This window comes from Camellia sinensis, chromosome 10 (assembly GCF_055761805.1).
Source record: "Camellia sinensis isolate YWXY chromosome 10, ASM5576180v1, whole genome shotgun sequence".
Classification (NCBI taxonomy): Eukaryota; Viridiplantae; Streptophyta; class Magnoliopsida; order Ericales; family Theaceae; genus Camellia; species Camellia sinensis.
The window spans coordinates 179,193,304-179,337,482 of NC_138970.1; the positions used below are offsets into that span (position 1 = coordinate 179,193,304).

At 36.6% G+C, this 144,179-nt stretch overlaps 5 protein-coding genes, 1 long non-coding RNA gene and 5 other non-coding genes across 13 annotated transcripts; 3 read left to right on the plus strand and 8 right to left on the minus strand.

Annotated features, from left to right (window-relative positions):
* Positions 1 to 21,078: 21,078 nt before the first annotated feature.
* Positions 21,079 to 21,732, plus strand: LOC145800910 (uncharacterized). Its single transcript, XM_082890662.1, has one exon. It carries the CDS (start codon positions 21,079 to 21,081, stop codon positions 21,730 to 21,732), a length of 654 nt encoding a protein of 217 aa, XP_082746788.1.
* A 1,062-nt stretch (positions 21,733 to 22,794) lies between these two features.
* On the minus strand, positions 22,795 to 26,402 carry LOC145800911 (uncharacterized). Its single transcript, XM_082890663.1, has 3 exons — positions 26,092 to 26,402; positions 23,729 to 23,992; positions 22,795 to 23,480 (listed from the first exon to the last, which is right to left on the minus strand). The coding sequence occupies exons 2-3, from the start codon at positions 23,921 to 23,923 to the stop codon at positions 22,953 to 22,955; spliced, it is 723 nt and encodes a 240-aa protein (XP_082746789.1). The 5' UTR covers positions 23,924 to 23,992; positions 26,092 to 26,402; the 3' UTR covers positions 22,795 to 22,952.
* A 3,058-nt stretch (positions 26,403 to 29,460) lies between these two features.
* On the plus strand, positions 29,461 to 34,652 carry EMB1688 (Minichromosome maintenance (MCM2/3/5) family protein). Its single transcript, XM_028256256.2, has 5 exons — positions 29,461 to 30,430; positions 31,082 to 31,303; positions 31,421 to 31,615; positions 31,883 to 32,076; positions 34,202 to 34,652. The coding sequence occupies exons 1-5, from the start codon at positions 29,750 to 29,752 to the stop codon at positions 34,395 to 34,397; spliced, it is 1,488 nt and encodes a 495-aa protein (XP_028112057.2). The 5' UTR covers positions 29,461 to 29,749; the 3' UTR covers positions 34,398 to 34,652.
* Positions 34,653 to 40,336: 5,684 nt separating this feature from the next.
* On the minus strand, positions 40,337 to 41,330 carry LOC114310311 (uncharacterized). Its single transcript, XR_014342994.1, has 2 exons — positions 41,138 to 41,330; positions 40,337 to 40,816 (listed from the first exon to the last, which is right to left on the minus strand). It is a non-coding gene; the product is annotated as an uncharacterized LOC114310311 (transcript).
* A 4,289-nt stretch (positions 41,331 to 45,619) lies between these two features.
* Positions 45,620 to 50,863, minus strand: LOC114310310 (large ribosomal subunit protein uL22y). Its single transcript, XM_028256254.2, has 7 exons — positions 50,689 to 50,863; positions 50,520 to 50,556; positions 50,273 to 50,313; positions 46,408 to 46,638; positions 46,212 to 46,314; positions 46,044 to 46,111; positions 45,620 to 45,908 (listed from the first exon to the last, which is right to left on the minus strand). Exons 1-7 carry the CDS (start codon positions 50,689 to 50,691, stop codon positions 45,840 to 45,842), a joined length of 552 nt encoding a protein of 183 aa, XP_028112055.1. The 5' UTR covers positions 50,692 to 50,863; the 3' UTR covers positions 45,620 to 45,839.
* LOC114310364 (small nucleolar RNA snoR74) lies at positions 47,170 to 47,301 on the minus strand. Its single transcript, XR_003646102.1, has one exon. It is a non-coding gene; the product is annotated as a small nucleolar RNA snoR74 (small nucleolar RNA).
* Positions 47,827 to 47,959, minus strand: LOC114310366 (small nucleolar RNA snoR74). Its single transcript, XR_003646104.1, has one exon. It is a non-coding gene; the product is annotated as a small nucleolar RNA snoR74 (small nucleolar RNA).
* On the minus strand, positions 48,471 to 48,601 carry LOC114310365 (small nucleolar RNA snoR74). The gene has a single exon (XR_003646103.1). It is a non-coding gene; the product is annotated as a small nucleolar RNA snoR74 (small nucleolar RNA).
* Positions 49,354 to 49,483, minus strand: LOC114310361 (small nucleolar RNA snoR74). Its single transcript, XR_003646100.1, has one exon. It is a non-coding gene; the product is annotated as a small nucleolar RNA snoR74 (small nucleolar RNA).
* A 7,942-nt stretch (positions 50,864 to 58,805) lies between the features above and the next one.
* Positions 58,806 to 80,797, minus strand: LOC114310307 (Zn-dependent exopeptidases superfamily protein). 3 transcript variants are annotated; one of them, XM_082892937.1, is made up of 22 exons: positions 80,663 to 80,797; positions 80,311 to 80,551; positions 77,452 to 77,537; positions 77,262 to 77,363; positions 76,165 to 76,271; positions 75,980 to 76,080; positions 74,780 to 74,867; positions 73,075 to 73,163; positions 72,108 to 72,247; positions 71,837 to 72,002; positions 71,584 to 71,719; positions 71,360 to 71,456; positions 70,720 to 70,849; positions 69,956 to 70,015; positions 69,685 to 69,803; positions 69,472 to 69,596; positions 63,374 to 63,598; positions 62,721 to 62,881; positions 62,293 to 62,456; positions 60,097 to 60,179; positions 59,911 to 59,996; positions 58,806 to 59,209 (listed from the first exon to the last, which is right to left on the minus strand). In XM_082892937.1, the coding sequence occupies exons 2-22, from the start codon at positions 80,512 to 80,514 to the stop codon at positions 59,066 to 59,068; spliced, it is 2,613 nt and encodes an 870-aa protein (XP_082749063.1). In that variant the 5' UTR covers positions 80,515 to 80,551; positions 80,663 to 80,797; the 3' UTR covers positions 58,806 to 59,065. The 3 variants fall into 3 exon arrangements, with proteins under 3 accessions (XP_082749063.1, XP_082749065.1, XP_082749064.1); XM_082892939.1 differs by having other exon boundaries at positions 80,678 to 80,784; XM_082892938.1 differs by having other exon boundaries at positions 80,311 to 80,586; positions 80,678 to 80,782.
* Positions 64,425 to 65,881, plus strand: LOC145801454 (uncharacterized). The gene is made up of 2 exons (XR_014342999.1): positions 64,425 to 65,329; positions 65,366 to 65,881. It is a non-coding gene; the product is annotated as an uncharacterized LOC145801454 (long non-coding RNA).
* Positions 80,798 to 144,179: the final 63,382 nt, after the last annotated feature.

A 144,179-nucleotide genomic window follows, 5' to 3' on the forward strand; every position in this document is an offset into this window, starting at 1 on the left:
AGGCGGTTATCTCATTAGAAATCGGCATGCCCACCATCTGCAGTTAAAATTTTGAGCCCGTGTTGAATTCTGAAGCAGTCGCCCTGGAATTGGACCTAGCTGAAGAGCGCCGAGAAAAAGCTTTGATCCACGTGGCCGCATACCAACAAGAATTGTCCAGGAAATACAACAAAATCGTGCACCCCAGACCGTTCAAAGTGGGCGACTAGGTTCGAAGGAAGGTTATGGGCAACACACTGGTGCCGCGAAGGCAAGCTAAGGGCAAACTGGGAAGGGCCTTACAAGATAACCGGTCTGGCGGGAAAGGGGGCATACCACTTGGAAGATTTGAAAGGAAAGGACATACCCAGGCCATGGAATGCGGCTAACCTCAAACTGTACTATTTTTAGTTTTCATAGTTTTTATGTGATTCTTTTGAGGAAGGACTTATTTGTGTTACACTTCTGAATGTAATATTCTTTTTGTCAATATAATAGAAGTGACTTATTTTCGCTGAAGCATTCTGTTGTTTTCAATGCTTACTTTGAGGTGTTAACCGAGATGTTTTATTCCGGTTGAACGAGTTGATGATTTACTCTACTTTGAGATTCCAACCGAGATGTTTTACTCCGGTTGAATGAGTTGATGATTTACTCAACTTTGAGACTTCAACCGAGATGTTTTACTCCGGTTGAATGAGTTGATGATTTACTCAACTTTGAGACTTCAACTGAGATGTTTTACTCCGGTTAAATGAGTTGATGGTTTACTCAACTGTGGTTTCAACCAAGATGTTTTACTCCGGTTAAATGAGTTGATGATTTGCTCAACTCTATGATTTCAACCGAGATAGTTTACCTCGGCTAGATGAGTTGATGATTTGCTCAACTCTGTGATTTCAACTGAGATGGTTTACCTCGGCTAGATGAGTTGATAATTTCCTCAGGCCTTTTGCCGAGATGTTTTGTCCCGGCTAATAGGGTTGATGATTTGCACAACTCAAAAGGTTTAGCCGAGATGCCTTACCCCGGCTAAAATAGTTGACGTTTTTTTAAAGGTTTTTGCCGAGATGATGAAACACAGTGCAACATACAGTACAACAGTACGTCGATTGCAGTTTCCTTCACGCCTTATTCCTCGACCTCAGCCTGCAATGCGCTGAAGACATCGTTGGCGTATGACACCATGTATGTCGGCAGGAAGGCAGTTGAGGGAGAGGCAAACACATCAGTTCTAGATCCTTGGCCGAGCTGTTTGCAAGCAACCTTCCAGTCGGCCTTGAAGAAAATGTCCTGGGTGGCATGAATTTGCTTGGTGTAGTTTTCTTCGGCCTCTTTGAAACCTTCGTTGTTCGCCTCATCCAGCTCATCCTTCTTTGTTTGTTTCAACGCTTCCAGCTCGGCCCGGAGAGTGTCTCTTTCTTGCTCGGCGGCTCCAAGTTGGCTGAGCAATTTGGAGTTGTCTGAGTTCACAATCTCCAAAGAAGTTTTTGACCGCCCCGGCTCGGTCTAAAGGTGCTCAACCTGGCTGGCAGCGTCCGTCACCTTATACCGGAGTCTATGAATCCGCTCCATCACTAGATGTTGTTTTTGGATGGCCTGCAAGAATAGAGTTTGATTAGTGAAAGGAAACCAAGCAAACACTTGGAAAAATTTGAATAAAGCATGCGAAATTCTTACCCGGGTCATAGACTTGACCGAAAACTTCACGAGCTGGGTGTCCAACACGTGGTCGCTGCCGGTCACATCAGTCGGCAGAAGCAGGGCTTTGGTTAGATCGAAGGCAAGGAGGTGCTCTTTGTCCCCTTTGACCGAAGCATTGGCCGGGATCTCTTTTTCCCGGTGCTTCAATTGGGGCTTCCATGGAGGTGTTGGGTCAGTTATGACCGCTGGTTGCTCGGTGTTCAGCTCCGCTACGAGCTCGGCTGAGGGATCGGCGGTGCGAGGCCTTTTACTAGCGCGGCGGCTTTCCTTGCTTGTCTGCACCGCGGCGGTTGATGCCAACGTGACCACAGCCCCGCTTGATTGACCGGCAACGGCTGTGCGGGAGGGGATACTCGGTAGCTCGGTAGATGTGGCGGTGATGAGATTTTTTATGCGGCTTCGTTTCGTCATCTCCTCTGCTTCGGTCAGCCGGATAAGAGGTACGTCCGGTAGTGTTGGATCAAGAGGTGGAGACGGCGCTCGGAGGAAGTCTATCACTCTACTCTGGCGGGGAGCGAAGTATTTATAGGTCGGCACGTAATCGAGAAGTTCGTGGCAATATTAGTTGCGGTACCGAAGCACGATTCTGATGGCTGATTCGTTGGGGTTGTAGTAGTAGGCTTGCAAAGCTTCAATGGTTGCAAAGAGAAAAGAAAAAAAATATGAAGTACATAATAGTGAAGGAAAGTAATTTGACTGAGCAGTTAGCACGGCTTACATATTGAATCGAAGTTCTTGTTGATATACCAGCCCGGCACGTCGGCTGTTTCATAATTACCGGACACCCAGAAAAAGTCATCGTCGTGCATGTCTTTATCTGGGGTGCCGGTTACTATCTTCTCCTTGCTCGGTCTAATTTTTAAATAATAGTTTAGACCATCACCGGTATGCCCTAGGGTGTACTGGCGAAGTATCTCGGCTAGTCCTAGGCTTAGGCCTAGCCGGTTGTTCAGCTCGGCTATCCCGTTAATTATCCTATAAGTGTTGGTTGAAACTTGGGTTGGTGCTAGCCCGGTGCGCCTCAGGAACTCGCACATTAAAGGGTTGACCGGGAAGCGAAGGCCGCCTTCGATAATGGAAAGCACGGTGAAAGGGCATTGGTCTAGTCTGCCCCAAAGGGGTTGTGTCCTCGGCACCGAGCTCTAAATGTACGTCGGCGGGAACACTGTATTCTTCCTGGAACAGGGCTAGTGCGACCGGCGTGTCAACCAGGAAGTGGTAGCGCCCCATGTGTAGCACGGTTGTGTTGGTTTGGCAAATTTCTCGATTGATGGTTGCTCAGCCTTAGAGAGCCTCAGTATTGGTGCGTGGTCCCCTTGGACTCTGCAGTAAAAGGAAGTTCAAGTGTAAACGGGAGCGCGGTTGTGCAAAACGAGCTTGACTTTAGCTCAGTCAGATGGAGTGCCTAACCATCTCGGTCACAAGGGAAAACCCAAAAGCTCAGTCGCTCAAGCGGGCCAGATTTTAGCCCAGTCGAGCGGTCCAGCACTCTGTTACCTCGGTTCCTACTCGAGTTTTGCAAACCGACAACTTGCTCGGTGTTGGTGTTTTTTAGGATCAAACGAAAACCTGGAGCCCGGTCCGCCCCAGATCCTCGTGTGTTCATCACTGAGGTTGAAGAACAGTAAAGAGAGCAAGGGCAAATGAGGGTTTTGGGGGGTTATATCCTAAAACCAATGGTTTTTCGTGCCCTAAAATGTGAAATCCCAAATGAAAAAGCAATAAAGGGGTTCGAGAACTTACCAAAATGGGGCAGAAGTCGAGTCTTCAAGCACGAACGCAGTAGAAAGCAAGAATGGAGCTTGAAAAAGCAATGGAGGGCACTGCAGGTCGTCTGGAATGAAAGAGAGACAGTAGGAAGAAAATGAAGAGGGATGTGGCATGTTTATAGGAGAAAAGAACCGCCTAAATTTGAATCTGAAGAGACGGCTGGGTTGGCTGCTCGAGGCCAGTAAATGATCGACGCGTGTCCCCCTTGACGGCGGCGTCAGTATTGAAGAGACAACAAGGGGAGTTGAGACGTCAACCGAGCAAATCAAGAAACCAAGCTTAGGGATTAGCGCGGTTAATGTTTTGCGAACTAAGAACCGAGGAAGAATCTACCCCGGTTGGATCAGGTAATCCCAGTCACGCTTGCGCGGACGGAATTAAGGGGCAATTGAGAGGGAGATTTATAATCTGGCTTTGGGCCGTGGAAGAAGCCGGACTGGATAGGTCCGAGCACGTTTGGGCCGAGCTAATTTGGGCTTGTTCCGAGTGGGTTTCACTCGGTCGTGGCTCAGGCCCCCTGTTTAGGCCGAGCTAACTGGGGCTTCCCTAGAGTTGGTCTTGCTCGGTTGAGGCCCAGGCCGGTCCCATGTTTGGACCGAGCTTACTTGGCCGAGATGACCGCCTGCCAACCCAGGTTCCATAGGTCATACGCGTAGCTCGGCAGGAAATGTCTTCTGTTCACTGGCCGACCTGTCTTGAACTCGGCTATGCCGGAATGCTACCGAGCTTGGCCGTTATGGAGCTCGGCGAGTGGAGCACTCAGGCACGTTACGCAGCACGATCGTGGAAGGCCGAGATAATTCCGCCGGGCTGCCGAGTTCCCGCTAATGTTGTTCGGCGGTTTGGTTAGGTGGTGTTCGCTGGATTTGTGCTGACAGATAGGAGAGCAGCTCCACGTGTCGAGAGACTAATGGGTGTAGAGTTGAGCGCAGAAAGTATATAAGCTTGACAGCGCCCCCCATGCTGGGGATGGAACATCATTTGGTAAAACACTCATTGTGATATATCTCTCCCTTCTTCTCTCTCCCTGAGTGTGTGCTAACTTGATCGTCGGAGGAGTTTTCCGGCCACACACCGCTGGGTAGCTCACCACCGTTGTGCTCGCAGGTCGATCGGATAGACGAAGAGCTTGAACGAAAGGAGTACGGACAGCGACGAGTATTTCCTCCCCGTACAACAAGTGACATGAATTCACTATTAATCTTCAAGTAATCTAAATACAATTTCAATCCAAGCAGTCATAGAATCTCAAATATTTTATTCTCAACTATTGAATTAAATTTTAATATTAGAAGAAAACTTGTTTGTTTTTGAAATTTTATTGGATGTTTGGATATTAATGGATCCGTATGAGATGTGTAGTGAATTATTTATTAATTTTTATGAATATTGATATATATATATATATATTATCTTTGTGTTTGTGAATGTTAATGTTTAAACAAATTACTTATATATATGGCGTGAAATAAGTAGGCTTAAAATAAATCGTATAATTTGTTTATTAGTATACTAATCATGTTATGTATGTCTTGTTCAGATTAATGCAATTATAAATAGATAAAGTCAATATCAAAATAATTGATATGTTTATTTAAATAAGTTGTGCTAATATTATAATATTTTAAATAAAAATTCACAAAAATGACACGGTATAACACTAACCTCAACCATAATAAAAATTTATAATCAATGTGTGTTTAATGATCATGTTTTAACCATTTTTTTTAGAATAAAAAATACCGAAAAACAAGCTGAGAACGTGGGTTTGATAACGTTTACGTCTTCAGATAGCCCACAGAAAATCAGATTAGAAGATTATGATCAGACAGAAGAGTCCACATTAGTAGGAGATGGGTCATTCTGATGAGCAAGTCTTACCTATTGTACCTAACCAAAAAAAAGTCTTATCTATTGCTAACTTTGTTATTTTCTTTTTATGTTTTTAAATTACATTACACTGACCTCATTGTGATTTGAAGAAAAATAGTAAATTTTATAATTTTAAATAATTATATCAATATTTTACGATAGGAAAATGATTGGTGGCCCTAAAAAATTTGCCCCTAATGTCCCTAATTTCCATTTTTGGAAACTGTTTTCTTTTTTCCTTTCTTTTTTCCTTTTTTTTTTTTTTTTTTTACTAAAAGTGGAATTTCGGGGCATTCGAGCCCCGAAATTTAGGGCCCTCAAGCAGCGCTCTTTACGATAATGTTAAAATAATCAAAATTAATGCATATAATGTGAAAATATAAACATAAATAAGATAAAACATACATTTTCAATAAAAAATATATGATAATATTATTTTTCTTCCATGCCAGTGGCTAACAATTTTTTGATAAAAAAGGGACTAAGGTCATTAACTTGGCTTTTTGACAAAAAGTAATTAAAAAAATTTAAAAATACAAAAAAAAGGTCAAACATCTCAATAATGTATTAAAAATATGATTTTTTTTTTAAAATTTTTTTTGACTAATGTCAAACAATATAATGATTTTTAATTTTTTAAATTTTTTTAATCTATAATAACTTTTTTTATATAGAAATTATCAAACTCTGTTGAAATGTAATTATTAGGGAGAATATAAAATAAAATAAAATAATTGAGGGTAGAAAATAATTTTAAACTGATGGAGGTATAAATAATTTATATATTAGATTATGTAAATAAATTTTGTACTTTTTTCATTTGGAAATTATTTTTTTTACTTTTTACATTTTTTTGAAACTCTCCCTAATTGTTATTATTATATATATATATTTTTTGTTGGTGTGGGAAAAAGAAAACTATTCACCATGTTTGTTTCTAGTTTTTTGAAAATACTTATCAAAAAATTATACTTTTTTATTTTTTATTTTTTTTAATTATTTTATTAATATTTTAAGCAATTTTTTTAATTTTTAGACACATCTAATATAAATAGACTTAAAAAGTATAATTTTTGTGAAAAAAAATCTTTAAAAAATCACTAAATACAAAAAATACAAAAAATACAGAAATTCAGTACATTTTTTTATATTTTTGTGTATTTATTAATTTTTTAAAATATTTTTTACAAATATTTTACTTTTTAGATATATTTAAGTAAGGTACATCTAAAAAAATATTAAAAATTTTAAAAATATTTACTAAAAAAATATGAAAAATAAAAAATTAATTTAAAAAAAATTAAATTCAAAAAACTGAAATTAAACCAACATATCAGGTTGTAGGGAGTGACACTGACGGCGTGCCAAGTTATGTATGGAGGGGTGCATTCTTGCCTTATCGGCTTACGATTGTTGTGCGTGTGGAAGAGTATCTTAGGTGGATAAGCTTTGACTAATTAGACATACCGAAACGGATTTGGGTGCCGGCTGTGCCCCCAGCACAGCAGGTATTACTGTGTGGCTCTATAAATTTATGTTATAACCTATTTTAATAACTTGAATCGTTTATATTTTAAAATATATTAAGTGGAATATATTTGTAAAAATTTAAGTCAGTCAGACGTTAATCTTTTCATCCATTTATATTTGTATCTTCAAAAATAAATGACATTGTGATTTAAATGATGAAAGGGTTAACGATATCCGATTAATTTAATTTTTTACAGATATATTCTACTAGATATATTCTAAAATATAAACAGTTAAAATTATCAAAACGGATTTCAAAATAAATCCATAAAGCTACATAACAATGTTGTGCACAGCGAGCACCCCAACTCCTACCCAAACACACCATTGGGAAAAATTATAAGGAAAAATTGAGGGGATTTATGGGTAGGTTTTAATAGTGAATTTATTATTTAATAAGTTCTATACTAATTAATGGTATTATTTATTAAATATTATTGAAAAATATCACTAATTGTTAATTTTTAGGGCACAGATTGAAAATTTTATCACAAAAAATATCACTAAGTATAAGTTTTAGAAACAATTTAAAAAAATTGTCTCAAAAAGTTATTAATTTTTAATTTTCAGCGATAGTTTAAAAAATTAGTCATAGGAAAACGTCACTAATTGTAAATTTTAGTGACAATTTATAAAAATCGTAACAAAAAAGTCACTAATTATCAATTTTTAACGATATACCCAAAAAATCGTCATAAAAAATCATTTTTAGTTACAATTTTATTAGGATTTGTTTTCAATAGGATTGATGAGAATTAAGTCTAACTATTAAGATCTATTGATAGTTTACCTGAAAATTTATGGTAGCATTTGGTTTTGTTTTTAAATCAAAATTTCAAAAATTTATTTTAAAAAAAAACTCATAACTAAATAAGTTTTCAAAACTCTTTTTAAAATTCAAAAAAATTGAAATAAAATATTTTTTTATTTTGTTCTCTACATTTTTTTTTGTTATTTTTGACAAAAATATATTTTTATTTTTAAAAAAAATATTTTGTTATTTTTTGAAGTATTGGCCAAATAATTTGTTATAATTTAGATATATGTAGGCGATTCAAAAAAATTTTAAATTAAAAAAAATTAAAATATTAAAAAATAAAATAAAATTTTAAAATAAAAGAATAAAATTTTTGAATATTGAAAATATTTAAAAAATATTTTTAAAAATATTTTTTTTAAATAACTTTTGTCTAAATTTTTTTAAATAATTTTAAAAAATAAAAAAAATATTTTGTTCTAAAAATATACATAAATAAATAAATAAACATTTTTTTACAAAATAAAAAAAAACTTATTTTTTCCCAAAACTTATAACCAAACAATTTTTAAAATATACAATTCAAAAATTAGTTTCAAAACTCGTAACTAAATAAGTTTTCTCTTTCAAAATTCATTTCAGAATTTTATCATTCAAAACTCAAAATTCATTTTAAAAACTAAGGTGTTGTTTGGTAAGTTGGTTTGTGGCTAAAATAGTTACAAAAGGCAAAACAGGATATTTTTAACTACAACAAACAAAATATAACATCCAACCTATAATCATTACACTCTTCTCTCACAAGAAAAGTCAAAAAGTCTTTATTAAACCAAGCTTTTTAACCTAAATTAAAATAGCTAAAAAAATTAAAAATTCAAAAAATCGACCCACTTTCTAAACGGAGGCTAAATCAAATGGAGCTTATATCTTTTTTTTTTTTAGTACACATAGCAAAATATGGTTTATATCCAGGAGCGGAATTACAGTGGGACCGAGAGTGCCCCCAATTTGGAAAATTACATATTATTTTTATATTTTATTAGTATTTACAGCATGCATATAAGACTATGCGTAATTTAAAATAATTAAAAAAAAAACAGTTTATTAACTATTTATTTCAATAGCTAATAAAAAATAATACTATTTTAATATTATTTTACAATATACAATGAAATGATCTTCTATTATTTCACCTGTTAGTTAACAATATCATTTTTTTTAAGTTGATATTATTAATATAAATGGCACATGTCACTTTTTATTATTATTTTTTTTTAAAAATGAGTGAGAGTTCTAATTAGAGCGATCACTAATGATGTGGCAGTGGGTCTCACCCACTGTCACAGTATATATTGTGTCTATTTTTTTTTTAGAAAATTACTAAATTAGTGGTATCTAGTATCACTGTATTTTTAAATCAAATGGTATGTAATGTGTGTGTATATTTTGCATACATACCTTCCCCCCCTTCCAAAAAAAAAAAAAAAATCAAATTTCTAACTCAACCCTTGTTTATATATGATTTTATAAAATAAACGATTTGAATCATTGAAACGATATTGGAATTTGTAATAGGTCTTTTAGGTTCAGATATCACTCTTCAAATAACTCTTTCTAATATGAAGTGCTTCTGATAACTCTTTCTAAATTTATTTGAATCTGCCTTCTAAATTATTGTCCAACCTCCCCCCCCCCCCCCCCTTTTTTTTTTTTTTGAAACCCGCTTAATCCCAACTTTACTCCTCTTTTCTAGACCACCAACTCCGACAGCCCTTCTCATCCTGACTTGGCAACCTCTACTTTTGACAGTCCAGTTTTTCAGACTTCCCAACCCCTCCCTTAACCTAATTTCCAACGTTTCACGCCTAATAATAATGTTATGAACACTTACAAACTTAAACTTACTTATATCTAATTTACCAAATCTCTGTCTTAATTGATAAAAATAGGTCTAAGTCTGTAAATATTCATAAGCTTATCTTGATGATAAAATTACTCCCTCCCGTCATCTTAGAGCATCCATACCAATCTCTTTAAATTTTTAGTCAAATCATAACTTAAAAAGCTATTTTACTATTTTAGCTAGTCATATTTTTAGTACCCACTTCATCAAACTCTCTATTTTAATTCAATTCTATTAAAATATTATTTTTTTATTGTATTTGTTTTTCTTTCTTTTTTTTATTAAATTAATGGATTGGCTTGATCAAGTAGCATTTCCAGGGGCTTGATCAGGTAGCATTTCTTGGAGGAAAACAGGGGCTTGCGGTTCGGCCCGGGCAGCCATCGTGCTGATCTCTGATTGAGTTGAAAATTTTTGTAGTTGATCTACTCAATCAACTCTAAATATGAACGGATCGGATCAGTAGAAAGTCACCAACACGGTAGCCAACTGGTGCGTTTCAGATAAAATATAAAGACCCCAAATCCAAAACTACACCATATTCTTCAATCATTCTGCTGTGCATTCCAACGGCTCTATTTATCAACGGTCAAAATTTTTCAAACGGTCATATTCTTCTACTATAAACAATAGCATATGTTCTCTAATTCTCACAATCTAAATGAAATATTTTTCTTTCATTCTATCCTCATTAATTTTTTATATATGGATCTTCATTTTCTAGACATGATTCTTTATGACTCCGACTCCGATGATGAGTTGGAGATTGTAACGCCCTCAAAATAATAACATTAAACCCATCAAATAAGACATTCACTGATATAAGAAATAACCACAATCTTCTATTCATCAGAGTTTCATTACAAAAGTACTACATGTTAACAACAAAAGCAAATGCCCTATGGGCTTACAGCTTTCCAAGTTAACACTTGGTTACAACAAAAGAGTGCTAACTCATTTACACATTAAGCCCTTGGCTTGAATTTACATGTAATACATCAAAATAAAACGACAAAAGTATGTCCGCCTCTAGCCTCCCAAGCTATGTCCTTGGAGGTGGCATGCTACCTGTACCTGAAAATGATATTCCCATATAAGGTGAGCCACAGCCCAGTAGAAATACACTAAACCAACCATGAACAATGAATAAAAGATTAGCAATTGATAGATGGCCAACACTGATACATCCACATAAATCACATCTTTATGTCATACGACTTATGAGTCCAAGTTACTTTTCATTTTCCCTTTTTCAACAGATAAGCATATTAGCTCTATCATCATCTCAACAGATATGTATAAAAACTATATCCCACATTCACAGATAAGCATATAAGCTATATCCACATTCTCAACAGATATGTATAACAACAATATCCCACATTCACAGATAAGCATATAAGCTATATCCACACTTCACAAAGATAAGTATATTAGCTCTATCTTCACTTCTCTAGACAAGCATATGGGCTGTATCTACGGAGTTCATCCCCTATCTTCTCCCAACACTATCCGGTTTAGAGGTACATCCCCCATCTTCCCCTAAACCGCGGAGTACATCCCCCATCTCCTCCTCTACACATAACGTATACAAACACATTGGTTCTATATACAATCACTCAATACATACAGTTAATGTATTCTATCAACCGTCAAATTCCATGACACATTCCATTGATTAGTTTCCGTTTGCCTAATCATCATGCATTGTCTACAACAATCACGACTATTCTCCACCGATAGCCCAAAGCAGTTATTTCTAAACAGAAAATAAATGCACAAATGGATATTCAATCAACATTTCAATTCGGTGTGTGATAAACAACTCAACTACACCCTTTAACCCCATACACTTCCAGTCTCAACAATCCCATTTCATTTCCTCATTTCTCACAATTAATTATCCCAATTAATCAATCAATGTAATTAGGTCTTTTTCCATAATTAACATTACAACCCTTAGGTCCCATTTTCATCAATGATTCAACATTAATTCCATTTCTTTATGCCAAACATGCATCTAGGTTTATTACGAATAAAACCCCAACTTTTGTAAAATAACACAAAAGCCTCAAACTTTCACAAAATTACCAAACCAACCCCAACATCTCAAAATACCAAAATTTAAAGACAAAATCCATAGAGAGGAGTAGGATATCCCTACCTCAAATTCGGAGCCCCAAAGGAGAAGATGACAAAACCCAACGTGCTCCAAATCTCGAAATTTTCAGATTAAAATGTAGCCCTCGACGATCAACAACCTTTTTGTAAAGACCAAAGATGAGCAAATCACTCCTACTAGATCAAAACCTAGAGAGAAGGTAGAGTTCTAAAGTGAGAGGCTCAACAATGGTGTTTTTGGAAAAGTAGGAGAGAGAAGAGAAAGTGAAAAAGTGATTTGAAAAGTCAAAACACGGAACTTAAACCTAGTCGCCCCGCTCAAGCGTCAAACACCCCGCTCGAGCGTCAATCACAGACTCCCGCTCGAGCGTCAACAATCCCGCTCGAGCGGCGGATACACACTCCCAGAACTTTTACAGAACCAGGTCTCCGCTCGAGCTTCCAACTCCCCGTTCGAGCGGAACTCACACAACCCCGCTCGAGCGGCCAACTCCACGCTCGAGCGTCCAACACTGCACAGGAAAAACTGGATGGGTGCAATTCCCGCTCGAGCGCCCAAACCCCCGCTCGAGCGGACAGGTCAAAATCTGGGCAACTAGTTTTGGTTTCTAAACTCAACCAACCTGTAACAAACCTGCCCAACACATCCTATAACTCAAATACGAAGTAAGAAGGATGTAAACAAGATAATAATCAACTACCAACATCCACGGATACATGTCCGGATCACTGTACAACAAGGGTAAACCCGAGATCGCTATAACCTCCCCCCCTTAAAGAATTTCGTCCCCGAAATTAAGCACAAGTTTTCAAAAACAAGTTTTCCTCCATTTTAAACAATGTTACATTTTAACATTCAACAATTCGACCCATTACCGGTCACCCCATCCCTTTAACAAGAGACATTTCACAATATGTAAACAACATATGTACTTTCAACACGCATCAACATTACGCATTTCCTTTCCAATTTCAACAATATATTCAACATATATAATGTTACATTCAACTTCCATATGAGGCAAGTTCTAAAACATACTTCCAATAAACCAAAACATTTTCAATGTTTCACAACTTAAGACATATACAAAAGCTCTTAAGTTCAACAATAGTTCGAAATTTAAATACAAGATTACATATCAACAAACAAGTCCGGATATTTCTCACGGACTTCCAACTCACGTTCCCAAATGGCTTCCTCCACTCCGTGATGTTTCCACAAGACTTTCACCAATGGAATGGTCTTGCCACGCAGGACCTGATCCCGCCTATCTAAGACCCGAACCGGTCTCTCCTTATACGAGGCATCATCATCTACCTCTAAATCGGTCCAATCCAATACGTGTGATGGATCTGGCTCATACTTCCGAAGCATACTCACATGAAACACGTCATGCACTCCGGACAACTGCGGCGGTAAAGCTAACCGATAAGCAACCTCACCTATCCTCTCAAGGATCTCAAAAGGCCCAATAAACCGAGGGGATAACTTCCCACTCTTCCCAAACCTCATCAAGCCTCGCCTAGGTGACATCTTCAGAAAGACATGATCACCTACCTCAAACGCCAAAGTCCTCTTCCTACGGTCAGCATACGATTTCTAACGGCTCTGGGCTGTAACAAGCCTCCCACGGATAAGCTCAACTTTCTCCGTCGTCTCCCTAACCAACTCCGGACCTAACAAAGGTGCATCACCCACCTCGGCCCAACACACTGGAGACCTACACTGTCACGACCCAAACCCGGCCCTATGGGTTTAGCACCGTAACCGGCCAGTAATCCGAGATTACCGAAGGCCTGCAGAACAGTAATACAGTAAAACAGAGTACAGGGCCTGGCGGAAGCCAATACAGTAATTAAATAGTGTCCATTGAGCTGTGACAGTCTGTATGCAAAAAGGCTTTTCATACATTTATACATAGACAGTACAGAACAGTATACACAATATTTACAATCATTCAGACTAGGGACTCGACCCTAGATAACAGTACAGTAACACTCGGTCTATACAGAACAGTAAAACAGTACGGAAGGGGGAAAAACGAACAAAACACCCCCAAGCCATAGCATGGCAACTCGGAACCTCGCAGTGAGGCACAAAGGCTGGCTTGACAAAACTGGAGTAATCCTGACGCCTCTAGCTGCGGTCTGGTGCCTGTACACCTACATATATATATGAGCAGTGAGCTAAAGCCCAGTGAATAACATAAAGCGTAAAGGGGTTTAGAATGAATGTCCTTACAGTAATGAAAACAGTTCAATTCAATCAGCATTTCAGTCGTTCAGTACAGTAAACAGTCATATGTGGTACATCCATTAGCATAACAGTAACAGTAGGTCTTGAAAGACCGAACAGTAATGATGGCCATCAGTCAGTAAACAGTAGTGGTTCCACGAAGGAACCGACAGAGATCTCTGTAACAGTAACAGTAACAGTAAACCGTAGGTACTAAGGATGCCACAGTACAGTTCAGAAATAAATGACATACATTCATTCAGTAAATAATACCAGTTCAGTAAACAGTTCAGTTCAGTATTCAAAAGATAATCAGTTGAACATATCTTTACACAATTGTTACTCACAGAGTTTGGGCTACAGTAGGCTAGAGCGTGTCTCCCCAGTTGCCAACCCTACACAGTTCACAGGTTGAACACACTAAGCTACACAGTTGGGAAATATCATAACTTAATCCCTAATTTGCCTTGGTGTGTTCTACAACGATATCCTCATCTAAATGTCTTAAACTAGGCTTAAGAATGCCTAGGATGGGATGAGGATGCAAAAACACACTTAGAAAACATTTCGCAAACTTTGCTGAAAATAGGGGCTTCGCTCGAGCGAGACTTTCTCTGCTCGAGCGTAAGTCCAAAATCAAAGTTTTCGCTCGAGCGAGGAATCCTTCGCTCGAGCGGTCTGCAAAACAATAAAAGTACTGGATGCTGAGATTTTACGCGCGATGGTCGCTCGATGGTCGCTCGAGCGGAGCCCTGGACAAAGGTGCTCGCTCGAGCGGGGAACCCTTCGCTCGAGCGAGGAAGCCAAATCTGGAATTTCCAGATCTGTCTCCCAAGCTCAAACCAAGCATTCTACCACTCCAAACTCGACCTCTTGGGCCCAAATTCTGGAAAACATCACTAAATTCAATGTATAACAAGTTTCAAAGCTCAATTTATGAATTCAAGCCCCAAAGGTGAGTCAATTAAAACCACATTCAAACCCATTTTCAAGAACAACATTCAAACATGCATGAATGAGTTTTAAACCAAATTGAAGCTCCAAAGCTTGCTCAAATGAGCTCATTTCTTTCCAAAACCAGATGAAAACATGGTCTATAACAACAATATGAGCATACATGTACTAATGTCCATGTAATCAACCTCAAAATGCAATAATACTAACATGCATGCAAGAGATGAGCTTCAATCCAACATGTATGCACCAAAACATGGCTTAACTCTACAATTAAAACATGAATTGTGCAAGAACGAACTCAAGAACAACAACAAGAAGATGAATGTCCTACCTTAGTCTTGTATTCAAGGTCTAGGAGCTCAAAGTAGCAATCACACTTCAATTCTCAAACAATTCCAAGCAATTCAAGATGAAAACCAACTCCTCAAGTCTCTCTCTCTCTCTAAGGTCGGTTGAGGCAAGAAGAGGAGAAGAAATGTTTGGTTTGATCACATACGTGGAGTGTAAAAGGCTCAAACATGTATGTTGAGTGGGCCACTAAGGGTGGCAATATGGTAATTAAGCTTAACTCTTTAATTAGCTTATTTAATCTAATTTAATCATACCTAATCAATTTTCAGATAATTATACCATAAAATCACATTAAATATGAGGGTCACGGAACATCAATCGGTTCCTAGTTCGGCCGCCGATAAGGCCTTCAATTAGCAGTTTAAACATATAAACATGAACAGATAATCAGACAATCAAACAGATAGAATGCAATTAACTAACATATACTCAGTCAATTCAGTTTCAATTTCAGTCAGTCAGTTCAGTATTTCATTCAGTTCGATTATCAGTCAGTTATCAGTCATTATCAGTTTCGTTTAACAGTAATCGGTCAGTCATAAATCAGTAAACAGTATGAGGGTTGTTACATACACGGTCGGCCATACAAGGCCTCAAACGGTGCCATACCGATGCTAGACTGAAAACTGTTGTTGTAGGCAAACTCTACCAAGGGTAAGTGCCTCTCCCACGTCCCACTGAAGTCAAGGACACAACCCCGAAGCATATCCTCGAGGATCTGAATAGTACGCTCGGACTGCCCGTCAGTCTGAGGATGATAAGCCGTACTAAAAGTCAACTTAGTGCCCAAGGCACTCTGCAAACTCTGCCACAACCTGGCGGTAAAACGAGGATCTCTATCTGAGACGATCGTCACTGGGACCCCGTGCAACCTCACTATGTCCCGAATATACAAGTCGGCTAAATGATCTACCGAATCTCTCACGCGCATAATAATGAAGTGCGCCGACTTAGTCAACCGGTCTACAACCACCCAAATAGCATCACTACCCCGCTGAGTCCTCGGAAGACCTACAACGAAGCCCATAGTGACATGCTCCCACTTCCACTCGGCAATAGGCAAGGGTTGCAACAAACCCGCTGGCCTCTGATGCTCGGCCTTCACTTGCTGGCAAGTAAGGCACTTCGATACGAAAACAGCCACATCTCTCTTCATACCCCGCCACCAAAACTGGCGACCCAAATCCTGATACATCTTAGTACCTCCCGGATGCACCGCAAGGCGCGAATGGTGAAACTCTCGGAGTACTTCCTCTCGGCAAGACTCCGGCACAAACAAACGGTCTCGGTATCTCACACTCAGGTCGGGATACACCGTCAAACCCTTCTCAACCTTCCCACTGGAGATCTTCTCTCGGAGGGATTCTACCTCAAGGTCACCTCCCTGTGCCTCTAACACTCGTGTCACAAGTATAGGCTGCACAACAACAGAAAACAAGGCCGCAGCCTCAACGGATTCGCCCAGTAGCAAATCAAACTCACTAAGTGCTCCCAACATCTCCTATTCTCAGATGGCTATACTAGCTACATCACTAATGGATTTCCTACTAAGGGCATCGGCCACAACATTGGCCTTTCCCGGATGATAATGCAACTCAAAATCATAATCCTCAATGAACTCCATCCATCTCCTCTGCCTCAAATTCAGGTCTCTCTGTGTAAACAGATACTTTAAACTCTTGTGGTCCGAGAACACCTCAAACTTCTCACCATAAAGGTAGTGCCTCCAGATTTTCAAGGCAAAGATCACAGCCGCTAACTCTAGGTCGTGTGTAGGGTAATTCTTCTCATGTATTTTCAACTGACGTGAGCCATAAGCTACCACTTTCCCTTCTTGCATCAACACACAACCCAAACCCTCTCGTGAGGCATCACAATAAACCGCATAACCCAACCCTCTCTCCGGAATAATCAACACCGGAGCGGTGGTCAATCTAACTTTCAACTCTTGGAACGACTTTTCACAAGTCTCACTCCACACAAACTTGACTCCCTTCCGAGTCAGTCTAGTCAACGGTGACGCTAACCTGGAGAAATCTTTCACAAACCGGCGGTAATACCCAGCTAATCCCAGAAAACTGCGAATCTCAAACACACTTTTAGACTGTGCCCAATCTTGCACTGCCTCTACCTTGGATGTATCAACAGACACCCCTTCCCTGGATACCACATGGCCTAAGAATTTCACCTCTCCTAGCCAGAACTCACACTTCCCAAACTTGGCATACAGCCTATGGGCTCTAAGCAACTCAAGCACCACTCTCAAGTGTTCCTCGTGATCCTCCTCAGAAGGCGATTAGATAAGGATGTCGTCCACGAAAACGACTACAAATCGATCCAAGAATTCCCGGAAGATCCGGTTCATCAAGTCCATAAAGACTGCCGATGCATTAGTAAGCCCGAATGGCATCACCAGAAACTCATAGTGGCCATACCGCGTACGGAATGCCGTCTTCGGAATATCCTCCTCCCTGACCCTCAACTGATGGTAACCCGATCTCAAGTCTATCTTAGAGAAACAACGGGAACCCTTCAACTGGTCAAACAAATCATCTATACGGGGCATAGGGTACTTATTCTTAACCGTAGCCCGATTCAACTTCCGGTAGTCAATACACAATCTCAAGGCGCCATCTTTTTTTTTAGCAAAGAGGGCCGGTGCTCCCCACGGTGAAACACTAGGGTGAACAAAACCCTTATCTAGCAATTCCTGGAGCTGAACTTTCAACTCAACCAACTCTGCTGGAGCAAAACGGTAAGGTGCCATAGAAATCGGCGCCGTGTCGGGCACTAAATCAATAGAGAACTCTATCTCTCGGTGAGGTGGCAAACTAACAAGGTCTTCGGGAAAGACATCCGAATACTCACAAACCACCCTCGGCAATACAACATGGGTCTCATCACACTCACCACTCTCAAAGCTAGCAAGTAGACCACTAAGCTCACTTCGCCCTCGCGAATCATACCCCGGTGGCAAAACACTACCAACCCGGTCTCCCAAGAAATGGAACCACTCCCCGCTCAAGGTACATAACGTGACCCTCTGGTGGTAGCAATCGATAACAGCCCGGTATGACGATAGCCAGTCCATACCCAAAATAACATCAAAACCCTTCATGGGTATGACAACAAACGGAAAAGGAAGCCTATAGTCGGCGACCTCTATATCACAACCTCTAACACCCTGTTTCAGGATCAACTCACCACCCAAAGGTGATACCACACAAATAAGAGATGCTAACTGTGCTAACTCCAATTCCAAAACAGATGCAAATGCAGCAGATACAAAAGAGCGAGATGCACCCGTGTCAATCAACACACTAGCAACCGAGTTGCAAAACAGAAAAGTACCTCTCACTACTGATGGAGCCGGTACTAAATCCTGCGCGGTAACAGCATACACGCGCCCTGTAGGCCCCTGGTCTACCTGCTCACCTCTAGGAGCAAAAGACTGCTGCACAGACTGGGACGACGAAGCCCCCGGATTGGCCCTCAAGGCCTCCACAGATTGAGCTGGCTGAAAACTCTGCGTCTGCCTGGAACCAGACGCTCCCGAAGTGGCACTCAACTATGGGCAAAACCTCTTCAGGTGCCCAGGTTGTCCACACTGATAACAAGACAAGGGCTGCCCCCTGCCCAAACTCTGACTCTGCGGTCTAGCTGAAGAAGAAGCAGCTTTCTGACCCCCACCCTTCTGCGGGCAAACTGAAACCTTGTGACCCAGCTGGCCACACTTGTAACAAGCAAACTCCCCCTGATTGCCCCTCCCCGAGCCAGCACTCGGCACCGGAAAGGTCGATCTAGAAACTGCGCCCTAAGGCTGCTGAGGGTTATAACCCCTCTGTCTCCTGCTATCACCCTGACCATCCTGGCTCCTCTTGGAGCCCCTCTGCTCTTCCTCCTCTTCCTGCATCATAATTTCCATATGAGCAGCGGCATCTACCAGGTGTCTATACTCTCGGATGTAAGACCCACCAATTCTCAACTTGAGGCCCCGCCTCAACTTCCGCTCAAACTCATAGCAACGGCGTTCCTCAGACGCCACCAGTTCAGGTGCAAACCTGGACAGACTGGTAAAAGTAGCCTCAAACTCGGCCACTGACAAGCCCTGCTGTTTAAGCTGGCTAAACTGATCCCTCAGCTTCTCCCTAGCTGCTGCAGACAAAAACCTCTCCTGAAAAGCGTTCACAAACGCCTCCCAAGTACCACCAATGCGAGCCTTCTCGTACTTCCACCATTGACCCACATCTCCCTTCAGTTGGAAGGATGCCAAGGTCACTTTCAGTGCTCCGTCCTCGATGCCAAGCATCTCGAACGTCTTACTCATTTGCTCTAGCCACTCATCAGCCTTCAGTGGCTCCTTCGGATCCCCGATAAACTCATCCGGATTAGACCGGAAAAACTCCCTCTTCAAGAAAGAAGGCCCTGCCTCAGCTGCCTGATTCCCAGCTCTAAGAATACCCAAAGCTCCTGCTATCTCTCTGGCCAAGGCACCCATAGCCTGCTGACCCGCTGGCTCGGCCACATTGGGCTGGCCAACTCCCTCCTGCACTGCCGGAATCTCACCCGGTAACGGTACTTCCTGCCTCGCAGGTCTACCACGCCTAGCACCTCTTCCTCGTCCTGACATCCTAATAAAGGTGATACAGAACGTTAGCACATTCATAAATGTGCCAAAACTAAACACTCGTGTCCTAATGCATGGACAACTGTAATTCACTCCACGTAAGCACATAAACACATAAGCACTTAAGAATTTCATTTCCGGATAATGATAGTCCCGAGGCGTTACTAGAGTTCCGGTTAGAAATAGCATTGATCAAGTGCTTTTCCAACAAGACTCCCAGAAACCCAAGGATCCAATCAATATCCTAGAAACTACATTCCATACCCACATAATCACATAAGCATGTTATCAATTAAGCACATAACATATGACATTACATCTAAGTCTCTATCAAGCGAGACAAACCCATTGTGATACTAATCACTTCCCACGTACCCAAAGTATTCGAACCCGGTACGCTCTGATACCAAGTTGTAACGCCCTCAAAATAATAACATTAAACCCATCAAATAAGATATTCATTGACATAAGAAATAACCACAATCTTCTATTCATTAGAGTTTCATTACAAAAGTACTACATGTTAACAACAAAAGCAAATGCCCTATGGGCTTACAGACTCCCGCTCGAGCGTCAACAATCCCGCTCGAGCGGCGGATACACACTCCCAGAACTTTTACAGAACCAGGTCTCCGCTCGAGCTTCCAACTCCCCGCTCGAGCGGAACTCACACAACCCCGCTCGAGCTGCCAACTCCACGCTCGAGCGTCCAACACTGCACAGAAAAAACTAGATGGGTGCAATTCCCGCTCGAGCGCCCAAACCCCCGCTCGAGCGGACAGGTCAAAATCTGGGCAACTAGTTTTGGTTTCTAAACTTAACCAACCTGTAACAAACCTGCCCAACACATCCTATAACTCAAATACGAAGTAAGAAGGATGTAAACAAGATAATAATCAACTACCAACATCCACGGACACATGTTCGGATCACTGTACAACAAGGGTAAACCTGGGATCGCTATAGAGATAGTTACAATAGCTTCTATGGAAGCCGAGAGTTCATCAAGGTCACGACATGCTGCTCGTAAACGACGCGAGTTTGTTTGGCATAATCCTTTGCAAGGCCATCAAAGGCTTTTTCTCGACTATTTTGCTGATCCACCAATATATCCTCCCAAATTATTTCGAAGAAGGTTTTGAATGAATCGTTCTCTTTTTCTCCGCATTTAATCTGAAGTAGAAGCTTATGAACCATATTTTGTTCAGAAAAGAAATGGTGCAGGAGTGCTCGGTTTGTCTTCTCTTCAAAAAATAACTGCGGCTCTTAGAATGCTTGCTTATGGAGTAGCAGCTAATTTTATGGATGAATACTTGAGGATTGGAGAAAGTACTGCAATGAAAAGCCTAAAGAAATTTGTCAAAGCAGTGGTTGCAATTTTTTCTGATGAGTACTTAAGGTCACCGAACAAAGACGACATTGCTAGACTTCTAGCTGTTGGCGAAAGTCGCGGTTTTCCTGGGATGTTAGGGAGCATTGATTGTATGCACTGGACCTGGAAGAATTGCCCAACTGCATGGAAAGGTATGTATACTGGCCATGCACATGAGCCAACAATTATTTTGGAAGCAGTAGCATCATATGATCTTTGGATATGGCATGCATTTTTTGGGTTACCTAGGTCTAATAATGATATCAATGTTTTCGAACGGTCTTCCGTATTTACCGAGCTTGCTCAAGGGCGTGCTCCTCGAGTTAATTACACCATTAATGGAAACGAATATACCATGAGATACTACCTTGCTGATGGTATATATCCACAATGGGCAACTTTTGTTAAAACAATTCCTTGTCCACAAGGAAAAAAGAATAAACATTTTGCTAAGGCCCAAGAGGCGTATAGAAAGGATGTAGAGTGTACATTTGGAGTGCTTCAAGCACGTTTTGCAATTGTGCGTGGACCTGCAAGACCATGGGATCTTTAGACTCTTACAGATATTATGAAGGCTTGTGTAATACTACACAACATGATCATTGAGGATGAAAAAGATGACGGAGGAGAGCAAAACATTGATTATGAACAAATCGATAAAATCTCTCTTTCACAAGTGTCACTTGAACGTACACCTGACATCATGGAATTTATTCAACAACATCATCGCATAAGAGATAGAGAAACTCATTCTCGACTCCAATCAGATTTGGTTGAGCACTTGTGGCAAATCTATAGCCAATCTTAGGTTGGAATAAGTAAATCTATAGCCAATCTGGAATTAATAAGAATGGACCTAAACACTAGGTTGGTTCTCATGATTACAACCTTTGTTGTAGCTTGTAAGTTTTTTTTTTTTTTTTTTTGAACTGCTGTAGCTTGTAATTTGATTTTTTGGAAAGTCATGTGTTAGACATATTGATTTTGATGATTTTATTTATATTATGTTTTTTATTTTGGTTGATGAATTCATTTGATCCAAATGTTATAAATTATCCATATTAATTCATCCTATTATTTTGTGGTTTCTGGAGGTGAAAATGAAGCCCAAATTCAGCACAAAAACAGCCACAAAAGGGCTCCAGATTCAACACAAAAACAGTCACAAAACAACCCCAAATTTAGCACAAAAACAGTCACAAAACAGCCCCAAATTTAGCACAAAAACAGCCACAAAACAGCTCCAGATTCAGCACAAAAACAGTCACAAAACAGCCCCAAATTCAGCACAAACACAGCCACAAAAGAGCTCCAGATTCAGCACAAAAACAGTCACAAAACAGCCCCAAATTCAGCACAAAAACAGCCACAAAATGGCCCCAAATTCAGCACAAAAACAGCTGCAAAGCAACCCCGAAACAGCAGCAAAATAGCCCTGAAACAGCAGCAAAATAGCTCCGAAACAATAGAATAAACAGCAGCAAAAGTATCCGAAACAGCAGTAAAAACAACCCAAAAAATAGCAGTTCAGCTCAGTGTCATTCTGAAATAGATTATATAGGCAAAACAAGTAGAGCTTACAAAATGCCAATGTATTATATAGGCAAAGGTTACAAAATATACATAAACCTTACTTTAGTCAAAAGTCACAAAACAGAACCCCTGTTTCTACATCATGAAACCATATAGCACAAAAGGATCCAACTATTTCATCCAAACAAAATCTACCAAACTAACAGTCAAAAGTTACAAAAAACATAACAGTTTCATAAATTACTCGGAAATGTTGCTCTTTCTTCGACTCTCAATGATTTCCAATTGACACTGATAATAGTATTCTTGTTGCATTGGGGACATCCCACTCGCATCCATCATCATGATTCTCTCTTCTTCCTTCAATTTCTCCAATTCAGCTTTTTCAACATAAATAATATATGATTTCTCAAGCATTTCAAGTTTTTTCTCAGTTCCTTTCTTTCTATCTTCTTTCATGTCAATTAGCAAGTCTACAATTGGAGAACTTGTAGTATCTTGACTCTTCAATTTTTTCAGCCTTTCTTTTTCTTTCTTCTTGCCAATTGGTCTCTCTAATTGTATATGCGCATCTTGTGAGATCCCATCTTCCTCTAGATTGACTAACTTTGGTGTTGAAGGTGAAGATGTGGAATTTCGACTCCTTTTTGGATTTTTCTTTTGGTACGTCTCAAACCATTTTGGTTGATGCCTCAACACATTCCAACAATGTTCGAATGGAAATGAGGTGTTATGAACCTCCTGGTACATAAGTTTTGCCTTGTCAATCTGGAAATATATATATATATATCAAAATTTTAAAATATGTTGAATGATAAATGTCTAAATATCTATGTAATTGATACCTTGTCTTGCTCATTCACACCGCTTTCACGTATTGATTCAATTTGAGCAAAGTACCCACAAAACTTATTGGTTCCAAGTTGAATGATTGACCACCGATTCATCAAAGAATTATCAGTACATTCACTAATAAATGTTTTGTGCTCGTGGAAGTACTCCCCAACTCTCCTCTAGAATGTCTTACTTTTTTGCTCATTTCCATGCACTGCATCTAAGCTAGTATTAAGCCAAGCTGATATAAGCAAACTGTCTTCTTCTTTAGAAAAGTTGCCACTACGTGACTTTTTTGCAGCAGATTCTTTTTTGGTTGAAAACTGAGATTCTTGGCCAGCACCTTCACTAATTTGGTTCAAATATTGAGACTTCATGAATTGGTTGTCAAGGTTGGAGCCCTCTTGTAAAAGATTGGTAAAGAAGGGTCTCCACTTGAATCCATCCTACAAGATAGAGTGAATCAAATCAAAATGAATTTTTCTAAAATCAATTATGTAAACTTGCAAAAATCTAATTCTCAGTGGAAACCCAATTTGCCACTCCACATTGGAGCATCATCGACATATTAGGCATTAGGTATTTTAGCTCCCCAAGTTTTGGTGCCTAATAATAACTTGGGGAGTTAGAGAATAAAGCAAAAGTGGACACATCAACACCAGGTAAGTCACAAAAATGTGAAAAAGGCCACTTTTAATCTAATTTAAGCAGAATCTATAAAGAATTGGCATATTGCCTATCATACTGATTAAGTTTAGCACTAATTTTCTAAACGAAAACAAAATATTATACTTTATTGAGCAAAATAAACCAGAAAATAAATATCTGTTTTTTCTTTTCATAGGTAACAGCTAGAAAAGAAATCACAACATCCACAGAGGCCAAGAATGGATACAAACATAACAAGAAAACTGCCACATGGCTTGGTTGGTAAGGGCTCTAGACAGACATTTTTCGAGTAGCTAGATTTCTCTGCGTTGCGTACAATGCTAGACGTCTAATAAATTGTTGGGGTGTTGATATGTGAACAATTTATAAAACACTACATAGCCATAACTACCCATGCATCTTTCTCTGAGACAATACAAAAACTCTTAACCATATGATTTTCATTAAACACCATGCAACTCTATATAAATGTTCACCATAAAGTTGAGAGAAACAATTTTTTCCCCCAACATTATGGCTACATCAGGGGTGCCCTGCTCGAGGGTGAAAATGGTATCTCTGATACCACACCGAGGGACTTTACAAACTAAGCTAGCCAAAACATTCAAAGAAACATAATTGCATCTATATTTTAAGCTTTTCTCCCATCTACGTTATTATTGCCTGGCCTTAACCTTTTTACAAATCCAAAACAAGCTAAAAAAAAGAATATACAACCCCTGGAAAGTCTACTCACAACTTTTACTGGAAGAAAGACATTAAATTTCCCTAAAACATATAATTTCAGGAGCTCCAACTATTTGACCTGGTAGTTCAAACATCAAATATATGTGAAAAACACAACTTTTTGAACTCTAACTATATAACCTAGCAGTTCATAGGCAATCCAAGTGAGGTTATACATTCTCCCTTTCCATTTCAAAGGTAACAAAGAAGAATAAGTTTTGACAATCTATGAAAATTATGCCTGGCATATACGTACTTCACCAAAAAAAAAAAAAAAAACGCTAGCAAAAGGATGAAAATCAAGTCTTTACATAAATGTTTACTAAAATTAAGTCTTTACATAAAATCAATTATGAAAATCAAGTCTTTCGATAATTGTTTTCTAAAATTTGAATTTTTTTCTTTTTTGAAAGGTGCTCATATATTGACCACATACTATCCATGACATCTCTCAAGTGGAAAAATGTGCTCATATATTGACCACATACTTATAAAATGCTCTAGAGTTGATTCTGTCATGCATGTTTTTGAAATAAAAAGAAGAAAGCATATTTTCGATTATATTATAGGAAAACACCTTTTTCAATTTATTTGTTGTCTAACTTGAACACACTTCCCCTTTATTTTTTCTACTTGTTCTCATAGTAATTCACCTTTATCTGTCCTCTCTCTAGGAGTTATATTCAATGACATGAACAATCAACAATACATTTCACATTTGATCACTTTTAACTAAATAGTGGTAGACAATCGGGCAAATTAATTTTATGCACTAATTACTCAACAAAAACCTTAAAATTATATCATAGTTGTATACAATGTGTATCAAAAAAAACCCATAAAGATCACAAACTATATATGTTCTTTCTGAGTATGATAGAAATTTTCTTTACCCAGTTTTAAAGATTTTAAAAATATACAAGTAATCTAAGCTTTAAAATATCAACATATATATGCATTCACTTTCATTGAGGCAATTTATCAAACACTTGTGATACAAGAATTTTGTGCATACAAATTTTCAAAGACGTTCAAACAACTTAATTCAATCAAAGAGCCATTGATGGTTCTCAAATAAAATTACAGACCCCAATTCATCCCATCTAATCCAAATCTAGAATACAGCAGCACAGAGAGAGAGAGAGAGAACCTGAGTTTCAGATATGGTGAAAGCAAATGCTGTGTAGTGGTTGCCGCTATGTAGTTTTGGCGCGGAAGAGGAAGAGGGTAGAGTTTGGCGGGAAAAAAAATAATAAAAAAATGAATAACGATGAACAGTAGCTCGTTTGTTGTAACGAGCTACTGTAGCATCCTCAAATTTTGGCGCGCTTGTAGCGAGATTGATGCGCCTGGTTTTTTGGAGTTCATCTCGCTAGTTTAGCTGGAGAAGCTGTCTACCGAGTTTGATGAGGTTGCTCTTAGAAATTTTTATTGCCCTTTGTTTTGACAACTTTGATAAATCCTTCTTACTTCCAAAATAGGATATTATATTTTTCAGTGGTGCTAGGGACCCCCGTGGGGCACCCCCAGCACCCCCAGTAGCCAAAAACAATTTTTTTTTTCCTTTCTTTCCAATCACGCGGTGCCACGTGGCATTGGGGGGTCATTGGGGGTCACTGGGAGTGGGGGTCTCAAGCTTTATTCTATATTTTTTTACAAAATATTTAGGATAATCTTTTTAGCCTGATTTTTTAGTTTTTTAACTAATTTAACCGGACTAAATTAGTTTTGTTTGGGAAGAACTTTGATTTTTTTGACTTTTGTAAGAAACAAAATGAAATGATTATAATTTATATGTAGTATTTTATCTTATTAACATATTTCATCCTTTTATATTTTTTTAGTTCCAACCTAAATCTAACGCACTGGCAAATGAGTACTTTAGTTTTGAAGTGCTTGGCCATGTACGCCCATTAAAAGGTTTAAAATATATATATATATATATATATATATATTTATATTTTATTTTTTTCCTTTTGAAAGCATGTTAGGTTCGAAAACAGTTTTCCTTTTTATTTTAGTAATCACCTGGGCCGCCTAGTGGAGAAAACAGTTTTCTTCCCTGGAGTACGTTAGGTTCGAATCCTGAGGAGTGTGGATTTGTTTGGCTTTGTCCAGCTGGCTCTCTTCGGCAATCCACCACTATATTCTGATCGAAATTTAGCCTCTTCTGTGACGTAGACTTGAGTTCCATTAATGTTTTAGTGGTGAATCCCTTCCTATGAGTTGAATTAAATTTGGCCGGCAACCTATTATCTTAGGAGCAGGACCCGCGAATGCTGTGATACTCTCACGCAACGTCCTTTTTTCCAGTTAAAAAAAAAATAAAAATTCACGTTAGTACAATGTTGAATGTTACTTTGTAAGTTGATATTGACATATAAAGTTTAATCCATAATTGTGCCTATGTAAGTCTTGTATTATCAACTTGATTTGCAAATATCACACAATTGTGGCCATATATCATTGCATTTATCTTATCCCTAACTAAGAACATATTATTGGTCAAAATTATTTCTTCTTATTGATTGATGACACTGCAATATTACTATGTTATAATTTCATCCAGATAAAGAAGCATCACCTACCTACTTAACTTTGAATTTGAAATTTTCATATGAGATGGGAGGTCTCTAAATTGATCACACCATGAATAGTTTGTGATGAATTATGTTAGTCGGCCACTCACTTCCAAAACATATTCAGCCTCCGTTTGGGAAGTGGGTTGGCTTTTTGGCTTTTTGACTTTTTTGGCTATTTTAGCCTGGGCTAAAAAGCTTGGTTTGGGAAGGGCTTTTTGGCTTTTTGGCTTTTTTGACTTTTTTTGTGAGAGAAGAATGTAATGATTATAGGTTGGATGTGATGTTTTGTTTGTTATGGCTAAAATAGCCTATTTTGTTTTTTGTGGCTAAAATAGCCAAAAAAGCCTGAAAAAGCCCTTGCCAAACACAGGCACTTTGCATGGTTACAGTTTTTCGAAAATACTTTTCAGAAAATTCTACTTTCTTATTTTTCGTGTTTTTTTGTTTTTATTGAATTTTTTTAATATTTTAAACAATTTTTTTTTTTACTTTTTAGACATACCTAACATAAAGATACCTAAAAAGTAAAAAATTTGTGAAAAAAACCTTTTAAAAATTCACTAAATGCCAAAAAATATAAGAATTCAATACATTTTTTGTATTTTTATGTATTTATTAATTTTTTAAAAATATTTTTTCACAAATTGTTTACTTTTTAGATACTTCTAAGCAAGGTGCATCTAAAAAAGTAAATAAAATGTTTAAAATTTTAAAAATATTCACTAAAAACAAAAAAACGCGAAAACAAAAAAAATCAAATTTTTAAAAAACTTAATCAAACCAAATACACTGATTAATTTTATATTATTAAGCATGAGATTATTATTATTATTATTATTAGAATTATTGTTATTTAGATTCAATTGACGCACACATTATGACCATGCCTAGTGACAAACATAATTTTCATACAATTTTTTTAATACAAAATGATATGATATTTTATCCATTATCTTAGTCTAGTATTATAAAAATATCGTAATTATATGAGTTTTATGTATAAAAATTTTACTTATAAATCATTTTCATGTAAAAAATATTTATCTGTGCAAGTGTTCTGACTCATGCACTGCTTTCAGCGTACTTCCCATATCTCACTGTCTATATATATATATATATACTGAATAAAAATTTAAGAATTAAAATCATAGCATGTAAAAATGAGATATAAAACATCCCAAGAACCCCCCAAAAAGAAATGATGTGCATAGATGACTCTTGCTATATAAGGGCTAAGGCCCATGAGCTCTTCAAAGAATTTGGGCCTGAGGTATTGGACAACATTTGGCACTAGGTGTCACTTGTAGGAATTATCATTGGGCGGGCCTGGTTCAGGCCAGGCTTGCACTGACAAAATTTAAAAAAAATTATGTCCTAAGCCCTCCCGCTATTTTTATTTTTTCTAGCCCCAAATCTTGTGAATCGTGTGATACATTTTCTATGTACATTCTCTTTCATCAAACAAAAATACAAAAGTTAAATAAAATTTATCGAACTTCGAAATCTTCAACACCAGTGTTTGATGCAACTTATGGGATTATTATTATTTTTTTTTTCATTTTTTGTAATTGTCCCAGAATATTTTGCTCAACTCTTGTTCATAACTTAAGAAATAAATAATTTAAATAAACTAAAAAAATTAATTATTAACAAACATAAGAAATTGTACTTTATTTACTTCAAACTTATTCTAAAAAGTTAGTTAAAAGCCAATTTTTTAATTTCTTTTAATCACATCACTTCTTTATTTTTTTGTACATTTTAAAATAAAAAAATCAAGTTTTGGCCTACTTTCTAAAATAGGCCGCCATCCATTGGTTAGTCTCAAGTTCTAAAATAATAGCTGGGCTGGGTGGGCCATTAGTTTTCCAATATCTGCGTTTGTAATTAGTGGGCCTCCAAATGACAAAACGACGCCGTAATGAACCAAATCCGACTTGTACGATTTTGCCTTGGCAATATCAATAAAGCACAGAACACTAAAGAAGGAAAGTAAGACGCTTAAGCTGAAGCTGAAACTTGCTGGTCGCCATTCGAGCTAGAGCTAGAGCTAGAGCTAGAGAGAAACTGAAATATATATATATATATATATAGTATAGATACATATAACAGTTACATAACAACCAGTACTCATTAGTCATGACTCTCTCTCTACAATTTCTCCCTCTACCCAAGCCCTAACTTCTCTCTCTCTCTCTCTCTCTCAAAGCCACCGCCAACCACCACATGCCGATCGCCTCCATTTCCATCTTCCGCCACCGCACGATCCCGTGCCTCCCTCCCTCCACCACCGTCCTCCGCCGCCTCCCCTCCTTCCGCTTCCTCTCATTCGCTATAACCGCCAGACAACACAACAACCCTAACAATGTCTCGAAAAAACCGAACAAGAACCTCCTCAAGGCACGCCAAACAGTCAAGCACTTCTCCTCCAATCTCGCACCTGTTCTCTCCCCCGAAGACAAGCCCGATCTCTCTCAGAACCAAGCCATCGGCATGGTCGCCTCCGCACAAGCGAATTTCATGCGCGTCGTTGTTCAATCGGACTCTCCAGAAACTTCCACAGTTGAATCGGTTGAATCTTCGGAAGAGAAGAGAGTTGGAGTTGAATTGTTGTGTGTAGTGAAAGCTGTGTTGAAGAAGATCAAGAGGAGAGTATTGGTTGGGGACAAGGTTTTGGTAGGGTCTATTGATTGGGTGGATCGTAGAGGAATGATCGAGAATGTGTTTCAGAGGAAGACTGAGATTCTTGATCCTCCGGTGGCGAATATTGATCATTTGCTAGTTTTGTTCTCGATGGATCAGCCGAAGGTTGAACCGTTCTCACTCACTAGGTTTTTGGTTGAGGCCGAGTCGACAGGAATACCACTCACTCTGGCACTGAATAAATCAGAGCTTGTTGATGAAGAGGTCATTCTCAAATTCTCTTTCAATGTCTTGTGTGAATCTTATATGAAATTGAATTTGAATTTTTGAAGCTAATTGTGAATAATGTTGTAGTAACATTGAATCTTTAATGTGCTGGTTAGACATTGCTGTATTTGCTTGTGTCAATTGCTTGAAAAATGAAATTTGAGATTTTCCTCGCAAGTGCATGATTCGCATAGGAGAGTTAATGTGTATGAGATAATGCCTAAATCATAGTTCAATGTGGCTTAAGGTTTTAAGACTACTGGAAACATTGTGAATGCGGTAGTGACATTGAATCTTTAATGTGCTAGTTAGACATCGCTGCATTTGCTTATGTCAAATTATCAATTGCTTGAAAAATGAAATTGTAGGTTTTCCTCGCAAGTGCATGATTCGCATAGGAGAGTTAATGTGTATATCATACTTAACTGTGGCTTAAGTTTTTAAGAATACTGGAAGCATAACTTTGCTTGCTAAAGTTTGTTATGGTACTGTTTTTCTAACAGATGGATTGGCATTTGCATCTTGTTTTGATAGGATTTGATATATATATATATACATATGAGATTGTGTTATTCTATTTATTTTCAGCCTTCTATTTGTTATCTTGTTGCTAGTTTTCAAATTTGTTAGCCTTGATGGATTATGCAGTCACTGGAAGCATGGAAAATTAGGCTTCGCAACTGGGGCTATGAACCAATTTTTTGCAGTGTCGAATCAAAATATGGACTTGATACTCTTGAGTTCACTTTGAGAGAGCAGACCTCTGTTATTGTGGGTCCAAGTGGTGTAGGGAAGTCCAGTCTGATCAATGCTTTGAGAAGCAATAAGCATGTTCTTGGTGCCGCTGAAGGGGATAATTGGTTTGATTCTGTACGTTTTCTCTCTTTTCTTGTACTTGGTCTTATGATCTTCTATTTCTTTTTCTACCCATATTTGTGTCCACTAGTCAGTCCACTATTTGTTCCTCTAATCTCTACCGTGCTGCAGATTCTAGGCAGCAAGTGGTTTGCAGATCAGCATGTTGGAGAAGTGTCAACAAGAAGTGGCAGGGGGAAGCACACTACTCGCAATGTCTCTATTCTTCCATTATCTGGAGGGGGATTTCTTGTAGATACTCCTGGGTTTAACCAACCTAGTTTGATGAAAGTAACAAAACAATCAATTGCTCAACATTTCCCGGAGGTTTCTGCTCTCAACTTTGAATATTTTGTTTCACTTGGTTCTTTTCGTAGGCCAAGGATCCTGTCCCCAAAACCACCCCCTGTCCTGAAATTAATAGCTATTGAATCATGTGAGAATTTCGAGTCCAGAATATCAAGCCATTATTCAGTAGTTATGAGTCTTTTGGGACAAGGGGATGGAGGATACAATGCCCTTGTTGTATGCCTAATTCTGAATTTCTGACATCACATTGCGTTGTTTGTTTCTATCTGATGCCTTCATTCTCAGATTCGGAGAATGCTCAAGGATGGTGAGCCCACAAAATGCTCGTTCAATGATTGCTTGCATCTTGGTGAACCCGGTTGCGTTGTGAAAGGTGATTGGGAAAGATATCCATACTATTTCCAACTGCTTGATGAGATCAAAATCAGAGAGGAATTTCAGTTGAGAACAGTTGGAACCAAAAGAGAGGGAGATGTAAGGTATGCAAAAGTAAATTCCGTAATGCATCATGACTGATATTTTCTGTGATACATGCTTATATAGTTTGTTAATAACAAAGGCCTCCATTATAACACACACAATTAGGTGATCGGTTTCATACATTCACTCGTGTTTCTTTCCTTTTATTGGGTCTGGCATTGTGTAATAGTGGTTGTTATAATCTGGAATTTTTTTTGTTTTTGGTCTCTGTTAAAATTGCTTGGCTCTTATTATATCTTGCCTAGACGTCTTTTAGGTCGCTTCCACGTTTGTTTTTATCAGATTTCTGCTAGTCATCCATGTAATTGTCAAGCATATAGACTACTAGAATTTTTTTATTTAAAAAAGAGTTATTTTTCGACTATAGACTACAAATCCCAGAGAAAATCTTGGGCGCCCTTTGGTTTTGTTTTGGAATTGTGATTTCAATCAAAAATTTTCAAAAACTCTTTTTAAAACTGTTAACCAAACACACAATTCAAAAGCATTACCAAACTCAATTCAAAAATTACTTTCAAAAATCATAACCAAACACACAACTTAAAACTTAATTCAAAACTCTTTTTAAAACTCAAAACCAAACTCTTTTCAAAATTCTAGTTAAAAAATATATATATTTAAAAAATATTTTTTTATTTTATTTTTTAAAATTTTTTTTAGTATCATGATTTGAGTGTAGAGTTGTATTTTGAGTTATGAGTTGAGTTTTGAAAAGAGAAAATTTGTTTGGCTATGAGTTTTGAAAAAAGTTGAGTTGTATTTTGAGTTTTGAGTTGTATTTTGAAATTTTTTAGATTTATTTTTTTTAATATTTAAAAATTTTCTTAGTTTTATTTTTTTTAGGGTAAATATTTTATATTTTACATATTTATTTATTTTAATGTGCACTGTATTTCATACATTTGTGTCTTGTATTTTTTATAAATATTTTAAATAATAAAAAATTTAAAAATTTTATTTTTTTATTTTAAATATATAATTTTTATTTAAAATGTTTTATTTTATTTTATAAATATATTTTTAAATATTTTAATTTTTTTGTTATGTTTTTTGTTATGATTTGAGTGTGGAGTTTTGAGAGTAGTGTGGAGTTTTAAGTTATATGTTTGGTTATGAATTTTGAAAATTGTTTTTAAATTGATTTTTGAATTATGTGTTTGGTTACTATTTGAATGTGGAGTTGCATTTTGAGTTTAGAATATTAAAAATTTTAAAATATTTACAAAATAAAATATTTAAAATATTTTTTTTAATAAAAATTATATATTTAAAATAAAAAATAAAATTTTCTTAAATATTTTTAAAAAATAAATCAAAAAAAAATCAAAATACACTCAAAATTTAAAAACTCAAAACTTAAAATAAAACTCAAAACTCTTTTTAAAACTCAAAAACTTTTTTTGAAACTCTTAATTAAACAAATTTTTTCTTTTCAAAACTCAACTCACAACTCCACACTTAAATCACAACTTCACATTTAGGCCAAGTTTGGGTAGTTTAAAAATAGTCAAAAAGTCAAAAAGTTACTCAAAAAGTTAAAAAGTCATCACTATTCACCAAAAGTCAACAATTATGGCTGCACAATTCCCAATTCTAATTTTCCCCTATAAACTAATTTTTACAATTTTTTATTACACATTTTTCCATAAAAAGTCAAAAAGTTAACCCAAACATTCATATTTTCAACCTCAACTTTTTAGTCTAAAAAGACAAAAAATGCACTTATTTAGTCTTCCCAAACTTGGCCTTAATTTTAAAACTAAGCAAAAAGGACTCATTCATGGATGTTTTTTGAGGTATTCTAAAATACTTTTTCAAATCATTAGAAAATCCATGCACTTTTAGTAAATCTGTACTCGAGTATATTCTTCGTTTTATTGCCCACAATTGTACAAGCCATCAATTTATGGATAATTTGATTACATGTAGAAGAACTTTGCTATGATTTTGGACCACTGTGATAAAAGTCCCAAGTTTTGTAGTTCTTGACCAAACTTGTTTAACTTTCAATCTTAACTTTCAGTTTTCCTTGAATAATTTCCAAAAACTTTCCATGTTGTTCGTTGATTTCTCGTTATTTTGCGTTCTTTGATTCATGATATATATGGATTATGTCTTCTGCAGGTACAAGATGGGAGATATGGGTGTCAAGCAAGCAGAACCAAGGTTGGAGCCTAAGAAGCACCGGAGACAATCTCGTAAGAAGATGAACCAGTCAATACTAGATGACTTGGACGAACTTGATGACGATGACGATGACGATGACGACCACTTCGTAGATGATCCCATTTTAAGAGCAATGAAGCATGAACACCAGTAGGAAGCAATGTCCTCTAACTCATTATTACATTGTAAATAAATAGTTAGTTTCTTGACCCCTTTTTGTCATAGGGTTTATTTGAAGTTCACACATGGTACAGTGTAAGATGAAGAAGATTTCCTGGGAGTTTTTCCTTGTTTGATGGAAGCTGACATGGGGATTGAAAGTTTTTAAACCCAGAAAGGCGAATGTACATCCCTTTATATTGACTGTTGGTGACATACTTGCAAATACATGCTTAGATGGTGATGGTGATGGTGATGGTGATGGTTTTGGTTTTGGTTTTGGTTTGCCCCTTACATGGCTCTGAAATGGAACCATTCTGGCTTTAAAATTCTAATGCTTTTGGTTTAACGGAATGGAATTGCATGCATTTGGTTGATGTGAGCTCCCCCATCCAGCTTGTAACATCACCTACCTATAGCAATCTGCTTGCTTGATGCAACAGACATGCGACCCCATCACCACTACAACTTGGTACTGTTATTCCAGGCACTTGATGAATTCTCGGTTGTAACTTGGTACTGTTGTACCAGAAGCTTGATGAATTCACGTTTGTACAGTGAGTGATTTCCATGAGATGAACGTGATTTTTTTATTTTGAATTTTCTGTTTGTCATGTTTTGTTGTCTTTAATGTACTTAATGTTTTTTAAAAATTTTAAATACACTTAATTTAAATGTACTTAAAAATAAATATTTGTGAAGAAATATAAAAGGAATTCAATAATTACAAAAAAGAAAAATATTAAAATGTACTGAAATTTTATATTTTATATTTTTGAAAAAATTATTTATAAGTCCTATTATAAGAACTAACTTAATGTGAAATCCTGTGTAATTTCTTATAGAGTTTCAAGTCTTATTTAGATAAGAATGTATTCCACAAAGTCTTACGAGTTATAAATGAATGGTGTTAGTGTACTATTATACTCTTAATTTGTTTCCATATTATAGGTTATTGTATCATTTAGCATATCACGTTTTTTGAGGCTTTTAGAAATGTGGATTGTGAAGGATATGTCCGCGAACGTGAATGTCGCCCTGAATGTGGATATGGTCGATGGTGTCGTCAAGGTTGGGGGTTGTCTGTTGTTTGCTTCTCCCGATTTTGGACTCCAATTATGGTTTTTGCCTCTCCAATCGGTGAGATTTGTTGTTGTGTGGTGCCATTTGCTCATATTTCACTGTCATCTTATCTGATGTGGCTTTGACAATCTATTACAACTATTCATTGACACACTTTCATTAGCCTCCAATGATGTTACATTTACGTTATAATGTTAACCCACATCCACAATATTGTTATATCTTTTGTGTGTTACATTCGGTTGCATTTGTCTTTGAATTTGTATTGTGTCGTTGTAATCAGTGCTTACATACATGTCACAACACCTTATATAAAATTATTGAGTTTTCAATTTTTTAATTGAATGTGGGTTGAATTTGGGTGTTTGTTCGTTTATATATGTGTTTGAATATGTATTGTGCCTCTGTTGTAACCGGTGTTTATATATATATCACAATACATTGCGCAAAATTATTAGAAATTTGGGTTTGTAATTGAATGTGAATTGAATTTTATCGCTCGATGTTAAAGTTACGCTGAGTTGGGGGTGATGGTGGTTCAATACATAAGTTGGGTTTAGATGTTACTTGTTACATTTAAAAGGTTACATTATTCATAATTCAATGGTGAAGTATTGAAATGTCACTTTTGATTTGGTATGAGAAGCATATGAGAATGTTACGATGTGTTTGGGATGTAACATGTTATATTTATGTCAAGTTTGTGATGAGAAACATATGAGAATGTCACGTGGATTTAAGAATATGACATTGGGTTTGGGAGGTTACATATTACATTTATGTTTTGAATTTCAAATTTCCAACCATATAGATATGATCACAATCTATAGTAACATTGAATTTTTCATATATGGTATTACCATCAATCAAGTTATTTTGAATTTCAGAAGCATATGAGAATGTCAATGTCACATTGGGTTTAAGATATTACATGTTACATTTACGTTTTAAATTTCAAATTTTCAACCATATAGATACAATCACAATCTATGGTAACATTGGATTTTTCATATATGGTATTGCCATTAATTAGATTATTTTGAATTTCAAATTTCTAATCATATAAATATGATCACAATCTATGATAACAATAGTAACATTGAATTTTCCATATATGGTAGTATCATTAATCAAGTTATTAATTAATTAAAATTGGAGGTAGATATGTCCACAAAAAAAATCATAGAACCTACTAGGTTATAAGTTTTTTCATAGGATCATATCTTGTATAAGTCTTCCAAATAGAATTTATAAATAATTTACCCTACATTTTTAGGTGTATCTAAATAAGCAAATCTAAAAATAATAAACAAATCCCTAGAAGAAAAATATACATATATATACTGATCAAAAACTCAAACTATTTGTTTAAATTTGCAAAGCAAACAGAGTGCTGTTTTTACGCCAATGTCAAAACTCAAAAACTACATTTTAAATTTGCAAACCAAACAGAGTGCTGTTCTTACGCCAATGTCTCCACCCTTTTCCCTGTATTGTGTAAACTTGGCTGTGGGTAACTAACCTTGAGACACTACTAAAGTCTGCACCATAAAAACAAGCTAGCCTCTCTTCCCACATACCACCTGTTCTTAGGGGGAGCAATATCAAACTTTGGTTGATGACTTTATAGATAACATGATGCGAGCTAGGGGTGAAATCAGTGCGGTGCGGTGCAACCGGTTTTTTTTTTTTTCCAGTTTTTGGGCCGAACCAATTTATTTGGTTCTGTAATTATGTGAACCGAACAGACTGAGGTACACATATAAACTGCACCAAACCGGTCTATGCGGTTTGCTGCGGTTATTATGGTTTTGAGATTTAGAAAGGATTTGACAAATATATATGATGATCTAGAAAAGATTATATATATATAATACAGTCAATTGATTCACAAACATATATATATAGACATATATATGAGTATACACCATGAAAAATCAAATAGCAAACAGATATTGCTCATGATTAAAATCTAATGTTGAAACCAGATGGGGTTTTCAAAAGGGTTCCAAAAATTAGGGCATTCAAAATCAAAATTAGGATTTTCAAAATCAAAAGTTTGGACTTGAAATTTATGTTAGTTCGGTGTCAAAATGTTACACCAAAAACAGAGTAAAAGAGGAGTGAACAAGTCTTTGCAAGATGGATGGTTTTACTGCATCCTTGAAATTTATGTTAGCTTTGTTCCTTTGGAAGGACGAAGATTTGAGGATCAGAGGGAGAGACGAGTGGGTTTCAAGTCAAATGGCGGTGCAGATTCAGAGAATTGGGTGAAGGAGGAGGAAGGGATGAAGGAAGGTACTGCTGGCGGTTGTGCTTTTGATAGTCTCAAAGAGAGGTGAGGGGTTTTTGATTCGGCAACAAATGGCGATGCAGATTCGGAAGCATGGAGCAAAAACATGGAAGAGGGATGTGGGATTGAGAGAAACCTACGGGACTGAATCAGTGAGTGAGTGAGAGAGAGAGAAGATGAATCAGGAGAGAGAGATGAAAGAGACTACTTGTTTACCTAGGGAAGGCAAAAAGGTGTTTTAAACTTTTTCACTGTGGGAAGCTCAAAAGTTGTGTCATTATGTTATATTGAGTGAGCTGCTAGGATTAAAACACGTGGACTGCCAAGATAGAAGTTTATTTCGGTGCCGTTCGGTGTAAAATTAACTAAAACTTGGACCGAAATCAAAAACCGAAAAACCTGAAAAATCATACCGACCGAGCGAATTAGAGAGAAACAAACAGACCGCACACCGGCGGTTTAGTTCGGTACGGTCGGTCAGTTTGATTTTAGTAGTAGTTCTTTCACCCCTAACAAGCCAAGGTAAGGTCATCCGTTGAATCAAGCCATTGAAAATGGCTGACCCCTTATGACTGGAGGAGTCACAATTGTCCACCAGAAACAAAATAATGCCTACAGTAGGGCATTATTACAATGTAAATTTTTAAAAATTAAAAAAAGAAAGGGGAAAAAAACAACAAAAGAGAAGAGGATATGGATACATAGAAGAATTATTCTACCTCAAGAAAACAATGATAACCACATGTAGAACTTTCAATTGTGTAAACTATAGTGAATGTACTGCACGAATAGGCCCGACTGTTTGTGTTTACAGCCATTTTCTTTAAAATGATGCATTCTCCTTCAAAAGATCACATTTGCTTTGAGCAAATGCTCCTAGCCTAGCACATGTCAACCTGATTCAGAAGACATGTCCTCACAGAATTTATGCTCATCATCAAGACTGTTTCTCTTACGCTATGCTCCTAAGAATCTAACATAAATATATTTCAAATTTATTATCCCAAACTAGACAACGGTACATGACACTAATTGGTCAATAATGACCCAAGTCCATAAATTTGGTCAGCCACATATACACACAAATCTGAGAAAGGAGTTCATTCACTCCACAAGATCTATGTATGAATCAACATGCCAGAAAACATCATATCGATTGCTTCAAACTTACAGAAACTCAGATATTATTTGGCATGAAGTCCTACAAAGTTTATTCCTACATTTTCCTCCTTTTCGTGTTGGATTAAGTTTCTGCACAATTGTTTTGTAGATTTGACTTGATTTCAATTGCATATGGTTAGGTTATCAAATTTATGTTGATCTAAATTTTGCACTTGCAAAAATATACAAATTCTTGGTATTAGTTAGACAACCATCTTCATCTCTAGAAAATTCTCTCTAAGCTCGCAAAAAAAGACCAGGATTTCATTCCAACACCCGCCGATGCCCAAAGTTGAAACGTATCTAAGCTATCTAAGATTATCTCCAACCCACTAGGCATATAATGCCTATAAGTCAAAACACCTAGTATAATTCACTTTTTTCAACTCCAACGCACTAAGGTACATGATTAGGCATTTTGCCTCAACTCATACCCAGCTAAATGCAGCTATCCTTCAAATGCTTGGCAAAATATATTTAATCCTTATGATCCTTTCCCTCCATCTTGGTTGCTGATGTGGCATTCCATAAAATGAGAAGTAGTTGGATGAATAACTAAAATATAGAGCTGGGTTGGAGTATAAACATGAAAAAATGGATAGGCAAAATAAAATGTATACTTTATAATAACCTTGGGCTAGGTAAAATGTCTATTAATGTCGGAGATGCTCTAATAGATACTACTTTATGCTATATAGGACTCCCACCAACAATGTACCTGATACCTATTGAACAAAGAGGTAAAAGGTGTGTAATATTAGATGAGTCCATTGCTGAGACAAATTGAAGCAGCTCTAAAAGGGCAAACCACATCCACAACGATACGGTATGTACTTGCCCCATTGGAAAGTAGAAAATCAAAACGAAATATCTTCCCCACTTTACACTTTGGTATTCTTTTTCCCACAAACCTGAAGCACCTACTGTGCACTCCCTTTCCAAATCTAAATGCTAACTCTTAGGCAGTTAGATGCTGAATCTACATAACGTGATCTGTCTAAATGAAAATCCTACGTGGTCCAAATAAAAAAATTCTTCCAAAGTGAATAAATGAGAACTCTCACCATATGTCGCATTAGAATCTGAATGAATACAGCATTTCATCACCTAATAAATGCTTACCAGGATGAGGCCATATCCATATACAAGTTCATAACATCAATAACAAATACAACCAATTCATAAGCATCTAGATCGAAATTTCACATATGGAAAACAAATTAGTTAAACCTAATTAAAATGGGTACAAAACGTAAACTACCACAATTCAACTGTGTAGTTACCCACATTCAATTCTAAATGTAAAGTGACAAGAGAACTATCCCAATGAATTAGCATTCCAATAGAGAAAAAAAAGCACTCCAATAAACACCTAAAACAGCTATAGAGCCAAGAAATAAACGAGAACCAAAAATGAGATTGAAGCCAAAGGCAAATGCGAAGATTAAATCCTTTAGTCATTGTATAAAGTTATCAAATTAAAGGCAACTTTATAGGTCCAATTAAGCCAAAAAGCAGAGACACAGATACCAAACACATCCAAAAAGTCATCAAAAACCCTAGAAATAACCTGAATATGATAAGTGAATTGACCTACTTCTTAGAGGTCTTCTTCTTCGAACTAGAATTAGAAGATATCTGCGGCTTCGGATGCTTCTCGGCTTCGCTTGGATCGAGCCACTTGAGAGGGTTTCGATTGAAGAAAGGCCAATTGGGAACAGTGATCAAAGTAGTGATAACGACCCCGGCGGCATAGATTAACAACATTGTCTGGAACGATCCCAAGACATAGCCCGTTGCAAACGCCACCACCGCAAAAGCCAGCAGAAGAATCTGCATCAACTGCTCCGATAGCTTCTGCCCTTGCCAATCCATCTCTGAAGAGAGAGAGAGAGAGAGAGAGAGAATCAATTATTATAGAACAAAGACAGAAAGATGAGCATTTGAACTCGAAATTGAAATTGAAATCATAATCGAGTTTAAGAACTGAGAAAACATACATACACACACAGTTGCAGATATCAATAGATATGTAGATTATACAAACGAGTGAAAATGAATCGATCGCTAAAGATAAACCCTAGAATTCAACTACACACTGTGGATCGGAGAATTACATACACTATATGTATATATATGGATTAGAAACCCTAGAACTGTGATAAAAGTGAACATGTTGATCGAGAGAGGATACTTGCCTGGTTCAATAAAGAAGGCGACGATGTGTGAAAGAAGAGGGTATTACTTTCCGTCGCACCTAAAAAAAGAAAGAAGAGGGGGTACGAAAAATGCAAACAAGCAGATTAAAATCAGCTATATATAGTATCAGTTCAAAAAATAAATAAAAAAAATTCAGCAATATATATTGGGCTTGATGTATAAATGCATTGCATGAAATTAAACACATAAATTATTATTATTAAATTATTTAAGTAGAAGTCAGAGAAAATAATTACTTATTAATGAAAAATTTTGCTACTCTAAAAATTAAACTCATAGAATTTTGAGGAAATATAACATCAGTGTTATTTTTAAAAAATAATTATAAATTACTAATAAATTTTATAAAAATTAATATATAAATATTTTTTCTAATTTTCACTGGGATGTTAATTACTCCTAAAATTTTCTATCAAATTGATATTTATCTTTGAACTTACCATTGATTTGTTATTTCTCTTTGTTTTGTTTTTGTTTTGTTTTTTAATATAAACTATCATTTATATTATTATTATTATTATCTAGTCTTAACATAATATAAAGAAAAGTGAGGGAAATTTACTTAAAACTCCTCCATTAGATCCTTATTTGATAAAAAAATATAGTCTAATTTATTTTTCTTCATAAACTCCTAAGAATAAAACTCATAATTGAGTAAGGATAAAAATAAAAAAAAATATTTGTTGGACAATATTGGCATGTTACTATTAAACAAAGTAACATGTTATTGTCAAACATAACAACATGTTACTATTAAACAAAGTAACATGTTACTGTCAAACATAGCAACATATTACTATTACGGTTTAAATCAATTTTAACAACAATAATTTTGTTTTTAAAGAATTTTATAGTCAATATGGATCGTATTTGATAGATCTTGATAAGAGAATTGTAAAAATATTAATTTTATTAAAAATCGACATCTATATCAAAAATTATATTATCTTAAAGTTTAATATTTTGATAATAATGATATTTGTTAGACATTTCAAGAAAAACTATTTTTGTTTATCTTTAATACATTAAAATTTTATTATAAAATTTTTTTAAACAAATCTCCCAAGAAGTGATGGGATCAGGGGTTAAGCGTAGGATAACAATTTTCTTCCCGTTTTCCTTCCCCCAGTAACGTTTTTTTTGCCCCAATGAAATAGTGAGACTAGAATTAATTTTTCTCCATGATCCGATATAACAAAACTAAAACAATAAAGCATTACACTTAATATTTATTTTTATCATCTTATATATATTTTTTAGGATAAAGCACCATTAAATCCCAAATTTGGGAATATTAAACCATTAAGTCTTGTGTATTTTTTGAAGGACTGAGAGGTCCCATTTGTATTGGAAAGACTTTGAAACACATATTTTATGCGTTTGGGGTTCAAGAAGGGAGGGTAAATAGGGGATACTAGTGATGTTCAATTTACCAAAATGCCCAATGACGAACTGCAATGTTTTGTTGGTGTCCCTAGTGAGCGTTCGAAACTATAACGGTGAATACGAAAGGTTTTAGATTTTGATTCCGACGTTGCAATGATTTGTGAAGTTTGTTTGTCGTGATTTGTGTTTAGTTTGTTAATGTTGATCTTTATTCCCAAATTAACAATTGAGTAAATTGGTATACCCTAATTGCCCAAATTAATATTGATCTACATCTCTCCTTCATAGTAATAGAGTTTGTTCGGCATGACGTTGTGTGGGATTACCATTTCGTCAATTCAACGTCGGTGAGGACAACATCTATACATCACTGTCGCCGCAGAACATTGCCGTAAAACATGGGACGAGGTATGTATTTTTTGGATTTGTAATGTAGGCCTGGGTTTTGGTGCGATGTGGATTAGGTTGAAATGTATATGTTTTAGTAGTGTTGATTGCATTGTACGATGTGGTGATGCTGAATTATGTAATGTTTGTTGGGGTGTGTCAATGGCAAATACGGGATGGAGTTATGTGTATTTGTTATTCTTGCTATTACCATTACTACGTTGTGGTTTTATGGTGATGTAGGTTGGTGTCTTATGTTGAGTAAACCATACGAGAGTGTGTGCTTACATTTTTGTTGTTGTTTTATGGTAGGCCTGTTGTTTGTTTGTTAATGTAGGTGAGGGACGCTTGATGTTGGTGATGTGGTAATTGTAGTTAATAATCCATGGGTTGGACATTGAAAATCTATTATTTATTGTTAATTTTCTATTTTGACCAACACTACACCCAACCTACAAAAGTAATCGAAGAGAAGCAAAGCCAACGTTAGAAAGTAAACACCAACTGGTTAACATCAAAATCTACCCACACAGTCCATTAAACACCACCTACAAAAAATGAATGTTACAACATACCTTATCCAATAGCATGACAAAATCAAAAATGAAATCACAATATGGGCAAATCGATAATTGAAAAATACAATATAACAAACAAAGATATTATACAAAAATAAAAAGGATTAAATAGTTTACGAAAAAACACTCGGGACTAGATAGAGCAACATTTCTCAATATGGGATTCATGAGTAATTTCTCTTATTTTTTAACTTTCATAACTTATAAACTATTATTAATAATATATCATATTATTTATAATTTTTTTGATACCTCCATTTCCAAAGTTACTAAATTAACTGGATAATGATATTTTTGTATTTAAAAATTTTAATAAATAAATATAAATAAACGTTAGTTTATATAAAATATTTGTGTTTGTATGACAATACTGCATCACTCTCTGGGTAATTCCGGAGTATAGACACGTGATATTTTATAGTATTATGATGGGTGGAGAAGGTAGATAGGTGGGGTATTATGTTTGGTGATTGAAGAACATGAAAGGACATATTAAATTATGATTAGTTAAAAAATACAGACACGTGATACTCCAGAAATATTGAATAATTTTCCGGATTGCACATTAATGAATAGACAAAATAATAAATAGCATATAAAATGCATCCCTAATTTACTACTAACTAATTTAGATTAAATTTTATTGGGAGATCCACTTTCTTCAGGTTTTTGCAGGACAAACCCACCTTAAAAAATGTATTACTCTTCACTTCAATCATCTCATGCCAAAAATAAAAAATATATATATTTGAAACACGCATAAATCTTTTATAATTTAACCCATAATAATGTAATCTGACAAGTTCATTTTTAATTGATTAAACATTCAATGATATGAAATCCATCACCCTTATCATATTATTGTAAATTTATTTGTAAGTACAATACATTTGTAAGCACGAAATGTAAATCTCTAACATTGTTGCCAACAATATTACCAAGAACACCCAAATGGGGTTTGGGGAATGCTGCTGCACTCAAAATTGTGACGTTTTGAACGCTTGAATAAAAGCTATGTTCGTCAAGACGTGTTTCATCCCCTACCGGCATGCTGGACTCGAAGCGAAGCCTTCTCGTATAAACCTCACAAATGTTCGACTACCTCCTGCTCCGTCGAACCTCCATCTCCACTGCCGTAGGGCTGCTGCCCCCATATATATATATATATAGATATAGATTAAGTTCACGGTGAGATTAATTCCCAGATTAGTCAGTTTAATGAAGTTCTCATTTTTCTGTGTCCGCAGTACAATAATCTCCTCCAAGATTCATTATGAAACATAGGGTAGGTCAACAACATGCAACTTGAAAACAAACCCTGTTTTTCAAGTGAAACAAAAGAACTACAAAATTAGTGAGATAAAACATTCAAGTGAAAGAAATCTTCAAGATTTGAGACCAAATTCCACATTTAGCTAAAATATTTTTGGTCTCTTTTCTTCTTCCCTTTGATTTCATTTGAGAACTTCAATACTCATACAGAAAATAATGGAAATGGAACTCACTCATTTGAGTTTAGCGTAGAGGAGCTTTTGCGAGATCTTCATCAACATGATACTTACAATAAATTAAAAAAAAAAAAAGACAAAAAAAAGAGACAAAACTCATGTAAAGTTCCTACAACGGAATGTAAAGTTTCCACAACGAAAAAGACGGTGTTTGGCCGAAGATAGCTTTTATTCAATCATTCAAAACGTCACAGTTTTGAGCACAGCACAGCAACATCCCCAAACCCATCCAACAAGATAGAAAAACCACCAACACCAATTAGCAAAAATCATCAATCAATCTTCTCAAAAGCAGCAACCACAATTGTTACATTCGAGATCTGCCATTCTTTGCCAGATCAAGACAGATTCTTATCTCATGATGACAACAAAAGCCTACAAACTCTTTCTCAGGCAGGTAAAGCCTACAAACTCCCCCGAATAGAAAAACTATCTCAAATTTTTATTGCCATATATAGGTGAGACCACAAAACCCAAAATGCAATCTTCCAACAAAGAAGGAATGGTGTTGACTTGATAATTTTTCCACGCTTACATCAAATCATAACCAAAATAACTCCGAAAATTTTCCATTCCCCATTGCCCATGCATCCATCAGAAGTGACATTCAAAAAAGAAATCAACTATGTTTTATCAAGAAATCTCCAAACAAAATGCAATTTGACTAAATAGCATTTTGGTTGCAACAAAACAAGCCATACATATATCCTCTCAAGTAAAAGATCAATAATGAAAAATGGAAAACAGTACTGAGAGACAATAGAAATGCATAGAAAGAGACAATAAAACTTCTTAAACTCTGCTGGTTCTATCAAAGCTGTTTAAGAGGATGCACCACTTCGCAGAGCTTGAGACTTCCTGGATTTGCTAGTTGTCAACTGAGACTCAGGCTGCAAAAAAAAAAAAAAAAATCGATAAGACCCAACAAAACCGAGTGCATAATTTCTCCTCTCTATACTTTTCATCGCCAATCTTCCTCTAATTCAAATTCTAAGAATGCTAAATGACAAAGGGAGGCGGCCTACCTCCTTTTTTACTGGCTCTTCCTTCTCGGACAAGATTAACTCAATATGGCAAGGGGAAGACATGTAAGCTGTCCAAAGAAGAAACAAATAAAAAAACTCCAGTAAACAATTAAAATATAAAAATAAATGGGTAAACAATATATAAAAAAAAAAAGAAATTAAACATACGGTTTATTCTTCCATGAGCACGGTATGTGCGGCGTCTCTGCTTCTGTGCCTGATTCACCTGAATGTGAGATATGTAAAGTGTATCCACATCCAAACCTTTCACCTAGTGAATGAATGAACAATCATGCAATCAGTAAAGAAAGTTGAAAAAGTTTAACTAATTAAGTGAGTATTGTATAGCCAGAATGGACAGTACCTCGGCATTACTCTCAGCATTTTTAAGCAAGTCAAGTATGAAGCCTGCAGATTTGACAGGCCAGCGTCCTTGTCCATTAGAATGTCTGTTCTTTGCCTGGGCAGTTCGACCCACACCCCGACAAAAGCGTGTAAAGGGAATAGCCTGCTTGTGAGCCAGAACATCTTCTAAATACCTTTTAGCCTTGGTCAAAGGTAGCTTCCTGATGGCATGCGCTGTCTCCCTTGTGTTCTATTAATTTAACACGAAGAAATAGCACTGTGAATTCAAAATTGAATTTAGAGGCACTTGTCGTTAGAGGTATGGCTAAAATCATGACAACTAAGCACTTGTCACAAAATAAAAGTGATGAGATGGTCATTGAATAAAAATGATGTATGCACATTTAAAACAAGAACAGACATTCAGGATTGAAGGATTGGTAAGTCCTTTAACTAACTAATAATGCAAATGCATCTAAAGATGAATGGCAAGCGTTGCTAGACAAATCAATAACACCATCCTTATTCTTGTTTCTACAACAAACATAAATGTGCCCTTAGTATTCTGGTTGTAACAAAAAGCATTAGGACCACTCCTAAGTGCAATTAAATGAAATCTGAGCCAGAGGTAATTTAATTAAGGCACAAGAGAGTCATTAATATATTAACAAACCTCCAAATAACATAGATAGAACCCTCTAACATAAGCTAAGCCTAAACAGTAATTTAGAGAGCTGTTAAGATCATTTCAAAACACACATTAGCATACTCCAACGGATTATAATGTCCCATCATTTACTGAACCTTCATTCATTAATCAATCAAGAGGTTCACCCAATAATGATGAAAAAATGATTTCCCTGAAGTTTACGAGAGATCTGTCCACAAAAAGGCAACAGGCCCCTGCTTTTTTCATCAGGTTAATATAATTACAGACAACCCAAAGCCAGTGCTAAATTTACAGCTGCTCAAAGGAGAAATGCTGCCAGAAGAATAGGAAATAAGACTCAATTTTCTGGAAATGTTCCATGAGGGAGTTATATGAAAAGTGAAAATTTCAGTAAAAGCAGGGGAAACAAATTGATTATAACCTGCTTCCAATGCCATCACACGAACCATTTATCATGGCCACGTTTGGTACTGACAGGATTATACCTTTGGGTAAGGCTTCAATAAAACTCTTCCCCCTTACGTTTTTATAGATATTGAGTTAGTAAGGTAGCAAAAAACAGAGAGAATCACAATAGTATCTTAAGTGCAACTAAATAAAAATTGATCCAACAGAATTTACTTAAGGTGTAAGGAAAGTCATTAATTAAAAAGTAATGTCAACAAACCTACATATTCCATAAACAACAATCTAACAAAAGCCAGTCTAACACACCAGTTAAGAAGCTGTTTCAATTATTTTAAAACATGAACATACATAAATTGATTACAATGTCCCATCATTTACTGAACCTTCAGTCATTAACTACTCGAGAGGTTCACCCAATAACAATGAAAAAAATGATTTCCCTGAAGTTTATGAGAGAACTATCCACAAGAAGGCAACAGGCCCCTGCTTTTTTCAACAGGTTAATACAATTTAAAGACAACCTAAAGCTAATGATAAATTTACGGCCACTCAAAAGGAAAGTGCTACCGAAAGACTAGAAAATAAGACTCGAGTTTCTGGAAATGTTTCAAGGAGGAGTTCTATGGGAAATGAGAAATTCAGAAAAAGAGAGAATAAAATTGAATTGACTATCCATAACCTGCTTCCAACGCCATCGCATGAACCATTTACAATGGCCACGTTTGGGACTGTATGGATTTGACAATTCCTTTAGGATACCTTTTGGCTTCAGTAAAAATTCTTCCCCCTAGAGTTTTCATAGATATTGAGTTCGTAAGGTAACAAAAAACACACCAAGAACTCAGCACTTCACGTGTAAGGAGAGTCATTAGTTAAAAAGTAGTATGTCAACAGACCTCCAGATAACATAGACACAACTCTCCAACATAAGCTGAGCCTAAAACACCAGTTTAGAAGCTGTTACATTCATTTCAAAACATGAACTAACATACTTAAATTGATTACAATGTCCCATCATTTACTGAACCTTCAGTCATTAACTACTCGAGAGGTTCACCCAATAACAATGAAAAATGATTTCCCTGAAGTTTACGAGAGACCTGTCCACAAGAAGGCAACAGGCCCCTGCTTTTTTCATCAGGTTAATATGCTACATTTCCAGATGTCTAAAGAAGAAATGCTGCTAGAAGAAAAGGAAATAAGAATCAAGTTCCTGGAAATGTTTCAATAGGGAATTATATGGGAAGAGAAAAAATAGAAGAAAATAAGATTGAATGGCTTATACTGAACCGCCATTGCAGGAAGCATTTATGATGGCCATGTCTGGGACAGGGTGGATTGTGATGCTACCATTCCTTTAGAATACAATCCAGCTGAAGTAAAAACTCTTCCACCCTAGTTTTTATAAATATTGAGGCCTCATTTGGGAACAGGCTAATTTAGTAACTTTTTTGCTATTTGGCTAAAATATGAGCGCTATAAAAAACTAGAATGTTTGGGATGACTTATTGACTTTTTACAAAAAAATATGCGAAAAGTAGAGAGAAAAGAGAATCTTTGACTTTTTAGTATGGGTTGTTGGCTTTTTGATTTTTTTAGTGACTTTTTGACTAAAAAAATCACTTGCCAAACGAGGCCTGAGTTCGTATGGAAAAAGCCTTATCATGATCTCGGATCACAATAATAGTATTTTAAGTGCAACTAAATGAAAATTGTGCCATGGGAATTTACTCAAGGTGTAAGCAGGAGTCATTAATTAAAAGTAGTATATGCACAAAACATCCAGATAACATAGATTCAACTATCCAACATAAGCTAAGCCTAAATATCAAATTAGAGAGCTGTTAAATCATTTTACAACATGCGCTAACATACTTAAATTGATTATAATGTACCATCATTAACTGAACCTTCAGTCATTAAACTACTCGAGAGGCTCACCCAACAATGCAAAACTACTTTCCCTGAAGTTTACGAGAAGCCTGTCCACAAAAAGGCAACATGCCCCTGCTTTTTTCATCAGGTTAATTCAGTCTAAAGACAACACAAAGCTAATAGATATATTTCATGCCTTCATTTCAGCCACAGGGAAAGAAAAAGTGAAGCAAAATAAACATATTTTGACAAGTTCTCTACACCAAGTAGAGATGAAACTGACAAATACATGAAAACTATAATTATTCTTCAGATTCACAACGCTAGACTAAGGCTATGTTTATATAATGAATTTGGCTAAAAATTTCGAAAGGAAAAGAAAAAGAAAAAAGGAAGATAAAATAAGAATAAAATATAAGTACATTTCACTCTCCTTTTCCTTTTTCATTTCACTTGCCAAACCCCTATTCAAATCCATTATTCAAACAAAGTTGAGGAATTTAGAAAGAGAATTAGAATAGAAAAAGAAAAAAATCATGTGAAACTAGGTAAAATGTGAATATAAATATCCTTCATTCACATTTTACCTACTTTTTCCTTTTGCTTTCTAAATTTCTCCCCAAATTTTCCAACCAAAAACAGCGTAACAGAACAAATTTGAACCTTTCCCTTTTTAAATTCCTATCAAAATCCAATCAAAATCCATGATCCAAACACAGCTTAACGGAACAAATTTGAAGACATATATAATGATTCATTCCAAGTAAGCGACCTATTACATGCCAGCCAAGTAATGCATTCACATTTCTTTCAACAAATAAAACTTCAAGATTAAAAATATCAATTCACACAAAGAAAAAAAATTAAATTCAAATGCAACAGAATTGTTTTTTGGGTAAATAAAATGCAACAGAACTGAGATCATAAATACCTTGAAATGAACTCTGAGATCGGAGCCCCTAGCTTTGCAAGCTGAAATAATGAGAAACATGATGAACAAACAGTGCTTCCAAAACACTGAATACAAAATAAAAACGAATTTTTCTATTCGTATCGAAGCAGATTAAAGGGACTAAACAAAACCCTAACATATCGATGAAAATGACTATGAACCAAAATGTAAATGCGCGTAAAGAACAGATCGTTGATTGAAGAGGTAAAAGTAAGAAAGTACTTACACTTGGTGGGATTGTCCGGCTCTTTCGAGTATTTCACCTGAAAGATTGACAAAATAGATTTACATGGCAATCGTATATATATGTATTGTGTATATATATATATATATGCATGTTACAGCTCGAAAATCAGATTGAGAGAGAGAGAGAGAGAGAGAGAGAGAGAAGTCACCATGATTGCTGCTTCTGCGTGGAGAAGAGCGTGGATTGCGTGGCTTTGCGAGTTCAGGATGAGGAGTTTAGGGTTAGCTTTAGCGCTTCGTTTTATAGGCGAAATGAAAACCCTAATTATGGAGAAACCTAGGGGAAGGGCAATTGGGCCGGGTTTTAATAGGCCCAATGCCGCACTTCTTATCAAAATCAAATCACTTTTTCCTTAAATATAAAGGTAAATTACATATATTTCCCTCGAGATTTGATTAAGTTACAGATATTTTTTTAAAGTTTCAGAAATTATATTTCGTCCTTTGAGGTTTGTATTTTTATAACAATTTGGCTCTTGAGGTTTATAATTTGTTATGCAAATATAGCATTTAGGGAGGAATTTATAATTTCTCAAACTTCAAGAATATTTGTAATTTAGCCAAACCTCAAGGGGTATATGTAACTTGCCCTAAATATAAATTGTTAAACATTACATTCAGGCCAAAAATTTACTTTTTAAATTCAGTAATATGTTAAGAAGATAATTGATTGATAAAATAGATTTAAAAATAAATTTATATATAATTTTTTGAAGAGCTCTTTAAAATAATATAAAATTCATATTTTGAAAATAAAAAATATAATTAATTCTAAATAATAAATAATAAGGATTATAAAAAAACTCTATTTTAATATTACGAATAACAATCTATTTGCACCGTACCTTTATATGTTTAGTTTTCTATCAAATTATGTCATCACATCAAATATTAAAATTTTCAATTGATTCTGATACTCTTAAAATAAGTTAGTTGGACATGAAACTTCATATTTAAAGTTACTAAAATTTAATTTAAATTTTTACAAAAGCTAACCCAATGGGAAATTTATGGTGGTATTTAAGAAAGTAATGTTATGGACACAACGCGTGTATGTTCCAAAAAAAAAAAAAAAAAAAAAAAAAAAAAAAAAAAAAAAAAAAAAAAAAAAAGGGACACAATGCGTGTGAGACACACATTACGTGAATACACCTATGCGAACATTGTGTAAATTTTTTAATATGCTTTTAAACGTTTGTAACATTTTTTATTTAAAAATGACAACAGATATTTGCATTTTAAATATCACTTCTCAATTCTTGATAACAAAGATTCTAAGTTGACCATTCCTAATCACTTGACTTCAAATTTGATAGTCAAAATTTCCAATAAATTCTTCATTTGAACCTCCAAATTTGCTTCTTCTTTTTTTTTTTTTTGAAAAATTTGTTTTGGTCATACCTATATTTAAGAATACGTTTCTAATAATTTATAGTATTCAAATTTACTCTTCTCTTACAATGTTCTTTCTTGTTGAATTACATTTTTAAATTTGTTTGTGTGTTTAGTATAAATTTTTTCTTGCACAATACATTATATCCAACATTTTTCATGATATAATGACATCTCTAATGTCAAATGTTTAATAACTATCCTATTTGGATAATTGGGTTAAAATTTAGTTTTTTAACATTTTAACTTTTTTGAATAACATCACCTCATTATTTTTTTATATATTTAAAAAAAAAAATGATTAACTACTTTCTAAAATAGGCCAAAGGTTTATACTTTGACTCCAGCTATTGCTAAAGTGATTGATCGAGGCCAAGTTGTACAGTATTGAGGCGAGTAATTAGAATCCCTTAACCTTACTTGCCAGTCAAATTGTACATTTTATGTTTGTTTAATGTCAATCGAGTTAGATGCGATTGGAGCACAAAATAACCAAAAACACAGCATTTTAGCCAGAAAAATGGCTTTCCACATGTGCGGAGGACCATTTTCGCACGTGCGCCCCAACCAAATTAGCCAATCAGCTACTGCAAAAATTGCACATGCGGAGGGTTTTTCTTGCATGTGCGGTGGTATTTCCCGCACGTGCGGTCATGCCATGAAGATTGTGCCCGATTTTTGAATCTATTGGAAAAGGCTAGAGATTCTGAAAAAAAGTGGATTAGGGTTCTGAAAAATCCAAGAGAGAGAAGAGCCTAGGGTTTGGAAAAAGGGATTCTCGAACTTCAAAGGCAATTTTCATTGAGGGTTCTTCTTCTTTTACTTATTCTCACCCCTCCATAAGTGGTTAGGCTCATCTTTCTAGAGTTTTGATGAAACCCTAGCCAAGTAAATAGGTTTTTTCTTTGCTTTTTGATTATGTAAAGGTTTGAACAAATTGTATGGTGTTTAAGAAGTTTCAAATATATTTTTTCCATTATCTCTTTAAGTATTTTGCTTTTTGTGATTGTTGAATGATTTCCATACAATGATTTTTTATTATTTCATATTCAAGGTATGAGACGAGTCATATTATGAGGGACGAGTCATGTTATTACCTTAGTTTTGAGTGAACGACCCATACTATTTGAGATGGTTCGTGTCCTTACATTAGATGTGATAATTTTCTTGATCGATGCTTTAAGCTTGTAGTTGCAAAGTATTATTTCATTCAAATCGTAACATAATTGATTTTCAAATTGAAACCTTATTTATGTAACTAGTGGTGAATTTATTACCTTAAGTTTTTCCATAATCAGTAATTCTAATTTCATTTATAATTGCTAGTTTAGGCCAAGTTTGGCAAATCCAGAATAAGTCAAAAAGTCAAAAAATTACTCAAAAAGTTAACACTATTCACCAAAAGTCAACAATTACGGCTGCATAACTCTTAATTATAATTTTATCTTACAAACTAATTTTTACAATTTTTTATTATACATTTTTTCATAAAAAGTCAAAAAGTTAACCCAAACATCTATATTTTCTTCCTCAATTTTTTTAGTTCAAAAAGACAAAAAATGCACTTATTTAGGACACCCCAAACAACCCCTTAATCTCTTAATTTATTTTATTTATTATTATTCGATCAAAATTAATCTAAGAATTTAACAATTAAATTAGTTTAATTTCACAATTGTCTTTGTAGATCAATACCTAGATTTACCATTATTCTAAAAAATTTGGTACAGTTAAGAGTTTATTTTTGGTGTGTGAAACAACCCATCAGTGATCAATTGTAGCGAATACACTCATTATTATTCATTTAACATATATCTCACCTAAGAGAGTATTAAGAACTCGTTTGGGAACAAGTTATTTTAGTAATTTTTTAATTAAAATATGAGGTAAAAAAATTATAATATTTGGAATGATTTTTTAATTTTTTACGAAAATATGTTCAAAGAATATAGAGAAAAAGAATCTTTAATTTTTTAGTATATATTATAAACTTTTTGATTTTTTAATAACTTTTTAACTTTTAAACTAAGAGCATGTTTGTTTTGAGGGATAAAAGGGTGGGATTGGACTATTAGTCCCACCGGACTAATAGTTCATTGTTTGTTTGAAAAAATTTGTTCCAGACTAATAGTATTAGTCCCACAAATATGGGACTATCCTATCCCATGGGGGGTGTGGGATAGAAACCATGGGATTGGTATCCCATGAGATTATTTTGTGAAATGTCCATTTTACCCTCCATGCTATTACTTAGTGAACAATTATAAAAGGGTAAAATAGTCTTTTGAACATTTATAAATTATTTGTTTAGTGTTGTTAATTTAAAACTATATATTAAATAAAAAATTTAAATTATAAATTATAAATTAAATTTAATTAAAAATAATAAATTATAAATTATGGCCTTATAAATTAAATTTTTTTAGTGTTGTTAAAAAATTAAATTTACATATTAAATAATTTTTTTTTTAGTAATGTTAATTTAAAATTATATATTAAATAAAAAATATAAATTATAAATTAAATTTATTTAAAAATAATAAATAATAAATTATAAATTATGGCCTTATAAATTAAATTTTTTTAGTGTTGTTGAAAATTTAATTTATATATTAAATAAAATTATTTTTTTATTGTCGTTATTTAAAATTATATATTAAATAAAAATATAAAATATAAAATATAAATTTAATTTAATTGAAAATAATAAATTAAAAATTGTGGCCTTATAAATTAAATTTTTTTAGTGTTGTTAAATTATAAATTATAAATTATAAGGATAAAATAGCCTTTTGAACATTTATCATTATCCAGTCCGTCTAACCAAACATTGAATTTACTAAAAATAGTCCAATCCAGACATCTAATCCCATGACTAAACAAACATAGGATACAAATCCAATCCAACCAAATAGTCCCGAAACAATGTATCCCGGAACTAACAGTCCGAAGGATTACAATCCCCCCTTATCCAGTCCGTCCAAACAAACACACCCATGTTTGATTCACAACACTAATAGTGAGGTATTAATAATCCTATCAAATTAGTGTGGTATTAGCTATCCCACCCCTACCCCATTACTAATAATCCTACAAATTTGTTGGATTAATTATCCATTGGATTAATAATCCTAAACCAAAATGTCAAAACAAACATAGGATGATTGGACCCACGGATTAATAATCCCAATCCCATGCTTTAATCCTTCCAATCAAACATGCCCTAAAAGTATTGCATGCCAAAGGAAACATTTTTCACTCTTTAAATTAACAAAACACTAAACACACAAAATTAAATCTAACTTTTTCACTTCTCATGCCGACAGTAAATCCCTTCATCTCCTCACCCAAAATAAAAAAATAAAATAAAAGAATCTCAGAAATTATCACTTTATCCTTTTGTATTACCAAAAAACAAGAAGTCCAAACCAAACATTCACTTTCCTGATTATTGGTTGTTCTCAAAAGTTAGTTAAAATTTGTCCTTTTAATTTTTTTGACTCTTTTTAAAAAAAAATGTAAAAAAATAGATAAATAATATGACCCAAAATAAGTTTAAAGCCAAAAATCAACTGCTAATTTCACCAGTCAGCCTTTCAGGCATACGTAATGTTAATGTAATTTGTAAATGTAAATTACCACCCACTCCACCTACCACCTCCACTACCACTCACTCCACCTACCACCTCCACTTCACCTACACCTACTATCACCTTCTCTTCTATATATAGGAATTGTAAACATTGTAAACACACAACACATCAATCAATATCAATCAATAATATACATCAATTTATTTTACATGGTATCAGAGCTATAGGTTAGCCCTTGGTGATCTTCACCTTCCGGCGGGCGGCAACCTTACCTTCACCGCCCGCCGGACCCCAACCGTGCCAATTGAAACCTCCAACACATACCTCCTCTCCTTTCACCTTGGTCTCTGCAACCTCACTCTGTAAAATCACCACCTTCCCTCTCGAGTGCGCTCACCGACACCAGCAAACACAGAGAAACCACCGTGAGCTTTGGCAACATCGTTAATAAGTTCCATAATAAGAACCGTCAGGATCGGCGGCAACCCCTCGTCATATCTCACATCGACGACGGCTCCGATGACCTGGCAGACCTTCCCGATGGAGCCAGCACCGGTGAACTCGTCGGTGATCTTTCCGCTGGGGCCGCGGGCATGACCTTCTTCCTGAGATCTGGCTTCCCCTTCTTCACGGTGGCCATCACCCTGTCTCCAACGCAGGCCGAAGGCAACCGATTCAACCTCTCCTTGATACACTTCACTGATATGATGTACAGATTCTTCGCCCCAGTGTTGTCTGCACAGTTCACCGTCGCCGCCACCGGAAGACCCAACGACATCCTGAATTTGTTCCCCGCCGAACCACCGCGACCTCGCTTCGACATCTTGTGCTCTCTCTCTCTCTCCCTCCCGATGGACCGACGATCGGAGGAGAGAGGATAGCAACCTCCTTGATAACATGGTGGGGAACCAACCTTTCTCTTTCTGATGGCGGACAGTGACGCTCTCTTGGCCCTACTCCCCCTCTCGCTCTCTCTGTAAAGGGAAACCCACCTTTCTCTTTCTCTTGACTAGCACATACACACCCACATCATTGATACAGTGGGAACCAACCTCTCTTATCTTTCCACTTTCTTTTCCTTTTTTTATTATCACTTTCTTTTTTCTAATCACGCTCTCTTGATTCGTCCTGTTCCCCACTCCCACCTTTCTTATTTTTTATTCATCATTATCTATTCATTATCACCATGCTCAAAAAAAAAAAAAAAAACACAACACAAACATTTCAAATTTGCACAACAACCCATATTTTATTCATTTCAGGGATCACCCCGATCACAATTTTACACAAAAAAAAAAAAAAAAAACAACAACAAACCAAAACAGTGGCATTTTTTCTTTTCTACTCTGCCGCCGGTCTTTTCTTCTTGCCTCCGTCCTGGGCGGCCCTTGCCGGTGTTGCCTCCGTATTTCCCACTCCACTGGGCACGATCACTACTCCCTGCTCCTCCACTGCAGCATATGGCGGCCCTCCAAATCGGAACATCACGGTGGCCTTCCGCTTCAGCTCCTTGTTTTCTGCCCTTAGCACGCTTATCTCTGCTCGCGCATCCTTATACATGCGTTGTAGTAGAGCCAGCTGGGAGTTTAATTGTTGCACCTCATTTGTCCTACTCTGCAGCCGGTGCGACAAGTTTGTGACCGCCGTCATGGACTCCACACATGTCTTCAAAGTATACTGATTAGCCTCCACATCCGTTTGCACTGCCATTTTTTGCTCCACCGACTGCATCGGAAAGTTCAACGGAGCAAACCCAGTGGTGTTTGGTTGAGGTTCACGGGACACCGCACCAGTTATCTCTCTTGTGGACTCGTTGAGGTCGGGAAAGAGAGTCAGCAGACCACGGGACGACGAAGCCATCTCTCGCAACAGAGTGTTACAGACTATCTCTCTCAGCATAACGAAGCGTTTTTCAGAAGTTTTTCTTCGCAAGTTGTTTGTCTTCTGCCTCGGCCTCAGGCTCCGTCTTGGTTAAATAGCCGAGGCAGCCACACGCATCGCGCGCCTCTTGACGCCAGACAAACGGGCACGCCAGCCAAGGCACTCACGTGCCTCGCCATCATATCTGGCACGCCTTTTGATGCATCGGGCACGCCTTTTGATGGCACGCCTTTTGACAGATTGGGCACACCTTTTGAGGGCACGACTTTTGAGGGCTCGATATCTACATCCATGTATATTTTTTTGAGCAGCCTATATCCACACTCATACAGTGTCTTCTACACCAGTCAGCTTTATCAATCCCTTTGTTTCAACCTCAAATAGGTTTCTATCTTCACACCTATTTGAGTTTGAGGGGGGGTTATACACAGTATCATGTATAAGTCGCTCATGGCGCACTCCCTAAGTCGCCCCCTTGGTGCACCACCACAACCTCTGCTACAACGGTCCGACATGACCCCGTAAACTGTCCTGCTAGATCGGTCCGACATGACCCCGTAAACTGTCTTCTACAACGGTCCGACATGACCCCGTAAACTGTCCTGCTACATCGGTCCGACTTGACCCCGTAAACTGTCTTCTACAACGGTCCGACATGACCCCATAAACTGTCTTCTACAACGGTCTGACACGACCACACAGTGTCTACTACAACGGTCCGACATGACCCCGTAAACTGTCTGCTACAACGGTCCGACATGACCCCGTAAACTGTCCTGCTACATCGGTCCGACATGACCCATTAAACTGTCTTCTACAACGGTCCGACATGACCCCGTAAACTGTCCTGCTACACCGGTCCGACATGACCCCGTAAACTGTCTTCTACAACGGTCCGACATGACCCCGTAAACTGTCCTGCTACAACGGTCCGACATGACCCCATAAACTGTCTTCTACAACGGTCTGACACGACCACACAGTGTCTGCTACAACGGTCCGACATGACCCCGTAAACTGTCTGCTACAACGGTCTGACATGACCACACTGTGCCTCCTCCAACGGTTTGACACGACCATACCATGTCTCCTATCCTGTTTTATTTTATTTATCAGTTTATTTTTCTGTTTTGTTACTTTCTCCAAACTCAAGTTGGCTAGTACCTATCCTCCTTGAGTTTGAGGGGGACTGTTAATGTAATTTGTAAATGTAAATTACCACCCACTCCACCTACCACCTCCACTACCACCCACTCCACCTACCACCTCCACTTCACCTACACCTACTACCACCATCTCTTCTATATATAGGAATTGTAAACATTGTAAACACACAACACATCAATCAATATCAATCAATAATATACATCAATTTATTTTACACGTAACAAGACCAATAATACCAAGAAATCATCTGTTCAAAATGATAGTATAAGACAAAAATAATCTATCATTCTTCTGTAGCTCCATCCCGTTGTTCGGTTGCAGCCCAAAAATGTATCAAGAAATGACATTTAAAAAAAAAAAAAAAAAAAAAAAAAAAAATCCCTACATTTGCTTTGATTACACTATAAATCATTGGATACAAAACTACTTTCAGAGCAAAAAAAGGGCAGCTCAAAATTTTTTGTCTTTACAAACAGAGAATAATCGAAGGGGACTAGAAGACGTAACTAGACATGAAACTTGAATAAGCAGTGACATCCACCCAGTACGGGAAAAGGCCTCTCAACTTCTTGGTTGATTCCAGCAAGTGTTGGTCTAATACGGCAACTTCAATCCTTAAAGCTTCAGTACTGTTTGCCTGCAATTTCCACAAAAAATGGGGCATAAATGAGGAGAAAAACCCAAAGAAAGATATTGAATATAGGTTTGAACCATAGCTTTTATCGCTGATTTGAAAACTGATACAATCTAGTGATGGAAGGAAGATGAATTTGGTGTGTATATATATATTTGTAATTTTAGTTTATATCCATTTTAATTTAGCATTCCTGGTGGTGGGGTAGGTTTGAGCAGCGGAAACCTCCAGTACTAGGGTAAAGCTGTGTACATCTTCTCCTTCCTAGATCCCGTTTTAGCGGGAATTTTGGGCATTGGATCATCATTTTTTATATACAATTTATTTTATTGTACTGGGAAGCAATCAAAACAGGGAAATCCGAGAAAGTTGTGATTTGTATGTTGGAATTAATGGTCATGATAAAATTGGAAGAATAAAAATTACGAAGGCAATGATATCAATCTAGAGATGTGGAATTCTAACAATAATTTGCAATTGCCAGGCCTCTTAAACAACATATATTATTAACATATCAATTAATAAACATACTCAATAAACTGATGCAGCATTAATTAAGCATATGTCAGAAAAATCAATCGCATGAATTAGAGCGATCCCAACTCACATTTTGTTATGAAGACTGCTGACAAAATGAAAAAGAGAAAAGGAGGCAGTAGAAATACAGACAAAAAAAGAAACATCAAAAGAGGTTAGAGCTTTACCTCCAACCAGAAGGTCCAGTTATCATTGCTTGCTCCACTGAGTCTACACATATATGAAGGTGGACCACCATTCAATCTTTCAGGAGCTGTAAAAAAATATATATATTCAAAAGCATAAATTATGTATGGATACAAGTACTTAAAGCTCATAACATGATGGGAAAGAACCAACACTATATTTGTCACCTGGAAGAACATTGTTTGCAAGTGACCAATTAGATAGAGGACCAGTAATGTTAAGGACAGCAACCCAAACCTCCTTTAAAGAACTGAAACAGGGAAAAATACAGAAATGTATAAAACCTCATGTTTTGATGTGAGAGTACATCATATAGAACCTCACACTATGTTTTCTATGTCAAAAAATAATATGTCAAATCAAACAAATGTGTAAATTTGACATTTAACCTGTTCACTATTAACTTGGTGTGGGTATCTATTTTATGCTTGGCACGTGGTGAGTCCTATGGTCGTCACGTCATCACCATCACACATCCATGTGGTAGACCCTGAGGCACCACGATGAGTTGGGGTCGTATGCCTAGCCTAAGCGGCAAATGCACACCACCAAGTATGAAAACAAGACCACAACTCACCTTGATAGAAATGGCTCACCTAGAGCTCTCCATGACTCTTCATAACTCAAGAAATATATGCTCTACCCACTCACCCTAGCTCCATAGCAACATAGTTGAACCATTAGCTCACTTATGTTTACTTAGTTGCTCAGAATGATCCATTGGCTCACCTATGCACACACCCCCTTGGCTGCCTAGGTTGGGAGCAGGACCCAGACACTCCTGCTTGGGATCATTAGAGGATTGTGGATTAGAGGCTAAGACCTAGAGATCGTCAAGGTCATGTAGCTATCTCCCTACAGTGACAGCTCCCCCTTGACCTGGCTTAGAGAAAGAGACGTTGACCTTATACTTACACATGTTGCATATATGATACACTTCTCAAGATATCATACCTACACCTGCAGCTCCTATAATGCAACATTCCCAAGGACCTAAATCATAGGACACAACTAGTAGGGTTGATATCACTCTCCTGTCGAGTTGAGGAGAACTTGCCACCTGTCTTAAGGTTCCTTGGGCTCCAATACTCCTGGAGTCTATATAACGGCATCATAAGTGCAGCCACAATCATATAACAAGAGCAACAAGAATCATACAACATATACAAAGTGTTCAAGGTCTCTCGCCGCCACCCCTTTCCTCTCTAAAGCCTACATTGCTCTTCTCTTCCACCTCCTATGATCTCAGGCCATTAAAGTGTCTGCCATCTCCCCAGAGGTCAACAACCGATCGTCTCTAATCTCTCTCACCCACACTTGGTCATTTACACGAGAAAGAAACAATATTTAGGTTTACCTACAATTCAACTACAATGATGTTTTACATAGTGGCGTAGCCAAAAATTTCATCTAAGTGGGTCATTCAACAAGTCATCATCAGTGTAATTATGTAAATTTTTTTAAGTTCACATAATTTATTAAAAATAAACTTTCACATAATACATTATTTATATATATTGTCAATCACATCAACAAAAATAATTTAAAAAAAAAAAAAAAACTCTTATTATTGTTTTCACAAAAATCAAGCAAACACTTTTTGCTAAATGAAACTTCTCGAAATGCTTGAATCAGGTTAACTTGCAAATCTTCCAGGCATAGACCATTGACAAGTTTTTCTTTTTGTTTATGTTTTTGTTTTGTTTCGTTTTTTTTTTTTATATTTATTGTAAAGACGGTGACAAGAAGACTTGGCATAAAGGAATGAAAATTGCGAGGAGGAGACAACATTGTATGCTGGTTGCTACAATCTTGGTGAGTCATTTTCAATGTTTGGTTCATTAGAATAAAAATGGAATTAAAATAATCATTTCATTAGAATGTTCTGTCACGTTTAGTCCACTAGAAAGATGATGAAAATGAATTGCAAATAGTGTCATCATTCACCATTATAAAAAAATGGTTATTTTATAGGGAGGTTAAGAAATAACCGTTCTATTTCATTCCATTCTACTTTCATTTTAATGACCTAAACAATACTTTTATTTCTTTATACATATTTTCCCATTCCATTGGGGCCAATTTGTGAAGCTCATAAAGTTTTTTTTTTGAATGTTTTCTTATTCTACTGGTCAGCTTGTAAAATCTCCAAAAGTTTTAGACAAAATCTACATATAATTCAAAAGCATTTCTCAACTCAGTGGTGTCAACTGACACCACTGTCATAGCTGTGGCTCCGCCCCTGGTTTTACACATGCATATTTAGAATATTTACACATCCACTGCTCAAAACTGAAAGTGTAAATAAGGAAGAAAGATCTCAATCAGTCTAGTAATAGCAATGTGCATCACTTTCAACTCACCCTAATGATAATTCCAAGTAGACCTTCCGAGATCCACTACCAGAAATCGTTTGTGGCTTATAGCTTGATAGATGGGGGAAATATCTATATTCCTTCAAGACCTCATCGCTTTTTGCAGAAAATTTCAAGCTTCTTGAGAACAAGAAAGATACTGGATAGATTGCCTGCATAAGAAACAGATCACCACTTCAAATTTCAACCAACGATGCAAATGAAATTAAAAGCAATAAAGAATGAATGTAATAGTCACTTCCAAGTACAAACCAACCTATCAATGGTGAGTGAAAAATTAAATCTAGTACAATAGAAAAGACATTCAGTGTTTTTTTAAAACACATCACATTAATTATAATTCCTTATTAAGGCATAAATCATTCAAATATCGTTTCAATTCATGATTTGACATTGTGTTGGCTTAATTCACATACCATCCAATTTTCTTGGTGAGAAAAATTGGCTGTTTCGAAAGATAGCTCCGAACCAATTTGCAATTCTTTTGCCACTTCAGGCGCATGTTTGAAGACAAAAAGTAGAGAATTGGAGTCAACAACAGAAAACTCATAATTGGTGTCCACAATGTGACTTGCATCTGTCAATCCCAGAAGTAAAACACTAGTCAGAAGATACAAGAGTAATGCACATAAGAGCATGTTCAAATTCTAAAAATTAAGATCTTAAAAAATATATATATACACACATGAAAATAGCAACTAAATATTTCCAATAAACCAACACTAAAGTTGCAGTTAACTTTTACCCCAAAAAAGGGTTGCATTTAGAAGAGATATCACATTGTTGTTCATTAGTCAATGCTTTAGAAAGGCTAGCCAATAAGATACACAATAAAGATTTTTTGCAATTAGACTGCAGCAAAATGAGATAAACGTTTCAAACAGGACCAACAATTTTTGTAATCAAAACAAGATTTTGAATTCAAGATTGTTCCTTATCAAAGAAGAGCTCACAACTTTGAAAGCCGGAACTGGGAAAAAAATTGATCCAGAGTAACTCAGACTGGGCTTGCAATGATAGTATACAGAACGAATATAACACTCGAAGCATTTGAACTTTTCTTCAATACCTGTAGTTAAAACTGTATGCTGGAAAACAACTCTTTTAGGTGCGTCAATGCTATATGGAAAGAATCGTGATGAGAGTGCCATGGCAATCACTGTAAGTTGCAGCAAGAATTGCAGGATAGCTGATCTGGCTAACCAATGGCCAAGAACAGGTATAAGAGGTCCCACACACCAACCAGTTACAACTCCAGTAAGTGCTGCTACTACAATGTCAGGAACAAAATAACCTGCAAGCAAAGGTTTAAATGTGACGTCATAGCTTGTGAATATCACTAAAAACTCAATTATATTGCTTTACTTCCTCCAAATTTTCACATTAACCTTCTCACAGACACCAGTTCTGTGGCATCAAAAAGATGCAATGAGATGAATATCCGTGGAAATACAAGTTTACCACTTGCCAATTCAAGTATAATCATATAAAAAACAAATTGTTCCATACAGGTGTTCGTCATTGTCTGTTTAATTAGTCATACAAATGAAATTCATGGAGTTTACACCATTCAATAATTTGGACAGGAAGATCATAAAATTTGAAACTACAGTTGGAGAAACACAAGAAAAAAAATTGCTCAATATACAAAGTTTGCAAAAGGTAAAATCTTAACTGCGATTAAGTTTAAATGAAGAGTTGATAGTCCAGCATAAGTGACTAGAGAGCAGGAAATATGACGATGCAAATTGCAAAATTCAACAAAACTTGAATCAAGAAAATATTTGAACGGGGAGAAATCTAATGTATCCTTTGTAAGTAATAACCTTAATTTTTTTTCTTAAGGGTAGTAAATGGACAAAGATACAACATTTGATAAGTATGAAGAAAACCTAGCACAGGAGTAAACCTATTTTACTTAGATTCTTCTAGATGTATGAAATCCCCATGTCAGACACTCAAAACTTGGGTGAAGGGTATGGGATATGCGTATATGAGTACTTGGACATTCACCTAGTAAGCACAATTGATAATTCAAGTTTACCACAAAACCATGCATTGAACGCCTACATACGCATGAAATGCTCTAAGGTACCTTGTGAACACTATTCACCATAGAAAAATGTAAAATTTGATGTATAGAGAAATAGAGAGAATGAATTATGTATTATTGATTGATATAATGTTCTTTTTATTACAATGATTCATGATTCCTATATATAGAAGAGGGTGAGTGTGTAGTAGGTAAGGAGTAGGTGAAGTGGAGGTGGTAGTGGTGTAGTGGGTTAGGTTTAGTGGAGTAGGTTTAAGTGGGTGAAGTAGGTGATAGGTTTTAACAGCCCCCCGCAAACTCAAGGGGGATAGGAACTAGCCAACTTGAGTTTGGAGAGAGTAACAAAACAAGAAAATACATAAAAATAAAAGAGGATAAGAGACACTGTATGGTCGTGTCAGACCATTGGTGAAGACACTGGATGGTGGTGTCATAACGTTGTAGAGGACACTGTATGGTGGTGTCAGACCGATGTAGAAGACAGTTTATGGGGTCATGTCGGACCGTTGTAGAAGACAGTTTATGGGGTCATGTCGGACCATTGTAGAAGACAGTTTATGGGGTCATGTCGGACCGTTGTAGAAGACAATGTTGTGACAGTTTAGGGAGTCTTGCTGGACCCTTGTAGAAACTAACCGGAATCAATGTCGGGACAGTTTACAGAGTCTTGTCGGACCCTTGTAGAAGACAGTTTATGGGGTCATGTCGGACCGTTGTAGAAGACAATGTTGTGACAGTTTACGGAGTCTTGCTGGACCCTTGTAGAAACTAACCGGAATCAATGTCGGGACAGTTTACAGAGTCTTGTCGGACCCTTGTAGAAACTAACCGGAATCTATGTCGGGACAGTTTACAGAGTCTTGTCGGACCCATAAAGGAGCTAACCGGAATCAATGTCGGGACAGTTTACAGAGTCTTGTCGGACCCTTAAAAAGTCGCACCCTCAAAAGGTGTGCCCAATCTTTCAAAAAGGCGTGCCATCAAAAGGCGTGCCCAATCCATAAAAAGGCGTGCCATCAAAAGGCGTGCCCAATCCATAAAAAGACGTGCCATCAAAAGGTGCGCCAGACACGCGGCGATGCACGTGATCGACAGTGCGCGTGTCGGCCTCTTCGTCATGTGCTATATAAATGAAGGCGGAGGCTGAGAGAACATGTGGAAATCAAACCAGTCTGAAACCTCTGAAAAAACTCTTCGTGGGCTGAGAGAGATACACTGGTAACACTCTGTAAACACTCTGTAACCAACCCATCTCTGAAACACTCAGCAACCATAACATGGCCTCTTCTTCCCGTCCAGCTACCCAGAACATGGCCTCCTCTTCCCGTGGTCTGCTTACGCTCTTTCCAGAACTGAACGAGTCCACAAGAGAAATAACTGGTGCGGTGGCCAGTGAACCCCAACTAAACACTTCTGGGTTTGCTCCTTTGAACTTTCCGATGCGGTCGGTGGAGCAAAAAATGGCGGTGCAAACTGATATTGAGGCCAATCAGTATACTCTGAAGTCATGTGTGGAAACCATGACTGCGGTTACAAATTTGTCGAACCGGCTGCAGAGTAGGGCAAATGAGGTGCAGTAGTTAAACTCCCAGCTGGCTCTGCTCCAACGCATGTATAAGGATGCGCGAGCAGAGATAAGTGTGCTAAAGGCGGAAAATAAGGAGCTGAAGCGGAAGGCCACCGTGATGTTCCGATTTGGAGGTCCGCCATATGCTGCAGTAGAGGAGTATGGTGGAGTGATCGTGCCCAGTGGAGTGGGAAACACGGAGGCAACACCGTCAAGGGCCGCCCAGGACGGAGGCAAGAAGAAAAGACCGGCGGCAGAGTAGAGAAGAAAAATCCCACCTGTGAATGTGGGTGTTTGTTTGTTTGTTTTTTTTTTTTTTTTTTTTTTTGTATGTGGAAACATGGTGATCGGGGTGAGCCCTGACATGAATAAAATGAGTTTGGTGTGCAGATCTTCCTGCGTCTTTTTTTGTTTTTGTTTTTGTTTTTGTTTTTGTTTTTTTTTTTTTTAAAAGAAAAGAAAATTGAAGAGAAGTGTGTGAATGTGAAAGTAATAAAAAATTAAAAAAGAAATGGGAGATTTAAAGTTGTGGGCGGGTGTGTTGGTTGCTTTTCAAAAGATGGAGTAAAAAAGTTGAGTGGGGAACATGAGTGTGTGGAAAGAATGAAAAAGAAAAAGGATGGGTTGGATTTGTACAAAATAATAATAAAATAAATGAGTGGAGAAGGTTGGAAAAGGGAAGAGAAAAAGAAAGAAAGGCAAAGTATTGGTTTGTTTTGGATTCCAAGTAACAATGGAGAGAAACACTCTGGTGAGGAAGCCTCACACATCCACTGCGTGCTCACGGCTTTGAAGAGACCCACTTTCCAGAACTTCGACCACTGCAAGCACTCCACCTTCTTCAGATGTCAATGCTGTTCTGCCCTCATCAAAACCCACTAAAGATTCCATAAGTGTGGAAGGTCCAGCCAGTACATCTCCACTTGTAGATACAATTACAGGGTCAACGACTAAAGCTCTAACTGGGAACTGCTTGAGACAGTGATGAAGAACCTTGACTATGCCAATGGAAGGAAGCATGCCTGTTTTCACAATATCAACATTCATGTCAAACAGCACGGACTTTAATTGCTCTGCAACAAAATCCTCGGGCACAATGTTCACACCCTGAACTCCAATGGTGTTCTGAGCAGTGACAGCTGTGATCACAGTGGAACAGTACACTCCACGGGCTGCACAAGCCTTGAGAGGGTTATGATTTGTATAGGGAAATGAAATCCGGCGGGCGGTCAAGGCAAGGTTGCCGCCCGCCGGAAGGCGAAGAACACCAAGAGCTTAACCTATAGCTCTGATACCATGTAAAATTTGATGTATAGAGAAATAGAGAGAATGAATTATGTATTATTGATTGATATCTGATATAGTTATATTTACATTGATTACATTGATTCCTATATATAGGAGATGTGAAGTGTGTAGTAGGTAAGGAGTAGGTGAAGTGGAGGTGGTAGTGGTGTAGTGGGTTAGGTTTAGTGGAGTAGGTTTAAGTGGGTGAAGTAGGTGATAGGTTTTAACAAAAAATAAAAGAAATAAATTAAGAAATATGAATTTTGCCATGCCTCATTGGACATGGGAATTAGAAGAATCAGACACCTCGATGTATACTGCGCCCGACACCCATATCCAAGTCCATATAACATGAGAGTAAAGTACTAGTAAATCGAGCTTTTTAACAAGAAGAGAGCAATCAGTAGTGACCAAGGTTTTAAAAAGCGGCCGCAACCGTTACGTAACGCCGTTACGTAACGGTTTTGGCGGTTACCGCCACCCGTTACGGCCGCTTTTGCAGTGTGATTGAGATTCACAGGTGTGTCGGCCGCAGCGGCTGCCGTAGCGGTCGTAACAGGCCGTTACGGCTGTTATAGCACCGTTACGTAACGGTTCCAAACTGTTTCTTCCGAAAAACACACAAAAAAAAAAAAAACTAAAAATGGGGGAAGAGGGATAGAGAGAAGAGAGAAGAGAGAAGATAAAGAGAGAAAATGGAGGAGTAAGAGATAGAGAGAGAGAAGAGGGAAGATGAAGAACATGTTATTAATTTGTTGAAACTGTACGACATATGCTATTCTATTCAGCTACTATCACTAAACCATTTTGTTTGTGCGTGTCTATCTATATATTGTTTGAAAATAATAATAATAATAATAAGTGTGGTCATTATCTATTTGGCTTGGTTAAAATATGTATATATATATATATATATATTTAGGCTCTTATTTATTCTCTTACTTTTGTCATTGTTTATCTTATGTATAATCAAGGTTTTAAAAAGCGGCCGCAACCGTTACGTAACGCCGTTACGTAACGGTTTTGGCGGTTACCGCCACCCGTTACGGCCGCTTTTGCAGTGTGATTGAGATTCACAGGTGTGTCGGCCGCAGCGGCTGCCGTAGCGGTCGTAACAGGCCGTTACGGCTGTTATAGCACCGTTACGTAACGGTTCCAAACTGTTTCTTCCGAAAAACACACAAAAAAAAAAAAAACTAAAAATGGGGGAAGAGGGATAGAGAGAAGAGAGAAGAGAGAAGATAAAGAGAGAAAATGGAGGAGTAAGAGATAGAGAGAGAGAAGAGGGAAGATGAAGAACATGTTATTAATTTGTTGAAACTGTACGACATATGCTATTCTATTCAGCTACTATCACTAAACCATTTTGTTTGTGCGTGTCTATCTATATATTGTTTGAAAATAATAATAATAATAATAAGTGTGGTCATTATCTATTTGGCTTGGTTAAAATATGTATATATATATATATATATATTTAGGCTCTTATTTATTCTCTTACTTTTGTCATTGTTTATCTTATGTATAATAGTTAGTGATTGATTTTTTGTATAATATAAAGTCATTAATTGTTAAAATAAAATATAAAAAACTCAGTTTATAGTGATTTAAAAATATGAAATATATTGCATCATACTTAAAAATTTACAAAAATTGATCAATATTTATTTTTAACCCAATAAATATGATCATGGAAAAAAAATATGCGTATCGGTAAGTTTTTTTCAAATTGTGCGAAAAATAAAAAAATTCACGGTTCCGGTTACCGCAACCGTTACACTACGGCCTTTACACCCCGCAACCGCAACCGCGTCACCGCCACCGTTACGGCGACCGCAACCGCTTTTCAGAACCTTGTGTATAATAGTTAGTGATTGATTTTTTGTATAATATAAAGTCATTAATTGTTAAAATAAAATATAAAAAACTCAGTTTATAGTGATTTAAAAATATGAAATATATTGCATCATACTTAAAAATTTACAAAAATTGATCAATATTTATTTTTAACCCAATAAATATGATCATGGAAAAAAAATATGCGTATCGGTAAGTTTTTTTCAAATTGTGCGAAAAATAAAAAAATTCACGGTTCCGGTTACCGCAACCGTTACACTACGGCCTTTACACCCCGCAACCGCAACCGCGTCACCGCCACCGTTACGGCGACCGCAACCGCTTTTCAGAACCTTGGTAGTGACAGAACCAAAACATCATGAAATGAAAGAAGCTACAGAAAAAGAAGTCCAGAAGTACTAACCATGAGGAGGTGGCAGAGAACCCATCATTCCCATCTTCTCAATTAAGAATTGGGCAATAAACCCACCAAAGTAGACGGAATAGGCAAGGCAAGGTATTAGAGGTACAACATAACATGCTATTGACCTGAAACCAGTGGCATAACAAGTTAGATTACCTAGTATGCAGTCCACAAAAGCGTATGACAATGGAAAAAATTTATCATAATTACTACCTGAGTGATTGACGACCAAAAGACTTTAGTGATAGGCAGAAGCAGATCCATGCAGGAAGCATAAAAACTGACGAGGAAAAAGTCAAGAAACCTCCACTCAAGCCAGCTACAAGATAAGCCTGCTTTCATAAGTTCTATTTAGCCAATTCTAATATTAATTTTTTAAAATACTCTTGAATTTTAACTGAAAATTCAACGAGTCAAACACACATCTCAAATAATTTGTTAAAACATAACAATAATGAATTAGCAAAAGGATCGAATAACACACCGCAGTCAAAACAGCATAAAACCCAAATGCTCCCCAAAACCTTGCCTCATCAGCTAGTTCCTGCAAGATCTATATGTCAGATGCTCACTCTGAATGTTATGAAATGCAATCAGAATATGGATCTGGCAACCTCCCAAAAGCAGATGTGTGTTTGATGAAAATTATGGTAAACCAAAAGATGGGACTGAAAAAAAAAAAATTACATATTATTGATAATGAAACCCCTAAACCCACAACATTTCTTGTCAGATACTGTCACAACTTGCATCATTCATATGCCAAAGACTCAAAAATCTACAAGCCTCACAATATCCATCAATTCAGCCCAAAAAAAAAAAACTCATAATATGGATGGCAAACAAAATTATTAGTTCTACAAAGGCTTGAATCAGTAATTTAGTTGGCTGACATTCTAAGTGGAACACAAATGACATGTTTTGGCAACGTGGTGGCTTTTCTTCACCATGAAAGAACATAGTGAAAGAGACAACTTTGTGTTGGATGCTTTTTTTCCCTCCTTGCAAAGATGACTTAAAAGGCTGACCCAGTGCACAAGGCTCATGCTAAATCGGGGTCTTGAGAGGACAAGACGAATGCAACCTTCCTCCATTTCTGGAGTGGTTGTTTTTGTACATGTTACTCAAAAGTTATTCAAATAGCCAAAACTCCATTTCTTACAACTCTAATTCCTACTAATGGACAATGATATACTATAAATTTAGTACACTTTTATCATTTAACACGGTTTAGAGCAAAACTTATACCTCTCTTGATGCTTTAAGAACAGACACATCTTGAGAGAGAGGAAAACATCTCCAAACAATTCTTGGAATCAGTAGACCAACAAGTGAGCATGGTACGAACATCATGAAAGCTAAGAACGGATGAGCAAACCTGCATTTAGACAAGCAGGAGATCCATGGAAGTCAGCAAGTGGATACATTGCTTGCAAAGAAAAGAAAATAACAGATCAAGGTTGTATACTTCAAACTTCAACTTCTGAAGTGGAATGGAACTTTAAATTTTGTTTATTTCTTTTTTATGTAATACAACCCAAGATACCAATTCACTTTGAGCTTAGCATCAGTTCCCAACAATAGGTTATTAATTATGAAAACAAACAAAAGAAAAGCACTACTCTGCATTCATGTCATGCAACATACACAAAGAACAAGTTTCCATCAATGACCACACCCGACTATCTAATGGAAGTTCTTGCTATTAAAATCAAGAACTATTTAACAGATATATATCAATTGTTAAGCTCCAACTGGATACATGTTGTATCTAACAGAAAGTTCTTAAGGACAAATACATGGACATTTATGGTATAGTAAGATATGTGACATTCCTCCAAGGCAATTGTTTAGACAGAAAGTGATCTGGCATGAAACGAATCCCTACCAGTTCATTGAATGACCAGTGACAAGCAATCTCAAGATAGCACAGATCACTGGAAAAAGAGCTGCAAGAATGATCCCAGTAGCATGGACCAACATTCCTGAAGATTTAGCAAAGTGACCACGTTATACTAATATACTAGATAAATTGAAGTATCTCATTCAACAAGCACAAAATGACGGTAACAGGACCAATTTTTCCAATTATATGAGCAGTAACCATGTTACCTTTAATGAAGTCATAAAATGTTGCGATCGAACAAGATAACCCATCATTTGCTAAGCGCAATAAGAAGGGCATAAATAGGTAGATGGCAACAGGAATGCTGTGAAGTACCACAGCTTGCTTTCTGGTGTAGAATATCTGAAAGATTCACAAATTTGTTATCACTTAACACCATGTTCTCTCATAAATATTTTTTGTCTATTAATTAGCAGAATATCTATTAACCACATCTTGATTTAGTAGGCTGTCACATACCAAGAACCATGCTAAGTAATCGAAGAAAACAGCTCGTTCATTATCGGATTCATTGGCTGCAACTCCAAGAGATTCTCGTTCAAGGGCATTTTGTAGCTTAGAAGAGTTGGTGAAGGCTTTAATTACACTGAACAAATTATCCCCGCGGACTTGGATGCTGCCAGGTCTGGTTGACAGTGTTGTACATGCGTCAGAGGAAGCAAACATGAATGAAATTATTGTAAACTTCCAAGTAAATTAACTGTACCAAAATAGCAATTGTAATGCATACAATAGTCTTTCCACTGTGTCGAAGGAGGTATGATAAAAATAACCACCAAGGAGAAATATCACATCCAGTCCAGGAATCTTGCCGTAATCATTAGCAAAAATTCTGTAGTCTGTATCTCCAGGAATAACAGGAAAAACATCCTGTACATGAATAGATAAATAAACACTCACAACTACACCAATTGTACAGAATTAAAAGTAAAAACAGGGGAACAACCACGTTAACATAATTGACGAGGCAGTGAAGATAAATTGTAAGGTTTCAACCCTAAGAAGAGTAACTACCCCCAAAAATGACGTATAATACAAACAATGTCAGCTTGAATGCAGCACACAATGAAAGACCTCATGAACACTCCTACCAGAGCATCTCATTGGAGTTTGATTTTTCTCCTGAATTTACTACAAGTTTCCATACTACTCTGTCCAATGAAATAAAATTTCAGTTGCCAAATTTAACCATACCGTGCTCATTAGCCAAGAATATCAAGCACCATTTGCATTATGTAAACCAACTTGAATGCAACATGTTACCAGAGCATCTTATTAAGCATCATCATGATTATTTTGTGCCATTATTACGTATATACAAATGTCAAACTTCAATTTAAATAATTGCAAAACAACTTTTATGGAGTTATATATTTTTATTTAAAGATTTTAATCAAAAATATTTCTTTGCTAAGATAGCAATTCCTAAAACATGCATTTTTAACAAAAACTACAAACTGTCAAATTTTCCCAATGAATTTCTAGTACATCATATTTAAATTCACTAATATGAATCCAAACATCTTTCCAAACAAGTTAACTAATATACTTGTTAAATGCACATGTTTCACGGAAATTCTTCAAATAAGAAATCTTCAACTTTTAGAATACTGAAGTGCAATATCCACACTGATGCTTCCTTTATCAACTAATATCAAGGAGTTCATAAGAAATACACAGAGAAGTAAAGCAAAAACCTGAGCTGCACTGTTTGCCATAGGATATAAAGCTGATTGAGCGTAAACAAGCGAAGGCCAAGACCCCGGTCCAGATTGGCAGACTAAATCTGTTCATTGAAAAGTAATTTATCAACAGAGAGTTCTGCTCCACAATAAATGCGAGCATGACATGCAAAAGATGTCAAAGATTAGAACCTCCAATGGAGAAGATAGTTTTCCTATTGTTATACGTAACTTAGAATTTTCTTTTTTTTTTTTTTTTTTTTTTTTCTTTCTGTAAAATCAATAGACAATTTCCATCAATTAACTCAATCATCTGCATTAGTAGTCAGGCCATAACCCATAAATGGTACTTAAAATTGCAATCAAAATAGCTATATCAAAAACTGAGAGCAGTGGATCAGCGGCGCACAAAAAGGATGAAAGCACTATCAAAGAAATAGGACAATGGTAATAGTGAGAATTTGAGAATTTAAGAAATGACCTCCTCAAGTATTAAGTTGAAACAAAAATAAGAAAGTTCAGTGTATTTTCAACTTTCAGATTTTTAGGAAGCACAATGGTAGCTCGTATAAGTGCAAGCGTTAGTGATTAGGCATGTTTATTGATGGTATTCATCTGCACAGGCAATGCAAACAAGATTTTAAAGGGTCTGATTCAGGAAGAGAAAACAATAAGCCAATATAACCAAATTTAGTTGTCTTGGAATTATTACACTCCAGTGAACCACAGACCAAATTCTTATTACATGAGTTGGGGAACCTTCTGAAATTCAGTTCAGCAAATATCCGTGATTTCCCATCACCCAGTTCAGTAAAATGGATCAAAAGTGATCAAAACAGAGAAGGGAGTTTATTGGGTTCCTGATTTGACATATCTAATTTAACTCCAAAGACAATGGCAATTATAGGTGATTATTTGGCACAGTCATATTTTCCCATGTCAAAAGAGTTTTAAAGATTTTAATGGAAAAAGTCAATTTACACACTCCCAACACTGCAAGAATATCATTTAACAAAATAAAATTCAGGAAGTCAATAATGAAAAACAATCTATACGCAGAATTACACTGAAAGTTGACATTTGGTCATAGCCTGTTCCAGTCAATAATAGAGTGGATTCATTTTAGAAAACCTACTATATAATTAATTAGAAATAAATGGAAAATATATAATTGAATAATTTTAAGGGCTCTTAATTTAGGAAGATTTGTAACTTAAAAAAAAACATATACATATACATAAGAAGCCCAAATCCACTCACAAAACCCCAAAACCCAAAACTAAAACCCCAAAACCCCTCACAATAATAGAAAATAGCAATTGTAACTATACATCAAACCATCCAATTCCACCTCCCAAACATATATATAACCATAGAAAGACAGAGAAACCTTCTTTATGTTTTCCAGAAATAATAGCTACTTCCTAATATAGTCTGGTTACTACATACTTTTGTACAGTCATTTTTCAACTAGAAATTAACAATGTTGAACAAGTGAATTTTTATCATTATTGCTGTTACAGTAAGTACGCTAGCACATTTATTTATTTATTTATTTTAAAGCATTGAGCTTGAGGTTATTGATCAATCCCTATAACCCACCAAAAAGGACAAGGTCTACCAAGAAGCACTTTGCAGTCCCAAAAATATATATCACAAGCATGGTATAAATAATTTAACAATATTAGCAAAAGAGGGCAAGCTGCAGATAGAATCCTACCTAGGCCTCCTGTCCCAGATGCCTCAACATTTATAAAAGCTCCAATTGTGTCACGCCATTTATGTGATGTCATGAAGCCATGTGAACCCTGAAATGTTGGAGACCGTTAACAAGTTCAATGATTATTAGCTGGAGAACACAACACTAGACTCCTATTAGCTTAAAATAGGCAATTGTGCAAAATAATACATTACCATTTACAACATTTGCCATTTGCAGTCTATCAAACATTTTAAAACAACAGTGGCTTATCCAAAAATATAAATAAATAAACAACAGTGGTAAACAGATCATGATCTGCCAAAATGAGTGGTCACAGCACACAAGTCATGATGGGCCTATTGAGTTTCTGCACATGCTTCCATTCAAGTAAAAAGGTAGTTACTCAACATTAAAATATATATGATCAAAAAGACATTAAAATATATTAGCAATCAAAACCAATAAAGAATATGCAATGTGAGCAGAACTATCCTATTTTTCGCTTCGTTCACTCCACCTACAGTGTACAAATAACCCCATCTATAGTGCAGTGTTGGGATTGAAATTAAATGCAAGGAAAGAAAGAGGAATAAAATAACTACGCATTTACGTAAATAAAGATATACATTGAAATGGATTAACTTTGCAAAATATCAAGCCAGAATCCTGTGACACTGACAATATGCAAGCCATAATCTTCATCCCTCTCCCTCTAACTCTCTCTATGTTTTGAGGGAAAATATTGACAAACAAAAAAGATGATTAATAATGGAAGACAAATAGAGGAAATCTAAAAGTTGTGTCACAAATGGCAAATCTCAGAAGGTGACCAGATCGCAGTAGTACAAATTTAATTAGTTGATATTCGTGACCATATATCAAGGGTTCACGATTAGTTCAGTAGTATAATCATCATCATCACCCACGTGCAACGACCTATTTCTGTAATTTGTTGATATTCCTGAAAATGTTTGATTTATGTTTAATCATCACATCAATTTCATTTTGTTGACACCAAATCATTGCTTCCACAACATGAACAATGGGAAAATCTGAAATACAAATGCAGAGAGGACATTATCAGCTCAAGTGAGATATACAAGAACTATATGAAATTAGAAGAATGATAGTCAAATTGTAATTTTGCATACACAACAACAACACCAGAGTTTTTTTTCATTTTTTGGTAGGAACTCAGTATTCACAAGAGTTACTTACCAACATAAAAAGTTCTTCTGCACCATTAAATAAAAATATAATTGGACGAGAAGGAACCCACCCAGAATCAACAGTAAGCCTTGCTATTTCCAGCATTGATGCTGTGAAAGAGAAAATCATACAATCAAAGGAGAAGTAATGAAGATAATATCACCAAAACCATAAAGATGATCTTCAAAACCCACCAACACATGAACCACAATCACCAGCGCCTGGAGAACCAAGTGGACTATCAAAATGGCCATTCACTAAAACTGATGGGTCATTGTCTTGTGAACCTACAGATGATATCCTGCAACTCAAATCCAGTTAGTTCAAGGTGGCATTCACGATGGTAGCTCATTTCCTAGTATCATTTACACATTGAAAAATTGCCCCTTTAATGCAGAATTGGAATTATAAAGGGTTATGCTAACAAGCTGTCATTAAGAAGGATATAATGCCAAAATATTTATAATTTCATCATTCTTTTTATATATTCTTAAACACTTTCACGCATATCTATACACGTTTTACACATATATCAAGACTAACAACAGCTTTTAACATTTTCCAGTCCTAAAAACAGCAGAAACTGATGATTATTGTATCATGGCAAAGGGCTTAGCACTTTCAAGTTTTGTATTCACTTTTTCTTTGATTTATGTAGTTCATGCTGTAACAAGGCCAATAGGAAATGAAACTTATCATCTAAGACCAAGTTTGGCAATATCAAAATAATCCATCTTTTTATCTTTTTATCATTACATCACCTCTCTACTTTTCTGCACATCTTTTCGTAAAAAGACAAAAAATGCACTTATTTAGGTCATCCCAAACAACCCCTAAGTGACTATGACATTTCTCTATCAACTTAACATTTATGTTTTTTGCTTCGTAGCCAAATTTTTTTTATTTTGTTTTGCTTTTCTATGGTCTTGCAAATGGGCCAACTACTTGCATTTGATGTATTGCCAATTTATGAAGTATTGCACTAACGCATGCTTGCATGGAAAATATTGTATGGAATCAATTCTTATGAGACAATCTCTCTCTCTAATGGAAGTCTAAATTGTTCATATGTCAGTATGCTCTGTCACATTTGTGAAAATCTTATACCATCTTAAATTGTAGTATAAAATAAAATCAGAGGTGTAATATGCAAATTAGAAATGCAGCAAGCTGTATGCAATACTGGAACCTAAAAGTAACTGGTAGTCTAATATAATATACCAAGTTTCGCAAGTGAAAAATACCAAAAAATCCAACATAGAAGCAAAATTTACGTTAACATATAATATACCTCATGATAATGTTTCTATGGTTTTTATATCCCAGAGATATGCTATAACCTAAAAACATCATGTTGAAGGTACCATTGACAGTGGTGTCCTCAATCTCAATCCTGCAAGCAAAACAAATTTTCAGCAGTAAAATTAACATATTTTGAAGAATTTAACTGCAAAACCTTGAATGCGAAACCGTGTACCAACCTAAAATCAGATCCAGCTCGCTCCTTCATCATATCAAGCTGCGTTTTGATGTATTGAGCAGCATCATCTAAACCTTGTCGCCCTACCTATCAACAATCCCACTAAAAAGTTTACCAAGAAAAACAATGCACAAATCTTCGTCTATCCAGCCAATTCGTGCATAGTTTTGTCAAACAGAAACAGAATCTGGGAAAGAAAACTAGATATAAATCATATACATACAAAATTAAAATCTTCTGCAATCTGTTTTGCTTTCATTTCCAATGATAATGCATTAGTTCTAAAGCTTCAGTGAATTCACCATGTTTGGTAGCCACTTTTTGGCTATTTCAGCTAAAAATGAAAAATTGCATGTTTGGCAGCAGGCAACAAAGAAAAAAAATATCTTTCCCACTCAATTTCTTTCATTTACGAAAAGAAAAATGGAAAATAAAACAACACTTCAGGTCTTGCTAACAACTATCCTAGGGAACAAAAATAAATAAATATTAACACACATTTTTATTGAATTCAAAAACTCAACACACTTTTCACTGAAATCAAAATACTTTTTAATTTTCACCTATTTTCAATACATGTTCTACCACAGCGCCAATACCAATGCCCCAGCTTAGTCGAGTGAAGTCAAATGTACTTTTCATTGTCATCAATACTCAAAACTTTAATTTCTATTCCTTCCTACATTTTCTCGTCAACCAAACAGAACATAGTTAATCTAGAACCTCCAGTACAAAATCGAAACGAAACCCCACCTCAATCAAGTGAACTTTTAATAATTTCCAGCACACAGAACTTTAATTTCTATGCCCTCTCCACATTTTCTAGTCAACCAAACATAAAGTAGTTAATCTAAAACTTTCAGTACAAAATAAAAAAAAACCTACCTCAGTCAAGTGAACATTTCATTGTCTCCAAGACTCAAAAAGATAAAACTAGATGAAAATGATTAATATTTTTCATTTTTTTTTATTTTTTTTCATCAAATTAGATTTTTAGAAGAAAAAAATATAGATTTTTTTTTTTTTTGAAAACCAAAGCAAAGAGAGCCAGATTTCTATCCCCTCTCTACATTTTCTCGTCAACCAAATAGGACATAGTTAATCTAGAACTTCCAATACAAAATCCAATTGAACCCCACCTCAGTCACGTGAACTTCTCATTGTCTCCAAGACTCAAAACACTCAAATTTCTACTCCCTCTCTACATTTTCTCATCAACCAAACAGAACATAATTAATCTAAAACTTCCAGTACAAACCAAAACCCACCTTAGTCAAGTGAACTCCAAGACTCAAAAAGATAAAATTATACGAAAATGATTAATATTTTTCATTTTTTTAATTTTTTTAGGGGTGAACATGGTCCGGATTGAGGTAAAATAAGGACCAATTTGTTATCAACAGTTCTTGAAAAATTAAAATCAATTCAATCCGTTTAAATCGTGGAATCAATCCGAACCAATCTATTTAAACACGGATTGGATCGGTTTAGGACCACGAATTCACATAATTAAATAACAAAAAAAACTATAAAACATTTTAACTTCATAAAAACATAAATATAACATTATATAAGTTCCACAATAGCAATATGTCTTTCCATAATAACGACATACTGTTCTAAAATTTAAACAACCATAAGAAAACTGGTTTATTTAGACCATTACAAATTAAAACTAAAAACCAACAAATAAAAGCAGTAAAAAAGATACTATGCGGGTTTAGGTTTGTGTTTAGGTTTAGGTTTTATATGAAATAAGATAAGATACTATACGGGAGGGTGTATAATATAAATATAAGCTATTTGTATACGGCCCGGATCGGTTCTAGTCCGGAACTGTGGAATTCAATCCAGAACCGATCTGTGGACTACGAATTTTTAATTTTTCAATCCGAAACCGAACCACGGATTCAAAAGATCAATCCAAACCTACCGGATTGGACTGGACCGAATCGGATTACGAATTTCACGGATTTCTTACTCAACCATAATTTTTTTCACCAAATTATATTTTTAAGAGAAAAAAAAAAAAATCGGATTTTTTTTTTTATTTTTAAAAACCAAACCAAAAAGAGCCAAATTTCTAAACCCTCTATACATTTTCTCGTCATCCAAACAAAACATAGTTAGGTGCTGTTTGATAAAAATTTAAGTATTGAATTAAAAATAAGTTGTTTGATATGTATAAGATCAAATTTAAAACTTATTATTTTCAAATTGTATATTTCAATTTTGATATTGTGATGGTGGTGGTGGTGGTGGTGGTAGTGGCGGCAGCGGTGGCATGATGGTGGTGGCTGTGATGGTAGTAGTAAGTTTGTAACGGTGTATATTGATACTTATATTTAGTGTTTATAAATTCAATCAGAATTAAATAAGTTTTATATGACTTAATTTTTTTAAAAATTTTAGCTTATATTTTAAAAGGCACTTTAAATCTTTAAGTGACATTAATTGTGATTATCAAACAAGTTTAATCGATTATCACAAACGTTCAGTTTTAAGTATTGAATCTGATTATTAAATACCCCTAATCTAGAACTTTCAGTACAAAATCCAATTGAACCCCACCTCAGTCAAGTGAACTTTTGATTGTCTCCAATACTCAAAAGCTTGAATTGCTCTCCCCTCTCTACATTTTCTCGTCAACCAAACAGAACATAATTCATCTAAAATTGTCAGTACAAAATCGAACCAAACCCCACCTCAGTCAAGTGAATTTTTCAAAACAGTCAAATTTCTATTCCCTCCCTACATTTTCTCGTCAACTAAACATAACATAGTAAATCCATAACTTCCAGACACAAAACCGAATAGAAATTGATTGAAACAATTAAAAACTGATTGAAATTTGACTGACCTGGCGACCATCGATCTCTTTGGACAAAACTCGAACGTGCTCAACGGCTCTAGCTTCCGAGAAGCGATCGAGCGGTGCGTCGATGCCGAGAGGCTTTACGAACTTCATGTGAATAACGAAGTAAACTAAAGTCGACATTAGTCCGTACAAAATAGCTAGAGAAAACAACAATTTGAATCCAGAGCTCAGCCCCAAAAACGCCATTTTCGAATCCCCAACCCTCGAATCCCTTCTTCGATTCCTTGAAAGACACGCAGAGATTTCTCAGCGCTCTAGCTAGATCAATACATAGACACACATATATATAAATACATACTAAGATTTCAATAATTGATTATTAAATATGAACTACCAGGGAGAGAGTTACGTGGGGGAGGAGCGTTATGGAAGATGCTGGGTTTTGTCAGTTGAGGCAATGAGGATTCAGGAGTACTAGCAGCGGTGCTGATATGATGTCCCACGTCCTTAAAATTTGGTGAGAAATTCGATCTTCCTTGTCAGCATCACTTTTAGTTAAAAGTTAAAAAAAATATGGAAAATGTCTCGTAACTCAAACTTTGTGACTCAAAAGTGGTTTAAATAGCCAAAAGTCGTTTTGACCATTTTTATGTTGCTCTGTACTCAAAACGACGTCGTTTTGGCCATTTGAGCCACTTTTAAGCCACAAAATTTGAGTTACGTAGCATTGTCGAAAAATTATTAAAATAATTAAAAAGTTAATGATTTATACCAAAAAAAATTAAAATTTTCTTTTATCTTTACTCTTTATACATTTTTTTTATGAAAAATTAAAAAAATAATCTCAAACATACTAATTTTTTATATCATATTTTAGCTAAACAAATTAAAAAATTATTAAAAAAATCTATTTTCAAACGAGACTTCAGTCCAGTTCAAATTTTTTTAAGATTTGAAAATATATTTTTGAATTTATTGGGTTCAAAAATTTAGAATTCTAAATTAAATTTGAACGAATTTAGACAAAGATATTAAATAATGCAAGTAATTTGAAACCAGAATTATACATATAAATTATTAGTTGTTACATGATGTAAAAGTAATTTAAATTATTAAATTATATTGAATAGATATTATATACATAAGTAACACAAAATCTTAAATTTTTTATTCTCACTTATAAATTGTAAAGACTATTATAAATAGGATATCTCTTACATTATATAAATTATTTGTTATAATATTAGTAATGATTTCTAAACAAAATGTAAATATAGTTTAATTTTAATAAATTAATAATTTAGCTTAAAAAAAAAAACTAAAATCCATGTACAATTCAAGCAACTCAGGCAATTCAGATTTAACTCAGGTCGAACTTAGACATACAATCTCGAGTTACAATTCGAGCTTAGGCGGGCCTAAGCAGATCTTAACACAATTTGGACTGTGCTTAGATAACCTCCCAATCTGACCGAACCTCTCAAGTTGTACTCCTATTTTTTGTTTTTTTGTTGGGCATTTACCAACTTTGACTATGACCTATTTCAATTTTAATTTTGTATAAGAAAAATTGCTACATAAAATTTATACAAAAAAATACCACAAAATGACACGACAGTGGCATTCTTGTAAATATAAATCATCTTTATGGACATTTTATTTTAAAGTGAAATGTCACTATTAAACTACATCATTATGTATGAAAATTTTGTGTGAATTTTCTATTTATATATCATTACACTTTGTACAAAAAATTAAGTCCGCTTTCGTTTTTCTTTTCAATTGATACGAAGTAATTAAAAACATAAAAAATATTTAGATCATCAAATTATTTTGGGGTAATTACAAGAAAAACTCTAAAGTTGGAGTTTTGTAACAAAATAAATCTTGAGTTTTTTATTTTATCAATATAAACAATTTTCTTTTGATTTGTTTTCAATCTAAATCATTCGTTTATTTTTGTTAAGTAAAACAGATGAAAAATGAGTATTTCAGTCATTAAACTCAATATAAGTATACGTAAGATGTCTAAAATAATATTTTTCATGAGTTTAATAACTAAAATATTCATTTTTCTATTGATTTTACTTAACAAAAATAAACAAAAGGTTTATCTTGAAAACAAATTCAAAGTATAAGATTTAAATTGACAAAATTAAAAACTCAAGATTAATTTTGTTACATGACTCAAGCTCTAAATTTTTTTTATAATTTTTCCAATTATTTTTATAAGAAATAAATAAATCACTACTATAAAAAATATCAATTTCTCTTTATAGGAATTGAACTCAATACCCTCACACCATCAAATGCCCTAGTTGAGTTGGCTACATTTACTCTCTTTTTTAAAACATTTTTATCTATCTATTCATAATTGGAGTAGACTTCCTATCGTGACAAGGTATGGGATCTATTGGTATTTCTTGGATTTTGTTTATTGTGTGATTTTAATTATTGTAATTTTAATTTACACAATTTTTATTTTTAATTTTAAATTTTGTATCAATTTGATCTAATTGATATCACCAATTAGAGGTTTTGAAGAAAAATAATCACTGAGTTAGTTGAAATTAATTTACTGATTTGAACAAATTTATAATTTTACTTATAAAAACATGACATGCCGCTATCGCGTATTTTGTTTATAAAAAATACACTAACACTTTAACCAACTAGACTAAATTTAGATAAAATCATAAATTTATGGTCAATATCGATTCAATTGAAATTACATAGACTAAAATAATATATGAACCAAAGAATAAGGATTACCAATGTAATTTGCCCAAAATATTATAAAAAAGTGTGTGGCTATAATATTGCTATACAAAATTACTCACAAAATTATTTACTCTTTAATAAATTCTTGTTCGGCTTGTTAAACCTTTATTCAAAATCGATTCGTTATATAATAAAGTTAGACTTGATCACATTTTATGACTCGTTAAGTATTCAAATTAAATATTAGCAGCTTGGTACTTGGTTTGATAATCGAGATACTCATATACAACTTGTTTAAAATCGATTCCTTATATAAATAAACTAAAATTGAACTTATTTTGAAAATCATAAAAAATAAAATAAAAAAATTAACCAATAAGTCTTATGTTTTGAACTTGTAATCCATATAGTTTCATATTTTTTCTTATAATCCATTTAGTCCTTTTAGATGTGTAATGACTCATTTGCCCGCTACATTGAAATGTCATATTTAGAAAAAATACATTATGGAGTTTTTTTAATGTCACACCATGCCTACCACATTGGAGTGTCACATTTGAAAAAAGTACACAATTTTTTTAAATTTTTTTTATAGTGTCACATCGTACCCGCTACGTCGGAGCGTCACAAGCCATATTTGGAAAAAGTATACTAAGAAGTTTTTAATTTTTTTTAGAGTGTCACATCATACCCGCCACATTGTTATATTTGGAAAAAATACACTAAGAATTTTTTAGTTTTTTTAGAATAGAAGTTTTGGAGTGTCACATCATATTTGTCACGTTATCACATTTGAAAAAAAAAAATACACTGAGGAGTTTTTAATTTTTTTGGGGGTGTCACATTGTCAGAGTGTCATATTAATACTTGCTATATTAAAGTATCATATCATATCTGTCGCATTAATAAAAAGAGATTTTAATTGATAAATTCTATTTAGGAGTGTTCTAGCCCAAGAAGTCCATAAAGAAAATTTATAACCCACTATACATTTATTCCATAAGGTACTTTTTTGTGATTTATACTATTTTCTTAGACTCTTATACTCTTATATTTAATGTTGATATACATTAACTACACACCACTATTTAATGTCGAAATACATTACACACAAAAAATTAAACATGGTTCATTATTGATTGTCATTATGTTTTTGTTAATGTTCATAATGTTAACATCTATATTTCAGAATTCATTTGAATATTCACATTCATATGTTTTAGTGTGAACATTCACGTCATGTTTATATTCAAATCAAAGTTGAGGCTTGTGGTTGTGTAATTTGATGCAATGTTGATGTGAAACTTAATATCACCTTTATCACAACATCATCTGATATAAACATTCACATTTACGTCATCACGTCAACATTTGGATATATGGGAACTACCAAAACATAATGACAATTAATAAATAACCATGTTTAATTTTTGGGTCCAGCTTGTCTCAAGTTAAGATCAAGACTGGACCCATCCAGTTCGGCCCATAGGGTCCATTTGTTGGGTCCGTTTTGATAATCCGAACCGTTCAATGTGTAGAACTCGTCAAGTACTACATGCTTATAAAAAATCACGTTGATCGGATATCAATAGCTATGTGATCAAGTCAGTTTTGTATAAAAAAAATGGACGGTGAAACAATTAACGGTTGATAAAAAAACTGTTTTGTTCATATAGCTATTGATATCCGATTAACGTGATTTTTTATAGGCATATAGTACTCGACGAGTTCTACACATTGAACGGTTCGAATTATCAAAACGGGACCCGTGGTGGGCCCCCACGGGCCCAACAGCACGGTCCAGTCCGATCTTGGACTGGACCAAAGCCACTGCCTTAATTTTTTGTGAGTAATATATATCAACATTAAATAGTGGTGTGTAGTTAATGCATTTTTTTTGAAGTGAAAATATAATGACAATCAACATTAAATATTAACATTAATGGGGGCATGAGAGATTTAGGATATTTTGGTCTTTTTACTTCAAATAGGACCTAATGGAATAGTAAAAAAGAATATAGGTTAGATGGAATAAAACTCTTAGAAAGGAGATTTATCAAAAAAAGTCCCTAAAAAAAGGTGTAATTGTCCACCAAAACACTACAAAAATTAAAATAAGACCACACGAAAAGAAACTCTCCACTGATAAGACTTAACATATCAACCGACAAAATTTGGAACTAATTAGAGTATTTATTTGTAAGATAAAATTTATTGATAAATATCCTAATTTTTAAGTCATATTTAAATAATATAGTACTCAATTCAACTCCACTCGTTTATGGCTTTACTTGCTTATCTATTTTGAAACTTTTTAACTTTTAAGTGAATCTACAATAAATAAATATATTGAAATTTAAATTCAAAGCCATTATTTCTAACATTTGCCCTTTTATTTTTCCGCTTTCAAATATATTTTTGATTATTTATAAAGAGTAATTTTGACAACTTACACTTTATATTTTGATTTTTCAAGGGTGTTGCTATTTATCATTACCTTTTTTTTTTAAGACTCCCCACATATTTTGTTTTTTTAAATTTCTGTCCAAACATAAAATTCTAATTTTACCCTATTCCTAACTTTGTAATTCTAATTCCCCAAACCCTAACCCTAATCCTACCAACCATCTCCATCACCTCCAGTCGTCGATCCCCACTCCAATTACCGACCTTTGCTGCCATTACCAACATCACCTCTTGCCACCAACACCTCCACTCACCAACCACCACCAACATCCCCACTCACCACCATTATCCATCTTAAATTTCAAAAAATACAAAATGAACAATAAGTCCAAGAATAGTTTATACGCATCTCACAAATCCATTAGAAAAACAGAACAATCAAAAATTTGTATCAATACCCATTTCTTTGTTTGTAACGAAAATGACTGATACAGTGTTTTCAAAGCTCTCTGAGGGCGTTGTTCTTGACATTTTCTTCAAGTTTGAAGACGATCCTCAAAACTTGGCTAGACTCCTTTGCATTTGCACTAAATTCTCTTCTCTCGTTCACACCATTTGTTGGAAAATCAAATGCTCCTAACACAATTCCCTTTATGGTCTTCAATCTCCTCTCCGCCACCGCCTCCACTGCTACCTCCGCCACCTCTCTCAGTGGCTGGGCTTCTTTCCATAAGCTCGCCGTCTGCTGCCTCGGTCTTCACCATGCTAGAGTGGGTGTTTGGGAAGTGGTTTTTATGTAGGTTGTTTTAGTTATAGGATATTATTATAGAATTTTTTTTTTTGTGTTTGGGAAGATAGTTGGATTTTTTTGTGGTTAGATGTGATGTTTGTGAGATAAAAAGTGAAATGATTATAAGGTTGAATGTGATATTTTGTTTGGATGTGTTTTTTTTTTTGATTTTGCAAAAAACTTGTCTTTTTTGTGAAAAAAAATAAAAAAAAACCCAAGTCCCAAACTTCCCAAACACCACCAGAGTCTTGTTGGAGAATTTTGATTTTGGGCTCGAGCGAGAAGAAGAGTTGCCGGTGAGGAAGAGCGGCTCAATAAGGGTCTCTAATGGAAGAGGAGGATTGTGGGAGGGTTGCCTAAGGGAGATGGATTGCCGGAGTTGGAGATGAGGCTGTCGATTAAAAAGTGTCGAGGGTGAGAGTTAAAAGGTGTATTTGAGATTATGGTGTGAGTCCAAAAAAAAAATGAGGAAATGATCAATTTTAGTGGTGAGAATTCAAAGAAGTGGAGGTCCTAAGAAGAAAGGTATAGGCATTTATTCTCACTTTTTAAGGAAATATGTAATAAATACATTAGGATTCAAATTTTAAGTCATTAATTTCAACAATAGCCTAATTATTCCTCACTTTCAAATATAATTATAACTAATTGTAAGGGATAATTTTTTAAACCTACACGTTTTATACTTTGACTTTTCAAAATGGATAAATTTTTTTGAGGAAATTACCTATCAGTTGTATTTTCACAAAAATATTATAAATTGATGAAAAAAATTTAAGAATTTAATTATTAATATTAATAAAATTTATCATTGTCTTGAAATTATTTTTTAAATTATACACTGAATACTAATTTCCCTATTTTTTTTGGGATATCCCAAAATAAAAAATTGACAAATAAAATGAGACGAAATGAGTATCAAATTGAGTTTTATACTCTCTTTTTTTTCTTCACTTAAATAAAGAGAGACTTCCAATGTTTACTAAAAAATTTTAAACCGTCGTATTATTGCTTTCAAATTTATAATTCTGCCATTACTCAAATTTTCACACAAATTTATGCTTGAATAGGAAATTATCAATTGGAGTGATGTTGCTTGCCTACATTATTTTTGTTCTGTGCTTGCACTCGTTTTGATTGTCTTGATTGATGTTTCCATCCAAAATAAATAAATAAATAAATTGAATCCTTCATATTAAATAAAATTTTTATTCATATTTTAAAGGGTAAATTACAAACATACTCCTGAAGTTTACTTAAATTATAAATTATCCCCTGTGATTTTAGAAATTATATTATGTCTCTCAAGGTTTATAATTTCATAATAAATAGATCCTTTTATTAATAAATCATCAAGTTAATTAACAGTTTTTAATAATGTTAAAATTTTATTTCAATTAATAATTTAGATAATTTTATTATTGTATAGGTGAACAGTTCGAAATTTAACTTTTTCCATAATTCTGTTAATAAAAAATTCTGACAATAAATCAATCAAAATTAATACAAGTGATATATAAAAAATTTATAATTTTACTGTTTATTATTTGTGACGTTTATCACTAATTTAAAAATATTTTTCTAAATATGCTATTCCTTAAAAAAAATATTGTATCATGATCAGGACTATGGGTTGGATCTCACTATGCCTTCGCTTGGCCTATGGCTTTTCTGGGATTTTTTTTCCATTAAAATAGTTATAAATAGATAAAATAAATTAAAATATCAATAAGATAAAATATCATATTTAAATTATAATTTTTTTTTTTTCACAAAAATAAAAAAAAAAGTCAAAAAACATATATCAAACAAGGTTTTTTTATTAAAAAGTCAAAAAACTAACTCATATTCCAAACAAAGCCAATGATATATTTTTTTGTTTGTATGTGTGTGAGGCCCCATCTTGTATTTTATGGATATTATCAAAGTTGTTGTGATAGAGACCTCCAACACCCCCCACACATTTTGCGAGGGAGAGAGAGGAGAGAGAGAAAAAAAAAAGAAAAAAAAAAAAACATAACAAGAACCATCGAGGGTGGTGGCCTAGTGGTGAAGGCATTGCCTTTCCACAGCAATGAGTCAAGTTCGATTTTTGGGGCGCGAAAATCCTAGGATTTCCAGGGCCTCTCTACGGAGACCTCGTGCTGTACTCCGATCAAAACTTGTCCATGGCTGGGGCGGTTGATGAGTTCCACTGGTACCTCGGTGGTAGGTCCCTTCCTGTGAGTTGGGTTAAATCAGGCTGGCAACCGGCTATCTCAGAGCTTGGGCCTACGGAGATCGTGATGCCCTACAGAACCTCCTTTTTATTCAAGTACAAAAAAAAAAAAAAAAAACACATAACGAGAAGTCACAAATTATTTGCGGGTTGTGAGGGTCACAACTCGTGGGTCCAAGTATTTTTCATTATCAAAGTGATTTTAGGATTTGTAGACCTTTGGAATTATAAATTGTGATGTCTTGGACCTTGACTCCGGTGATAACAATGAGGGAAAATATTACGTATCGTAAATAATTTATTAAATTTTTTATCAGATTTTATTTTAAATAATTTATTAAATTTTTTATTAAACTTTTTTATATGAGTATAGAATCAATATAAATTTAGGAATCAGGGGCCACGCTGTCACAGCACAGTGCCGTAACAAGCAACAACACTGTATAGCTTCTTTTTTTTTTCCTTGAAGTTTTTGCAATATGGTTTCATTTCCCTTTTTGAATTTTCAAAATTCATTTTCAAATCAAGATAAGCCCCTCCTTCAAAATTAAGATTTTGTTAAAAAAATAAAAAATCATGTCTACTCAAAAATTGAAGGGTAAATTAAATTGAATTTGCCTAAAATTTGGAAAAAATATAAAATAAGTTTGACATAATTACCCTTTACGTATTTAGAATTTTAATTCATATATGACTTGATCTATTTTTCATCATAAATTTATATATTATACAAATAAAAAAATGATATTGTCATTTTTTTTATATTGAAATGTTTATTTTATTTTGTATTTTCATATCATATGTATTAATTTTGATTTTTTAATCTTATTAAAAGAGATGTCAGCCTAATAAAATATGTAACTATCAAATATACATGAACCTATAGTAACCAAATTATGCCCCCAAAAACAATAAACAAATAAATAAATAATTGCCGCCAAACTGTAGTTGTATAATTGGTTGGTTTACTATTTAGCTTCAAAATTTTATTTTTGGTATAATTTAGTTGCTAAAATTTCATATATTGTGAGGACATAATTTTTAATGATAACATGTGGCCGACGTGGCACCGAAGTGTCAGCCGACGTGCCACGTGTTTTGGTCATGACGTCGAGGTAATCTCGGCTAGGTCGAGGTTATCTGCGAAGATACCGGAATCCGGGGTAAGGGACGAGAGTCCTAGAATGGAAGAGGACTTCAGTTTGGATAAACATAAGACTCTTAGAGAGTTTATCCCAATCCTACTGGGAGTCCAGGATTAGCAGTAATCCAAAGTCTATAGAAGCTAGGGTCCTATTGGGACTAGGACATATTGGCTATAAAAGAAAGGCACCCTCATGGATCTAAGGTATGTCTTTTATACTCTGTCTAGTGAGTTAAGCACTATTGGTTATCTTTAAGAGATATTTTACTAATTTGATCGTCGGAGTGCCCCGGTGGACGAACCACCGCGGGAGTCTTATCTTTCTGCGATAGGTTGTTTGGGCTTAATCTATTGTTTGGGTTTAATCTATTCTGCTGGTACTCTCCAGCTAAGTTCTCTTTTTTGGTTGTGTGGTCGGAAATCAACACCTAATTTGATAATTACCTCTCTTTTTTACTATTATATAGTTGCTAAATGTTGTATAATTAAATTTTTATTGATTTCAAGTATTTTAATTTGAACATTGGTTTACTTTTAAAATTTGTTAGTGATTTCGAGACATACAAATATTGTAGAATTCAATTATCATACAAATTTTATTTTTATTTTTTTCCAACTAATAATCAAATTCATTCAATTTTTGAGAAGACATGAATTTTTTTTAAACAAAATTAATTTTTGAGAGAGAGGCTCACCATCTTGATTTGAAAATAAATTTTGAAATTTGAACAAGGAAAATGAAACCATATTGCACAAACTTGGGAAAAAAGAGGGGGGGGGGGGGGCGGTGTTGTTGCTTGTCACGACCCCGAGTCCGATCTGATTCAACATTAATATTTTACTTCAAAACAAAATATTCATAAAAATGTATTTTATTTAAAAAATGATATTGTTATATTTTTTGTACAAATTTTCTATAAAAATAGACTTTTCTCGAATATAATATCTGTATTACATTTGTATTTATTGGTAAAAAAAATCTAGTAAAATATAACATTACTCTATTCTTATGTTTTAATTTTTCGTTTTCATAAACAAAAATAATTAAAAAAATTAAGGTTACGTATGGTAGAACTTTGTAATTATGATTTGAGAGTATGAGTTGTATTTGAATTTGTGAGTTTTGAAATTATGATTTTAGTGTGAAAAATTTGTTTGGTAAAAGAGTTTTGAAAATAGTTTTGAATTGAGTGAGAAATTTTTAATGTGGCATTTGATATTTGATACAAAAACTTATAACTTATAACCAAGCATACAACTCAAAATTCTATTAAAGCACATAAAAAATTTTAAAAAATTCAGAAAATATTTTTTTCGAATATATAAAAATTAACATATCAATTGCAAAAAATAAAAAAAAAAAAAAATAATGAAAAATAAAAAATAAAAAAAATTTGCACTGTTTCGATCAACCTGCCGGTAGAGCCAAATTTTGAAATTTTTTTTTTGAACATCAAGCCCTCAATTTGAGTTTTCTGCAGAGTTGTGAAAAATTATCCACAACTCTATCCAAACATCACATTCAAATGTGAGAGTAGAAAACAATTTTCAAAATCGTTCCAAAGAGAGCCCAAAACTGTAATTGAGAAATTTGCACAAGGGTAGCAGCTGTTAAGAATGAGCTGACATATCAAATGACTTGGTTAAGGGAAGGAACCATCAGGTAGGAGATGTCTCTATTTTCCTCCAGAGTTTTAGCCTTGTTTGTTATCCCTCTAAATAAGTTCATCTTTTTATCTTTTATTTTTTTTAGGTTATATTGATCAACAATTTCTTTTTATTTTTTACATATTTTTTTATATTATAAAAAATCAAAAAAGTGTACTTATTTAAAACTGTTGGCTACATATTTTGTACAAACCAATTACAATTCGACGCGTGGCAGAATAAGGGTAATACAGGAAAACTTTTCAAGTCTTCGATTCTAATCGTACACGTGACAGTTAGTATTGGTTATTATGAGATCTGAGTAGTAGTGGATCAACAAATAGATGCAGGGTGATTTGACTTCAACGGTTACTCACATTTAAATTCAAATTTAAGAGGGAAACCTAATTGTAAGTGATAACATAGTGGAGCTAATTATAACGCAACATGATCAGCGATCATGGAGGAGCAATTCGACGGTTAGAAATGCAGTTCGATGGTCATCCTTGAGAAGTATAAATAGCAAAGAAGGCCCACAAAAAGACCCCCAGATTCAGATCCAAAAAACCAATCTTATTCTACTTATTTTCCTTTTCAGTTTTACATTTTCAGTCTTACATTTCCTGTTCTTTACATTCCTGTACTTTAAATTCCTGCACTGCACTTCGTTCATAGGAGTAGTTTCAAGTAGTAGATTGTTGTTGTAAACCTCTACGAAGCTGAGTTTGGATCATTGTAAGTTTTTTATTTTAATGAAATGCTTCAATTGTTCTTCATTTAATTGTTATCTTTTTTAATTCTCCTAAATCAAGCTACCAGTAAAAGTCTTCTTCATTGAGGCTAAAAAAACTAAAACACAATCGTCTGAAATGTATTTTTTTTCCCCACTATTCCACTGAAATGCAATTTGCCCAAAGAACATTTTTCTTGATTTGGAAGATGACCTAAGTTTTGAATATATTTATAAAGAAAATGCTATTTGGTTCATTAGAATAAGATGGAATGAAATAAAATAGTCATTTTATAATATTTCTAACAAATGATTAAGAAGTGAATAATATTTTCAATTACATTGTATTTTTATTACCATGTTTTTGGTCAACCAAATAATAGAATAAATGTTTTGAAGAATTTTATTTATCTATTTATTTATTTTTAATTATAGTGAATCAAACACTAATAAGAGTAACTCCAATCATACTCTTCAATTTTCACTAATTAAAATATAAATATATATATTCTTTATTTTACCTAATTTCTTTTTTATTTACTCCAACACTTTATTTTACCTATCTTTATACAAACTTTTTAAAGGCTCTTCCAATGTGGTTAGTCTTGAATAATTTTATTAAAATAGTTAATAACTCGCCGGTTAGAGCAAGCGACTCTAACCCAACTGGACAAAATTTCTACTAAATGTATACATAAAAGTATTTTCTTTATTTTGCCTAACTAGTTTAGCTACTTGTTGGAGAAAAATGGTTGAATAAGAAATTGCCTCATAAATGTGTATATAACTCACACATTTAAGGCTCATCAGTTTTACAAAATTGATTGGGCAGTTTTGCTAGCATTAGTTGCCAGCCTTGATGGCTAGAGGCTCCTCCCCTCTCCCCCATGGTGTATAAAAAGGAGGCCCTATTCCTTGAAAAGAGATATAGAATTTTTCCTTGACATCCATACACTGTCAGTCTACTTCTCCTATAATTTTCTTCCTGAGAGAGAGTGCTGCCGTTGTCCGTTCACTAAGCTAATCAGAAGGTGCTTCTGTTGTAGCTGGTAAAAACCGTCGTATCCTGGGAAGTAGACGCCGGCGTACCTCCAGCACCCAACGGTGAGGCGGCGAATCTATTTTAAGGAGACTGTGGTATCACACAGGTTTCGGTTTGCTTCCTTTAACCATTTTATATTTTACCTGTATTTTATTCATCATGTTATTTTTCCTGAGATTGGAGGTTTGTTTTGTTCATCTCATAATTTTGCGATATGCAATGTGAAATTATGTAATGTGAGTAGTTCTTCCCAACAAGCTTAAAACAGATTCGACGTTTATCATAGAATTAGATTAATAGATTCATAGGTGTATGTAATAATTTTGCATGTAATTGGCCACTGGTAGTACTAGCGAGTTAATTGGTATATTAGATGCATGTACACAGGGTTAAGCTTTTGATTTTGCCATTTTGTGTATGTTACTGTTTGGTCTTCCCATGGCATGGAATAGGCCACTGTTATCAATAAGGAAGAAGAGTTCTATTGGTGCAACGTTAATTCACTGTATTTTCTAATTAATTTATTAATTTATGGTGTACCGATTCATGCCTTGTATTTCTAGATTTACATGCTTCTAGTTCACATGCTTCTAGTTTACAGTATAAATTACATGTTCATTCGGGTTTAATTTTTAGTGTAATTTAAATTTCTAGCATGTTTATTAGGTAGTAAATTTTCATGTAACTTGTACCTATATTTAAATTCATATTAATTTCTCTAGAATTATTTGCATGTTAATCATGTCATTTGCAATTCTTGCCTAGTAATGTGATTTAAGTATTTAGGAGTTATAAAATGTTTGTAACTTGCCTCAATTAATTACATGTTTAGTGTACCATAAGTTCATATGTAACTTTTACCAATTTAAAATATGGTTTAATTATATTTAATTTAGGTCTGTAACTTATATAGTTAATTACATATTTATTATGTAATTAATTTTTTACAGTTTTTTTTTTTAGTTTAAATTCTAGATGTGTAACTTAAGGTTTGGTTTTAATCTTTACTTACAGTTATTTATTAGTTTGTTTGCTAGTACCCTCCCCTTCAATCACTACTTTGCCAAAAGCAAAGAAAAGCTGATGGAGATTTTGTTGTATTTTGCTGCTAACTCTTTATTGCAGGAATACCTATGGAAATGGAAAAAATGATTAATTTGGACTAAATATTTGAAGCAATTGTTTGCTTGAGTGTTCATTTGTGGTTATTCACCAATACGTAAAGAACGTTTTATTTGCTTGTAATTATTGTAGCAATTTTGTTGTAATTGCTTGTACAGTTTGGAACTTGGTGTATTTAACCTAGTTCATCCCTTGGAAAATTTAATTCTTAAAGTTGTTTCCCATGGACTAGGAGTCAACATCCTCTTGAAAGTTTTGTCTAAGGTTAACTGGGTTTTAAGTAGGACCAGTGTGATCCCTCCAGTCTTCCTGAAAACTTTCCTGACCATGTTCGATTCTAGGTTGCGTGGTGAGACTAGTTTTGAATTAAATTTCCAATTGTGGGATTTTCTAGTGTTAAGTTTGAGTTCTGGAGATACAGAATAGTGAAAATTCTGCTGTAATTTTTCAGAAATGGCAACTGTCTCTGATGCTGCTGCTGCTAATGTTGGTAGGGATCCGAACCCCGGGGCTACTGGCTTGCCAACCCCTGCTGTGACCTCTGTGGTCAATCCTCCTGTTGTTACTCTGGCTATTTCGGGAGGACCGCTCAATCATCACGAGCGCCCGGAGAAGTTCACGGGAGTGAATTTCAAGAGATAGAGCAGAAGATACTGTTTTATTTGACTACTCTAAGCCTTGCGAGATTTCTGAGTGAAGATGTACCAGCCGTAGAGGAGAATGAGCAAGATAAACAAAAGCTCATGGCTCTGAACGCTTGGAAACAAGCAGACTTCTTATGCCGGAATTACATTCTGAATGGCTTGGCGGATCCGCTTTTCAACGTGTTCTATGCCAAGAAATCGGCTAAGGAGTTGTGGGATGCCTTGGACAAAAAATACAAGACTGAGGATGCTGGGGTAAAGAAATTTATCGTCGGCTGGTTCCTGGACTTCAAGATGGTGGACTCTAAAACTGTCATGAGTCAAGTCCAAGAGTTCCAAGTGATTCTGCACGAGATACATGCAGAAGGGATGGTCCTAAGTGAGTCATTCCAGGCAGCTGCTTTGATTGAGAAGCTGCCTAACGGCTGGAAAGACTTCAAGAACTACTTGAAGCACAAATGAAAGGAGATGACAGTCGAAGAGCTCGTTGTTAGGCTCCTGATTGAAGAGGACAACAGAAAGAAAGGAGGGAGTACCTCCACTGTCAAAGCCAACATGGTTGAGCATGGCGAGTCCTCGGGGGCGAGAAAAAAACCACTGACAGGCAAAAGCTCAATGTTGGGGGCTAGAGGAGGAATCTCCAAAAGGCCAGCCTACAAGCCAAAGGAGCCTACTTTTAGGTTCGATGGCAAATGCTTCAACTGTGGAAGTGGCGGACATCGGGCAGTTGATTGTCTAAAGAAGAAGCCCTACAGGAAAAACCCTCCCCAACACAAAAATCGAGCACATATGGCTGAAATGGAGGAATTGTCACACGATGTGGATGACATGCATCTGTCAGCCGTCGTGTCAGAAGTGAACATGGTGGGGTCAAACCTGAGGGAGTGGTGGGTGGACACTGGTGCCACTTGCCATATTTGTGCAGAGAAGAGAATGTTCACAACTTTCGAACCGGTTTCAAACGGGGAGAAGTTGTTTATGGGAAACTCTGCAACCTCAGCTGTTGAGGGTAAAGGCAAAGTGATCTTGAAGATGACTTCAGGAAAAGAACTGACTTTGAACGATGTCCTTTTTGTGCCAGACATTTGTAAGAACCTTGTCTCGGGGTCTCTCCTAAGCAAGCATGGCTTCCGCATGGTGTTTGAATCAAACAAGGTCGTGTTGACCAAGGGCGGGGTCTATGTGGGGAAGGGATATATGTCAGGTGGTATGTTTAAATTGAATGTAATGACACTTATCCCTAAGATTAATGAGAAAGCTTCTTCTTCTGCTTATATGCTTGAGTCCCCTAATTCATGGCATGGTAGATTGGGCCATGTAAATTTTGACTCTTTACGTAGATTAATCAAGTTAGATCACACACTATCTTTCAAGATTAATCCACAACACAAGTGTGAAACTTGTGTAAAAGCAAAATTGACAAGGTCTTCTTTTCATTCTATTGAAAGAAGTACCCAGCTTTTGGGTTTAGTGCATAGTGATGTGTGTGACTTGAAAGTTGTATAATCACGTGGTGGCAACAAGTACTTCATCACTTTTGTTGATGATTGCACTAAATACTGTTATGTGTATTTGCTTAAAAGCAAAGACGAGGCTATTGATAAATTTATTCTTTTTAAGAATGAAGTTGAGAATCAATTAAGCCGAAAAATCAAGGCATTGAGAAGTGATCGCGGTGGTGAGTATGAATCCCCGTTTGCCGAGACTTGTGCTCAATTTGGGATTATTCACCAAACCACAGCGCCTTATTCGCCTCAGTCAAATGGTGTTGCTGAGCGGAAGAACAGGATGCTGAAAGAGATGATGAATGCAATGTTGATAAGTTCTGGGTTGCCACAGAACTTATGGGGGGAAGCAATTCTCTCCGCGAATTATATTCTTAATAGAATACCATGGAAGAAAGTGGACAAGACTCTATATGAGTTGTGGAAAGGTCATAAGCCTTCATATAAATACCTACGAATGTGGGGGTGTCTTGCAAAAGTGGCGGTACCTACACCCAAGCGGGTTAGGATAGGTCCGAAAACCGTCGACTGTATTTTCATTGGTTATGCACAAAATAGTAGTGCATATAGATTTCTTGTGCACAAGTCTGATATTTCAAATATACACAAGAATACTATCATGGAATCTAGAAGTGCATCTTTATTTGAAGATGTATTTTTGTGTCGTCCCCAAGATAGGGTTCCGAGTTCCATCAAAGAAATAGATGATCACAAAGACGATCGCATAGATGATCACATGGATGATCAAACAGCTGATCAAATAACTGATCAAGTAGATGATCAAGCTGATGAAGTAGATGAGCTAAGAAGGAGTAAAAGGGCTAGAACCACAAAGTCTTTTGGTCCAGACTTTTTGACTTATATGTTAGAGGAAGAACCTCGAACGTTCCATGAAGCTGTGACTTCACCTGAAAGTCCTTTATGGAAAGAAGCAATTAAGAGTGAGATTGACTCCATCTTACAGAACCATACTTGGGAGTTGGTTGATCTACCCCCAGGCAGTAAGGCCTTGGGGAGTAAGTGGATCTTTCGAAGAAAGATGAAAGTGGATGGGTCAATTGACAAATATAAAGCTCGGCTAGTTATCAAAGGATACAGACAGCGAGAAGGCCTGGATTACTTTGATACGTATTCACCTGTGACAAGGATTACATCCATTCGCATGGTGATTGCAATAGCAGCTTTACGTGGTTTAGAAATATATCAGATGGATGTAAAGACAACTTTCTTAAATGGAGATTTAGATGAAGAAATCTACATGGAACAACCCGAGGGGTTTTCAGCTCTAGGAAAAAGTAAGAAAGCCTGTAAGCTTGTCAAGTCATTGTATGGTTTGAAGCAAGCTCCCAAACAATAGCATGAGAAGTTTGACAATGCTATGTTGTCAAATGGGTTTCGAATCAATGAGTGTGATAAGTGCGTATATGTTAAAGACACTGACAAAGGTTATGTCATTTTGTGTCTATACGTTGATGACATACTCATTGTTGGTAGCAATGATGAAATGATTAAAGCTACTAAAAGATTGTCAAACTCTAAGTTTGACATGAAGGATATGGGCCTTGTAGATGTCATTCTGGGTGTTAAGATAACCAGAACATCTGGTGGTAATGTACTTTCTCAAGCTCATTATGTTAATAAGATACTTGAGAAATTTGGAAAGTCAGATACAAGTATGTTTAAGACACCGGTAGACTTAAGTCTATATTTGACCAAGAATAATGGTGAGAGTGTCTCTCAACTAGAATATTCTCGGGTCATTGGGAGTTTAATGTATCTGATGAGTTGTACAAGGCCGAATATCGCCTATGCTGTTAGTAGGCTGAGTAGATACACGAGTAATCCTAATGCTACTCATTGGAAGGGCATTATGCGGGTGTTGGGGTATATCCGTTGCACCCTGGATTATGGGCTGCATTATACCAGATACCTAGCGGTACTAGAAGGGTATAGTGACGCAAATTGGATATCTGATATAAAAGATTCCAAATCCACTAGTGGTTATGTGTTTACCCTCGGAGGGGCAGTCGCGTCTTAGAAATCTGCCAAGCAAACGTGTATCTCGAGATCAACGATGGAATCTGAGTTTATTGCTTTAGATAAAGCAACTGAAGAAGCTGAATGGCTTCACCAGTTTGTTGAGGATATTTCACATTGGTCGAAACCTGTGCCAGCTATCAGTATTCATTGCGATAGCCAATCAGTGATTGGTCGGGCACAGAGTAATATGTATAATGGAAAGTTTAGACATATCCGTCGTAGACATAATTCCATACGACAACTACTCTCAAATGGAGTTGTCTCTCTAGAATATGTCAAGTCTAAGGATAACATTGCGGATCCGCTAACCAAAGGGTTAACTCGAGAGTTAGTAGAAAAGTCGTCAAGAGGAATGGGGTTAAGGCCTTTTGTAAAGGTTACCGGAATGGAAAACCCAACCTAGTTGACTGGAGATCCCAAGATCTAGGTTCAAAGGGACAACCTAACTTCGTGTAACGGGTGAGTCACTGAAGAGGTAAATTCTCTTGCCCATTCCTTTATACAGTGATGCCCTGTGGGGGTGGAAGGTTAAGCTAATGCTTTTAATGACCTTAGTGATGTGGTATAATGAAATACCGTATCTAGGTCACCTATGTGAGTGCGAAGTGGAGCCGCTTCTTTAAGAATTGCCAAGGCCGAATTCTTTAAAAACACTCACAGAACCAGGCTACTGTTCCAGGGCCATACCGGACACACCAATGAGAACAAGAACAATGGTTGGACTAACTCCTGTGTGAGGTCTATTGTCTCGGTTTACATAAACGGCAGAACAGTTCAAGACATCACGTTCACTGGTCAGCCAGTAAATCCGATAGGCTTTCATTACAAAAGGTTCAAGGCCAACAGCTACCTTTTCTGATGTAGGGTTAGTCTATGTGCTCTCTCTCTTTCCGAGTCTTTGTTGATAAACGTTGAGCGTTTGCTGTATTCGGTCAATTTTTATACATGTGGGGGATTGTTGGAGAAAAATGGTTGAATAAGAAATTGCCTCATAAATGTGTATATAACTCACACATTTAAGGCTCATCAGTTTTACAAAATTGATTGGGCAGTTTTGCTAGCATTAGTTGCCAGCCTTGATGGCTAGAGGCTCCTCCCCTCTTCCCCATGGTGTATAAAAGGAGGCCCTATTCCTTGAAAAGAGATATAGAATTTTTCCTTGACATCCATACACTGTCAGTCTACTTCTCCTATAATTTTCTTCCTGAGAGAGTGTGCTGCCGTTGTCCGTTCGCTAAGCTAATTAGAAGGTGCTTCTGTTGTAGCTGGTAAAAACCGTCGTATCCTGGGAAGTAGACGCCGGCGTACCTCCAGCACCTAACGGTGAGGCGGCAAATCTATTTTAAGGAGACTGTGGTATCACACAAGCTTCGGTTTGCTTCCTTTAACTATTTTATATTTTATCTGTATTTTATTCATCATGTTATTTTTCCTGGGATTGAAGGTTTGTTTTGTTCATCTCATAATTTTGCGATATGCAATGTGAAATTATGTAATGTGAGTAGTTCTTCCCAACAATAGTATGTATTCAAACAATACTATTTATTTTACAGGAGTGAGCATAGTCTGGATTGATTCGGCATACTCGGTTTGAGATAAAATCGAGATCAATCCGTTGTCTACGGTTCCATAAAAATTAGAACTAAACCAATCCGTTTAGATCATGGAATCAATCTGAACCAAACCATTTAAATACGGTTCGGCTCGGTTTGGAACCATGGTTTCACATAATCTGTTTATAAGAAAAATCATATAACATTTTCAAAAAAATTTAACCTATCATAAATTGTATTTTCATATCATATGTATTAATTTTCATTTTTTCTAACCTTATTAAAAGAGATGTTATTGTAATAAAATATGTAACTACCAAATATATATATATATATATATATATGAACCTATAGCAACCAAATTATACCACCACAAAAAAAAAAATAATAATAATAATCATAATAATAATAATAATAATAATTGAAGTTAAACTGTAATTGTGTAATTGGGTTGGTTTACAGTTTAGCTTCAAAATTTTATTTTTCGCATAATTTTGTTGCTAAAATTTCATATATATATTTGATAGTTACCTGTATTTTTTTTAGTATTATAGGATTGCTAAATGTTGTATAATTAATTTTTCATTTATTTCAAGTATTTTAATTTGAACATTGGTTTGCTTTTAAAATCTGTTTTCAATGATTTTGAGACATACAAATGTTGTGGAATTAAATTTTCATACATGAGAGGGAGATATATACAATTTGGCTTTCATCCGTGGAGGAAGTTGGACTGAATAGGGCCGAGCACGTTTGGGTCAAGCTAATTTGGGCCTGTTCCGAGTGGGTTTCACTCGGTCGTGGCTCAAGCCCCCTGTTTAGGCCGAGCTAACTGGGGCTTCCCTAGAGTTGATCTTGCTCGGTCGAGGCCCAGGCCCGAGGTCCAGGTCCTATGTTTGGACTGAGCTTACTTGGCCGAGATGATCGCTTGCCAACCTGGGTTTCATGGGTCGTACGCGTAGCTCGGCGGAAATGTCTTCTTTTCACCGGCCAACCTGTCTTGAGCTCGGCTCTACCGGAACGCTACTGAGCTCGGCCGTTATAGGACTCGGCAAGTGGAGCACACAGGCACGTTACTGTCACGACCCAAAGCCGGCCCTATGGGTTTAGCACCGTAACCGGCCAGTAATCCGAGATTACCGAAGGCCTGCAGAACAGTAGTATAGTAAAACAGAGTACAGGGCCTGGCGGAAGCCAAAACAGTAAATAAATAATGTCCATTGAGCTGTGACAGTCTGTATGCCAAAAAGATTTTTTAAGCATTCACATATACAAACAGTACAGTCTATACAAAATTTACAGTCACACAGTACAGGGACCAAATCCCTTGATAACAGTACAGTTAGTAGCTGACAGTCTATACAGTAAACCAAACAGTACGGAGACAGACGGGGGAAAAACAAGACACCCCAAAGCCATAGCATGGCAACTCGGAACGTCGCAGTGAGGCACAAAGGCTGGCTTGACAAAACTGGAGTCTAACCCGCGCTCCTAGCTCCGATCTGGTGGCTGAGCACCTACATATATATATAAACAGTGAGCTAAAGCCCAGTGAATAACATAATGTGTAAGGAGGTTAAGAATGAAATGTCCTTATAGTAATGAAATCAGTTCATTAAACAGTACATCAGTCTTTCAGTCAGAACAGTTATTCAATCATATGTGGTACATCCATTAGCATAGTAGTAAACAGTAAGTCTTAAAGACCGAACAGTAATGATGGCCATCAATCAGTAAACAGTAGTGGTTCCACGAGGGAACCGACAGAGATCTCTATAACAGTAACAGTCAGTAACAGTAGTTGCTAAGGATGCCACAATACAGTTCAGAATAGAGGACATACATTCATTCAATTAACAGTAACAGTTCAGAAAGCAGTGCAGTTCAATTGTTCAGAAGATAATCATTTTGAACATATCTTTACACAGTTGTTACTCACAGAGTTTGGGCTACAGTATGCTAGAGCGCGCCTCCCCAGTCGCCAACCCTACACAGTTAACAGATTGAACACACACTAAGCTACACAGTTGGGAGATAACATAATTTAACCCCTAATGCCTCGGTGTGTTCTACATCTATCCTCAACAAGATGTCTTAAACTAGGCCTAAGAATGCCTAGAATGGAATGAGGATGCAAAGATGTGATCAGAAGACTGTTTCAAGATTTTCAGAAAAACAGAGTCCCGCTCGAGCGCAGGTTTCCCCGCTTGAGCGGTCATGCGACAAAGGTACACGCTCGAGCGTCAACTTTTCCGCTCGAGCGTACAGTAAAAGTACTGGATGGGTGAAATCTCCGCTCGACGCCCGCTCGAGCTTGAGACATGACTCCGCTCGAGCGCCCAATCCTCCGCTCGAGCGGACTGTAAAACAGTGCAGAGATACTGGATGCTCGGATTCCACGCTCGAGCGGCACTTCCCCCGCTCGAGCGGAAGTGCAGAATCTGGGAATTCCAGATTGCACCTCCAAGCTCAAACTCACATTCAAATGCATCAAAACCAATCCTCTTGGGCCCATTTCCTGGAAAACATTTATAAACACATAGAATATCCTAGTTCAAAGCTCAATTTTGAGAAATCAAGGCCCAAGGGTGTTTAATGCAAACTCAATTTCAAACCAACTTCATGAACAATATGAACACGCAAACATGCATGAATTCAAATCATTTGGAAGTTCCAATCTGATGCTCTAAGGAGCCAATTGATCCAAAAACAAGTTGAAAACATGGACCATTACAAAATTATGAACATGCATGTTCCATTTCACCATGGATTCAACTCAAAACTCATTAATTCAAACATGCATACATGAATTATGTTCTAATCCTACATGTATGAACTAAAACATGGCTTAACTCTACAAATGAAGCATGAATCATGCAAGAATCAAGTCTATGACAACAACAAGAAGATGAATGTCCTACCTTAGTCTTGTGTTCAAGGTTTAGGTGTCCAATTTGACAATTTGCACTTCAATTCCAAGCAATTCAAGCCAATTCACTAGAACAATTCAACTCTCTCCCTTCCTCTCTCTCTAAGGCCGGTTGAACAAAGAGAAGGAACTAATGAAATGTTTTGATTCATGATTCAAGCATGCAAGGGCTCTAATGTGTTATATTGAGTGGGCCACTAAGGGTGGCAATTTGGTAATAAGTCCAGTTCATGTAATTTAACACCATTAATCTAATTTAATCATACCTAATCAGTTTTCAGATAATTATGCCATAAAATCACATTAATTATGAGGATCCTAAAACATCAATCAATTCCCGGTTCGGCCGCCGACAAGGCCTTCAATTAGCAGTTTAAACGTAAAACACGAACAGATCAAATAATCAATCAAATAGATAGATGCACAATTAAACAGATAGACTCAGTCAATTAATTCCAGATTCCAGTCAGTCAGTTCAGTACTTTAATCAGTCCAATTATCAGTCATAATCAGTCATTAATCGGTAAACAGTATGAGGGTTGTTACAGTCTCCCCTCCTTATAAAGAGTTTAGTCCTCTAAACTCGAGTTACCTTCATTCTGGAAGAAAACAGGGTTCAGTGGAAACAGTTCAGGATATCTTTTAGCCATGTCGTCTTCCCTTTCCCAAGTGGCATACATGCCACCATGGTTCTGCCAGTCGACTTTCACCAACGGGATCTCTTTGTTTCTCAACTTCTTGATTCGTCTATTTACAATCTGTATAGGCCGTTCCTCGTACGTGTAGTCATCACTCAACACTACTCAAGTAGGCTCAATCACATGGAAGGGATCCCGGAGATAATCTCTTAACATCGAAATGTGGAAAACATTATGCATGTGCTCCATTTCAAGAGGGAGCGCGACTTGATACGCCACCGGATTAATTTTCTCAATAATCTCATATGGTCCGACGTATCTTGGCGCTAACTTGCCTTTGACTCCAAAACGAGTCTGGCCCTTCATTGGTGTCACTTTCACAAAAACGTGATCACCCACTTCATACTCTCTGTCCCGTCTTCTGACATCCGCATAACTTTTTTGACGGCTCTGTGCAATTTTTAATCTCTGTTGTATCAATTTCACTTTCTCAGTTGTTTCATAAACAATCTCGGGCCCAAGCAAAGGCCCATCTCCAACTTCTGCCCAGCAAATCGGAGATCTATATTTTCTGCCATACAATGCCTCGAAAGGCGCCATACCAATACTCGAATGGTCCCTGTTGTTGTAGGCGAATTCAACTAATGGCAGATGACTCTCCCAATCTCCCTGAAAATCAAGGACACACATTCTTAGTAAATTCTCCAGAGTTTGGATGGTCCTTTCTGATTGGCCATCTGTCTGAGGATGATAGGCACTACTCAGCCTCAAATTAGTACCTAATGCAGTCTGTAGACTTTGCCAAAACCTCGATGTAAACTTCGAATCCCTGTCAGAAACAATAGACACAGGCATTCCATGCAGTCTCACAATTTCATCAATATAGATAACAGCCAATTTGTCCACATTATAGATTGTCTTGACAGGTAAGAAGTGAGCAGATTTGGTTAGTCTATCAACAATAACCCAAATTGAATCCATACCTTTTTTGGAGCGAGGTAACCCAACGATAAAATCCATCGTAATATGCTCCCATTTCCACTCTGGTATGGGTAGGGGTTGCAATAATCCGGCAGGTCGTTGATGTTCAGCTTTGACCTGTTGGCAATGAAGACATTTGGACACAAAGTCGGCAATTTCTTTCTTCATCCCCGGCCACCAAAAATTCTGTTTCAGATCTTGGTACATTTTCGTATTCCCCGGGTGGATAGACAATTTCGAATTGTGGCCTTCTTGCAGAACTCTTCTTTTCAGTTCAATATCATTCAGTACACACAGTCTTTCCTGAAATTTCAGTACATTGTTCTCAAATTTGAATCCCGGTCTCGGTTTAGATTCTCTTTCTTCGATGATCTTCTTCAAGAAGTCATCCAGTTGCTGTTTCTCTTTAATCTCTTCAATCAGTGCCGGTTGGGCAGAAATAGCAGCTAAGGTTCCACCTTGGTCTCTCAAAACAATTTCAATTTCAGATTTTTCAAGGTCACAAAGCAACTCTTTCTGTCCGGTGAGCAACCAAGCTAAGTTAGCAATTGACTTTCGGCTCAATGCATCGGCCACAGTATTGGCTTTTCCTGGATGGTACAGTATCTGTAGATCGTAGTCTTTGATCAGTTCTAGCCATCTGCGCTGTCTCATATTTAGTTCTTTCTGTGTGAAGAAATATTTTAAACTCTTGTGGTCGGTGTATACTTCACATGTCACCCCGTACAGATAGTGACGCCAGATTTTCAGTGCAAATACTACTGCAGCAAGTTCCAGATCATGGGTGGGGTAGTTCTTTTCATGTGGTCTCAACTGTCGGGAAGCATAAGCAATAACTCTCCCATTCTGCATTAAAACACATCCCAAACCCTTATGAGAAGCATCACTAAATACAGTATAACCATCCGTACCTGAAGGTATGGTAAGAACCGGTGCAGTCACTAATCGAGTTTTCAACTCCTGGAAAGCAGATTCTCTTTGGTCAGTCCAGTCAAATGATGTCCCCTTTTGTGTCAGTTGAGTCAACGGTAAAGCAATCTTGGAGAAATCTTTGACAAATCTTCTGTAATATCCAGCCAATCCCAAAAAGCTTCGGACTTCAGTCACGTTTGTTGGTCTAGGCCAGTTCACTACAGCTTCAATTTTCTGCGGATCAACAGAAATCCCATCTTTGCTAACAACATGCCCCAAAAACATAACATGGTCAAGCCAAAATTCACATTTAGACAGTTTAGCATACAGTTTCTGTTCTCTTAAGGTTTGTAGGGCAAGTTTCAGGTGATATTCATGTTCTTCTATGCTCTTGGAGTAAATCAATATGTCATCAATAAATACAACAATAAAATTATCAAGATATGGTTTAAAAATTCTGTTCATAAGGTCCATAAATGCAGCAGGGGCATTCGTGACTCCGAATGGCATAACTAAAAATTCATAATGGCCATACCTTGTTCTAAAAGCAGTTTTATCAATGTCTTCCGGTTTAACCTTCAGTTGATGATATCCCGATCTGAGATCGATCTTAGAAAACACTTGAGCACCCTGTAACTGATCAAATAAGTCATCAATGCGTGGTAATGGGTATTTATTTTTCACAGTTACCTTGTTCAGTTCACGGTAATCTATACACAATCTCAATGAACCATCTTTCTTCTTTACAAACAAAACAGGAGCGCCCCACGGTGAAGTGCTAGGCTTGATAAACTTCTTATCCAGCAGTTCCTGCAGTTGCACTTTCAATTCTTTCAGTTCAGTTGGAGCCATTCTGTAAGGAGCTTTCGATATCGGCTGTGTACCCGGAATTACATCAACGGTAAATTCAATCTCCCTGTCAATCAAATCCCCTGGCAGATCATCTGGAAATACATCTGGGAATTCCCTGACAATAGGAATGCAATTCACATCAATTTTAACACTATCGTTAGTAGACACAGTCAACACAGAACACAGATATCCTTTGCACCCCTTTCTAATTAATTTAACAGCTTTCACCGACGAAATCAAATACGGAGGAGGTACTACTCCACTCCCATTAAACACGAATTCAGGCAAACCAGGTGGACGGAAAACAACTTGCTTGGTCACACAATCAATAGTGGCATGATATTTTTGTAACCAATCCATCCCCAATATTACATCAAAATGATCAATGTTCAATGGTAGTAAATCAATAAACAGATGCATATCCCCAACAATGATTTCACATGCGGGGTACATATAAGCACATGTCATGGATCCTCCTACGGGTGATGATACGGCTAGCAGATAGTTCATGGGTTCTAAGGGTCTATTCAATTTCCGTGAGAAAGCATGCGATACATAAGAATGTGTAGACCCCGAATCAATCAATACATATGCATTTTGTGTACAAATAGAGAGGATACCTGACACAACGGTCTCTGTATTTTGCACGTCTCCCGGTACTAGGGCGAACACTCGGCCCTGCCTCATGGGCTCTTTCCCGGTAGCTTTGGGGTTAGGCTTTGGTGCTACAGTTAATGCTGCCATGCTTGGTGCAGCTTTACTACTGGCTTGTGGGGCAGAGGGGCAGTCTTTAACTATGTGACCCACCTTGCCACACCTGTAACAGGCTCCAGATAGTTTGTAGCAGACCCCTTTGTGCTTCTTGCCACACTCAGAACAGGGTGGTATGAACCCACTCCCTTGGCTGGGGTTGGTTGTCGACCCCGTATTCTGTTTCTTGTTGGCCGGGTTGTGCTTGCCTTTCTTGAATTTGAAACCCTGCCTCTTACCACGCCATTCCGACGTTGGTGTTTCAGTTTTCAGTGCTTCAATGTTTGATTTAGCCATCAAGGCTCGGTCAAGAACATTTACATAGTTCGGTAGCTTCAAAACATTTATTCTGTCGAGAATTGCAACATTAAGGCCACCTTCAAATTTCCTGGCCTTCTTATATTCAGTATCCACCATATGCGGTGCATATCTAGCAAGCTCAGTGAATTTCGTCTCATATTCCGCAACGGACATTATGCCCTGCTTCAGCTGTTCAAATTCAGTCACTTTTCTATCCCTGACACACTGAGGGAAATACTTTTCAAAGAAGGACTCCTTGAACTGAGCCCAAGTCATAACAGTATTTGTATCGCGGATCAACATCCACCACCTTCTAGCTTCTTCTTGTAGGGTGAAGGTAGCTAGCAATACTTTATTCGCTTCTGAGCACGGGAACACCTCAAATGGTTTTTCTGTTTCAAGCACCCAAGCTTCAGCCTTTAGCGGTTCCAGTCCTCCCTGAAAGGATGGCGGTTTCATCTTGCTGAATTTATGGGTGAGAGCAATAATATCCCCATCATTCACATTCGCATTAGGTTCCGGCTGTACCGGGGAGGAGGTGGGGGCTGTTGGTTCTGTTGTTGTTCAAGTCTAGCGGTTATTAGTTCCATCATTCTTTCCATTCTTGCCTCAGTAGATGAGGATTCAGGTTCATTTGCATTGTCCATTTCACTATAAGCAGTTATAACAGTTATAGCAATTGTAACATAAACAGTTGCATAATTAGACAGTTATCACATCAACATGTATTCAGTCATAACATAGCCACACACTTTTCAAGTTCATGAAATGCCCTAATCACTTTTCTAGGACACCCTATAGCTCATTTGGACACGTGTGTGCGGTATAACTCGTGGTTAAGTATCGCTCTGATACCACTCTGTCACGACCCAAACCCGGCCCTATGGGTTTAGCACCGTAACCGGCCAGTAATCCGAGATTACCGAAGGCCTGCAGAACAGTAGTATAGTAAAACAGAGTACAGGGCCTGACAAAAGCCAAAACAGTAAATAAATAATGTCCATTGAGCTGTGACAGTCTGTATGCCAAAAAGATTTTTTAAGCATTCACATATACAAACAGTACAGTCTATACAAAATTTACAGTCACACAGTACAGGGACCAAATCCCTTGATAACAGTGCAGTTAGTAGCTGACAGTCTATACAGTAAACCAAACAGTACAGAGACAGACGGGGGAAAAACAAGACACCCCAAAGCCATAGCATGGCAACTCGGAACCTCGCAGTGAGGCACAAAGGCTGGCTTGACAAAACTGGAGTCTAACCCGCGCTCCTAGCTCCGATCTGGTGGCTGAGCACCTACATATATATATAAACAGTGAGCTAAAGCCCAGTGAATAACAAAATGTGTAAGGAGGTTAAGAATGAAATGTCCTTATAGTAATGAAATCAGTTCATTAAACAGTACATCAGTCTTTCAGTCAGAACAGTTATTCAATCATATGTGGTACATCCATTAGCATAGCAGTAAACAGTAGGTCTTAAAGACCGAACAGTAATGATGGCCATCAATCAGTAAACAGTAGTGGTTCCACGAGGGAATCAACAGAGATCTCTGTAACAGTAACAGTCAGTAACAGTAGTTGCTAAGGATGCCACAATACAGTTCAGAATAGAGGACATACATTCATTCAATTAACAGTAACAGTTCAGAAAGCAGTGCAGTTCAATTGTTCAGAAGATAATCATTTTGAACATATCTTTACACAGTTGTTACTCACAGAGTTTGGGCTACAGTATGCTAGAGCGCGCCTCCCTAGTCGCCAACCCTACACAGTTAACAGATTGAACACACACTAAGCTACACAGTTGGGAGATAACATAATTTAACCCCTAATGCCTCGGTGTGTTCTACATCTATCCTCAACAAGATGTCTTAAACTAGGCCTAAGAATGCCTAGAATGGAATGAGGATGCAAAGATGTGATCAGAAGACTGTTTCAAGATTTTCAGAAAAACAGAGTCCCGCTCGAGCACAGGTTTCCCCGCGCGAGCGGTCATGCGACAAAGGTACACGCTCGAGCGTCAACTTTCCCGCTCGAGCGTACAGTAAAAGTACTGGATGGGTGAAATCTCCGCTCGACGCCCGCTCGAGCTTGAGACATGACTCCGCTCGAGCGCCCAATCCTCCGCTCGAGCGGACTGTAAAACAGTGCAGAGATACTGGATGCTCGGATTCCACGCTCGAGCGGCACTTCCCCCGCTCGAGCGGAAGTGCAGAATCTGGGAATTCTAGATTGCACCTCCAAGCTCAAACTCACATTCAAATGCATCAAAACCAATCCTCTTGGGCCCATTTCCTGGAAAACATTTATAAACACATAGAATATCCTAGTTCAAAGCTCAATTTTGAGAAATCAAGGCCCAAGGGTGTTTAATGCAAACTCAATTTCAAACCAACTTCATGAACAATATGAACACGCAAACATGCATGAATTCAAATCATTTGGAAGTTCCAATCTGATGCTCTAAGGAGCCAATTGATCCAAAAACAAGTTGAAAACATGGACCATTACAAAATTATGAACATGCATGTTCCATTTCACCATGGATTCAACTCAAAACTCATCAATTCAAACATGCATACATGAATTATGTTCTAATCCTACATGTATGAACTAAAACATGGCTTAACTCTACAAATGAAGCATGAATCATGCAAGAATCAAGTCTATGACAACAACAAGAAGATGAATGTCCTACCTTAGTCATGTGTTCAAGGTTTAGGTGTCCAATTTGACAATTTGCACTTCAATTCCAAGCAATTCAAGCCAATTCACTAGAACAATTCAACTCTCTCCCTTTCTCTCTCTCTAAGGCCGGTTGAACAAGGAGAAGGAACTAATGAAATGTTTTGATTCATGATTCAAGCATGCAAGGGCTCTAATGTATTATATTGAGTGGGCCACTAAGGGTGGCAATTTGGTAATAAGTCCAGTTCATGTAATTTAACACCATTAATTTAATTTAATCATACCTAATCAGTTTTCAGATAATTATGCCATAAAATCACATTAATTATGAGGATCCTAAAACATCAATCAATTCCCGGTTCGGCCGCCGACAAGGCCTTCAATTAGCAGTTTAAACGTAAAACACGAACAGATCAAATAATCAATCAAACAGATAGATGCACAATTAAACAGATAGACTCAGTCAATTAATTCCAGATTCCAGTTAGTCAGTTCAGTACTTTAATCAGTCCAATTATCAGTCATAATCAGTCATTAATCGGTAAACAGTATGAGGGTTGTTACAGTTACGCAGCACGGTCGTGGGAGGCCGAGGTAATGCCGTCGGGCTGCCGAGTTCCGGCTAATGTTGTCTGACGGTTTCGTTAGGTGGTGTTCGCTGGATTTGTGCTGACAGATGGGAGAGCAGCTCCACGTGTCAAGAGACTAATGGGTGCAGAGTTGAGCGCTGAAAGTATATAAGCATGACTGCGCCCCCCATGTTATGGATGGAACATCATTTGGTGAGAAACACTCTTTGTGATTTATCTCTCTCTTCCTCTCTCTCTCCCTGAGTGTGTGTGCTAACTTGACTGTCGGAGGGGTTTTCTGGCTACACACCGCCGGGTAGCTCACCGCCGTTGTGCTCGCAGGTCGATCGGATGGATAAGGAGCTTGGACGAAAGGAGTACGGGCTCCGCAGAATATTTGTTCCCCCAAATTTTTATTTTTATTTTTTTTTCCAACTAATCAAATTCATTCAAATTTTGAGTAGATATTTTTCTAAACAAAATCTTAATTTTTGAGGGAGGCTCACCATCTTGATTTGAAAATAAATTTTGAAATTTGAAAAAGGGAAATGAAACCATATTGCACAAACTTGAGGAAAAAAAAAGAGTTAAACGGTGCTGTTGCTTGTCACAGCACTGTGCTTTGACAGCACAGTCCCGAGTCCATATATTTACATGTGTATGAGTCTTACACACATATAAAAAATTTAATAAATTATTTAAAATTCTTAACATAACTTAGAGAAATTGGGAGGGGGTGTTGTCAAAAAAAAAAAAAGAAGAAAAAAAGTTCACTGTTTGGTGGTTGATTTGTATAAATAGAAAAAGTCAGTGAAAATACTGGCCCAGGTAGTTGATTTCTATATAAAAAATAAAAAAAAGTAACGAAATACGTGTTGTTGCAACCCAGCCAAACTGTAAAATATTTTGTTGTGCAGTCCCATTAGATGAAACTATGTCGTTTCACATTTAAAAAAAAAAAAACTCCACTGCTGTGAATAATTTTTTTTTTTTGGGAATTCAAATGAAAGGAGCTGCGAAAGTTTTGAGGACAAGAAGAGAACCATGCCGTCACATCATCATTGTGATGACTTGGTTGACATCAATATAAGTTTTATTTTGATAATTTAAATTACTTATATTATATAATTCGTTAGGTATATTATTTATATAAAAATAAGATTAATAAATATATATAATTTTATGATCGGATTATAATTATTTTAAAAAAAATTATTAAAAAAATAATAATTGTTTATTTTTTTAAAACATAATATTGGTCTTCTAATATGTTACAAATGTCTAAGTGATTTGATTTTTTTCATGAATAATTTATTTAATAAATACTATAATATAAATATTTTTAATTATCAAAATAAATTCAAAAAATGCCCCATGAGCTTACAACATGCATCCTCCCACGTTCCAAGTTTTGACTAGTTAAATGGATTGGATGTGAGAGGGTAATTTTTGGGAAAGAATTGGGCCGAGCTGTGAGTTGGGCCCTGCGGCCCAAAGTGTGAAGGAATCGGTCAGAAGCCGTAATGTTATTTCGACCCAGTAGAAGTGTAGTTATTCCGGCCCAGGAGAGGTGTGGTTACTCCGGTTCAAGAATGTGTAAAGCAACTCTGGTCCGGTGGCAATTTGAAGTAAGTCCGGCCTTGCATTTAGTCCGGTCGTGTCATAATTGGGTTAAGTCGGTCAGAACTTGCTACTTGGAAGTTTGATCTAAACACACCATGGTTGAACAGGGGAAAGCCGAGATAAGGAGTTGGAGGAGAAGACCGAGCTAAGGACAGTTCGGCCTTCTCTGTGGCTCTGCATAGCAAAGCTTATTTCGGTCATATAGTAGTTCGGCCAAAGTGAAAACCATCCCACTTGGTTTAAGCAGTGGGGGAGGGTGTAAAAGGATAAGCATTATCCTTAGGAGTATGAATCCTAGGAGGACTTTGCATGGAGAAATAAAAGTCCTACTAGGATTATGCCACTCGAAACCTATAAAAGCTCACAAGCACCACCTTGGAGGAGGTAATTGAACACAATTTTTCTGAGAATATAGAGCTTTTGTCTATTTGTCAAGTTACTGACTTAGGCATCGGAGAGGTTTCCGGCAAACACCCGCCGGCTAGCTCACGTTTGTGTTTTCAGGTAAGAAAGCGACGTCGCACGGAGAAGCGTGGACTTGGTTAACAGGATTATACGAGGAGAATTATTTCCTCCCCGTACAATTGGCGCCGTCTGTGGGAAGAACAGACAAGAACAAAAACCTCTTGACTAAGCTTCTCATTTTCTCAAATCAATGGCACACATTGAAGAACTACCGCAGTCCGCCGTCGACGGGCTAACTCCAGACGGGGGCGCAAGGCGAGAAGGATTACCCTCTGTCCCTCCTATGGCAGATCTGGAGCCCCAACAACATAACTCCAGGAGGAGTGGCAGGGGAAGGCGGAATAGCAGCCCTCGTCACTCTCAAAGTCCTGACAGGCAAAGGAGGAGGATTGATCCTCAAGCCTTGGAAGGTCGCGTGAAGGAGCAAGATGAACTAATTCGGAAGATGGCGGCGGACATAGAGGCTTTGAAACGCCAGATGAAGACTAAAGATGTGGCGACAGGAGAGGGGCGCAAGCACAAGACGCCCCCTCGCCACTCAGAGAATCGTAGTAGGAATACTACACCCTCCCAAGGAGGGAGCAGAAGCCTCAGGACAGGCGACACTCATTCCTTATCTTCCAGGACTCGTCACTCCAGGTCTGAGAGGACGAGATCCGAAAGATCATACACTGAAGGAAGCACGTATTGGCCTTCACATTCACACCAAACCAGATCTAGACAAACAGAGCTGCCCAGGTCATCCGACTTACGAACCGTGCTCGAAGAAAAAGCACGATGCAAGGAGGATGCCAGGGCAAGGGATCCACACCGAGTTTCGGCCTTACAACGGTTGGCTCCTCGGACGCATGGAAGCGTCAAGGTTGGAATGCCAATACCGCGACCGACCTACGAACCAACGGACAAAGCATTGGCAAGACTACAGACTTCGCCGTTTGTTCCAGCAATCGAAAACGCGCCCCTACCATCAGGCTTCCTTCAGCCGAAATTCACTACATATGAAGGGAAGACGGACCCGTATTCACACTTGAGCCACTTTCGCCAAGTCATGGCTGTGTACAGGCGAAACGAGGCCTTAATGTGCATACTCTTCCCGTCAAGTCTTGGCGACCTAGGCTTGACCTGGTTCGAAAAGCTCCCAGAGGGCAGCATAGCCTCCTGGGCCCAATTGGCAGAAGCGTTCGTAACAAGGTTTCGAACAAACACTAAAACACCGGTGGAGATAGACCAGTTACTCTCCATCGACATGGGTGAAAAAGAGACCCTCAGATCTTACAACAGTCGCTACTGGGAGACATTCAACCAGATTGGAGACTGCCCCACCAATCTAGCCATTGCGCAGTATAAAAGAGGCCTTCCAGTCGGAAATAGACTAAGGGACTCGATCACTATGACGCCACCCCTTACCATGGAAGCCCTGATGGAGAGAGTGCATCAGCACATCAGGGTAGAAGAGGATGGCGCACGTGCCAAAGTAAAATCTAGTGCAACCGCGGTACCAGAAAAGAGGACCTCAGCAAAGGTCAATGCAGTAGATCGGCAGAATAAAAACGGGCGTGGCAGACGAGATAACGGAGAAGACCCAGACAAAAGATGGTTAAGAATCCGCACTGCCATAACGACGGTGTTCAAAAAACCAATATATCGGATTCTGAGCGAAATAAAAGACGAGCCTTTTGTCAAGTGGCCAGCCAAGCTAGGGGAAGCTCAGAAAAATTACGACGACAGATCACGGTGCACCTTCCACAAAGAAAAGGGGCACCGAACTGAGAATTGCACGCCACTGAGACAGCACTTGGAAGAATTGGTGGCAGCAGGCCACTTGGACAAATACATTGAAGGAGGGACGCAACCGGCCCCCCAAGATCATAATAACCATCCCAACAGAATGCCAATCGACGCACTGCCTCAAGGTATTATCAATGTCATACATGGAGTTTTTGAACCTGAGCGCGTATGCGAGCTCAGAGGATCAATTAAAAAGGCTGAGCACTTTAGAGAAGTGCTAGGTGCCCAACCAGCCACTAAGAAAGGGAAAACAGAGGCCACAAACGTCATGTCTTTTTCGGATAAAGACCTGGATCGAATATACTGTCCTCACAATGATGCTCTGGTTGTCACTCTCCGAGTCAAAGATTTTGACGTCAAGCGAATCCTGATTGACCAGGGTAGTTCATGTGAGATCATGTACTACGAAACATTCAAACAGTTGAAGCTACAAGACAAAGACTTAGCGCCTGCAGTTTCTCCCCTAATTGGATTCAACTCCATGCCAGAATGGCCTGTCGGCAAAATAATTCTTCCAGTCAGAGCAGGGAGTGTAACAAAACAAGTGGAGTTCTGGGTATTGAAGGTCCCCTCCACATACAACATCATCTTGGGCAGAACATGGCTGCATGCCATGCGTTCGGTAGCGTCATCATACCATCAGGTAATGAGGTTCCCCAACGACATCGGTATAATTGAAGAAGTCTATGGAGATCAGATCATGTCAAAACAATGTTTCGCTACGGTGAATGGCAGCCGCGCTGCCAAAGGATATGTTTATTCGGTGGAAGAACCAGAAAGTAATGAACTATTCACGGACGTCGGTAAAGAGGCTGACCAGAAAGCGGTGGAGGAATTGGTGGAGGTAAAAATAGATGAGAAGAACCCGGATAAGTTCTTTTTGCTTGGCTCATCGTTGTCCAGCGCTGAGAGATTAGAGGTCTTGGAATTCTGGACCTCTAACATCGAAGTGTTTGCCTGGACGCCCTACGACATGCCAGGCATTGATCCAAACTTCATCAGTCACCAACTCAATGTCCACCCATCCGCCAGACCAGTCATCCAACGCACACGCAGATCGGCACTCCACCACGCCAAAATAGTGGCAGAATAGGTAGGCAACCTGCTGGAGGCAGGAGCAATAAGAGAAGTGCACTACCCAAGATGGATCTCCAACACAGTCGTAGTGCCAAAAAAGAATGGTAAATGGCGTGTCTGCGTCGACTACAAAACAGTCAACAAGGCGTGCCCAAAAGATAGCTTTCCTCTACCAAGGATAGATCAACTGGTGGACCTAACGGCAGGGCATAACCGACTTAGCTTTCTGGATGCATACAGAGGCTACCACCAGATTGCCATGCATGAACCAGACCAGGAGGTCACATCCTTCACGACACCAAGGGGATTATATTGCTACAAGGTCATGCCCTTTGGCCTAAAGAACGCAGGGGCGACATTCCAGCGAATGGTCACCAAGATGTTTGAACCATTGTTAGGCAGAACAATGGAGGCTTACATCGACGACATGGTGATCAAAAGCAAGGATGAGAATGACCATCTTAAAGATCTAGACGAGATGTTCCAGATCCTAAAGAAACACAAGTTGCGCCTCAATGCGTCCAAATGCGCATTCGGAGTTGGATCTGGCAAATTCTTGGGCTTCCTGGTGACCAACCGAGGTATCGAAGCAGACCCATCTCAGATTAAAGCAATCCAGGAGTTAGAGAGACCAAACTCAGTCAAAGAAGTACATCATCTCACTGGTATGGCAGCTGCGCTCAACCGATTCATAAGCAGGTCATCAGACAGACTACGACCATTCTTCCAAGCTTTAAAGGCCAAGTTCGAGTGGGATGAAGAATGCGACCGAGCTCTGGAAAGCTTGAAGGAATACATGTCTTCCCCACCACTACTTGTTACTCCAGTACCTGGTGAAGAACTCTTTTTGTACCTGGCAGTCTCTCAGCACGCAGTCAGCGCAGTGTTGGTTCGTGCAGAAGGAATACAACACTTGCCCATCTTTTATGTCAGCAAGACATTGTTGGGAGCCGAAACAAAGTACTTGCCCTTGGAGAAACTAGCATTAGCATTAATGATGGCATCCAGAAAATTGGCGCACTACTTTCACGCCCACACCATAGTCGTCCTCACAGCCTTTCCACTAAAAGCTCTATTTGAAAGGGCGAATTTTAGTGGGCGAATTTTGAAGTGGGCAGTAGAGTTGGGACAATTCGACATCAAGTTCCAACCCAAGACCACAATAAAAGCCCAATCTTTGGCAGACTTCGTCGCAGAGTTTACTCCTGGAAGTCATCATATCTGCCCAGTCGACTTAACTGACACAACCGAACTAGGGACAGAAGTTGACGCCGGAATAGCGCAACCCCTAGTAGAAGGTAGTCAATCAAGCACCAGGGCAGACCATACTAAGGACAACAAGGAAGAGACAAACAAAGGCTCACCAGCAGTTCAAACAGAGGACGAAGGGCAGACAGCCAACATGGACCTTGAAGAAAACACCATTCTAGACCCCACGACATCATCTGATCCTTCCACTTGCTGGAAGTTATTCGTTGGAGAGATGTGGAAGCTCTTTGTCGATGGAGCATCCAACCGACATGGTGCAGGGCTTGGCATAGTCCTCATCTCTCCAGACGGCCTGGTTGTAGAGCAAGCAATCAACCTTGGCTTCCCAGCATCCAACAATGAAGCGGAGTATGAGGCGCTTCTCGCAGGACTCAAGTCGGCATACTACATGAAGGCCACCGAACTAATGGTATACAGTGACTCTCTGCTGGTGGTAAACCAAATTTCTGGCGAATACGAAGCAAAGGACGACAGAATGGCCAAGTACCAAGAGTTAGTCAGAACAGAGATCAAGAAATTTGATGTAGTAAGGATAGAACAAATTGGCAGGGAGGAAAACAGCCGAGCGGACGAACTAGCAGGCCTTGCCTCGATGGCAGATACATCAATCCCTTATCCATTACTCATCGACTTCTTACCAAGACCAAGCATAGAAGATCCCGAAGCAGAAGAAGTATGTTGCACAGAATTAGGCCCTTCTTGGATGGATCCCATCATCCTGTTCCTAAAAGACGGCATCCTACCAGAAGAGAAAAAAGAAGCCAACAGAATAAGGGCAAAGTCACAGCGATTTTGGCTATCTCCATCTTTGGCATTATACAAGAAGTCATTCTCTGGGCCTTACCTCAAGTGCGTTCATCCCAGCAAAGTAGAAGCATTCTTGTTTGAAATACACGAAGGGGTGTGTGGAAGTCATCAAGGGGGAAGGTCGCTCGCTTACAGGGCTATTTCGCAAGGATATTGGTGGCCCTATATGCAAGAAGACTCAGAGAAATATGTGAAGAAGTGTGAGAAATGCCAAAAATTCGCGCACCAAATACATCAACCAGCAAGAGAACTCCTACCACTGACAAGCCCATGGCCTTTCGCAATGTGGGGCTTAGACATAGTAGGACCACTTCCAACAGCGCCCGGTGGCAGGAAGTTCTTTCTCGCAGCAACAGACTACTTCATAAAGTGGGTGGAAGCAGAAGCATTGGCGTCAATCAAAGAAAAAGACGTGAAGAAGTTTGTTTGGCAGAATATCATCACTCGGTTTGGCATACCAAAAGCACTGATCTCAGACAATGGTACTCAGTTCGACGACAGAATCTTCAGAAGCTTTTGTGAAGAGTACAAGATAGAGTTCTACAATTCTACACCGGCATATCCTCAAGCAAATGGGCAAGCAGAAGCATCAAATAAAGTTGTCTTGGATGGACTAAAGAAAAAGCTAGAGAAAGCAAAAGGCAAGTGGGCAGAGGAACTTCCTCATGTTTTATGGGCTTACCGCACCACACCTCGGCGATCAACAGGAGAAACACCATTCTCCTTAGCCTACGGAATGGAAGCAGTAATCCCACTAGAAGTTGGCCTCCCCACAATTCGAAGCGAGAATTTTGATCCTGACTTGAATGGAGAAGCCATAACATTGGAACTAGACCTTGCAGAGGAAAGAAGGGAAAGAGCACTGGTTCACATTGCCACATACCAACGAGAGTTAATCAGAAAATACAACAAAAAGGTGCATCCAAGACAATTCAAGATAGGCGATTGGGTACTGCGCAAAGTAATGGGAAACACCTCAAACCCAGGAGATGGCAAGTTAGGCCAAAACTGGGAAGGTCCTTATAAGGTGGTTGGGTTAGCAGGCAAAGGGGCATACCACCTAGAAGACAAGGATGGCAAAGCAATCCCTAGGCCATGGAACACGGCCAATCTCAAGTTATTTTACCTTTAGCTTCTCTTTTTTCAAACATGTGTAATTTTTTCTTCCTTCAATAAAACAAGCAATTCTTTTCAGCACAAGATGTTCTTTGTAAAAGTTAGCCTTAGTAAAGATTAGGTATATTGCAAGCATTGTTCTAAGTTAGCTGGAAAAAACTAACTTAGAGGTTGGCTGGAATAAACCAACACTTGTTACTCTTCAGCCGAAGTAAGTGCAAGGCTGAAGAGTGGTTGGCTGGAATAAACCAACACCTGTTACTCTTCAGCCGAAGTAAGTGCAAGGCTGAAGAGTGGTTGGCTGGAATAAACCAACACTTGTTACTCTTCAGCCGAAGTAAGTGCAAGGCTGAAGAGTGGTTGGCTGGAATAAACCAACACCTGTTACTCTTCAGTCGAAGTAAGTGCAAGGCTGAAGAGTGGTTGGCTGGAATAAACCAACACTTGTTACTCTTCAGCCGAAGTAAGTGCAAGGCTGAAGAGTGGTTGGCTGGAATAAACCAACACCTGTTACTCTTCAGCCGAAGTAAGTGCAAGGCTGAAGAGTGGTTGGCTGGAATAAACCAACACTTGTTACTCTTCAGCCGAAGTAAGTGCATGGCTGAAGAGTGGTTGGCTGGAATAAACCAACTCTTACTCTTCAGCCGAAGTAAGTGCAAGGCTGAAGAGTGGTTGGCTGGAATAAACCAACACTTCTTACTCTTCAGCCGAAGTAAGTGCAAGGCTGAAGAGTGGTTGGCTGGAATAAACCAACACTTCTTACTCTTCAGCCGAAGTAAGTGCAAGGCTGAAGAGTGGTTGGCTGGAATAAACCAACTCTTGTTACTCTTCAGCCAAAGTAAGGGTATGGCTGAAATTGGATTGGCTAGATTAAACACTTTGTACTCCTCAGCCGAAGTGATTATATCGGCTAAGGAGTGGTTGGCTAGTAAGCATAGTTTAACCAGCCAAAACCGAAATAACAGTTGGAGTAACTGAAGGCATTACAAAGTACAGACATACATATCAGAACCGGAACAAGAGTTGAAGCAAAATTTTTCATTCATTGAAACTATTACAAAGGAGGTTCATAGTTCGGTTACAACGGCAAAGAGAAACAAAGAAAAGAAGAAAAAATCAAGAAAAAAGTTCTTCAATATCAGCATCAAAAGCTGCATCACCATCAACTTGAAGACCGGTTTCTTGAGGGAGCTCATTCACAATAGGGAGAGTCACTTCGGCTGGAATCACGGTTTCACTGGGAAGACCAACTGTTAGGTCTTCCACAATGGGCTCCGATCGGACTGGCTGGTCCACATTATCGACCGGAGTATCTTCAGAAATGGAGTCATCGGATTCTGACTCTTCCAGAAACTCTTGTTGCAGAGCATTGGCGTAGTCCGCAAGAGAGCTTGGTATAAAATAGGCTGGAGGGTTGAAAACCTCGGTCTGTGGATCAAGACCAAGCTTCTCAACGGCCGCTCTTCAGCCGCACTTGAAGAACAACTCCTTGGCAGCATCGCACTGTTTCACATATGATTCCTCCGCCTTTTTGTAACCCTGCTTGTAACCCTGCTTTTCGACCGCCTCCATGCTCTTTTTTAGTTGGCTTATTTCGGTATCTTTTCTCTTTTCAAGTTTTACCAGCTCACGCAGATATTTGTCCTTCATAGCAATAGCCACTTTCTGCCTCTCTGCCTCAGCCGAACTAACCAGATCGGCAAGACGGCCGTTCTCCGCTTGTAGCTCGGCCATTTTCTTTTCGGCTTCTTCTAACTCAGCCGCTTTTGCTTCGGCTTCCGCCATTGCTTGCCTTGTGGTTTTTCTAAGCTCCTGGACTTTCTTGTAAGTAACGTTGTTCTTTTGTAAGGCCTGACAAAACGAAGAGTCTCTTGAGCCGAAGTGAAAGTTGGAAAATTTAAACAGAAAAAATGGACAGAGCTACTTACCAAAATCATGGACTTCGATGTAGACCGGATGGACTTCATCTCGGTGTTCAATTGCTTGAGGTGGTGCTCCATGTCCTTCGGAAGGCACACACTTTTTGCCAGATTAAAAGCCAATAGGTGATCTTTTTCGGCAACAACCGAATCAGAAGCTCTGATGTCTCGGTCGTTGAAGGTTAGCTGCGGAGCCCATTTCGAAGATTCTGCCCGGTCAGTTTGCTCCGGTTGGAGGGTAGGTTGAGGACTTTGGGGGATGGATTCAACCTCATCCACAAGTTGCTGTTCGGTCGATGCAGATCGGGCGCGTTTGGAAGGGCGAGATAAAGAAGGCTGCTGAGAAGGGAGGGCCACAACGGCAGGTTGCGTTTCTAAGGATGGTTGCACTTCGGCCCTGGTTGTTGCGGTCAGAAGGGCCCTCACTCTGCTTTTCTTCGCCATCTCTTCTTCAGCAGTTAATGGGACAAGTCGTATTTCGGGCAAGTTTGGGTCCGGTTCTGGTGCTTCCTCAAGAAGGAAATCGGTCACTCGGGCCTTTCGATGACCGCTATATCGGTAGGTCGGTTCAAAGCTTAGAAGCTTGGCCCAACTTCTTTCTTTACACCGTAGTGCGGCTCGCAAAATCGCAAGGTTGAGATAGCTATATAGGGAACGGAGGTGGGCAAAATCTGCGAAAGGAGAACTGTTAGTTCGGTTAATAGACTAAAAGAACCGAAATAAACTTCATGGAAGAAGACCGAAGTCAAATTACCGGGCTCTCCCTTTTTCCAATTTATAGGTTGGCCAGGAATTTGGGCTTGAAAATCCTCAAAGTTCCCAGAGACCCAGAAAAAATCATCGTCATTAAGGTCTTTGTCCGGTGTGTATTTAATTATCTTCTCTCGGCGGCGGCGAATCCTAAGGTAGTAGACCCACCCATCATCTTTTGAGCCGATGGAGTATTGATGAAAAATTTCGGCCAGGCTGAGGTTTAGTCCGGTTTGGTGGTTCAGTGCAGCTATTCCCATAATAATGCGGTATGTATTGGTGGACAGTTGGGTGGGGCATAATCTAGTCTGCCTAAGAAATTCACAGATCAATGGTTGGACAGGAAACCGTAGTCCGGTTTCTATTATGGATTGAAGGGTAAAAGGGACGAAGCCTTCTTTTTCCCAGGGAATAACATCTTTTTCGGCCAACATCAGATGGACGTCATCAGGAATTTGGTAGTCTTTCCTAAATTCGGCCATGCCACCAGGGGTCTCAACTAGATACCTATACTTACCCATCTGATGTATAATTTACTTATAATTTATATCGGTGCAAAAATCGTGCTCAGCTCGGTTAAGCACAAGAAGGAAGGCCTGGGCAACCTAAGTCTGCAAAGTAGAAAACAGAGGGGGTTAAAGCACTGATCATTGGACCGTGCTACAATTTAAAAGCAAGGTATAAGAGCCCTACTTCGGCCTCAAAAAATTGGTTCTATCTCGGTTCATCAAAAGGTTTGGTAGCTCGGTTTGAGCAGTTTGCTCGTTAGACCGGTTTATCGTCTAGGGGCAGCTTTCTGAGTTCGGTCTAAAAAACTAAGAAAGCTGGTTTTAGCCCCAAGGCCTAAATCGGTTGTAGTGTGAATAAAGTTACTTCGGTTAAGCCTCTAGGGGCAGCTTTCTGAGTTCGGTTTAGAAACTAAGAAAGCTGACTTGGCCCCAAAAGCTTAGTTCGGTTGAAAACCGAGGTTCCTAGTTTGATATGTTCAAAACTCGGTGATCTTATTTCGGCTAAACTGAGTCAGGCGTTGGTGACTCTTTGAGACTTTCAAGTTCTAGTTCGGTTATTGACTACAGTGATCTGCCTATTTAGGGCAAACAGGATCCTAGTTCGGTTGCTACCTAATTTTGGATCTAAGGCAAGTTTTTTGCAGAAGTTCATGCACGTATGAGCTCTGCTATTATTTTTTCATAAAAGTACAGAAGCGAAGCGTCAAATGAAAGAAAATGTTTGCAAAAAGCATACAAAACAAAGCTATACAGATACGAAAGCAAGATAAAGGAAGCAAAATGAGTTTACTTACCAGGATTGAAGAAGGGGGATTTGATGATGGGAAAGTGGCAGCAAAGTCAGTCTTCAGAAGCAACGGAAGAACAGCAAAAGCACAGAGAGAGAAGATGAAGAATGGAAGGTGAATGATTCAAGAATAAGAAAGGTTATTTTGTGAAAGAGGAGAGAGAAAAAAGCGGCAAAAAGGGGCGGGACTGTTCAAAAAGTTCGAAGTACGAAGGCGGCGTGATAACAGGTCACAGCCTATCATAGCCCGCCACGTGGCAAGGGAAAGGGAAGCGTTACAGTCGTGATTGAAGAGACGTTTTGACCGGATAAAGCAGAGCTCGGAGTAGAACTAGCTCGGCTGGATACGCTGAAGGGTTTTTATCTCGGCTGGAAAGACTTGTAGAACTTCAGCTCGGTTGAAGGATTTGTAATCTCAATCATGCTGTGCAGATGAAATTAAGGGGCAATTGAGAGGGTAATTTTTGGGAAAGAATTGGGCCAAGCTGTGAGTTGGGCCCTGCGGCCCAAAGTGTGAAGGAATCGGTCAGAAGCCGTAATGTTATTTCGGCCCAGTAGAAGTGTAGTTATTCCGGCCCAGGAGAGGTGTGATTACTCCGGTTCAAGAATGTGTAAAGCAACTCCGGTCCGGTGGCAATTTGAAGTAAGTCCGGCCTTGCATTTAGTCCGGTCGTGTCATAATTGGGTTAAGTCGGTCAGAACTTGCTACTTGGAAGTTTGATCTAAACACACCATGGTTGAACAGGGGAAAGCCGAGATAAGGAGTTGGAGGAGAAGACCGAGCTAAGGACAGTTCGGCCTTCTCTGTGGCTCTGCATAGCAAAGCTTATTTCGGTCATATAGTAGTTTGGCCAAAGTGAAAACCATCCCACTTGGTTTAAGCAGTGGGGGAGGGTGTAAAAGGATAAGCATTATCCTTAGGAATATGAATCCTAGGAGGACTCTGCATGGAGAAATAAAAGTCCTACTAGGTTTATGCCACTCGAAACCTATAAAAGCTCACAAGCACCACCTTGGAGGAGGTAATTGAACACAATTTTTCTGAGAATATAGAGCTTTTGTCTATTTGTCAAGTTACTGACTTAGGCATCGGAGAGGTTTCCGGCAAACACCCGCCGGCTAGCTCACGTTTGTGTTTTCAGGTAAGAAAGCGACGTCGCACGGAGAAGCGTGGACTTGGTCAACAGGATTATACGAAGAGAATTATTTCCTCCCCGTACAGGATGGAAAAAATTGAATGGAAATTACATCTATTAAAGAAATTGAATGGGTTTAATTAGTAAAAAAATAAAAATAATTTTGTATGAAAAATTGAGTTTTACAATAATATTATTTGTCTCATAATCACTTCTCTATAAAAAATAATTATTTAAAAGAATATCAATGTTAAAACATAAACACTTAAAACATAGAAACATTTTGAAAGTATGATTAATAAGTGCCCCTTTAATTTAATTTTTCAACTCTACCACTGCTTGAAAAAAATGAAATTTCAATTATACAACTTGTAACAAACTACATAATGGAAAACAAATTCAACATGTAACTACAAATATATCTATAATTGTAGCAATCAAATTAGACCAAAATAAAAATAAAATAAAAATAAAGCTGAATTCAAACTATAAACCAACCAAATTATACAAATTCAAATGTCCAATATCATTTTAAATTCAATTGCTTCACGTGGAAACCAAATTCAACATGTAACTACAAAATATATATATAATTGTAGCAATCAAATTAGACCCAAAAAAAAAATAAAAAAAAATAATGCTGAATTCAAACTATAAACCAGCCAAATTATACAAATTCAAATGTCCAATATCATTTTAAATTCAATTCCTTCACATACCAAATCATCCAGAACCATGATGAACGTTTTGTTTTATTAAATGTTAAGGTACCGTTTGATAATACTTACGTTTTCAGTTTTTAGTTTATATTTACAAAAATTTAAAAAATTCCAATAAAAACTTGTTTGGTAAATTTTTGATTTATAAATCAGTGGTCTCAGTTTATAAATTTGGCCAAAAAATGTAAACTCAAAAAATGTATTTCTGTTTTGAGTTTTGAGTTTTTTTTTTTTTTCCACCCAACACTAGCCACCACCCGCCACCATTCGCCACCATTTTCCACCACCGTCTTCCGCCACCACCACCCACCTGCCACCTACTCGCCACCACCACCCACCCCCGCCGCCGCCATCACCACCACCCACCTGCCACCCACTCGCCACCACCACCCATCTCCCGCCGCCGCCACCATCACCACCTACCACCCACATGCCACCCACCCGCTACCACCACCCACCACCTGCCACCTACCTGCCACCGCCACCACTACCCACCCACCAGCACCACCCGCCGCTGCCACCACCACCACCACCACCCGCCGCCGCCGCCGCCACCACCACCATCACCCACCACCCACCCGCCACCACCACCCACTACCCACCTACTACCATCACCCGCCACCCGCCACCACCGCCACCCACCACCCGCCACCGTCACCCACCCAACCGCCACCTACCCGCTACCACCCACCACCACCCGCCCGCTACCACCCACCACCAACCTGTCACCACCATCTACCCACCCGTCACCACTTCCCACCACTGTCTTCCGCCACCGCCACCCGCCACTTGCCACCACTTTCCACCATCGTCTTCCGTCACCACCACCCACCCACCTGCCACTTGCCACCACTTTCCACCATCGTTTTTTGCCACCATCACCCACCACCCGCCACCATTTTCCACCACCGTCTTCCGCCACCACAACCCGCCATCATTTTCCACCACCGTCTTCTGCCGCCACCCGCCACCACTTGCCATTTCTCACTCTTTTTTATATTTTTAAATTTTTTAAAACATTTTATCTAACCAAACGCGTTTGCAGTTTATGTTTTTCTAAAAATAAATAAAAAATAAACAAAAATCAGTTTATAATTTTTTTGTAAATATAAACTGAAAATGTAAACGTTACCAAACAAGCCATAAATGACCTAGTTTCACTTGCACCACAAGATATTGATGTTTGGCTAGGTTGTAGCCAGGGCTGGCTCAATAATTTTTGAGGCCTAAAATAACAATTTAAACAAGACCTTTTATATTTAGTTTTTTTAAAAAAATAAATAAATTGTGTGAACAAATTATGTCAAAAGCCTTAAACTTATTCTATTCTTTTATTAGGTTCTAAGCTAATTTTTTATTCAATTAAAACTTCTAACTTTTCAAATTATATTTTTGCTACATTCTATTTAATTTTTACCATTAAATATATTATATGAGACCTGACTAAAACATAAATTTGAAAAATTAATTACAAATTTTTTTTAATATATAAAAAAAAACTATAGAACCAAAAAAAAAAAACTATAGAACCGAGACTCTTTTCTTCATCAATATTAAATTTATGAGGTCATTAACGAGTTTTTTAAGTCAAATTTCACTTGTTCTTTTTGTGTGATTTATCTCTTAGCATTTGAAAATAAACACATAATCCTTTATGATTTGAGAACTAAAATTCACTATCTATACCATTAACAACTTTAGTGAAAATGCTAAAATACTCTTATCAAGCAAGTGTTTCTATGAGTGTTGATTTTTGACTACACAACCAAACAGGGAACTCAACTGGAGAGCACCGACAGAATATATTAAGCCCAACAACCTGCATAAAAAGATGAGAATCCGGCGATGGTTCGTTCACCTGGGGCACTCCCATGATCAAGTCAGTAAATAATATCTCTCAAAGATAGCAAATTGTGTTTAAACTCCCCAGACCAAAACTCACATCAAACCTATCAGACCTACGATGATGCCTTACTTTTATAACTAGCAATGACCTGATCCCTTTAGAAGCCTCATTTCATTGAACTCAGGCTCAATGCTCATCCCGGACTCTCAGCTAAATAGGAATAAACTCCCTAAGAGTTTTATCCTTATCTAAAGTAAGATTCGCTCCTGTTATAGGACTCTTGCCCCTTATTCGCTTATCTCGAATTCTGACATCTCCGCAGATAACCTCGACCTAGTCAAAATCATCTTGGTAGCGTGACTAAGCCACGTGACACCTCGGTTGACACTTCGGCGTCACCTTAGCCACGTGCTATCAAACACAAAATACTTCCCCACAATTGCCTCCTAGGTTCTATTACCTTGGCAACCTGAGGAAATGGAACCTACATCGTTTGTTCACACTTCATGTTAGCTAGGAATTCAATTTTCTCTTTGATCGAGATCATGACTTGTCAGCTTCATATATCCAGAACTTAGCTGTTCACCTTCCCAAGGATTAAGAACCAAGAACTTGATTCTTTTAACATCTCAACCAAGATCGTTCCTTTAGCCGAGGTTATAACCTCATTACTTCAAGAATTTCAAGAGTTTTAACTGTGCACCGTTTCCTCCACGTGTTCTATCTTTATTGGTTTGTACTTGACATGCGTTATCAAGTCGCGTCGTTTCTGCCCACACCGCCTGATAAGCACGTCGTCCAAGGCACTTTATTATGTTTTGTTGTCTTTTCGTATTTTTAACAAAACCCTTTCTCTCTCTCTTCGTATATTTACTTTTGCAAACTTGTTTTCTTCTTGTGTCTCAGACTCTCTCTCTCTAAAACTTCAAACTTCCATTGTTGTGTTTACGAGCTTTTTTTTATGCTCATTTCGTTCGCCACTTTTGGCGAGGCATTCTTTGTTCTGATCCACTTACTGTCGTTGTTGGACTCCGATGATCATCGTTCCGGTGTCATTTCCCCGGCTTCAATCGATAAGTCTCAAACTTATACAAATTTCAATCTTACTATATTTTTCAAACTTGCCATATGTTTACTTCATATATGTTGCCATTTGAATTGTTGTACTCCGTTTCTCTTCTATTTTCATGTTTTGGCCATCATAAATAATTTCTTGTTTCTTGAATCTATGCTGTGCTTCATGAAATTTGTCATTGTTTTACTAGAATGTTTCGGCACTGTTCTTGCCATATCTATGTCCTCTCCATATTTCTGCTTTGTCTGATTCTTGATTTTCATTTGACTCTGAATCCTTCTTAGTTCTGAATTACGTTCGTTTTCTGTTTTTCTTGTTTGTTGCTAGATTTTTGCCTTTGATTCTTGTTCATCTTTGTAGATTTAGGTTTGGAATTTGCTTTAGAACTCATATCTTTTAGAAAAACTGAAAAAAAACTCCCCCATTGATCTTCAAAACTCCCACTCTAGTGCTCTCTAGGGTTTAGCCGAGGTCTTTAACCCTTTGCCAATCATTTTTCTCTGAATTCTAGCACTAAATTCTTTTAAGCCGATATCATGGGTATGTTTAAGTAGAGAGTAGACACCCCGACCAAACTAGAATACTTCGAACAAGAGTTCTCCATCCTAGCCGATGACCAGATCAGGTTGGCAGGCAAGGATCATGCCATATATGAACTCGATGCCTTTCGCTGTGGTTGCCTTCATTGGGTGTGTACTTCAGTTTCCTTTAGACATCTTTTTTAGGGAAATTCTCCATTACTACAAGCTTAACCCTATGCAGCTGGCCATCAACTTGCATAGGGTTATCAATGGCATAATAAAATTAGCACGGTAAGAAAATGTCAGAATAACACTAGCCGACATCCAATTCTGTTACACCATGTGTGGCCTCAAGTCTGAAAAAGGTTACACATATTACTTCAAGCCTAGATCCATCACCTACAAACTTATAGCTGACCTCCCAGACTCCAACAAGGGTGTTGGAGATGACTACTTGATTGTCTCAGAAAACTGGGAGTTTGCACCAGATGACGATCTTCAGCTTGGTCTTGCACTCGTCTGGCAGCCTTAGCCTGATCTAACAAAGTTTTGATCTTGGCCTCGGCGTTGTTTAGGGAGGCAAGGTAGCCAAAAGAGTCTTGAGTCTTTTGGACAAGCTCTTTCTTGAAAACCTCGGCTTTCATTGCAAAAGAGTTGGTGTGCTGGATGGCCTAGAAGCAAAGTAACGAACAAGTTAGTAGAATTTTTAAAGTATGAAATACTTAAAATAAAAAGTACAAGTGTTAAGGACTTATCAGAATGGAGTGCTGCATCATTAAAGCAAAATTTTCATACTCAGTGATCTCGGCCATACGATTTAGATTCATAGGCAAAAGAACTGATGTAGAAAGCACGGCTCCGACTTCAATGCTGTCAATGGCATTGTCGGCGGCCTTCATTAGTCGGTCCTTAACCATGATTGCAGGGGCCCAGGGCTCATAAACTTTGAAAAGCTCGGACTAGATGCACCCTCAGACCTCGGCTTCTTCAACCATGCGGTGTCGGATGGCTCGGCCTCGGCAGGCCTCTTCTCGATGACAGAAGCACTTTTCTCGACCTCGGTCAACTCCGAGGTGACCAAATAAGGATGTACCCGATATAAAATAGGTCCAAGGTGACACATGTTAGATGTATTCCAACCTGAAGTGATTATACAGTTAACGTATACTTGTAAAAATTGTAATATTATTCTAAGTATGGAAGCATACAAAGTAGTGATGGCAGATAAAACATGCATGAAGAGACCATTCAACACTTAGTCAAAAAAAGAACTTGCATTCAAAAGAAGGAACATGATTCACAGACAAAAAGGCACTTCAGCCTGGTAAAGAAAAGACTTGTTCAAACTACAAAGCATAGGGTACGTCGGCCACAATAAAGCTAACATTGTTCAACATAAAAAGTTAAAACTACAAGAAAAAAGTACAAAATAAAGGAAAAATCCTAAGTACTAGAAACATTAGCACTGATCTCGAATTGCTCATTGGTCTCATCCTCCACTCCCTGGGTTCTAATCCCAGGGATATTGACTTCCGGTGGGATGACTACTTTAATGCCACAAGCCATGACAAAAGGAGATTCCCTTGTTGATCTTTTCGGCGTAGTCCGATATGCCCATAGCACATTGGGCAATTCTTCTATCCATTTTCCCTTGACTGTTTCCAACCTCTTCTTGATCCCATCCAAGATGGTTTTGTTGGATGCTTCTGTCTGTCCATTACTTTGGGAAAAACTAGGAGTAGAGTAATAGTTTTTAATTTTGTATTTTGCATAGAAGCTCTTTATTAGCTTACTATCAAATTGGGTGCCATTGTCTACCACATGGCTCTTGGAATCCTAAACCTGGTAATGATGTTCTTCCAGATGAAGTTCTTTACCTCAATATCCTGGCAAGGGGTTCAACGTTTACCCACTTTGTGAAGTAGTCTGTGGCTACTAACAAGAACTTTCTCTGTCCAGTTACTTGGGGCAGTTGTCCCACTAGGTCCATGCCTCACTGGGCAAACAGCCAAGGACTGGACACTGGGTTCAGATCTACTGCTGGCTGATGTATCAAAGGTGCAAACCTTTAACACTTCTTACATTTCCTCACATAGGTTTCAGCATCCTTTTGCATGTAGGGCCATCAGTGTCCTTGAGTTATGGCCCTATGAGCAAGTGATCTGCCTCCAGCATGGCTTTCACATACACCTTCGTGGATTTCATATATGAAGTCCTCTACCTGGGATGGGTGCACACATCTCAAAAGGGGCTCAGAAAGGACCTTCTGTAAAGATGGCCTTCTACTGTTAGGCTGAACCTGGCCAACTTCAATCTGGTCTTGTGCGCTTTTTTTCGGTCATCTAGCAGCTTGCTATTCCTAAGAAATATCACTATTGCATCCATCCATCTTGGGCCCATTTCCACATACATTGCCTCATATTCTGTTATTAGAGGCTTCACACTTGGTCTCGTCAAATAAGTAACCATGATTGTCCTTGGCTCCCCTAATTTAATTGCACTAGCCAGGTTGGCCAAGGCATCGGCATGGCTGTTATCATCTCGGCTAACCTGTTATAGCCAGCAATCCTAGAATAGTGTGAGTAGTCTGACAACCTCTTTGGCATAGGCTATCATCCGTTTATCTCAGGCTGCATATTTTCACGTTACTTGATTCACAATAAGTTTGGAGTTACAGAAGACTACCACTTCATCGGCTTCCATTGTTGCTGCTAGCTTTAGTCCAACCATTAGTGCCTCGTACTCTGCTTTATTTTTTGAGTCCTTAAATCTCAAACGGATTGATTGTTTTATCATTCAACCCTCTGGTGATACCAAAACCACTCTTGCCCCTGCTCCTTATCGATTTGAACTTCCATCAACAAATAGGAGGAAGTAATCGCCAATGTAGATATCGCAAGGTTTTGGTTTCTTTATCTTTTTCTGTGCTGTTGAAGTGGGGTTCTTTGGCTCCAGTTGGGTTTTTTCCTAATCCCTTGGGCATTCTAAACTGTGACTTACTGGAGCCTGACATGGGATGGCACCTGGGGCAAACTCGGCCACAAAGTCGGCCAGAACCTGACCTTTGATTGTTGTTCTAGGTCTGAATTCCAAGTTATATTGGCCTAGCACCATTTCCCATCGGGCTATTCTGCCTGTCAAATCTTCATGTTACAACAGGGACTTCGGGGGGTGCTCAGTCAACACCACAATCTTGTGGGCTTGGAAGTAGTGATTTAATTTTTTGGAAGCCATCACCAAGGCTAATGTTAACTTCTCTAAGGGCAGGTACCTGGTTTCTATACTTACTAGGGTTTTACTCACACAGTATATTGCCTTCTGCTCTCCCTCCTCTTCTCGAATTACTACTGCACTGATAGCGTGATCTAATACCGCTAAGTACTGGAACAATTCCTCTCTAAGTATTGCTTTTGATAGAACTTGAGCTGTTGTTAGATGCCTTTTCAAGTTGGCCAAGGCAACTTCACACTCTTCTGTCCACAAAAAATTCGTAGCCTTCTTTAACAAACTAAAAAATGGTTTACACTTATCAGAATTTCAGCTGATAAACCTGTTCAGGGCTGCTACCTTACTGGTCAAAATCTTGACCTGATTGGCTGATGTCGGGCTCTTTAAGTCAAGGATGACCTTGATCTAATTTGGGCTTGCCTTAATGCCTTTTCTAGTGACCAAGTATCCTAAGAACTTACCAGACCTAACTCCAAACGCACATTTTCAAGCGTTGAATCGGGGTCGATATGTTCTCAGGATGTCAAAAACTATCTTCAAGTCGGCTAGATGGTTCCCAGATTCTTTGGTCTTCACTACCATGTCATCAATGTATACATCTATTGTCTTGCCAATTAGATGTCTGAACATCTGGGTCACTAACCTCCAATAGGTTGCTTCTACATTTTTCAACCCGAAATACATCACTCTGTAGCAGTACAACCCTTTTGGGGTGATGAATGCAATCTTCTCCACATCAAGGGATACATTGCTATGTGGTGGTATCCCTTGTAAACATCCAGAAAGCTTATCCTCTCATGCCCTGAAGTAGCATCCACCAGCTAATCAATTTTAGGCAGAGGGAAGCTATCTTTGGGGCACTCCTTATTCAGGCTGGTGAAGTCCATGCAGACCCTCCACTTCTCATTCTTCTTTTTCATAACTACCGTGTTGGATAGCCAGGTTGGGTAGTTTATCTCCTAAATGGCCTTAGCTTCTAATAGCATGTACACTTCCTTCTCTACTGCCTCCACATGAATCAATGTCGGCTTTCTTGCTTGTTGGATGACAAGTTTTTCTGATCTATCTACATTAAGCCTATGGCAAGTGACCTCGAGGTCGATGCTTGGCATCTCATAGGGTGTCCAGGCAAACACTTCTATGTTTGCTCGCAAGAAAGCCTCCAACTCCCTTTTCTCCTCCTCGGCTAAGCCTGAGCTGAGAAGAAAGAAGCGCTCTCGATCATTTTCTTGGACCAGAACTTTCTTCAAAGCTTCCTCACTCTTGTTGGTTGTTTATTTGCCGACATCATCTAGGACCTCTATGTCCTTGTCTTCAATTTCTACTGTCTCTGCCTCTCGCACATTGCAGGTGGACTTTATTGCTGCCGTGGAGCAATTTTTTGCCTGCACCTGATCCCCTCCGACCTCCTTAATTCCATGCTCAGTTGGGAATCGTAACAGTTGGTGCAATGTAGAGGGAACAACCCTCACTGTTTGCAACCACGGTCTTTCCAAAATAACATTGTAAGGGGAAGAAGTATCAATTACTATAAACTCCGTGCTTACTTTCTTCGTGCCTGCATGTACTTCCAGATTCGTGGCTCCTAGAGGCCACATCAGTGTTCCGTTGAATCAACTATCGAGCTGTTGGATTGTTCCAGATCATCTAAGTGAAGACCCAGCTCCTTGTAACATCTAACATACATGATGTCACAAGAACTGCCTTGATCAACCAATACGCGCCTTACCCAACACTCTCCAATCTTCAGTGTTATCACCAGGGTATCGTTGTGTGGATGCTGCACCAAATCTAGGTTTGCCTCAGTAAAAGAAACCATTGGGCCCTGGTACATATTTGTCCTAGGTTTATTTTGTTGGACTTGATACACATGCTGTAGGTGTCTCACTCTCTGTGTCTCCCCTCGTACATCATTCTCATTGACCTTTGAATGAATCACATTGATCACCTAAGGTCCATCTGCTTGCAGTGGTGGCGGTAGTGGAGGTGGTGCTGTTGCTGCCTGGGTTAGCCTTGCTTGTTCTTCCCTTGTCTTGGCCTTATCTACCAGGTCTCTCAGGTGACCCTGTTTGACTAGATCCTCCAAGTGTGTCTTTAGAGCCCTACATCCTTGAGTCAAGTGCCTATCCTCATTGTAGTAAGCACAATTCTTCCCAAGACTCCTTTCATGAACTCACTAAGGATCTTTTTCGGCGCTCTGTAATACGATTGGTTCCTAATCCTTTCCAGAACTTTGTAGACTGGAATCCTGAATACAGTGTTGACTGCCTGTGCAGCCCTCAACCCTGTTTCCTGCCTGTTAAAGCTAGTGTTACCTTGGTCTCATTTTGGCGAGCCGTTTCTCTTCTCCTGCTTTGGTACCTTCGATCCTGACATATCCTCTTCTACTCTAGCATACTTCTCGATCCGTGCCATGAGAACCTCTATACTCTTTGGTAGAGTTTTTGCCAGCGATTTCCGAAGCAGGCACTCATCCTCCAGGCCGTTTTTGAAAGACACGACCGCAAGCTCCTGGTTATATGCCGGTATCCGGTTGAACACCTCGTAATACCTTTTGGCATAAGCCCTGAGGCTTTCACCCTCGCTAATGTTCAAAGCCAATAAGGAATCTACCCTTAGTGGCTGTAACTTGTTCGTAACAAACTTAGCCATAAACATCTCGGCTAGGCCTTCCCAACTCTTCATAGTTACTTTCGGTAACTTGTGAAACTAATCCGATACGATTTCCCCAAAGGATGAGGGGAACACCTTGCACAGTAACTGCTTGTTCTCGCTATACAAAGCCATCGAATTCAAATATAAGTTGACATGAAAGTTCGGATCGGACTTACCGTCATAAATCTGAAACCTCGGCATATGAAACTTCTTTGGGGCCTCAAACCTATCCAATTCCACTGAAAACGGTGTCCTCGGCTTCACGGGGGATGTGACATCGACATTTTGTCGCTTCCTCTGGAGGTAGTCCCTCAAATCTTCCTTCGTCCGACCAGAAGCTCGGTTATCAATAGATTTCAGCCTCTTTGGTGCACTGTTCATAGTATCATTATGTGTCCTCTTGGACTTCTTTTCATTCACCGTGTCAAAACACTGGCCCTTCCCCGGAGTTCTTTGACATAAGTTCCCCTAGTATGAAGCGTCCTCTGCGAATCATTTCTTACCGACTCTACTAGCCTGACATCCCGTGAAGGCTGATGTGAGTGCTCATTTTCCTTGCCATGCCGCGGGCCTGCTGAGATTGTTTTCTGCCTTCTTTTTTGGGCATCGGTCTTGGCCGCTGGCATCAACATATCCTGCAACGGGAACAGTGGTTATATCACATTGTTCTGCATTATGAAGTTGACAACCGATTGTAGGTCTGCTAACTTGTTTGCCATTCCTTTTATCTCGCCATCCCTCCTCAGGCATCTGTCCTTCCATACCTGGAGGTCACTTTCGTTGTAATACTCGTCTCGGTCTTCTTTCTTCGGAACATTCCTCTCTTTGCTAACGTCCTTCTCCCCAAGATTCAGATCCTGTATTCCTTCATTACGGTTTTCTTTCCCGACATTAGGATCTACATGTTTACAACTCCTACTGTTAATGTCATCCCCAATCTTTTCTTCCTGTTCGTCGTTGGCCATCTATTTTCCTTAAGTTCCCACAGACAACGCCAAATTTGTGGATATTGATTTTTGACCACACAACCAAACAGGGAACTCAGCTGGAGAGCACCGACAAAAATAGATTAAGCCCAACAACCTGCACAAAAAGATGAGAATCCGGCAGTGGTTCGTTCACCCGGGGGTACTTCGACGATCAAGTCAGTAAATAATATCTCTCAAAGATAGCAAATTGTGTTTAAACTCCCCAGACCAAAACTCACCTCAGACCCACGATGGTGCCTTGCTTTTATAACCAGCAGTGACCTAATCCATTTAGAAGCCTCACTTCAGTGGACTTAGGCTCAATGCTCACCCTAGATTCTTAGTTAGATATGGATAAACTTCCTAAGAGTTTTATCTTTATCCAAACTAAGATCCTCCCCTGTTATAGGACTCTTGCCCCTTATCCGCTTATCTCGGATTCCAACATCTAGCCGAGATCATCTCGATAGCGTGACCAAACCATGTGGCACATCGGCTGACACTTCGACATTACCTTAGTCACGTGCTGTCAAACACAAAATACTTCCCCACAGTTTCATACTTATTGCTAATTTGGATGCAATGTCAAATGATGTACTTTAACTTACAAACCACAAGAAATTAAGGCTCCGTTTGGTAAGCCTCTCAAATTATAGTTTCACCCATTGATTTGAGTGTGGTGTTTGTTTTGAGTTTTCAAATAATAATTCTACACCCATTTCTCAAAACTCAATTCAAAACATAACCATTACTTTTCAAAACTTATAACTAAACATATAATTCAAAACTCTTTTCAAAACTCAATTCAAATCAATATTTTAATTTTTAAAATATTTTAAATATTTAAATATGTTACGATTTTTTAATTTTTTAATTTTTTTGAATATTTTTAAATATTTTAATTTTTAAATATTACGATTTTTATTTTTTATTTTTTAAAATATTTTATAAAAATAAATTCAAATTCTATTTTATAAAAATATTTTTAAATATTTTATTTTTTTTGTTATCTATTTGGTTATGATTTGAGTGTAGAGTTGTGAAAGTAGTATGGAGTTCCGAGTTATGTGTTTGGTTATAAATTTTAAAAATAATTACTTAATTGAGTTTTGTTTTATGTGTTTGGTTACGATTTGAGTGTAGAGTTATTTTTAAATTTAAAATATTAAAATTTTAAATTATTTAAGTTTTTTGAATATTTAAATTATTTAAATTTTTAGGATTAAAATTTTTTGAATATTTATTTTAATTTTTTACTTATTAAATTTTTTAGATTATTTAAATATTTATGATTTAAATTTTTTGAATATTTATTTTGAAAAAAAAATTATTTCCTTTGTAGTATTTTCAATTAAAAAATTGATTAATGTTATTTTCTGTTAATAATAAAAAAATTTAATTGAATTTTAAAAAGAGTTTGGTTATGAGTGTTGATCAGAATTTTCAATAGTATGAAAGTAATGTGTTTTGTTATGAGTTATAATAATTTGAATTAAGTTTTGAAAACTCTTTCAAAAACTCATAATCAAACAAATTTTTTTACTTCATATGTCAAATCAAACTTTCAAAATTCAATTTCACACTGAATTCAAAACTCTATTAAAAAATCATAGCCAAACAAATTTTCTACACTCAAATTATAATTTCAAAACACACAAACTCAAAATACAACTCATATTCTCAAATTATAGTTAGAAAGTCTTACGAAACGGAGCCTAAGTATTTATTTCTAAATAACATACATAAAATAGTAAAGTACAATTTGTCCTTCCCCCCCCCTTCTATACTTGAAAATAATAATAAAAATTATTATTATTATTATTATGTTAATATAAGAAAATGATTATATTTCATTCATTGGATGGTTTTTATTATTTTAAACAGAAATACGTTTGTTGGTGTATTGGTTTTTTATCACTTTAAACATAAATATGTTTTTTGGTGAATTGGAAATTTTGAAAATTTTGAGGCTTTGAGAAATTTTCCGAGATTTTAGGGCGTTTGAACAATTTTGAGTCCTAAAAGCTTAAGCCTGCACTGGTTGTAGCAGCATGTGTTTCCAATTTTCCAACTTTTTTTCTATTTTATTTTTCTTTTTCTTTTTTTTCACAAATCATCTATCCAAACAGTGATCTCGGGCAAATAACAATACATTGGGTCAGAAATTTTTTTTTAGAAAATTATAAAAAAAATATAATATTTTAATTATTAACGTGTATGAACTTTAACATTGATTTATAATTTTTTGTTTAGTACCCTTAGGTCATGTTTGATTCAAAAGACTAATAGTGAAGTATTAATAATCCTATTAAATTAGTGTAGGATTCACTATCCAATTGGATTAATATCCATTGGATTAATAATCCCACCCCTACCCCATTACTAATAATCCTATAAATTTGTTGGATTAATTATCCATTGGATTAATAATCCTAAACCAAAATGTTAAAACAAACATGAGATAATTGGGCCCACGGATTAATAATCCTAATCCCATGCTCTAATCCACCCAATCAAACATTATTTCACCTAAAAACTAAGGCCATGTTTGATTCACAACACTAATAGTGAGGTATTAATAATCCTATTAAATTAGTGTGGTATTAGTTATCCCACCCCTACCCCATTACTAATAATCCTACAAATTTGTTGGATTAATTATCCATTGGATTAATAATCCTAAACTAAAATGTCAAAACAAACATAGGATGATTGGGCCCACGGATTAATAATCCCAATCCTATGCTTTAATCCTTCAAATCAAACATGCCATAAGAGTTGTGTGAAACCGCGAAAAAGTTTTAATTCAAGCCAATTTAGAAGGGAGTTTTTATTTCAGCCCATACAACTTCTCACTTTATATCATTTTTTGTCTGAATATTAATTATCAAATAAAACTTAATGATTTAAATATTAATTACTGAACAAAAATAAAATTCATTAATTAATATTTAAATAATTATTTTTTATTTAATAATTTGTATTTGAACAAAAATTGTGTGCACTAGAAAAAGGAACCGTATACAAATAGAAGCTTCATCTCAAATGTGAAATTAGGATTACTCCACATGAGAATCATATCAAAATTGATGAAAATGTAACTATATACCATTATATTCCTTTGTGGGATTTAATGTCATTCCTTTACTTTCTTTTATTATAAGATTTGAATGAAAAAACTTGGTCCTATATGGAGCACTTCAATGGCATATTCAAAATTTTCATCAAATAATTAAAATAAAAAAAACTTAACCCAAAAACATGTTTTAATAATTTTCTATGAAATAAATGAGTGTTTTAATTTTAATCACTTTCATTAGATTTAAGTGAAAATTTAACTGTTTAAGTATTTGATGAAAGAATTGAGTGCACCTTAGTTTGACGAATTTTTTTTCTTTCTGAATTTGATATTGCTATATTTGATGAAATGGTAAAATATCATTTTTAACATTTTTTTCATTAATTTTGAAGTTGATGAAGGATTGGAGATGCACAAAAATAAAAATAAGTATATCAGAAAATGATGTATATGCTAATGATCATCAATCTAATGATTAAAAAATTTAAGATTGAACCAAAAATAAGAAAATAAGAACAATTCTAGAAGTTGTGCTCATCATTAGTTGAGAGAGTCAAACTTATTTTTTAGTAAAATATTAGATAAATACACTCATTGGCGTTTATTGAAAATATGAATTGTGTTTTATAGTTTTGAAAATTACAAATATTCTCTTATCAGAATTTTTTATTAAACATAATTGAGAGAAAAAAAATAAAATTTCTAATTATTCTCTTATACAACAATAATATTATCATAATCGTTAATTCAAATATATTTATGATATCATGTTAATTGACTTAATAACTTACTAATAAAAGAAATTATTTGGTATATTATTAAAATTTAAAGAGACGTGATATAATTTTTAAAATTATAAGACAACAATTTATATTTTAAATAAATTTCAAAACCTCTATTTGTAAAATATATGTGTGGTGTTGATGTATGATGTGCAAATATATTAATGTGAGATGCGAATGTCACGCTTGGCACTTTAATTACTGTTGAAGAAAATAATAATAATTGAATGAAGATCATACAACGCTAGCAACGACGAAAAATTGAAGGGAAAGTTACGTGTAAGTAAGCGAAAAAAAAATAAATTATTAATATATGAAAAGGGCGAGTATGTTGGTGGTGGGATGTAAATAAAAGACGGAAAAAATATAAAAAAAATAAATTATTAATATATGAAGAGTGCAAATATATTAGCGAGGAAGTGTAAATAAAAGATTGTGAAAGTGCACGCGAATGTATAGTAATTTTTTATTATAAAATTCTCCCAAAATTCAACAAAATAATAATATGTCCAGCGGTATGGAACGTTGACACCTTGTAGGACATATAATAATAGAGGTGGTATTGGAATTATTAGAAAGCGTTGTAGAAGTAAACGTACCGTTGAAATCGGATTTAATATTATATTTAAATTATAAATGTAGGACAAAAAATAATGAAAATTTTCACGTTTCGTTTTACTATTTTATTTCAATTATTCAATGTATTAATGTAATAAAAGTCATATATATATAATTTATATTATTTAATAAATATTGAGACTTCTGCATAAAAAATTACATAGAAAATGAAATGTTCTAATAAATTATTTTGTTGATATATATATATATATATATATTAATTTGAAAAGACCTGTGCAAGGCTTGAGCTATTATTATAATATATTTAAATTTTATATTTTGATAATTTTTTAAAAATTAGAATATTGTTCTATAAAATTGAATAGAATAAATAATTAGATATATGATAGAATTATGTGGTAGTTATTTTATTTTATTTTTTTGATTTTTTATATGCCTAATGATTTATTCCTTCTAAATTTATAAAAAAAATAAAATAAAATTATGGTGTGTAACTTTTCTCAACAGATTAATATAAAATAAATACTAAGATAATTCTCTCATCTAAAAAAACTACTAAAACAATTCACTGAACTAATAAAGAAGCAGAAGAAAATACATATAAATAAAAATGACTAATTTTATTAATACATAAATCATACTCGCGTAATAAATGACCAATGTTATTAATAAGTAAATCATTAAGTAAATTAATAATTTTTAATGACATGAACAATATTTTTCAGTTAACAATTTTGTTAATAAATAAATCATTAAGTCAATTAACGGTTTTTAATGACATAAGAAATATTTTTTAATAAATAATTTTGATAATTTATTATTGCATAGAAGAATGATTTTTTTCCTTGAATATTGTGTTAAATTAAAATTTATAACAAACAATACTTATAATTTCTAGTATCTGATTCATATTTTAAACAAATCTTATGGGTGTATTTGTTATTTTTTTTTTAAATAAAATATTTATGTTTCGTAATTGACTAAGAAGAGTAATTCTATTTCCACACACTATTTACACTTTGTGAACATCTTTCTTAGTACACATTTAATGAATTTATTTATCTTTTGATTTACTCATTCTACACATAAAATGTTCCAAATATGCCCATGACATATAATGTGTATAAAAATTTCAACACATTAGGTACACATACCACATAAAACATAAACTCCCACCACACCTCTAAGCCTAAGTCAAAACCTAAACCATGCCCAACACACATGACATTTTTTCGGCACACTCCAGCAATTTTCCAACCATATTTACTAAAGTATGCAAAAAAAAAAAATTTAAGTCAATAATTTTTTTGTATTATTTTACTATTATTCTTTAAAACTAATATTCTGTTTAATTTTAAGTTTTCAAAAATATTTTTTTTAATTTTAAAATCTTTTTTTTTTTTAGTAAACTTTTTACATATTTAATCAACCTTTTACTTTTTAGAATTACCTAATTTAGATACATTTAAAAAGTAAATTATTTGCCAGAGATCTTTTAAAAAAATAATAAATACAAAAAAAAATATGTACTGAATTTTTAAATTTTTATATGTTTTTTAAGTGTGTCTAAATTAAGTGAATCCAAAAAAAATAATTAGAATATTAAAAATGTTCACTAACACAAAAGAATACAGATTGAAATTTTTAAAAATTATTTTTCAAAACTCAAAATCAAACTGAGTGTAAGTTATTGTTATACTATTTTCATTATTCATTCCATATTGAATGGCAACAAGATGGAAATAATTTGGTACTGGTTATCTAAATACATTAAACAAATTTGACAATCAACAATTGAATCAAACAATAGTTTTTGATTTTGTACTTCCGAACCAAATATAAATTTTCGACATAATTATTTTTTAAGTTGCTTTTCAAATATATGAAATATTTTCAAAAGTTAATTTTCGTATAGGTGCAACATTTTTAAAATTGATTTTTAGAATGATAATTGTGACCAAAAATAAAAATACTTCCGAACCAAAAAACTCACCTATTTGTTGCCTAATTTTTTAATAACAATCATTTTTTTTCCCCCTACATCTAAACATACATTATTTTGTAAATCCTCCATCATACAAATCAATAATAACAATGGGGTATAATGGAACAATGTTATAAGCATTTGATAAGGAGTGAAAATTTGAGCAATATCGGTCAAATCTATGAGAAACAATGAAGGAATAGTAAAGTGAACAATGATCAATGGAGGGAGTGAGAAAGAAAAAAAAATAAAAAAGTAAGTCTAATGTGTGTATTTTTTGAAAAGAAAATGTGTATTGAGAATTTTCATATAAAAGATGTGTAGTAAAAAATTTTAGTTTTAAGGATTGATGTGTGTATTGATATCCATATTGGTCATTTTATTTAGTAGTAAAATTATAAGAAAAAATTAATTCATTAAGTGTGTGCACAGAGAGTAAATGAAGTGTGGAAATAGAATTACCCTGACCAATAATATTTACGTAATTACGAAAAAACCTATTTCATAATTAATCAAGAATATTTGCGTAATTACGAAAAAACATGTTGCATACTTGATCAAGAATGTTTGTGTAATTACAAAAAGACCTTTACCCAACATATAGGCCACCAATAGTAAATTATTTAAATTGAAAACGCAAAATCAAAAAAAAAAAGACGAACATCAAGCAATTAAGCGATACTTATACATATAAATATCACCACCTTTAATAATACAATAGAGTTGGTATTTGGATTGCTAGAAAATATTAAAGAAATAAAAATGATTATTATAGATTTCTTCCCATTTATTTTACTTTCTTGCATATTTTTTTTTACCTTATATTGGTATTATATAATATTTGTTTGAACGGATTGGATACGGGAGATTGTAATCATTGGAATGTTAATTATAAGATATATAGTCCATGAACTATTTGATTAGAAATAATATATTTCCTATGCTTGTTTTATCATGAGATTAGATATCTAGAAAAGACTATTATAATGAATTCAAATGTTTGGTTAGAATATTATGAAAAATTATACCCAAAAGGCTATTTTACCATTTTCAATTGTTACTAATAAGTAATGGTAATACTAAAATTGTGTTTAATATTTTTTTGCTAGAACTTTAAAAAAATAAAATAAATAAAACCTCAATAAAAATTAAATAATTTATTTTTTTGGGTAAATTATGTAAATAGTCCCAGTAGTTTACATGATGTGTCAATTTGGTCCTTATAGTTTCAATTTGCTCGATTTTGCCCCTTAATTTAACGAATTATGTCATTTTAGTCCAATAAATAACAGTTGTTAAGTTAATTTAATGGAAGATCAAACAATGTGCCAGTTTGGTCCCTATACTTTACACGATGTGTCAATTTGGTCCCTATAGTTTCAATTTGCTCGATTTTGCCCCTTAATTTAACAAATTATGTCATTTTAGTCCAATAAATAACAGTTGTTAAGTTAATTTAATGGAAGATCAAACAATGTGCCAGTTTGGTCCCTATACTTTACACGATGTGTCAATTTGGTCCCTATAGTTTCAATTTTCTCGATTTTGACAAGGACTAAATTGATACATTATGAAAAATATAGGGACCAAATTGATACATTGTTTGACTTTCCGTTAAATTAACTTAATAACCGTTATTTATTTGACTAAAATGACACAATCCATTAAATTAACGGGCAAAATCGAGCAAATTGAAACTATAGGGACCAAATTGACACATCGTGTAAGTTACAGGGATTATTTACATAATTTTTCTTATTTTTTTTAATTGGGTCTTTTAAATTTTATTTTTTATTTTATTAAGTAAAATACATAATGAAACCAAAAGCTTTATCTATGTGATAGTGAAAAAAAAAAATTTGAATCCTTATGCCACCATTTGAAATTTTTGGAATTTTTGTCCCACCAATTGAAAAAAAAAAAAAAATTAAGATACATGTACTTGGAAACCAAAAGTATCTTTTTATAAGTTAATTTCATAGGTTTGTTATTTTACCATTTGCATGTCGCTTCTCCTAAGATACAACAATCCTATTTATGAAGAACAGAAAGTGTGACTCCTAATTCGGCCTACCAATTTCCAACCAAACAACGGACTCATCCATAAAATAGATATGAAGTCCAATCCCCTCTCTAATCCTTCCAAACAAACACTCTCGAAAGGTATTGTTAAAATTGAGTTTAATTGCTATTTTTTTTTATATTTTTATGTGGAGTTTAATTGCTATGACAAGGACTAGGGGTGTAAATTAGGCTCGGCCCAGCTTTGGCCCACTCAGGATCGGGTTCGGGCTTGGGCCCACCCATATTAGGTTGCCGAGGCTCTCGTCAAAATTCAAGTCGGGTCGAGCCGACCCACGGATCAAAAAATTAGGCTCAGACTCAGGGGATATTGGGGTCTTGGACGGGCCTAGGCCTCGGCTCAGGCTTCGACAAGCCTGGGCAGGTCTAAACATTTATTTTTTATTTTTTCTACCAAAAGTTTATTCTTTTCCACTAAAAATGACACTTGGCTTTGGGCGAGCAAGGCCTTGAGCGCTTCGATAGGACGGACTGGGCAGGCCGATAGGGCGGACTTTAAAATGATGGCCAAGCCTAAGATTTCAGGCTTGGCTAAAGCCCGGGCCATGGGCGGGTTTTGGGCTGTCCACAGGTCGTGGGCCATTTTTATACCCCAGCAAGGACGTTTTCCAATACAGCAATGATATTAATAAAAAAAAATTTAAATATTTTTTGAATGATCATTTGGTATTGATAATTATATTGAGTAATTAATCAAATTGATAAATGATTAAGGCAATTTAACTTTTGTTTATGAAATTTGATTTTTTTAGTTTATTTGTGTAAATTTTATATTGAAATGTGATGTAAAAAGTGTAAGTGATTGAATTACATTTTCTTAAAATATTTTTACAATAATAAATTTATCACCAAAATTGAATAAGACTTTTTAATAAATAAATTTGATTCACAGCACTAGCTTGAAATCGTTTCCAAAATATTCTTCTTGATAATTTTTTTTTTCAGCATTGGGAATCTTGT

Bases quoted from the DNA above. Each gene is read 5' to 3' on its own strand.
- LOC145800911 (XM_082890663.1), bottom strand. From the start codon at position 23,923: ATGAAGTCTCAATATTTGAACCAAATTAGTGAAGGTGCTGGCCAAGAA. The intron at 23,481-23,728 runs TAGAGGAGAGTT...ATATATTTCCAG, and splicing joins AGCAAAAAAGTAAGACATTC to ATTGACAAGGCAAAACTTAT.
- EMB1688 (XM_028256256.2), top strand. From the start codon at position 29,750: ATGCCGATCGCCTCCATTTCCATCTTCCGCCACCGCACGATCCCGTGC. The intron at 30,431-31,081 runs GTCATTCTCAAA...TGGATTATGCAG, and splicing joins CAGAGCTTGTTGATGAAGAG to TCACTGGAAGCATGGAAAAT. The intron at 31,304-31,420 runs GTACGTTTTCTC...ACCGTGCTGCAG, and splicing joins GGGATAATTGGTTTGATTCT to ATTCTAGGCAGCAAGTGGTT.
- LOC145800910 (XM_082890662.1), top strand. From the start codon at position 21,079: ATGCTTGCTTATGGAGTAGCAGCTAATTTTATGGATGAATACTTGAGG.
- LOC114310310 (XM_028256254.2), bottom strand. The intron at 46,112-46,211 runs GTATGTTTAATT...TTCTTTGGACAG, and splicing joins TGCTCATGGAAGAATAAACC to CTTACATGTCTTCCCCTTGC. The intron at 45,909-46,043 runs GTAGGCCGCCTC...TTTTTTTTGCAG, and splicing joins AAGAGCCAGTAAAAAAGGAG to CCTGAGTCTCAGTTGACAAC.
- LOC114310307 (XM_082892937.1), bottom strand. From the start codon at position 80,514: ATGGCGTTTTTGGGGCTGAGCTCTGGATTCAAATTGTTGTTTTCTCTA. The intron at 77,538-80,310 runs GTCAGTCAAATT...GATTGTTGATAG, and splicing joins AAGAGATCGATGGTCGCCAG to GTAGGGCGACAAGGTTTAGA. The intron at 72,248-73,074 runs GTTTTTGCTTTA...ATTCATGTACAG, and splicing joins TGGCAAACAGTGCAGCTCAG to GATGTTTTTCCTGTTATTCC.